Source organism: Hypanus sabinus (genome assembly GCF_030144855.1).
Source record: "Hypanus sabinus isolate sHypSab1 chromosome X2 unlocalized genomic scaffold, sHypSab1.hap1 SUPER_X2_unloc_8, whole genome shotgun sequence".
NCBI lineage: Eukaryota > Metazoa > Chordata > Chondrichthyes > Myliobatiformes > Dasyatidae > Hypanus > Hypanus sabinus.
In genome coordinates, this window is record NW_026779008.1 from 353,811 (window position 1) to 468,488 (window position 114,678).

General features: G+C 45.0%; 2 protein-coding genes and 1 long non-coding RNA gene across 5 annotated transcripts; 2 read left to right on the forward strand and 1 right to left on the reverse strand.

Annotated features, from left to right (window-relative positions):
* Positions 1–6,338: 6,338 nt before the first annotated feature.
* Positions 6,339–22,053, reverse strand: LOC132385973 (zinc-binding protein A33-like). The gene is made up of 7 exons (XM_059958203.1): positions 22,024–22,053; positions 20,526–20,942; positions 19,956–20,051; positions 19,313–19,546; positions 17,482–17,504; positions 17,276–17,394; positions 6,339–7,057 (listed from the first exon to the last, which is right to left on the reverse strand). The coding sequence occupies exons 1-7, from the start codon at positions 22,051–22,053 to the stop codon at positions 6,507–6,509; spliced, it is 1,470 nt and encodes a 489-aa protein (XP_059814186.1). The 3' UTR covers positions 6,339–6,506.
* Positions 22,054–23,631: 1,578 nt separating this feature from the next.
* LOC132385988 (zinc finger protein 420-like) lies at positions 23,632–63,450 on the forward strand. Of its 3 annotated transcripts, XR_009509376.1 has the most exons (4): positions 23,632–23,949; positions 38,944–39,158; positions 47,989–51,232; positions 61,457–63,450. XR_009509376.1 is itself a non-coding variant. In XM_059958220.1 (2 exons), exon 2 carries the CDS (start codon positions 48,829–48,831, stop codon positions 50,434–50,436), a length of 1,608 nt encoding a protein of 535 aa, XP_059814203.1. In that variant the 5' UTR covers positions 39,041–39,158; positions 47,989–48,828; the 3' UTR covers positions 50,437–53,416. The 3 variants fall into 3 exon arrangements, 1 of the variants encoding a protein (XP_059814203.1); XR_009509375.1 differs by lacking the exons at positions 23,632–23,949; positions 61,457–63,450 and adding an exon at positions 54,060–55,100 and having other exon boundaries at positions 39,041–39,158; XM_059958220.1 differs by lacking the exons at positions 23,632–23,949; positions 61,457–63,450 and having other exon boundaries at positions 39,041–39,158; positions 47,989–53,416.
* A 31,430-nt stretch (positions 63,451–94,880) lies between these two features.
* Positions 94,881–107,144, forward strand: LOC132385970 (uncharacterized). Its single transcript, XR_009509368.1, has 4 exons — positions 94,881–95,441; positions 96,267–96,374; positions 98,986–99,015; positions 106,961–107,144. It is a non-coding gene; the product is annotated as an uncharacterized LOC132385970 (long non-coding RNA).
* The last annotated feature ends 7,534 nt before the right edge of the window (positions 107,145–114,678 follow it).

Sequence of the window (114,678 nt, forward strand, 5' to 3'; positions counted from 1 at the left end):
TCGTGAATGCCTCATTTATGTAACCTTATGGAATGTATAGTAATCAAGCGCTTGAGTTATATTTTGGAAAGAGTGGTGATAAAGTGTTTTATTAGAGTGGATTTTGGAAGTGTGAAATGACATTAGATTCAGTTTTAGGTTTGGAAGATGATATTTGGAAAGCACAATTAAATAAAGATGTTGTAATAGCAGTATTTCTTGAGACTGAAAAGGGAAATGATATGGAAGAAAGGACTTTTGATTAAATTAGGAGTAAGGGGGACATTGTATAATTTTTCTGAGTTTTTTTTTGTATGGACTGTCCAAGTAACGGTCGGCATGTTTGTGTCTATGAGATAGAGAATGGAATCCCACAAGGCAGTATTTGTAGCCCTTCATTATTTAATATTATGATTAATGATATTTTCTCTGAGATGGGAAAATGGGATTCCCTGGGTAAATCACAATAGCTTTATGGATTTGAGGTATTAACTGCAATTTACAATTAATAGCTCAAACAGTGGGCAGATTGATGAGGATTGTAAGCTTTCAGTCGTTAAAACACATTACGTGGTTTACAAACAGCATTAATAGACTTGCAGTTGATTTTAAATTATATGATTAATATCTTGAGGAAGTGTCAGTGGTAACATTTCTCAGTATGTGGATGGATAATAAGCTGACGGGGAAGCACCTATCAGTAAAATAATTGATAAATGTAAAGAGCTTTAAATCCCCTCAGACATCTATGTGGGTATTCTTGGGTGCAACATGAAAATCTTTGCTGACCAATTTTATTTGTTTAATTAGATCTGTTCTTGATTATGTCTGTGTGGCTTGTGGATCACCTTCATCTTCAAATTAAAAGTGTTTGTATGTGATACAATTACAGACTTTTAGATTCTGTTCTGGTGCGGTAATGTTGTCTCCTGCTTTGGCTTTACTGATTGCAATGGGACAATTGCCCTCAAAGGTTCAAGTTGATGTCAACATACTGGATTAATTTGCGGGTCAAGGAAATGATCATTCTGTTAAAGGTGCGCTGGAGGACGGTTGGGGACATCACTAGAAGAGTGTATTTTGTTTTGGGTGGCTGGGTTGTTACCACGCTGCGAATATGGGTGTATTTGATGATACAGTATGTCCCACTGTAGCGTTCTCTGTAACCCCACATTGTTTTTTCCAATGACTTCAGTTGATTTTAGTTTTTACACGATCGGATTCGGTTCTGCCTGAGAGTCTGTTGGTCATCAGTATATTAATGAAAGTTATTATCATACAGTAACCATTTTTACAGATGAATCAAAAGATAATTTAATTGGGGATGTTGGTGTGGCTGTTTTTGTGTGCCTGAATTGCAGGTAATGATAAAGAAATGACTTATAGCCATTTATCAGCATAGAAGGCAGAATTCTTTGCCAACAGTTTAGGCTTACAGTGGATGGAAGAAATTGGTCCTTATAATTTGCTCAGAATACATTTCGGTTTTGATGAGTCTTAAACAGGTCATTCTGGCAGTAGGTCAGATTGACTGTTGGAAACTTGTCAAACGGTATTTCATATATAAAGTTTGATTTATATGTCTGCACATGATGGGCCCTTCATATCACACTGTTGAGGGAAATGATGATGTTGACTGTTTAGCTCCAAAAGCTGTTAAATGTTAAGCTGTGGATATAGACTTTCCACTTAGCAAATTAGAAGCTAAAAGGTTGGTAGTGTTAAGAATTAGGGGCTTATGGCAAGACGTAGGATAATGGACGTAAAGACAGACACCTTTCCAGAATACATAAACCTGTTGGGTTTATAGAAGAAGGGCTTAAATGATATTCACATGACAGAAATATCCACACTATGCTTAATTATGCCTTGTAACTAATTGGAAAACTTCATTCTGTGTCGTGTACATTTTGTCATTGTGAAACCGTCAAAACACATACTATTTCAATGTGAAGCGTACAAGGCTGAAGAAAAATCAAATGCAGTCTTCAGTACAATCTTTGCGAGGGAAGATAGTTTTCAAATAAAAGCTATTAAATTATGGGACTGACTTTAAATCAATTCACAGTTTGAGCTGGAAAAGGCACGTAATAATTGTGTTAAACATAAGGAAATAACATAAAGGGTAGCAAAGGTGAGTGGGCTGTTGGTGGGTTATTTTATTATTATTATTATTATTATTATTATTATTATTATTAATAATGGGTTATTTATTTTTTTAGAAAATTTCAAAGAATAAATGTAATGAAAAATTAGTAAGAAAAAGAAAAATAATATTAATCCTCCCCCTCCCCACCTTAACCCTTATCTAAAGAAAGAAATAAAGAAGAAAAAGATTGCCTCGATATTGGAGGATACCCACATGCTCCATGGAGTTCAAAATAATTTTAATATTTATTCTTACTTTCCCCAATTACATTATAATTTTATCTTCAAAGGACCTATATATTTAATCCCATCTTTTGTAGGTATGGGAGACAAATTTTGAAAAATATATCATATTCATTTCTTAGATTATATGTAATTTTTTCAAGTGGAATACAACTATATATTTCATTATTCCAATGATCCATAGTTAAATATAACTCAGATTTCCAAGTAATTGCGATAACTTTTTTAGCTACTGCCAATGCAATATTTATAATTTTTTTCTGATACTTATTCAATTTAATTTTCGGTATTGTCCCTTCAATATCTCCTAATAAAAATAATATTGGACTATTTGGGAGTTGAACTCCAGTACTTTGTTCCAATAAAAGTCAGATTTATCGAAAATGGTTGAATTTTAAAACAAGACCAAGTAGAATGTAAAAAAGTACCAATTTCTTGATTACATCGAAAGCATTGGTCAGACATATTTGAATTTAATCTATTTATTTTCTGTGGTGTTATATATAATTGATGTAAAAATTATATTGTATTAATCTAATTTGAACATTTATTGTATTTATCATACTATCAGAACATAATCTTGACCAACTTTTTCCAACAATTTTAAGATTCAAATCAGTTTCCCATTTTTGTCTTGATTTATGAATTCCAGATTCAGTCTGTTTTTGAATCAAATTGTACATACAAGATGTAATTTTTTAAATTTTTCCTTTTTGAATTAATATTTCTATTTCACTAAGTTTTGGCATCAACATTGTTTGACCCAGCTTTTCTCGTAAATTGTCCATTAATTGAAAATAAGAGAAAAGAGTGTTGTTTGATATTTTATATTTATTTTTTCATTGATCAAACAACATCAATATACCTCCTTCAAAACAATTACGTATGTATTTAATCCCCTTTTGGAACCAATTATGTAAAAGTTTATTATCCATTGTAAAAGCAATAAGCCTATTTTGAATTAAAGTTTGTTTTTGCTAATAAAGATTTCTTTATCTTATCGTCCATATTTACCTTATTCCATAAATCAATCAAGTGTCCTAATATTGGAGATTCTTTTTTTTCCCGTATCAATTTGGATTCCCATTTATATGTAAAATCTTCTGGTATGTTTTCTCCTATCTTATCTAATTTTATTCTAATCCATGCCGGGTTTTTTTTCATCAAAAAAAGATGCAATAAATCTAAGTTGATTTGCTTTATCATAATTCTTAAAATTTGGAAGTTGTAACCCTCCTAAATCAAATTTACATCTCAATTTTTCCAATGATATTCTTGACATCTTTCCTTTCCAAAGAAATTTCCTTACATATTTATTTAGTTCTTGAAAAAACTTCTGCGGTAATTGTATTGGTAAAGTTTGGAATAAATATTGCAATCTATGGAATATATTCATTTTTACAGCATTAACTCTACCTATTAATGTTATTGGTAACATCATCCAATTATCAAGATCCTCTTTCATTTATTTTTAATAATGGCAAATAATTTTGTTTATATAAATTTTTGACATCATTGTCAACTCTGATACCTAAATATTTTATCCCATTTATTGACCATCGAAATTGAGTTACTAATCGACATTGATTATAATTTCCTTTGGTAAGGGGTAAAATTTCACTTTTATCCCAATTTAATTTATACCCTGATACTTTCCCGTATTCTTCCAATATAAAAGATAACCTTTGCAAAGATTGTAATGGGTTTGTTAAATGAATCAAAACATCATCAGCAAATAAATTAATCTTATATTCTTCTTGATTAACTCTAAAACCGCCAATATCTGAATCTGTTCTAATTAATTCAGCTAATGGTTCTTTTGCCAATACAAATAAAGCAGGTGATAACGGGCAGCCTTGTCTAGTTGACCTTGTTAAGCAAAATGGTGTTGAAATCTGAGCATTTGTAACTACTTTAGCTTGAGGATTAGTATTTAAGGTTTTAATCCATTTTCCTAGCTCATATTTTTCCAATAGCTTAAACAAAAAATCCCATTCCAATCTATCAAATGCTTTTTCTGCATCCAAAGCAAATGCCACACTAATTTCCTCTCTTTATTGCGCCAGATGAATTATACTAAGTAACCAGGTTAGATTATCCATTGATTGTCTGTTTTTAATAAAATCTGTTTGATCCATATGTATTAATTTTGGTAAATATTTAGATATTCTATTAGATAAATTTTTTGCTATTATCTTATAATCTGTATTCAACGAAGAAATAGGCCTATATGATGTTGGTTTTAGAGGATCTCTTTTTTTGGCAATACCGTTATGATCGCTGTTAAAAAAGATTGTGGGAGTTTATGCATTCTTTCCACTTGGTATATTAATTCCATAAAGGGAGGAATTAATATATCTTTAAATTTTTTTATAAAATTCAGGAGGAAAACCATCTTCTTCTGGGGATTTGTTACTCTGAAGTGATCCTAAAGCTTCTTCAACCTCTTTTAATGTAAAGGGCATATCTAATCCTTTCTGTTCTTCCAAATTAAATTTTGGAAGGGTTATTTGTGATAAAAATTTATCTATCTCAGTAATCTTATTTTGTGATTCTGATTGATATAGTTCAGTATTAAAAAAAAATTAAAGTTTCATTAATTTCTAAAGGTTTATAAGCAACCTTATTTACACTTGTTCTAATTGCATTTATTGTTTTAAAAGCCTGTTCTGTTTTCAACTGCCAAGCAAGAATTTTATGTGATCTTTCACCTAATTCGTAATATTTCTGTTTAGTTCTCATAATTACTTTGTCTGTACGATATGTCTGGAGTGTATTATATTGTAGTTTTTTATTAACAAGTTGTCTTTGTTTTTCTTCGTTCATATATCTTGAGATTCTTTTTCTAACTTTATGATATCTTTTCTCAATTTTCCTTCTTAATTTTAGATGTATAACTTATAATCTGACCCCTTAAATGTGCTTTCATCGCTTCCTATAATGCAATTTTATCCTCAACTGAATGTAAATTTGTATCCAAAAAAAATGAAGTTGTTTTTTCATAAAATCACAAAAATCTTGACGTTTTAATAAAATTGTATTAAATCTCCATGTCTATTGTTTTATATGTTTTATGTCTATTTGAATAAAATGAATAATCTCTTTCTCTTGGATTAATTTTTCTCCATATATCAATCAGGTTTAAATCTTTCATTAATGATAAAGTTAGTTTTATTACTTTTAATTTTGTAACTACTGTAGTTGGCCTTTCCAAAACTGGATCTAAACAAAAATTAAAATCTCCGCCTATTAATATTTTATCATTTGCGTCAGCCAAGTTCAAAAAATCTTCTTGTATGAATTTTGCATCATTTTCATTTGGTGCATAAATGTTCATAAAAGTCCATAATTCTGAGAAAATTTGACAATGTATAATCACATATCTCCCCACAGAATCAATTATTACATTTTGTATTTTAATTGGTAAAGATTTATTAACTGAAATTGCAACTCTTCTTGATTTTGAATGAAATGAAGTTGCTATAACATTTCCAACCCAATCTCTATTTAATTTCTTATGCCTGTGAACTTACTGAACACATCCTGGCCAGAAAAAAAAAACTTATCCCAATCCACTCTTCCTAGATCCTTTTTCATTTCCACAAAATTGGCCGTTCTCCAATTTTACCAGAACATTAAGCTGCCAGTTCTGCCCCTCACTAATAGCAGTAATGACGTTATCCCACGTGTCAACCCAAGCCCTAAACTCATCTGTTTTACCGACAATACTCCGTGCATTGAAATAGATATACCTGAGAATATGTATACCATCTGCTTTTTTTTTTCATTTCCGTTTATACATGCAGTCCTCTCATGTTCCTTATCCTCCTGCACCTCACTATCTGCTCTGACACTCTGGTTCCCCTCCCTCTGCAAAACTAGATTAAATTCCCCGGAGCAGCACTGGCAAATCTACCCGCAAGAATGTTATTCCACCCCCCCCCCCCCCGCCCAGTTTAGGGGCAAACCGTCCTGTCGGAACAGGCCCCACCTTCCCTGGAGCAAAGCCCAATTGTCCAGAAACATAAAGCCCTCCCTCCTGCACCATCTCCTGAGCCACGTATTTAGCTGCACTCTCCGCACATTTATATTTACAGAGACTTTACTCCTGACGCCGGTCCAGGGACCCGACCCGTTTACAGACCCGGAGCGGAACCGGAGCAGATTCTCAGCCACTGGTTCACATCCCAGGTCCGGAAGAGAGGATAAAGTTTCCCCGTGAATTTATTCCCAGTGAAGGTGTGAAGATGGGACTTGGTCTCCGCGTTGTAAAATGAAACTGTCCCGGACTCGTAACTGAGATAAACTCCCACCCTCCCGGGGATGGGACCGGCAGCGAGACGGGACTCGGGGGAGGGGAGACCGGACACGTCACAATCCCGATGTAACACGTCATAATCCCGCCCGATGACCCAGAATCCGGTCTCCGGACTCAGTCTGACCCGTCTCTTCCTCTCCACAGACTCTGCGGCGACTCCCAGACACCAGAGCCGAATCCCCGTCACCTCCACCTCCCAGTAATGTCTCCCCGATGTGAATCCCTCCGATCCCAGCACACAAGCCCAGACTGTGAATCTCTTCCCGGTGTCAGGGAGATTCCTCCGGGTCCCGGTCCGTCTCACACTCTTCCGATCCTCAGACACCTCCAGATACGGATGCGCCGTTTCCAGATCCAGGGTGACAGAGACTGGGGGGAGAAGCAGAGAATTAGAGAGTCCCCGGGGATCGGGGGGAGACTCGGACAGCGGGACCCCGGGGATCGGGGGGAGACTCGGACAGCGCGGCCCCGGGGATCGGGGGGAGACTCGGACAGCGCGGCCCCGGGGATCGGGGGGAGACTCGGACAGCGCGGTCCCGGGGATCGGGGGGAGACTCGGACAGCGGGGCCCCGGGTATCGGGGGAGACTCGGACAGAGGGGCCCCGGGGTTCTGGGGGAGACTCGGACAGCGCGGCCCCGGGGATCGGGGGGAGACTCGGACAGCGCGGCCCCGGGGATCGGGGGGAGACTCGGACAGCGGGGCACCGGGGATCGGGGGGAGACTCGGACAGCGGGGACCGGGGATCGGGGGGAGACTCGGACAGCGCGGCCCCGGGGATCGGGGGGAGACTCGGACAGCGCGGCCCCGGGGATCGGGGGAGACTCGGACGGCGCGGCCCCGGGGATCGGGGGAGACTCGGTCAGCGCGGCCCCGTGGACCGGGGGTGGTGGAGATCTCAGGCGCCATTCGGCCCTTCGAATCTGCTCTGCCATTTTATCATAAGCTGATCCATTCTCCCATTTAGTGCCACTCCCCCACCTTCTCACCGTGACCTTTGATGCCGTTGCTACTCAGATACTGATCAATCTCTGCCTTAAATACACCCAATGACCTGGCCTCCACTGCTGCAACAAATTCACAGATTCACCACCCTCTAGCTAAAAAAATTTCTTTGCATCTCCGTTTTGAGTGGGCGCCCTTCAATCCTTAAGTCATGCTCTCTCGTACTAGACTCCCCCATCATGGGAAACAACTTTGCCACATCCACTCTGTCCATGCCTTTTAAAATTCAACATGTTTCCATGAGGTTCCTCCTCATTCTTCTAAACTGCACGGAGGTCAGTCCAAGAGTGATCAAATGTTCCTCACATGTTAACCCTCTCATTCCCGGAATCATTCTGGTGAATCTGCTCTGAACCCTCTCCAATGTCAGAACATCCTTTCTTAAATAAGGAGCCCAAAACTGCACACACTATTCCAAGTGAGGTCTTACCAGTGCCTTATAGAGCCTCAACATCACATCCCTGCTCTTATATTTTATTCCTCTAGAAATGAATGTCAACCTTCTTCACCACCGACTCAACCTGGAGACTAACCTTAAGGGTATCCTGCACGAGCACCCTCAAGTCCCGTTGCATCTCAGAACTTTGAATTCTCTCTCCACTTAAATAATAACCATACACTTTTCAACATTGTATTTCATTTGCCACTTCTTTGACCATTCTCCAAATCTATCCAAGTCTCTCTGCAGACTCTCTGATTCCTCAGGTGGGGGAGTTTCCACCTACCTTTGTATCATCAGCAAACTTAGCAACAAAGCCATCTTTTCCATAATCCAAATCGTTGATATACAACGTAAAAAGAAGTGGCCCCAACACGGACCCCTCTGGAACACCACTTTTAACCGGCAGACAACCAGAATGGGATCCTTTATTCCCACTCTCTGTTTCCTCCCAATCAGCCAACGCTCTATCGACAGATGTAACTTTCCCATAATTCCATGGGCTCTTATCTTGTTTAGCAGCCTCATGTGCGGCACGTTGTCAAAGGCCTTCTGAAAATCCAAATACACAAAATCCACTGCATCTCCCTTGTCCAGCCTACTTGTAATCTCCTCAAAAGATTTCAATGGGTTTGTCAGGCAGGATTTTCCTTTAAGGCAACCATGCTGAGTTTGGCCTATCTTGTCATATGCCTCCAGGTACTCCGTAACCTCATTCTTGACAATTGACTCCCACCGATGTCAAGCTAACAGGTCTATAATTTACTTTTTGCTTCCTTGCCCCTTTCTTAAATACCAGAGTGGCATTTACAATCTTCCACTCCTCCAGAACCATGTCAGAATCTATTGACTTTTGAAAGATCATTGCTAATGCCTCTGCGATCTCCACAGCTACTTCCTTCAAAACACAAGGGTGAATTCCATCTGGTCCTGGAGATTTATCTACCCTGAGACTATCCAGCTTCCTGAGTACTTTCTCTGTCGTAATTATGACAGCGCACACTTCTCTTCCCTGACACCCTTGAGTGTCCGGTATACTGCTGATATCTTCCTAGTGAGGACTGATGAAAATACTCGTTCAGTTCCTCAGCCATCTCCTTATCTCCCATTACAATTTCTCCAGCATCATTTTCTATCAGTCCTATATCCACTCTCACCGGTTTTTTACTCTTTATATACTTGAAAAAGCTTTTGGTATCTTCTTTGATATTATTTGCTAGCTTTCTTTCATAGTTCATCTTTTCCCTCTTAATGGCCTTCTTAGTTTCCTTTTGTAAGCTTTTAAAAACTTCCCAATCCCCTGTCTTCCCACTATTTTTTTGTTTCCTTGAATGCCCTCTCCTTTGCTTTTACTTTGGCTTTCACTTCTCTTGTCAGCCATGGTTGCATCTTTTTCCATTTGAAAATTACTTCTTTTTTGGAATGTATCTGTCTTGCACCTTCCTCACTTCTCGCATAAACTCCAGCCACTGCTGCTCTGCTGTCCTTCCGCTAGTGTCCCTTTCCAGTCAAATTTGGCCAGTTCCTCTCTCATGCCACTGTAATTTCCTTTACTCCACTGCAATACCGACACATCGGATTTCTGCTTCTCTTTCTCAAATTTTACAGTGAACTCAATCATGTTACGATCTCTGCCACCTAACAGTTCCTTCACCTCAATCTCTCTAATCACCTCTGGGTCATTACACAATATCCAATTCAGTACCACTGATCCCGTAGTGGGCTCAACAACAAGTTGTTCTGAAAAGCCATCTCGTAGACATTCTTCAAATTCTCTGTCTTGAGATCCAGTGTCGATCTGATTTTCCCAATCCACTCGCATGTTAAAATCCCCACAATTATCATAAAACTGCCCTTCTGGCAAGCCTTCTCTATTTCCTGTTGTAATCTGTAGTCCACATCGCTGCAGCTGTTAGGAGGCCGGTAGATAACTGCCATCAGGGTCCTTTTACCCCTGCGATTTCTTAGCTCAACCCATAAAGATTCTGCACCTTCCGATCCTATGTCACCTCTTTCCCATCCCCCTGCCAAATTAGTTTAAACCCTCCCTAACAGCTCTATTAAACATTTCTGCTATGATATTGATCCCCTTCGGGTTCAGGTGTAACCCGTCCTTTTTGAACAGTTAATACTTCCCCCTAAAGAGATCCCAATGATCCAAGAATCTGAAGCCCTGTCCCCTGCACCAGTCTCTCAGCCACACATTCATCAGCCTGATCCTACTGTTCTTGCCCTCGCTAGCACATGGCACAGGTAGCAATCCTGAGATAACTACCCTGGAGGTCCTGCTTCTCAGCTTCATTCCTAACTCCCGGAAATCTCTCTTCAGGACCTCCTCCCTTTCCCTCTCTATGTCATTGGTACCAACATGTACCAAGACAGCTGGCTGCTCGCCCTCTCCCTTCAGGATATTCTGGACCCATACCCTGGATCCCATACCCTGGCACCTGGGAGGCAGCCCACCATGCGGGTATCTCTATCAGGCTCACAGAATCTCCTGTCTGTTCCCCTGACTATGGAATCCCCTATGACTACCGCATTCCTCTTCTCCCTCCTTCCCTCCTGCACAACAGCGCCAGGCTCAGTGCCAGAGACCCGGTCACCATGGCCGTCCCCTGTCAGGTCATCCACCTCAACAGCATCCAAAACGATATACTTGTTGCTGAGGGGGGCAGACACAGTGGTGCTCTCCACTACCCTGGCATTTCCCTTCCCTCTCCTGACAGTCACCCAGTTTTCTGACCCCTGTAGCCTAGGGATGACTACCTCCCTGTAGCTCCTGTCTATCACCTCTTCGTTTTCTCTAATAAGCAGTAGGTCATCAAGCTGCTGCTCCAGATCCCTAACACGGTCTCCGAGGAGCTGAATCTCGGTTCACCTGGTGCAGATGTGGCTATCAGGGAGGCTGGAGGTCTCCCAGGATTCCCACATCTGACACCCTGAACAAAGCACTAACCCTGCAGACATGCTACCTAATTCTACAGGAATGAAACAAAGAAAGATAGGTCTACTCACCCACTTACTTCACCAAGCACACGAACTTTTTAAACCATTAGCTAATGTGCCCTGCTGTTCCCCCGTCCGTCCGGGCTGATTTTCAAAGGGGAGAAAAAGAGTCGGTTCCTCGCTCTCGCCTCTTCCCGTTACCGCCTGAGCCCGTTGAGCCAAAGCCCTACACTCTGCTGCCACCCACTCCGCTGCCCGCTGTATAGGGTGCTCATCTTTTTAAACTCTCCGCGCTGTCCTGCGCAGTCTCGCCGTTCTTGTACACAAAGTTTTTTTTTTACACTGTCTTCCTTCAGAATTTAGCTCCCACGCCGCCCTTCTTGTCCCAATCTAAAAAAACACCTTCAGTCGTGTATTCATCAGCTTATTCCACACTGTCCACATGAAATTTAGCAAGGCCTTTGATGTCGATGATAGACCATACTTGGAGTATTGTCTGCTTTTCCGGTTCCCGAATATGGGGAGGATGTCATTACACTGGACAGGAGGCTTCAGGAGGATGTTACCAGGACTGGGGGCTTGGGTTAAAAGCAAAGAGTGAGTAAGCTTGGGCTATTCAGCTGTAGTGTAGGATGTTCAGGTATGACCCCTTATCAAGGTAAATAATTCTAAGGAGCTTAAATAACGTTCTTTTTCCAAGAAATGGGAGTACAGAACCAGAGGCCTCAGATTGAAAGTGAGATGGGAAATCGGGTAACATTCTCAGAGAGAGGGAGGTTGGTGAACGGAATTTGCCCTCAGACGCTGTAGAAACAGGTAAAAAATAACATATTTTCAAATAAATACACAGATGGGAAATGGTTAGAGGGATGGGGGGGTGGCAAATACACACAAATGGGCCATGCTTAAGAAAACATCTTAGTCTTGCAAATTGATGAAGTGGGCCGTGAGTTCAACATCCATCAAACCCTCCGAGATCATCCTCCTGAGGAATCTCACCCCTGAGTCTGTGTGTCAAGTGTTGATGTGACGTCACGTCAGAGGGCAGCTCAGTGCCACAGAACAGACAAACTGGGTAAGGACAGGTTTCAATCCTAAATGGGAATTTGTGCCTTTTTCTGTGGCCCTGTGACACACTCTGATAGTGTGTGTGTGTGTGTGTGTGTGTGTGTGTGTGTGTGTGTGTGTGTGTGTGTGTGTGTGTGTGTGTGTGTGTGTGTGTGTGTGTGTGTGTGTGTGTGTGTGTGTGTGTGTGTGTGTGTGTGGATTGTGGTAAATATCCGTGTGGTGTGTATACACATTGAAGGAGAGTATGCACATTGAAGAATTTTTATGTTACAGTGTGTCATCACATGTCTGGTGTGTGTTGACAATGTGTCACATGTGATTGAGTTGTTTAAATGAATAAATGACTGTCTCTGAAGAGACTGGTTTCCAGGTTACTGAGGGAAATAACAACGTACATTGCTGAGGCTCTGACTACAATCTGCCAGTCCTTCCTGTGTATGTGTGTGAGGGAGCTTTGCCAGGCCGGTTATGCTGTGTGTGCTTCTCCCGAGATGAAATCTTGACCCATGTCAATGCTTGTTGGTGTGTCCGAGCTCATTCTCACAATGCTTCAATGTAGTGGTCTGATCACCATGAGACATAGGAGCAGAATTAGGCCATTTTCCTATCGAGTCTGCTCCGCCATTCAATAATTGCTGATCCTTTTTTCCCTCCTCAGCCCCACTACCTGGTCTTCTCCCCGTAACCTTTGATGCTGTGTCCAATCTAGAACCTATCAAGCTCTGCCTTAAATACACCCAACAGGTTCCACAAATTCAACTGCTGCTGGCACAAATTTCTCCACATGTTTTAAATAGATTCCCCCTCTGTCTTGAGGCTGTGCCCTCTTGTCCTAAACTCCACCACCATGGGAAACATCCTTTCCACATCTACTCTGTCTAGGACTTTCAACATTCGAAAGGTTTCTAGGACTTTCAACATTTGAAAGGTTTCAATGAGATTCCCCCTCATCTTTCTAAATTCCAGCGAGTACAGACACAGAGCTATCAAACGTTCCTCGTATGATAACCCTTTCATTCCTGGAATCATCCTTATGAAATGAACCTTCTGCAATGCCAGCACATCTTTTCTTAGACGAGGAGCCCAAAATTGTTCACAATACTCAAGGTGAGTCTTCACCAGTGCCTTATAAATCCTCAGCATCACATCCCTGCTCTTGAACTGAATGCTATCTAAACCCCTTGGACTGAATGCTAACATTGGATTTGCCTTCCTCACCAGTGACTCTACCTGCAAGTTAACATTTAGGGAGTTCTGCAGAATGACTGCTAAGTCCAATTTCGTCTCAGATTTTTGGATTTTCTCCCCATTTGAAAAAAAAAAATCTGCACATTATTTCTACGACCAAAGTGCAGGACCATGTATTTTCCAACATTGTATATAATTTGCCAATTTCTTTCCCATTCTCCTCATCCAAGTCCTTGTCCAGCCTAACTGTTTCCTCAACACTACCGGCCCCTCCGCCAATCTTCGTATCATCTGCAAAACCTGGAAACAAAGCCATTTACTCTAGGACAAGAGGGTGTGACTTCATGATTGAAGGACGTCCTTTTAGAACTGAGATGTGGAGAAATTACTTTAGTCAGTGTGTGTGGAGAATCTGTGGAATTTGTTGCGACATGTGGCTGTGGAGGCCAAGGCATATTTAAGGCAGAGATGTACCGGTTCTCATTGAGCCAGGGCATCAAATGGTATGGGGTGAAAACAGGGGAGTGGGGATGTCCGGAAGAATTGGGTCTTCCCATGACTGAATATTGGAGCAAACTCAATGGGCCGAATGGCCTATTTCTGCTCCTACATCTTATTGTCTATTCCATCAGTTAAATCTTGATATACAGCATAAAATGAAGGTGTCCTAACACCTGTGTCCCTGTGGAACACGACTCACTGGCAGCCAACCAGGAAAGGTTCCGTTTACTCTCCTTCGCTGTTTCCTTCCAATCAGCCAATGTTCTAACCATGCCTGTAACTTTTCTGTAATACCATGGCCTCTTAACCTGGTTACCACCTTCATGCGTGGCACTTTGTCAAAGGCCTTCCGAGATTCCAAATATACAACATCCACTGTTTATCGATCCTGCTTGTAATCTCCTCAAAGAATCCCAACAGGTTTGTCAGGCAGGATATTCCCTAACGAAGCCATGCTGACTTGTCCTATCTTGTCCAGTGTCACCAAGTATTCCATAGCCTCACACTTAACAACTGACTCCAATTTCTTCCCAACCACAGAGGTGAGGCAAACTGGTCAATAATTTCCTTTCTGCTGCCTTCCTCCTTACTTAAAGAGTCAAGTGACATTTGCCATTTTCCAGTCCTCTGGCACCATGCCAGGGTCCAGTGATTTTGAAAGATTATTTGGAATGCCTCCATAAGTTCTACTGCGACCTCTTTCAGAACACTAGGGTGCAGTTCATCTGGTCTGGGTGACTTATGTATCTTTGGGGCTTTCAGCTTTTTGAGCAGCTTCTCCCTTGTAACAGTAACTGCACTCACTTCTCTTCCCTCGCACTCTTCAACACCGGGCACAGTGCTGGTGTCTTCCACGGTGAATACTGGTGCAAAATATTTGGCTTATCTGCCATCTCTTTATCCTCTGTTATTATGCATCCAGCCTCATTTTCTAGCTGTCCTATATCCACTCTCACCTCTGTTTTATTTTTTTACAATACTTGAAAAACAATTTGATATTGTTTGCTATCTTGTTTTCCAAAGATAGGTGTGTAAAAAGGGCCAGAAGGATCATTGGATACCAGAGTCACCCCAACCACAACCTGTACCAGTTGCTACCATCCGGGATACGGTACCGCAGCATAAAAGCCGGGAGCAACAGGCTCCGGGACAGCTTCTTCAACCAGGCCAGTTCAATTCAAATCAATTTCTTGTTTATTTTTTCCCACCCAATCATCCTTTTAGTTCCTCTCTGTAGATATTTCAAAGCTTCCCAATCCTCTCTCTTCCGAATAATTTTTGTTTAGTTGTATGCCCTCTCCTTTGCCTTTACATTAACTTGTCTTCCCTTGTCAGCCATGGTTGAACTATTTCGCCATTTGAGTATTTATTTATTTTTGGAGTATATCTATCCTCATTTTCCCAGAAACAGACACCATTTCTGCTCTGCTCTCATCCCTGCCAGCATCTCCTTCCAATTTGCTTTGGCCAACTCCTCACTCAGACCGCTGTAATTTCTTTCACTCCTCTGAAATACTACAAGATCAGACTTTACTTTCTCCTTATCAGATTTCAAGTTGAACTCGGTCATCTTGTGAGCACTGCTTCCTAAGGTTTCTTTTAACTACTCACCTCTGGTTCAATACATAACACCCAATCCAGTAGAGCTGTTCCCCGAGTAGGCTCATCGACAAACTGCTCTAGAAAGCCATCACATTGCATTCAACAAACTCACTCTCTTGAGATCCTTTGCCAACCTGATTTTCCCAATTGACCTGCATGTTGAAATCTCCCGTGATTATCATAACATTGTCCTTTTCATCAGCCTTTTCTATTTCCAGTTGTAATCTGTGGGCCTCAACCCACTGACTGTTGGGAGGCCTGTATATGACTGGTGTCTGTGTCATTTTTACTTTTGCAATTCCTTACCTCAACCCACAAGATTCAACATCTTCCAATCCTATGTCACATCTAGCTGCTGATTTACCAGCAGAGCCACACCACCCCATCGGCCTTCCTTCCTTCCTCCGATACATTGTGTAACCTTGAACATTCAGATCCCAACTACAACCATCCTTCAGTCAAAATTCAGTGATGGCCAGAACATCATACCTAACAATCGGTAATAGTGCAACAAGATCATCCACCTTATTTCTCATACTCCATATATTGGAATATAACACTTGGTCTACTGTATCTGCTACCCTTTTTAATTCTGCATCCCTAATGCACTGATACTCACCCTACTGGCTGCAATTTTCTCCTCTCATCTGTCCGCCCTATCTGACAGCCTGACTGGACGCTATCTTTGCATTTTTACCATCAGTCTTATCCCTTCACTCCAGTTCCAACACCCCCCCCCCCCCCCCACCAAATTAGTTTCAATCCTCCCCAACAGCTCTATCAAACCTCTCTGTGAGAATATTCTTCTCCCTCGGGTCGAGGTGCGACCCATCCCTTTTGAGTCGGTCATTCCTCCACCAGAAGAGATCCCAATGATCCAAGAACCTGAATCCCTGTCCCCAGCACCATCTTCTCAGCCATGTTTATCTGTCAAATTATCCTGTTTCAACCCTCACCAGCACGTATCACATGCAGCAATCTGGAAATTACAACCCTGGAGGTGCTGCTTCAGTGCTTTCTACCAAGCTCTCCAAATTCTATTTTCAGGACCTCTTTGTTTTTACTTCCAATGTCATTGTCACAAATTTACAAAGATATCTGGCTCTTTTCCCTCCCTCTCTAAAATGCTGCGGACACGATTCGAGGCATCCCTGACCCTGGCACCCAGGAGGCAACATACCATTCAAGTGTCCCGTTCACATCAATAGATTCTCCTGTCTGTTCCCCTGACGATTCCCTAATGCACTGATACCCATCCCTGACCCTGGCACCCAGGAGGCAACATACCATTCAGGTGTCCCGTTCACATCAATAGAATCTCCTGTCTGTTCCCCTGGCGATTCAGTCCCCGATCACGACCACTCCCCTCTTCTGCCTCTAACAACAATGAGAGATGCTGATCCGGAAGGGGGAAGACCTGTGTCAGTCAGAGTCTGCACTCACAGGGCACATGAACGACTTGTGTATTTTCCTGACAATCCCTATCACCACACTGATACTCATTTTTATTCCTGACAATATTATTGTCAGTATTAAATTCTCAGCTCCTCTGGTAGATCCAATCTTATGTCCTGGTGTGTTAATGCATTTGCCTGGGATTGGAACACAGTGGTTCATCTGACAGTCCCGTGTATTGATTGTGTTGTGACCCTGTGGTGGTGTGTTCAGGGGTCTGACATCTCCAGCTGACCATGTGACAGTGATGCCTCCCAGTTGGTGGGGTTGATGTGGAATAAACTTCAGTTCCCCTTCAGCCCAGTATTACAGACAATCTTTGCCTCACATTGGAACTAAATTGAGCTTCATAAACAAGGGGAAATGAATCGTTGTACGTTTTACCTCGATTAATAGCATCAAGCGTTTCTCTCAGCACTGTGTTCAACAAATAGGGGTGATCGAAGTTTTCAACCGGTAGGGTCTCATCTGTCACTGACAATTCCTGGACATCGTCATTAATCCTGTAAATATTAAACTACTGGTTATAAATTGCTATTCTGAACTATCTTACAAATCCATTCAGTGTTTCAGTAAAGAGCATGTCCTACCTCCTGTTCCGACGAGCTTCCTCCTGAAATAAATAAAACACAAATCTGATTAGACTTGGACTTACTGTCCACATCCTGAATTTCATCCCAATCATTACAAGGTGTTGAAAATTCCCACTCCCACAATCACTCAGACACACGGACAATACAGAACCATGAATTTACAGGGAAAGTTTCTGAATGTCATACCATTACTGAGAGGAAGAAACTAACAGGGAAGACAGGACAGGCTGTGCATTATCATCTGGATATGACGTCAGTGTGATAGGATGGAGGAATTTAAGATCAGTGATGTATGTGATTGTGTGCGGGTGGAGGAAGTACCTCTATTTATGGGAAGACTCGTGGGGATATGTAATTCCAGATGGATTTTAACAAATTCCACAAGAAATTTAAGTGAGGAGGATGTGAAACTCGCTGCCACAGGAGTGGATGAAATGGAACAGCAGAGACTGACTGTAATGGGGAGGCTGGATAAACACGTGAGGGACCAGGGAGTTCAGGGCACTGTTGCTGGGTGCGGTGAGTAGGTGGCAGGAGGATTGTGAAGCAGGGATACTGATAGAAGATGGACCTAATGGCCTGTTTATGATAGAGAATGGGATATAATCCCATGCGAAATATATCCAAAAAATAAAGAGACATTGAAAGTTTCCATAATCTGATGGAAACCGGATATGGAGGATAAGTCTAATGTGTGGGTCAAATTCTTTGTTCTCACTGATTGACAGAGAGACCCTCGCACCAACTGCAACAGACCCACTCACAGCCTGTGACTGAAACCGGGTGTTAATGGGAGTTTCAGAGGATATTTAATGCGGTAATTAAGGAAACAGTCAGCAGCTCTGTGTTATGATCGGAGTAAATAATTTCAGAGAGATTTGCATTTTGTCCTGGGGTGTACAGAAGTTGTGGAAGCCCAGTTTTAGGACAATAGACAATAGGTGCAGCAGTAGGCCATTCGGCCCTTCTAGCCAGCACAGCCATTCACTGTGATCATGGCTGATCATACACAATCAGTACCCCGTTCCTGCCCTCTCCCCAAATCCCTTGACCCCGCTATCTATAAGAGCTCTATCTAACTCTCTCTTGAATGCATCCAGAAACTTGGCCTCCACTGCCTTCTGGGGCAGAGCATTCCACATATCCACCACTCTCTGGGTGAAAAAGTTTTTCCGCATCACTGTTCTAAATGGGCTACCCCTTATTCTTAAACTGTGGCCTCTAGTTCTGGACTCACCCATCAGCGGGAACATGCTTCCTGCCTCCAGCGTGTCCAATCCCTTAATAATCTTATTATTATGGGACAACAACAACCCTGAATAGATGCAACAATTATCTGGTGAGAAACAGTTTACTGCCATTTGTAAATGCTGTGTGTAGGAGTAACACGTCTGTTTTCGGTCTGCATTGTATTCTGTGTTACGTGTTTATTATGGTAACTCGTCACGTGATTGGGGACGTGATAAAGGCGAAGGGGAAAGGTTACGTATCTGTACGTTGTTCTGGGCAGTTTTGAGCTGGGGACGGGCGGATGTCATCCTGTTGTTGACCGCTGTGTGGCAGCTTACTTTACAATGAATTACCCTGAAGTTTCATCACTTCAAGGTTGTATTTGGCGAATGAAGGACTGAAAGCGTATCTTGGACATTTTGAAATGTCATTATTGGAGTGATGGGAGGGTGCATCATGCAGGTATAACAACTTGTGTGAGGTCGCCAGCAGCGGCAATTGATTTGTTAGAATTGGCCTCGGTGCTGTGTTTATTTCAAATATACCACTGTTCATTCAGTGCCCTTTGACAGAAACAAATTGAAATATAATCCCTCACCTTGAGAAATATCACACCAGCTTTCTGATCCATCTGTTCCTTTAACTTAGTGATTTCCTCCTGAATACTCCTTATATTCTCTTGAAGAGCTAGAAGATTTTTCTCCATTGGGTTGAGAATCCTCTTCTCTTCTTCCCTGAGATCCCTGAGTAAGCTCTGCTCTTTCTCAGTGATAATCTGGCGCAGTTCAGCAAACTGGGATGTGATGTGGGACTGAACACTGTGTGACTGTTCCTGTCGAAGGAAAGGTGAAGATTAATATACTGCATTGCTGTGCTCTGTTTCCTTTTGTCGTTGAGTTCGGTCTATTGGAGTCCATGCTACTTCTGAGAGCATTCCCGTCAACACCATTCCCTCACGTTTTCCTGAAACCTACTCTCACATATTGAACCATAAACTCCCATCTGATTCACACACACCTTCCCCACCTTTTCAGGTTAACGGTAATTAGCCATTCATCCAGCATGTCCCTGGGATGTGTCGGAGTCTCTCGTGGTCACAGGGAGAGCATGCAAACTCCACACAGACAGCAGCAGAGGTCAGGATCGAACCCAGGTCACTGGAGCTGCGATACTCGGCTATTCTGCATTAAATGGAGCAAAACTCGACAGTAATATCAGAAATTCCGCTCAGGAAGCCTCACCCGAACTCCGGAAATCTTCTCTTTCTGTTGCTGCTCCTTTTCCTGGAAGTCTGATTTCTTTTTTGTGAGAGAGTCTAAGGAAGATTTTAGCTGATCCTGGAAGTCAGAGAGTGAAGGAAATAGAAACAAAGATGCATCAAAAGAAACAGGTGATCAAACCCGATTATCACACAAAATGCCGGAGGAACTCAGTGAGTCAGGCAGCATCTATTCAGGGGAAATAAACAGTCGGTGTTCCGGGATGAGACCCTTCTTTGGGACTGGGAAGGAATGGGAGAGAAGCCAGAATAAAAAGGTTGGGGATGAGAACCAGCTGACAGGTGACGGGTGAGACAACGTGAGGGGGAACGTGGGGGAGGGTGATGAAGTGAGAAGCTGAGAGGGGACAGGTGGAAGAGGTAAAGGGCTGGAGAAGAAGGAATCTAATACGAGAGGACAATCGACCGTGAAAGAAACGGGAGGAACTGGGCTGTTTGCGGCCCTGAATGGTGACGAGGGAGGAGGTTAGGAGTCAGGTGTTGCAAAGGACAAAGGAAATGTGTTAAGTGTTAAATTAACGTTAGTTTTTACCTTATAGTTTTTAACAGCCTCTTTAATCAGCACAAATCGATGCTCTCTGTGTTCCTGCGCAGCTGCACAGATCACACAGATCAGTGTCTTGTCCGTTTCACAAAACAGCTTCAGTTCTTCCTCATGTTCCTCGCAGTGAAGTTTACTTTCCTTCCCTTTCGGATTCAGGTTTAGATTTCGAGCTTTTTCAGCCAGATTTGCTAAGGCCCGATTCACCCTGAGGGTGCGGTCAGCAAACTCCTCTCGACATTCCGGGCAGAAGTTTTTCTGCTCCCTTTCCCAACACCGTGTGATACAAGAGCGACAGAAGTTGTGTCCACACTCCAGTATAACCGGATCGGTGAAGAAATCCAGGCAGACGGGACAAATTACCTCCTCGGTCCAACTCTCGGCCGGTCCTTTTCGAAGCCATGTTAACTCCCGACACTTCCTGATTCAGAATGCTTTCACTTTCGGAGAGCTGCTGATCCCCTGCAGTACCGGGATTGTCCACTACGCGCGCTGCAGACTCGGGGAATCACACAACACACACACAATGCTGGTGGAACACAGCAGCACTGTCGACGTTTCGGGCCGAGACTCTTCGTCAGGATAGCTGGTGTGTTATACTGCGTCCGGTTCTCCCGGTGTGGCCTTTTGTATATTGGTGAGACCCGACGCAGACTGGGAGACCGTTTCGCTGAACACCTACGCTCTGTCCGCCAGAGAAAGCTGGATTTCCCAGTGGCCACACATTTTAATTCAACGTCCCATTCCCATTCTGATATGTCTATCCATGGACTCCTCTACTGTCAAGATGAAGCCACATTCAGGTTGGAGGAACAACACCTGGGTAGCCTCCAACCTGATGGCATGAACATTGACTTCTCTCACTTCCGTTAATGCCCCTCCTTCCCTTCTTACCCCATCCCTGACATATTTAGTTGTTCGTCTTTTTTTTTCTCTCTCCCTCTCCCCATCACTGCCTGTTCTCCATCTCTTTCCGGTGCTCCCTTCCCCTTTCTTTCTGCCTAGGCCTCCCGTCCCATGATCCTTTCGCTTCCCCAGCTCTGTATCCCTGTGGCCAATCACCTTTCCAGCTCTTAGCTTCATCCCACCCCCTCCGGTCTTCTCCTATCATTTCGCATTTCCGCCTCCACCTCCTACTTTCAAATCTCTTAATATCTTTCCTTTCGGTTAGTCCTGACGAAACGTCGACAGTTCTTCTTCCTATAGATGCTGCCTGGCCTGCTGCGTTCCACCAGCATTTTGTGTGTGTTGCTTGAATTTCAGCATCTGCAGACTTCCTTGTGTTTGCTCAGGGAATCAACTTGGTTTTGCTGGATGTGTTCAGTGGAAATTCTGGCCTTTTCTATGTTGAGTGTGGGATCAAAAACACATTAAACAGACAACAGATACGAAAACGCATCCATGGACTGTCTAAGCCCGGCTACGAGCGGAGGACGGTTGGCCGTATGGCTGGCAACCCTATCTTGTAAAATTCCAGTGCGACAAAAACGTCAGCTGAATCTCCATAGGCCTCATCCATGCGGTCGGAAGGACATTCCCCTGGAAGACAGTTGAAGTCCTGAGATGAAAGGAGAAGCCATGTGCCCCCTGGGGTGGTTCACTACTACCATAACTGTGAGGCTTCCTCAGCCAACCAGGCCTCTCCCTGTCCAGTGTAGAGGGCCCCTGTAGTTCCAATGGTGTCCCTGTCGTCTGGAATGTGTCAGTAGGCAGCATTCCTGTACGACTGGGCTTCACAAACTTTTTTTAATGCCAAGGACCAATACCAGTAACCGTGAATCTCAGGTTGGGAACCCCTGCTCTCCAGACATCTCGATGTGATGGCAGGCCAACAAGTTTCGGGCGTCTTTCCCCGAGTTGATGATCTTCCAGCAGCATTCGCTGTCTATTTTCCAGAGCATCCTGGGAACAGCCCGAGGATCAGTGGGCCTTCTGTCACACACAAACACACACAGCTGGGCTCAGACATACAACACTCCCACACTCCCTTTATGACACCCTGCTTGCTCCGTGGCCCCCGGTATGAAGCTCAAACTGTTGCAACACCTGCCCTTTAAATTCATGGCTGAGGCTGTGTTGTGTCTGTTCACTGTTTGAGTTTGATATTAAATGAAGAGCATTGAATGGGAAGGAAGGTTTGAATAGAAGAATAAAGATCTCCTCTGAAGGTATATGGGGTCCTGGTGAGAGCGTACATGGAACACTGTGCACAGGTCTGGTCTCCCTCCTGGAGTCAGCCTGTGGGATGAAGAGAAGGTTTCAAAGATTGATTTGGGGGGTGCGGTAGTGTCCTCAGAGAGATTACATTGACTGGGCCTGTCTCAAAATTGGAGAAATAAGAGGTGGTCTGAGTGAGACAGACACAGTCTCACAGGGTATTGACAGGGTGGGGCAGGAATGGCGTTTTTCCTCACTGGGTGTTGAATAAGGTCACAGACTCAGAATCCGATGTCGTCTGACAGGTCGCAGATGAGGAGTGCAGCGAATCTTTGGATTTTTTTCCCCACAAGGTTTCTAAATTCACAAGGAATATTGAAGGGCGGAGCGAAGATGGGAACATTGCAAGAAAGTGTCCCTGAGGTCAAAGATCAGCCATTATCGGAGTGAAAGGCCGAACTGGCGCAACGGGCCGAAAGGCAACCCCTGCTACTGTTTCTTATTTCCTAAATCACGAGTTTACCTTTGCGCCTTGTTCTCCCTTGGCCTTCCGCCTGTCGGATTGCACAGGGGAGCGGTGAGAGCTCTGGAGATCCATCAGCAGCCGCTGCGGTTATTTCATGCTCTTGTTATTTTATCGCTGTTTCTCTGTATTTGCACAGTTTGTTACCTTAAGCACTCTGGCTGATCTTTCACTGCCTGCTTCTGTTATGGTTACTATTCTATACTTTTTCTAAGTATGTCCGCAGGAAAATGCTTCTCCGGGTGGAACGTAGTGATTTATCTGGACTCTGATAAAATTTACTTTGAAATTTGAGTTTCGGGGATTTTCCTTTAATTCTGGGAACAAACTGTGACTGACATCTCCAGCTCCCAGTAGCTCCCTCTCCCAGCGGTGATCGCTGATTGGCTGTGTGGTGTCAGTGGGCGGGACGCTGTTTGGACCGGGACCGAGTGGGCCGGAGACCGGGAGTTGCGCCTCGGGTTTCGGCTGCACCACCGGCGGGTCGTGAATCCTTTCGAAGGCAGAGCTGAAGCGACCGGCGGAGATTCCGTGAGATGTTTCAGCTGCACGGAGGCGCCCGGCCTTTCCCCGTCGAGGATCGGGGCCTGTTGTCTGGAGTTGTCTCCCAGACCCGTCCCTTCCTGCTGGGTGACGGGAGCTGCCCCGCAGCGGCTGCCGGTGGATCTCCGGAGCTCTCACCGCTCCCCTGTGCAATCCGAACGGCTGAAAACCAAGGGAGAACAAGGCGCAAAGGTAAACACGTGCTTTAGAAAATTACGAACAGGAGCATGTCTGGCCATTCGGCCCGTTGCGCCTATTCCACCCTTTCCTCAGAGTAGTCCTTTTTAAATCTTTTTATTGAGTTTAAACAAACATAAATGAAACACGAATACAAAGAGCTTGAGAGTACATAATTAATAGGTTAAGGTATAAATACAAATAGATGATAATAACCTCCCAAACTCATAGGTGTTACAAAAAATGGAGAAAATAAATGAAACAAATCCTAACCGACATGGGCCATTGCATTATATCAATTATACACAGTAACGTCAATAACTCCGCACCTCCAACCAAATAATTAAGGATATTAAAAGTAAAGTTTTGGAAAAGTAAATTTAGCTCATATGAAAATGTTGAATAAATGGTCTCCAAATTTCTTGAAAATTAACTGAAGGGTCAAAGACAACACTTCGAATTTTTTTCTAAACTCAAACAAGAAATAGTTTGAGAAAACCACTGAAATATAGTTGGAGGATTAATTTCTTTCCAGTTAAATAGGATAGATCATCTAGCCATTAATGTAACAAATGCAATCATCCGCCGGGCTGAGGGGGGAATAAATGACTATTATCCACCATTGGTGAACTGAAAGTTGCAGAAATAGGATGCGGTTGCAATTTGATATTCAGAACTGTTGAAATAATACCAAAAACATCTTTCCAATAATTTTCCAAACGGGCAAGACTAGAACATGTGGGTCAATGAAGCAACTTCAGAATGACATCTGTCACTGGTTGGATTAACATAAGAATAAAATCAAGCGAGTTTATCCTTGGACATGTGAGCCCTATGAACATCCTTAAATGGTATTAGGCATGTTTAGCACAAATAGAAGAAAAATTGATTAATTGTAAAATGTTCTCCCACTGCCCTGTGGGTATAAGAAAATGAAGTTCTTTTTCCCATTCCTTCTTAATTTTTTTCTCATAGTCCTGGCTGTATTTTCATGATCGTATTATAAATGATGGCTACTAAACCCTTCTGGCAAGGATTCAGAGCCAGATTTTTTTCTGTAATGTCCATTGGACATAATTTCAGAAAAGACTAACATTCAAGAAATTTCTAACTTGCAAGTATCTAAAAAAAAAGTGTTTTAGGCTGGATAGCTGTTCAAAGGACATAAAACTGTTATCCAAAAATAGATCACGAAAACATGTTATACCTTTTGTTTTCCATAACACAAAGGCTGGGTCCATAAAAGAGGGCTGGAAAAAAAAGTTAGATATCAGAGGGCTTGATAAGATAAACTTATTCAAGCCGAAGAATTTACGAAATTGAAACCATATTCTTAATGTATGTAGATTAGTTATTTGTTTATTTTGTTTAGATAAAGCAAAAGGAGGCAAAAATCCTAAAATAGAAAACAATGAGAAGCCTTGTACAGATTTACACTCCAAATTTACCCATTGTGGGCAAGGTACTACGACCAATTCTCGTGTCCAAAATATTAACTATCGGATGTTAACTGCCCAGTAGTAAAATCTTAGGTTTGGCAAAGCCAAACCACCTTCCTACTTAGTCTTCTGTAAATATTTCTTACTTAATGTAGGATTTTTATTCTGCCACATGTATTAAGATATTTTGCAATCAATAATATCAAAAAAAAGTTTTAGGAACAAAAATTGGTAATGCATGGATTAAATATAAAAAATTGGGTAATACTATCATCTTGTTAGTATTAATTCGACCAACCAATGACAGAGATAATGGGGACCACCTGGTAACAAGTTGCTTGATTTGGTCAATTAAAGGTAAAAAAATAACTTTAAATAAACCCTTATGTTTCTTGGTAATTTTAATACCCAAATAAGTAAAATGATCCGTGACAACTTTAAATGGTAAGTGTTTATAAATTGGAACTAGCATATTTAATGAAAATAATTCACTCTTATTAAAATTCAGTTTGTAGCCAGAAAAGCTACTAAACTGAGCAAGCAAGGATGAAATAGCAGGAATAGATCTCTCAGGGTCAGATATGTATAGTAGCAAATCATCAGCATATAATAATAACTTATGTATCTTACCCACGGGTAATACCAAAAATATTAGGTGATTCATAAATGGCAACGGCTAAAGTTTCCAAAGCAATGCCAAATAATAGAGGACTTAAAGGGCAGCCTTGCCTCGTACCAGGGGACAACTGATAAAAAGATCTTTGATTATTGGTAAGAACCGAAGCCAAAGGTTTATAATACATTAATATAATCAATGATATAAATTTCAAGCTGAAATTAAAATTCTGCAACGTATTAAATAAATATAATCATTCAACTCTATCGAACGCTTTTTCAGCTTCTACGGAAATGACATTCTGGTATTTTAGATGAAGAAGTATAAATTATATTAATTTATTTTCTAATGTTAAAAGATGAATAACAGGTTTTAATAAATCCGGTCTGATCTTCAGAGATAATTTGAGGTAATACATTTTCTCATGTAGTGGCCACAATTTTGGAAAAAATCGTAGAATCCGCATTCAGCAAGGATATTGGCCGATAGGATGCACATTCTCCCACTTTACATAATTACTGGAAGGACATATTTACTACTATTTCCTCAATTTGGAATATAGATTTACAACCTCATTTTATTACTGCAATTTTTGGCATACCAAATGAAGAGGGTAATCAGTTTTCCCCTTCAATCAGACGAATGATTGCTTTTGTAACATTAATGGCCAGAAGGTCTATATTACAAAATTGGAAAGAAGTAAATCCTCCTACCACGTTTCAATGGCTTTCTCAAACTATTTCTTATCTGAGCCTGGAAAAAATTAGAAGCACTATTTTTGACTCATCAATTAAATTTGAAGAAACTTGGAGACCGTTTATTCGACATTTTCATATGAATTAATTTGGCCCTTTCCAGACCTTCTTTCTGCTTATTCACGTTCTGGTATGGAGTTCCGGAGTTTGTTGACACTATCATATACTTATAAACTGTTATTATTGCCCATGTTAGTTTAGTTTAGAGTTTTATTTTTCTTAATATATACTTTTTTTTCACATATTTTCAAATTTTTTTTTCTCTTTTTTAATCGTTATTTTTGATTTTTTTCCATATATAATCATATGGACTTGATTGATTAAGGTATTTTCTTCTGTTGATGTTTAATAGGATATTGTTATCTTATTATCAATGTGATTTCAAGTTTATTGTATTCATAATTTACTCATTATTATGTTATGTTTTTTTGTGTATATGTGAAAATCAATAAAAAGATTGAAAAAGAAAGAAAAAGGATGCACATTCAGTGGGGTCTTCAACTTTTTTTAAGAATTGGTGAAATGGAGGCATCATAAAAAGATTGTGGTTATTTACTTACAGTTAACGCATCTTTAAAAATTTTACAAAGCCAAGGAGTGAATGTAGAAGAAAAGGATTTTAAAAATTCAGCAGTATAACAGTCTGGACCAGTGGCTTTAACTGAATTCATTGAAAAAGGGAGTGGGTTCCCTTTTCCAGACCCTGCCCGGGGACGTGCCTCTCCTCAGGGTTATATTTTGAACCTCTCGGACAGGGACAGGGACTGGGTTCCCCTTTCTAGACCCTGCCCGGGGACTTGTGCCACTCCTCAGGGTTATATGTGGAACCTCTCAGGCAGGGACAGGGAGTGGGTTCCCCTTTCTAGACCCTACCCAGGGACTCGTGCCACTCCTCAGGGGTATATATGGAACCTTTTTGACACAGACAGGGAGTGGGTTCCCCTTTCCCAGGCAGATGCCTGAAGGTGACCGGGAGCCACCAGAGGGTCTGATGTAATACAAGCCCTGGCACGGTGGGTCACTGAGGTAAGGGAACCCATTTGAATGACAGCCCGACTGCATGCGGATTTTGAGAATTTATCCGATAGATGCAGAAAAAAGGAGAATCCCTTGCGTACTTTATAGCTCGTTTTAAGGATACGTGAGAGTCCAATGCCGGCAAACCCCTGGACAGATCAGTATGTCCAGCTGGCAGTGCAGACTTTTCTAAACTGTCTCAGGCCGAAGCTGTGTCAGACCTGGCCCCGGGTGACATAAATTCTGATGAATAGGGAGCGCAGTTGACTCTTTAAAGGGACTGTGGAAAAGCGAGAGTGTGCACAGGGAACTGGTAGTGAGGAGATGGAGTTCGGGTACTGGCGAAGAACCCAGAACGGGTGTCAGGATCGTGCGGACAGTGCAGATGAAGAGGACACTTGGCTAAGGACAGAAACGGGGTTTGTAGAAAGAGGGGACATTGGGCCAGAGATTGTCGCACTGCATTCACAGACAAGAATAATAAGCGGCAGGAAGAGAGCCTGGATGACAGTGATACTCGACAGAGTACCACATTTACTCTCCACAATCGCTTTGGTCCTGGATAGGACAGGCCAGAGGGGACAGATCACAGTGATACTCGACAGAGTACCACATTTACTCTCCACAATCCCTTAGGTCCCGGATAGGGCAGGCCAGAGGGGACGGTGATACAGGCAGCTGTGATCTGGCTCACCACACAGTCAGGCTCTTTTCTTACTGCTGCAATCAGGTAGAAGGTACAAGACCCTCAGGACTCGCCCCACCAGGGTCAGGAACGGTTACTACACCTCAACCATCGGGCTGTGGAACAACACAGGATAACTGCACTCACTGGTCATAGAGAGGCTCCCACAACAAATCATCGTACTGGGACTGTATCAAAATGAGTGAAATTGGAGGTGGTTTGACTGAGACAGATCACATTCCTGTCTCAGAATTAGAGAAATAGAATCTCACAGGATATTTACAGCGGAAGAGCTGGAATGAAGTTTCCCATAAGGTGTGGAACCAGCGCTCAGATTCTGTGACACCGGTTCCTCAGCACAGCCAAAGGAAACATCATTCCTGCCTCTACCCTGTCAATACACTGCGAGACTGTGTCTGTCTCAGTCAGACGGCCTTTTATTTCTCCAATATTGAGAGAGACCCGGTCAGTATAATCTCTCCGAGGACACTACCTCACCTCCTAAATCAATCTGGGAAATCTCTTCATTCCCTTCATCCCACAGGCTGACTCCGGGAGGGAGACCAGACCTGAGCACAGTGTTCCATGTACGCTCTCACCAGGACCCCATATACCTTCAGAGGAGATCTTTATTCTTCTATTCAACCTTCCTTCCCATTCAATGTTCTTCATTTAATATCAAACTCAAACAGTGAGCAGACAGAACACAGCCTCAGCCATGAATTTAAAGGGCAGGTGTTGCAACAGTTTGAGCTTCATACCGGGGGCCACGGAGCAAACAGGGTGTCACAAATGGAGGAATGTGGGAGCGTTGTATGTCTGAGCCCAGCCGTGTGTGTTTGTGTATCAGGATCAGGTTTAATATCAGCGGCGTATGTGGTGAAATTTGTCAGCAGCAGATTGCATTATTTAATAGTAAAACCTACGGATTACAATAAGTATGTATAAAATTATATTTAAAGTGTAGTGCAAAAAGCGAGGGAAAATCCTGAGGAAGTGTTTATCGGCTCATTGTCCATTCAGAAATCTGACAGTGGGGAAGAAGCTGTTCCTCAACCGGGGAGTGTGTCTTCAGGGTCCTGTACATACTCCTTGATAGTAGAAATGAAAAGAGGTCATGTCCTGGGTGATTGGGGTCCTTAATGATGGATGTCACCTTTTTGTGGCATCATCTTTTGAATGTGTCCTGGATGCTGTGGAGTCCAGTGCCCATGAAGGAGCTGGCTAAGTTTACAACTTTCTGCAGCATTTTCCGATCCTGTGCAGTGGCTTCTCCACACCAAGCAGTGATGCAACCAGTTAGAATGCTCTCCACAGTACATCTGTAGAAATGTGCAAGTGTCTTTAGTGACAGACCGATTCCCCTCAGTCTCCGAATGAAATATAGCCGATATTGTGCCTTCATTGTAACTGCATCAATATGTTGGGCCCAGGATAGTTCCTCAGAGATGTTGACAGGCAGGAAATGGAAACTGCTCACCCTTTTCACTTCTGATCCCTCGATGAGGACTGGTGTGTGTTCCCTCAACTTCCCCTTCCTGGATCCACAATCAATTCCTTTGTCTTCATGATGCTGAGTGCAAGGTTGTTGCTGTGACACCACTCAACTTGCTGATCTATCTCACTCCTGTACTCCTCCTCGTCACCGTCTGAAATTCCAGCAACAATAGTTGTGTCATCAGCAAGTTTATAGATGAGCCTAGACACACAGACGTGAGTGCAGAGAGAGTAGAGCAGTGGGCTGAGCACGCATCGTTGAGGTGTGCCCGTGTTGATTGTCAGCAAGGAGGAGATGTTATTTCTGATTCACACAGTCTGGGGTCTCAATAGACAATAGACAATAGGTGCAGAAGTAGACCATTCGGCCCCTCGAGTCTGCACCGCCATTCTGAGATCATGGCTGATCATTCACTATCAATACCCAGTCCCTGCCTTGTCCCCATATCCCTTGATTCCCCTATCCATCAGATATCTATCTAGCTCCTTCTTGAAAGCATCCAGAGAATTGGCCTCCACCGTCTTCCGAGGCAGTGCATTCCACACCTCCACAACTCTCTGGGAGAAGAAGCTCTTCCTCAACTCTGTTTTAAATAACTGACCTCTTATTCTCAATCCATGCCCTCTGGTACTGGATTCTCCCAACATCTGGAACATATTTCCTGCCTCAATCCTATCAAATCCTTTAATTATCTTAAATGTTTCAATCAGATCCCCTCTCAATCTCCTCAATTCCAGCGTGTACAAGCCCGATCTCTCCAATCTCTCTGCGTAAGACAGCCCTGCCATCCCAGGAATCAACCTAGTGAATCAACGCTGCACTTCCTCAATTGCCAGAATGTCCTTCCTTAAACTTGGAGACCAAAACTGTACACAATATTCCAGGTGTGGTCTCACCAGGGCCCTGTACAAATGCAAAAGGACATCCTTGCTCTTGTACTCAATTCCCCTTGTAATAAAGGCCAACATTCCATTTGCCCTCTTCACTGCCTGTTGCACTTGCTCATTCACCTTCATTGACTGATGAACTAGGACTCCTAGGTCTCTTTGCATTTCTCCCTTACCTAACTCGACACCGTTCAGACAATACTCTGCCCTCTTGTTCCTGCTTCCGAAGTGGATAACTTCACATTTATTCACATTGAATGACATCTGCCAAGTATCTGCCCACTCACCCAGCCTATCCAAGTCTCCCTGTATTCTCCTAACGTCCTCTTCTCCTGTCACACTGCCACGCAAACTTGCTGATATAGTTTTCAATGCTCTCATCTAAATCGTTGACATAAATCATAAAGAGCTGTGGTCCCAATACAGAGCCCTGTGGTACCCCACTAGTCACCTCCAGTCAGTCCGAGAAACACCCATTCACTGCTACCCTTTGCTTTCTATCTGCCAACCAGTTTTCTATCCATGTTGAAACCCTGCCCCCAATGCCATGAGCTCTGATTTTACTCACCAATCTCCTATGTGGCACCTTATCGAATGCCTTCTGAAAATCTAGGTACACAACATCCACTGGCTTACCCTCATCTAACATCCCTGTTACACCCTCAAAAAACTCCAACAGATTAGTCAAGCATGATTTGCCCTTGGTAAATCCATGCTGGCTCGGCCTAATCCTATTACTGCCATCAAGATGTGCCACTATTTTGTCCTTAATAATGGACTCAAGCATCTTCCCCACGACTGACGTTAGGCTAACAGGGCGATAGTTCTCCGTTTTCTCCTTACCTACCTTCTTGAAAAGTTGGATAACATTAACATTCTCCAATCTTCAGGAACTGATCCTGAATCTAAGGAACATTGGAAAATGATTACCAATGCATCTGCAATTTCCTGAGCCACCTCTTTTAGAGCCCTCGGATGCAGACCATCTGGACCAGGGGATTTATTAGCCTTCAGTCCTACCAGTCTACTCATCACAGTTTCTTTCCTAATGTCAATCTATCTCAATTCCTCTGATAACTTATGACCCTGGCCCATCCGTACATCTGGGAGATTGCTTGTGTCCTCCCTGATGAAGACAGATCTAAAGTACGCATTAAATTCTGTTGCCATTTCCCTGTTTCCCATAACAATTTCTCCCAATTCATTCTTCAATGGGCCAACATTGCTCTTAACTATCTTCTTTCTCTTTACATAGCTAAAAAAGCTTTTGCTATCCCCTTTTATATTCCTGGCTAGACTGAGCTCATACCTGATCTTTTCTCTCCGTATTGCTTTTTTATTTAAGATCTGCTGTTCCTTAAAACTTTCCCAATCATCTGTATTCCCACTCATTTAGCCCTGTCATACTTCTTTTTCTTTAATGCTATACAATCTCTGACTTCCTTTCTCAACCACTGTGGCCCCTTGCACCTCTTTGAATCCTTCCTTCTCTTTGGAATGAACTGCTTTTGCATCTTTTGTATTATCCCCAAGAATATCTGCCACTGCTGATCCACTGTCTTTCCTGCCAGGGCATCCGCCCATTTAACTTTGGCCAGCTCTTCCCTCATGGCTCCGTAGTCTCCTTTATTTACTTGCAACACTGACACCTCTGATCTGCCCTTATCCCTCTCAAATTGTAGATAAAAACTTATCATGTTATGATCACTACTTCCTAATGTCTCCTTTACTTCAAGATCACTTATCAATTCCTGTTCATTACACATCACCAAGTCCAAAATAGCCTCGTTCCTTCTTGGCTCAAGCACAAGCTGTTCCAAAAATACATCCCTTAGACACTCCACAAACTCCACAAAGTCCTCCTGGTGAGGATCCAGTGGCAGAAGGAGGTACAGAGGCCCAAGTTTTGGAGCTTATTGATTACAATTGAGGGTCTGACTGTGTTGAATGCTGAGCTGTAATCATCAGCCTATCTTGTGTATTGCTATTGTCCGGGTGATCTGATGCTGATTGTGAGAATTGTTGACCGATTGTAGCGATTGGCAAATTGCAGTGGATCCCTGCACACAGACAGGAGTTGATTGACCATGACCAACCCCTCAAAGCACTTCATCACAGTAGTGAGCGTCACTGGGCGATGGTTGTTGAGGCAGGTCACCCAGGTATTTTTGGGCACTGGTATAATTGTTGACGTTCTGAAACGCGCGTGTGTGTGTGTGTGTGTGTATGTCTACGTGTGTTTGCATGCTTGAGCAGAGAGACAGAGTACTTGAGGCTTTCCAGTTCGATGCAGGAATATTTCCAGTAATTGGTGTGCCTTGAAAGACGGGTCACAGTGTTGGGCCGACTATTCAGATCAGAACAAAATCATTTACCCAGCAGACTGAGCTCACAACCCGCTCTTGTGTTTCAGAGTTATTTACAAATTGAAATGTACAATTTAAATTGCGCAAAGTAAATTTATTATCAAAGTATAGGCACATCACCATGTATAATCCTGGGATTTGATTATGTTGTAAATTCAGTAAACTCGGGAACCATTATAAAATGAATGAAAGATCGCCCCCAACAGGACAAACAAAATAACCATGTGCAGAAGACAACAAAATTCAAATACAAAAGAAATAAAACCAAAAAATAACCCAGAAATAAACATCAAGAACATGAGATGAAGAGCTGTTGATTGTGTCCATTCATTGTGGGAATAGCAAAGTTTAGGGATCTGGTCTCAATTTAGAAATTTTTTTGGTTTAGCGAATTTTTCATTATCATCTCCCAATCTCCTTAATTATTTTTTTTAATCCCTTCCATGACTGACAAAGTCTTTAAGGATTGGGATGAACTAGGTATTAAGTGTTTTTGGGACTTGTTTATCTCAGGATCTCTTGCATCATTTGACCAATTGTCAAATCAATTTGCACTCCCAAAATCACATTTTTCCAGATACCTTCAAATTAGAGATTTTCTACGTTTCCAATTAGCTACTTATCCTATAGGTCCAGATAAAAATTTACTGGAAGGTCTTTTAAATTTAACACCTTTTGTTAATGGTTCTATTACCAGTATCTATAACTTGTTGATTGATTCTAGACAAGACTTTTTAGATAAAATAAAAAAAACGCTTGGGAGGATGACCTAAATTGTCAGATTTCTGATGATAGATGGAATAAAATTTTTAAACAGGTTAATAAATCATCTACACACATGCTCGTCATTCTCTTCTACAATTTAAAGTGGTTCATAGAGCTTACATTTCTAAACAGAAGCTGTCCAGTTTTTACCCGAATGTTTCTCCACTTTCTAATAAATGCAACTCTGCTGATGCCTCTTTAATTCATATGTTTTGGTTTTGCCTTACAATTGAAAAGATTTGGCGGGAAGTATTTCATACCTTCTCCCAACTTTTTAGGATCCAATTTGACCCAAATCCCCTTACTTCCTTGTTTGGTATTATTGCAAATGAAGACATAACTTTAAATACTCCTAACCTACAGGTTTTAGTTTTTACCTCTCTTTTAGCAAGAAGAGTAATCTTCCTTAAATGGAAGGAGTCAACCCGTCCTACACATCTTCAAAGGCTACGTAATATTATGTCGTATTTAAATTTAGAAAAGATCCGCTGCTCAGTCTTAAATTCGAAACAATCTTTTTATGATATTTTGGGACCTTTCCTAAATAACGTTTCCAATTTATAAAGTTTAACAGTGCACAGACTTTGATGTATATTTTTATCTTCTCTTCTTAAGTGAATATGTTTTTTTTTCTAATCCATTGTCATCCATCAGCTTTTTTCTTTGGTAGTTGGTAGGTGGTTGACTTTTTATATATATATATCTTTTTATATATATAATTTTTTTTCTTCTGAATAAAAATATTGTAAAAAGAAAGCAGGACCTGTTGGTTGAGTGTAATAACTGTTCCTGAACCTGGGGTTGATGCTCCTGAGACTCATGCACCTTCTTCCTGATGGCAGCATTGAGAAGAGAGCATGGCCTGGGTGGTGGGGGTCCTTGATGATGGATGCTGATTTCCTGCGACAGCACTCCACAGAGATGTGCTCAGTCGTGAGCAGAGTTTTACCTGTGATGTGCTGGGCCATATCCACTATGATGTGCTGGGCCGTACTACTGAGGACAGAGAGTTCCCGCTTTCTTGTAATTGCAGTTGTGTCCCGGGCTCGGGACAGATCCTCTGAAATGTTAACACTGTGGAATTTAAAGTTGCTGAACGTCTCCACCTTTGAGCCCCGATGAGGATTGCCTCATGGCTTCCTGTTTCCTCCTCCAATGTCCATAACCAGTTCTTTGCTCTTGCTCTCATTGAATGAGAGGCTACTCTTGGACCATAAGACCATGAGGGACAGAAGCAGAATTAGGCCATTTGGCCCATCAAAACTGCTCTGCCGCTTCGTCATGGTAAATCCATTTTTCCTCCCAGCCCCAATTTCCTGCCTTCGCCGCGTATCCTTTCATGCCCTGACCGATCGAAAGTCCATCAACGTCTGCCTTAGCAAAAGGAAAAGCAGCATCCGTCATCAAGGCAAGATGAGATGAGGCACCTCCCACTACATACCCATCCATTTCTGTCCCTCCGCCCTCCCCACTCTCTTGCCTACAAAGCTCACTTTCACTCCTTACCATTACCTACCCAGGACTGTTTACAGTGCAGGCATTACAATAAATAATAAACAGGACAGTAGGGCAAGGGGTCAGTCCAGGCTCTGGCTATTGAGGAGTCTGATAGCTTGAGGGAAGAAACTGTTACATCGTCTGGTCGTGAGAGCCCAAATGCTTCGGAGCCTTTTCCCAGACGGCAGGAAGGAGAAGAGTTTGTATGAGGGGTGCATGGGGTCCTTCATAATGCTGTTTGCTTTGCGGATGTAGCGTGTAGTATAAATGTCTGTAATGACAGGAAGAGAGACCCCGATGATCTTCTCAGCTGACCTCACTATCCGCTGCCGGGTCTTGCGATCCGAGATGGTGCAATTGCCGAACCAGGCAGTGATGCAGCTGCTCGGGATGCTCTCAATACAACCTCTGTAGAATATGATGAGGATTGGGGGGAGGGGGGTGTGAGATGGACTTTCCTCAGCATCCGGAGAAAGTAGAGACGCTGCTGGGCTTTCTTTGCTATGGAACTGCTGTTGAGGGTCCAGGTGAGATTCTCCGTCAGGTGAACACCAAGAAATTTGGTGCTCTTAACGATCTCCTCTGAGATCGATACTCAGCGGGGAGTGGTCGCTCCGTGCCCTCCTGAAGACAACAACCATCTCTTTCGCTTTGCTCACATTCAGAGGCAGGTTGTTGGCTCTGCACCAGTCCGTTAGCCGCTGCACCTCCTCTCTGTAAGCTGACTCGTTGTTCTTGCTGATGAGACCCACCACGGTGGTGTCATCGGCGAACTTGATGATGTGGTTCGAGCTGTGTGTTGCAGCACAGTTGTGGGTCAGCAGACTGAACAGCAGTGGACTGAGCACACAGTCCACTGTGCTCAGAACCCCGTGCTCAGAGTGATGGTGTTGGTGATGCTGCCTCCCGATTCGGACTGACTGAGGTCTCCCAGTCAGGAAATCTAGGATCCAGTTGCACAGGGAGGTGTTCAGGCCCAGCAGGCTCAGCTACTGTATGAGGTTGGTGGTGGGTGCTGGGAGATCCCCAGAGTCAAGATGGTTGGTGATGGTGTGGGAGACAATGTCCTGGTGTTCCTTACTGGGGTCCTGTTCGAGGGGTAAGTAAGTGGAGGTGTCTGAGAGTTGGCGATGGGCCTCTGCAAGGTAGGGGTCAGTCCGACAGACTACTACAGCATCTCCGCTATCTGCAGGTTTGATGGTGAGTTTAGGATCAGTGAAGTGGGGGTGGAGAGTCCAACGTTCAGACGGAGTGAGGCTGGAATTGGAGAGAGGACGTTGAAGTCCAGACGGTTAATGTCCCGTCAACAGACTTAGTGGGGCCCTGTTCAAATTCCTGTGGCTTCTTTATGCCCCTTCCGAGGTCAGCACATCTTTTCTTAGACATGGGGCCGGAAACTGCTCACAATGCTCCAAGTGAGGCCTCTTAGTAAAGCCTCACCAATGCATCCTTGCTTTTCCTCTCGAAGTGAATGTCAACATCACAGAGAACTTCCTCAACATCGACTCAACCTGCAAATTATCCTTCAGGGAATCCTACACGAGGATTCAGAAGTCCCTTTAATTTTTTATGTTTTTTAATATTTTTTCCAGTTACAAAACTGTCTGCCCTTTTATTTCTTCTACCAAAGTACACGACCATGCCGTCCCCGAAATTCAGTCCTTCATCCATTGATGTCCTCTGTAAATCTTTCTACAGGAAAGGAACAGCAATTTGTGTCCGGGAATTCTCAAATTCCGGACACATCTATGTCCGGATATTTAAGGAGTGACCAGATATTTCCATTGAAACACCGATATATCAGTTGTTGATCCTTGAAGTAGTGTCTCATCTCAGCCGGAGACGTGACTGAAATATTTTCGATGTAACTCAGTGAAATCCACTGGAACCGGGCGCTGAGAACACAAGTAACAGAAGTAAGGCTGTTTACAAGAAGGGGATGAGCGGTCTCCGTTTTCTAAAGAAGCCGAGATCCTTGAATGTGTCAGGCAGGATGCTGGAGATGTTTTACCAGTCTGTTGATGTAACTGCAGTTTTCTTTGCCGCTTTACCCTAATGCAGCATCGGTGCAAAATAAACTCATCAGAAAGGTTGGAACCATCCTTGGCCACAACCGGGGCTCTTACGAGTGAGTGGTGGAGAGGAGTGGTGTCACTAAACAAATGGCCATCCATTACGGACAATCGGGCACATCCTCTCCATGACCGACTGCACAGGCAGCGGAGCACCCTTTCGAACAGACTCACTCAGCACCGCTGTCACAAGGACCGTTACAGAAGCTCTTTCCTATCAGATGTAATAACCATATACAACAGTTCATCTGCTAACCGGCCACCCACAGCTCCAATCTGTTCATTAAATTTGCCGACAGCACCACATTGATTGGCCCAATCTCAAACAATAATGAGGTGGCCTGCAAGGAAGAAGTCATCTCTCTGACACACTGGTGTCGAGAAAACAACCTCTCCTTCAATGTCAAAAAATCGAGGGAGCTGGTTGTGGATTACAGGAGGAATGGAGACGAGCAAACCCCTAGAGACATCAGTGGATCTGGGGTTGAGAGGGCAAACAGCTTTAAGCTCCTCGGGACCCTCATCACTGAGGACCTCGCGTGGTCTGTACACACAAGCTGTGCGGTGAAAAAGGCACAACAGCGTCTCTTCCACCTCAGACGGTTGAGGAAGTTTGGTATGGCCCCCCAAATCCTAAGGACTTTCTACAGGGGCATAATTGAGAGCATCCTGATTGGCTGCATCACTGCCTGGTATGGGAACTTTACCTCCCTTAATGGAAGGGTTCAGCAGAGAGTGGTGCGGGCAGCCCTGCGCATCTGTAGTTGTGAACTTCCCATGATTCAGGAAATTTACAGAGACAGGTGTGTAAAAAGGGTCCGTAGGATCATTGGGAACCTGAGTCCCGTCAATCACAATATATTCCACATGCTACCGTCGGGGCAAAGCTACCGCAGCGGAAAAGCCAGGACCAAGGCTCCGGGACAGCTTCTTCCACCAGGAATCAGACTGCTTAACTCACTCTGATTTGAGTGCATTTCTATGTCACCTTGACTGTTCTGTTTATCATAAATTATTATGAATTACTATGATTGCACCTTACACATTTAGACGGAGTAACAGTTTTACTCCACATGTATGTGAAGGATGTAAAAAAGTAAAGTTAATTTAATACATCTTTCTGCGACAGATCATAGTTCAATAGTCTCTGCAATATTGTTTCATGCATTATTATTGCACATTGGTACAGTATTACTGTGTATGTTATTATTCTCTATTTTTTGTAAAGTCTTCACACTGTTAAGTCCGATTTTAAATATTGCTGCTGTAACGAAAGTATTTATTATTATTATTCTCCAGCCCTATATCTCTTTCACCGACTTCACCGCTCTTGACTTTACGCCTCCCCCTTTCCCGTTTTCACCTATCACCTCACGTCGCCCCACTATCTGACTCCCGTCCTTCCTTTCCAGTCCTGAAGGGTCTCGGTCTGAAACACCGACTGTTCACTCCTCTCCATCGTCGCCGCCTGCCCCCCTGAGTTCCTCCAGCATTTTGTGTCTGTTGCTTTGGGTTCAGGATCTGCAGATTCTCGCCTGAAAAAAAATTGCGCATGCGTGGTCGTCGCCACCAATCCCGACTATCGCGCATGCGCTGAGTAGCAGAGTCTGACAACGACCGGACAAAGGTAAGAGCGGGTTCCGGCCGGGTTCTGATTCACCGGCGTCTGAAACGCGACCGAAGGACAGTTACTGTGATTTCCAGCAACACCGGTGCTGCACCCCGCGATGCTCCTGGTCCTCTCCCTCTCTCTCAGCCCCATGATCCGTACCCGGCCCCGGAGAGATTTCGACTCCCCGGCGTTGATGCCGCCGCCGCTTATTTTGCGGCGCATGCGCATTCGATGCGGCCAGGGAGGTTTCTCTCTCCCTCCCCCTCTCTCTCCCTCCCCCTCTCTCTCCCTCCCTCCCCCTCTCTCCCTCCCTCCCTCTCTCACCCTCTCTCCCTCGCTCCCTCCCCCTCTCTCCTCCCTCCCACCCACCCACTCTCCCTCCCTCCCCTCCCCCTCTCTCCCTCCCTCCCTCTCTCACCCTCTCTCTCTCTCCCCTCCCTCCCCTCCTCCTCCCTCCCACCCCCTCTCTCTCCCTCCCTCCCTCCCCTCTCTCTCCCTCCCTCCCCCCTCTCTCCCTCCCTCCTCATCACCTCTCTCCCTCTCTCACCCTCTCTCCCTCCCTCCCTCCCCCTCTCTCTCCCTCCCTCCCTCCCCCTCTCTACCTCCCTCCCTCCCCCCTCTCTACCTCCCTCCCTCCCTCCCCCTCTCTCTCCCTCCATCCTCCCTCCCTCCCTCCCCTCTCTCTCCCTCCCTCCCCCTCTCTCCCTCCCTCCCTCTCTCACCCTCTCTCCCTCCCTCCCTCCCCCTCTCTCTCCCTCCCTCCCCCCTCCCTCCCTCCCTCTCTCACCCTCTCTCCCTCCCTCCCTCCCCCTCTCTCTCCCTCCCTCCCACCTCTCTCCCTCCCTCCCACCTCTCTCCCTCCCTCCCTCTCTCTCCCTCACTCCCCCTCTCTCTCCCTCCCTCTCTCCCTCCCCCTCTCTCTCCCCCCTCCCTCCCCCCTCTCTCCCCCCTCCCTCCCCCCTCTCTCCCCCCTCCCTCCCCCCCTCTCTCCCCCCTCCCTCCCCCCCTCTCCCTCCCTCCCTCCCTCTCTCTCCCTCCCTCCCTCCCCCCTCTTTCCCTCTCTCCCTCTCCCCCTCTCTCCCTCTCCCCCTCTCTCCCTCCCTCCCCCCCTCTCTCCCTCCCTCCCTCTCTCTCCCTCCCCCTCTCCCTCCCCCTCTCTCTCCCTCCCCCTCTCTCCCTCCCCCTCTCTCTCCCTCCCTCCCTCTCTCTCCCTCCCTCTCTCACCCTCCCTCCCTCTCTCACCCTCTCTCCCTCCCTCTCTCCCCCTCTCTCTCCCTCCCCCTCTCTCTCCCTCCCTCCCCCCTCTCCCTCCCTCCCTCTCTCACCCTCTCTCCCTCCCTCCCTCCCCCTCTCTCTCCCTCCCTCCCACCTCTCTCCCTCCCTCCCACCTCTCTCCCTCCCTCCCTCTCTCACCCTCTCTCTCCCTCCCTCCCCCTCTCTCTCCCTCCCTCTCTCCCCCTCTCTCTCCCCCCTCCCTCCCCCTCTCTCCCTCCCTCCCTCCCTCTCCCTCCCTCTCTCCCTCCCTCCCTCCCTCCCTCCCTCCCTCTCCCTCCCTCCCTCCTCCTCTCCCTCCCTCCCCCCTCTCTCCCTCCCTCCCTCTCCCCCTCTCTCCCTCTCCCCCTCTCTCCCTCCCTCCCCCCCTCTCTCCCTCCCCCCCTCTCTCCCTCCCCCCCTCTCTCCCTCCCCCCCTCTCTCCCTCCCCCTCTCTCTCCCTCCCCCCTCTCTCCCTCCCTCCCCCCTCTCTCCCTCCCTCCCCCCTCTCTCCCTCCCCCCCTCTCTCCCTCCCCCTCTCTCTCCCTCCCCCTCTCTCTCCCTCCCCCTCTCTCCCTCCCCCTCTCTCTCCCTCCCTCCCTCTCTCTCCCTCCCTCCCTCTCTCACCCTCCCTCACTCTCTCACCCTCCCTCCCGCTCTCACCCACTCTCTCCCACCCTCTCTCACCCTCTCTCTCCCTCTCCCCATTCCCCTCCCCCTCCCCAGCTTAATGGGGCATGACCGCCACCTTCTGCTGCGGAGTATGCGATGGACTCACATTCTAAATCCCTTCACCCAATCGCACACATACACATACCCTAACCTACACTTTATCCTCCCCATCCTGGTACCCTATTTCTGTTTATCCATCACATCCTATAAAAAACCCTGTACCCCTTAAGAAAGCTAAAAATACCCTGACCTGTGTTCTCCCACCCATGGCCAGCAACCCTTTTAATGTGAATTCCTGCACCCCCAATTCCCTTAGATTAATTCTCATCATCTCTCTCTGTATCCCATACTTCCTGCAACTCAGAACTACATGTTCTACTGACTCCTCTTCCTGACATTGCTCACACAGTCCTGTCTGGTGTTTTCCTACCAATTTCAGTGTTTGGTTTAGTGCACGGTGCCCCAACCTTAACCTTGTCCACACAATTTCCTCTCTTCTGTATCTACTTCCTACCCTAGAACCTGCAACACTTTTATGTATTTGATATAAATGCCTCCCTTTCCCCTCCCTGTCCCATCTTTCTTGCCACATTCGGTTAATTTTTTCCCCGATTACACACTTAACCTCTGCTTTACTAATACTAATGTGCATTTCCATATTTTCTTTCTTTATTGCCCTCTTTGCCAACTCATCCACCCTTTTGTTGCCCTTTAACCCCTACATGAGCTGGAACCCATAGAAATTTAACCTGACCTCCCTGATTTGCAACTCTTGTGACTGACTGAAGGACTTCATGAGGTACATCTTGCCGGCTGTTTGAGTGAGAAGACCTTAAACTCGCCAGTACTGAAGATGAATCTGAGCATATCAATGCTTTGACTAGTTTAGATTTCTCCACCCATCACAATGCAACCAACACTGCCATCATCTCCACTGGACACACCGCTAACTTATCAGATATTCTTCTGCTGATTGCAATTGCTTTTGCTGGTATAGCCACCCCAAACCCTGTCACTCTGGTCTCAGGTTCCTTCGCACCATCTGTATAGACCTGAGTATAATCACTGTACTTTTCCATCACATAACAGTTAAATGCACTTACCAAATCAGTTTTATACTTTCCTTTCCTTTTTCCCTCTAACAAATGCCAGTCTACGTCAGGCCATACCAGCTTCCATGGAGCTACAACTGGATAAACTCCTGAAGGACTTATCCTTAAATCGAACACCACATGATCTAGCAATATCATTCCCTACACGACTAAAGTTTTCCCTCTGTAACTACCCATTTAACACTCATTAAGAAGGGTGAGAATCATTGTGTCCCTGCAAATTAACCCAGTAGTTTCCCATCAATTGCGTCCTTCTCAATTCCAAAGGCATTGTTCCCATTTCTAACTGCAGGGCTGATACTGGTGATGTTTTAAAAGACCCACTGCACACTTTCAAAACCTGAGCCTGAATCACATCCAGTTTCATTATAAGAGACCTGGCTGCTGATCCATATGCTACACTTCCATAATCCAACACAGATCTTACTAAAGCCACATACATTCTCTTCAATGCTGAACAACTTGCTCCCCATTCCCTAGCAGTCAAACATCTCATCACGTTTATTACTTTTTTACAATTCTCGTCAACTTTTCTGATATGGTCTGCCCATGTTAATCGTGAATCAAATATAACTCCCAGAAATTTAAATGATCCAACCCTTTCTAATTCAATCCCATACATCCTTAACTTCTTCCTACTTCAATTCTTTTCCTAGTGAAAAATACAGTTTGAGTTTTTTCCACTGAAAATCTACATCCCCAATCATAACCACACTCTACCAATTAATCAATTGCTCCTTGTAGTTTCCTGATTATATGCTCCGTGTTCCTGCCTCTTTTCCACAAGCCCCATCATCTGCAAACAGTGACCTACCAATATCCACTGGTAATCTTTGTGAAGACATCATTGATCATGATGATGAAACGTAACGGGCTAATCACACTACCCTGAGGTGTGCCATTTCCCACTGTGGACTGTATTGACAATTCTGATGCAATCCGAACTTGAATTTTTCTACCAAACAAAAAATCTTTAATCCAATTAAAAACTCTCCCTCCAACCCCCATCTTGTGCAGTTTAATTAATAATCCTTCCTTTCACGTCATAATCATAGGCTTTTTCAATGTCAAAAAACACTGCAACTACTGATTCTTTACTTGCCTGGGCCTTTCTTATTTCAGTCTCTAACCTTATCACTGAGTCCATGGAATTCCTTCCCTTCCTAAAACCACTCTGATAACTTTCCAGCATTCCTCTCTTCTCAAGATCATATGATAACCTTTCAGTTATCATCCTTTCCATTACCTTACATATACTTGATGTTAGTGCTTTTGGCCTGTAGCTAGTGGGTTTTGACGGATCCTTGCCAGGTTTCCTTATTGGAATTACTACTGCTTCTTTCCATGCACTTGGCAATCTTCCCTCCTCCCACACTCTGTTGTAACAATGCAGTAACTTCAAGAGCGCTCCTTCTCCTAGATTTTTTAGCATAATGTAGCGTATTAGATCTTTCCCTGGGGAGGTTGGTCTCGATCTCTTTATTGCTCTCACCATTTCTGCCAAAGTAAATGGATCATCAGTTATATCATCTGTTTCTTCCCTCCTGTTTAACGCACCTGGGTATTGACTCATTGTTCTTTCCCTTCTCCTTCTCCCTTCTTCAGAGAAATCTTCTGAACTGTGTATCTTTACAAATGACTTGGCCATGATCTCAGCCTTATCCCTGCTGGAGACTGCTGTTTCCTCCTCAGATATCATTACTGGATGCTCCCAATCCCTTCTATTGCCCCCCATCCTCTTAATCATTCCCCATTCCTCTCCCACAGGCGTTGTTCTTTCTATTTTGTTGCAAAAACTCCTCCAACTTGCCCTTTTAGCCTGACGTATACTTCTCACCACTGCCTGTGCCTTCTTATATTGAAGCAAATGCTGCATAATGTGGGTTCTTTTAACTAGCCTGAATGCTCTGTTTCTGTTTTTTACAGCCTGACCACATTCCTCTGCCCACCATGGCACTATTTTTCTATTCATCCTATTTTCAGTCCTGGGTATAAATCCTTCTGCTGCCATAATAATTGCTGAAGTCACCTGACTGTTTAATTCATCTATATCTCCAGAAATGTCAATCCTTGTCAATGCTTCTTCAGTTAACTTCTGGAACTTACCCCAATCTGCTTTTCCAAACACCCACTTTGGGACTACCCCACCTGGTCTTATTTCACCTCTTTCACCCACTGAACATAAAACTGGGTAGTGATCACTACCTACTGTTGAAGCAGTCCAAACGCCCCAGTTACTGATGACAGCCAAGACATAAGACACTAACGTAATATCTAATACCGACTCAGTTCTTGTTGTTATGTTTATCCTTGTTCCTCTCCCATCATTCATACACACCAAATCCCTTTCTTCCATCAAATTTTCAATTACAGTTCCATTTGAATCTGTAATCGGATCCCCCCATATTGTGGTGTGAGCATTGAAATCTGAACACCGCACTACTTTATGTCTATTTTGTCCTTGTATCCTTAGTAGGCTGTCCAAATCCAGCCTTTTACATGGATTGTAGTAGTTAATTATAACCACTCCCTCCCCTCTCTCCCATATTTTCACCACTATGTATTCCTGATCGTTTCCTTTTTCCAGTACTCTATACGGTGTACCTTGCTTGATTAACATAGCACAACCTCCTCCTCCCCCTAGATTTTTATCTTTTCTTATCATTGTATACCCATGTACCACAAAGTCTAAAGCTGGTTTCAACCAAGTTTCCTGAATACACACTACATCTGATTTTACAACCATTTCCTTAATAAATTCCTTAAATTCCTGGCCATTGGCCAGTAAACTCCCTGCATTCCATTCAAAAGAATCACCATAATGAGTACTAACCAAACTATGACACGTCCTGGCTTGACTGATTAGTGAGGTTCTCCCTGACTTCTTCCCATGTCAGTCCTACTAACACTAAATGGTTTACTGCTGCCTTGACCACCAGCAGAATTTTGTCACTTTTTGACTTTACCTCTGCCGTACAATTAATGACTCCTGCAATGAATGTTACCAGAGCTTTTTTTCCCACACATAAATCCTGTCTGCATAAACTCTTTGCTGCATCTCTTGCATCCCAATTGCTCTCTGGTCATTAGGAGCATTATTCTGTTCTCTGGACATTCTTACAGCTCCTGCATAAGTGATCTTTCTTTTCACTCTTATTTCTTGAATTTTAATCTCCCGTCTCATAACCTCACACCCACTATATGCCACATTATGAGCTCCTCCACAATTACAGCATTTTGGTTGCACTCCTGTTCCGCACTTTCCATATTCATGAACATCCCCACATCTAGCACATCTCCTCTGCCTTTTACAGTTTTTAGCTATGTGTCCAAACCTTTGACAATTATAGCACCTCAATGGGTTTGGCACATATACCCTTACTGGGTAACTCATGAAACCCAGGAAAACTTTACTTGGCACTCTTGCTTCTTCAGATTCAATCAATACTGTTTCACTTTCCTTTTTCATTCCCTCCTTTGTTGTTTTCAGTCTTCGAACATTAATTACTTTCCCCCCTTTGATATTCCTCTTCAACTCTTCCATGTTTATACTCATTGGTACACCCGTGATCACTCCCTTACAACCACCATTTCATGCTCCCACCCTCCCTGTATATTCCACCTTGCATTTTCCTATCTCTTTTAGCTTGAGTGCTTTCTCAAGTTGTTCCTCATTCGCACATCTTACCAATAGATTGCCATCATTAAGGACTTTTGCAAATACTATTTCCTCTATCTTACTTGCCAGAGTTGTTGTTAGCACAAACGGGTTCATTTCCTTCATGTGTCCTTGCGCCTTCTCATTAAACCCATTTATGACAACACCTCCCCTCTCAACTTGTTCATCTTCCTTACTTTCAGAACTCTCTCCACTGTCATTTCTTATTCTTTTATTCCCTTTGTCTTGGTTTTCATTCATCCATCCCCTCACTATCTCCTTATTCCTTTTTGTTTCTCCCTTCACAATAATCCATTTCTCCCCAGCTGCCTACCTCTGCTCCCAAATCCCTATCCCACTCCTTCTCCACTCTCTTTCCCTCAGCCCCTCCTCTCACCTTGTCTGCCTTTACCAGACCCAGGCAACCCGCTCCCAGCAATTCCCACTCCTTCCCCACTCTCTTACCCTCAACAAGTTCCAAACCACATTCACACATGCACCACCACCTTCCAACCTCTCAGCCCCGCCCACAACCAACCCAACAACACCGGGAGGTTTCTCTTCGTGAGGGTTTCTGGGTAAAGAGGCAGCCATGGGCAATAGTACCGGTGTTGTTCCGTACATTCGAAGGAAGTGCGAGCGGATGTATCTCCTGAACGTTGCCGTGCTCCACTATGTAAATCCGAGGATTATGAACTCCGAACGAAAATATAGTTCCCAGTTAAGCTCGGTTGAAGAGTTTACCTTCCAGTCAGTGATAATGTCAATTAGTGCTTTACGGAAATAAAACCTTCCATCAGATTTAGTTCTCTCTGGGTCAATAACGATATGAAACACCTTTGCCTCGATGACAAGTGACTTCTGGCTTTCAGATCACAAAGGTGCCGCACTCCAATGAGAATAACCACTGCCCTCCACTATATATTCATTGGCATTGCCATCGATGGGTTCATCACTGTCAATCAGCAGATGGGGGGGGGGGGGGGGGGGGGGGCCATCCAAGTAATTAGTAAATCTCCAGGATCGTACATGCAGTAACACGTGATCTTTGTAGTATTGTGGAACATGACCAGAACTTGAAATAATCCCAAAGGAGAGAGACAAATTGGGCCAAGTCACAGGTTGATTGTAGTCAGAAACAGCCCATTCTCATAAAGACAGGGATATAGTCAGATAATTTGATGGTCAGTCAGAGTGTCTGATCCGAGCCTTGTTAGAAGATGAGTGCTTATGGAAACATGGAAATCTACAATATAATACACAGTGTGCCGTCCATGTAACCTATTCCAGAAACTGCCTCCTATTTCCCAACTGCATTGCACTCTGTGTATTCTGAGCTCCATGAAGTTATCTGAATCTCTCAAAAGACTGCATAGTATCTGTCTGTACTGTCATCGCTGGCTGTGTATTCCATACACCTGCTACTCTGTGTGAGAAACCTATCTATGACATTCCAATCGACCAAGCACCTTAAAACAATGCCCCTTGTGTTTGCCAATTCAGCCCCAGGAAAAAGCCTCTGGCTGTTCACACGATCAATGCCTCTCATCATCTTTTACACATCTATCAGGTCACCTCTCATCCTCCTTCGCTACAAAGTTCACTCAACCTATTGTCATAAGGCATGTTCTCCAATCCATGCAACATCCTTGTAAATCTCCTCTGCACTCTTTCTATAGTATCCACATCCTTCCTGTAATGAGGAAACTGAACAGAATACTCGAAGTGGGGTATAAATCAGGTCTTGTACAGCTGCAACATTACCTCACCACTCGTGAATTCAGTTCCATGGTTGATGAAGGCCTTATTAACAACAATGACAATCAGCGCTGCAGCTTTAATTGTAAAATTGACATGGACCCCAATATCTCGCTGATCCTCCACACTGCCAAGAGTCCTAACATAATATTGTATTCCAAATCAGGTTGGATAGATTTTGGCATAGTAGGGGAATTAAGGGTTATGGGGAAAAGGCAGGTAGGTGGAGATGCCCATCGCCAGATCAGGCATGTCCTTATTAAATGTTGGAGCAGGCTCGACGGGCCGGACGGCCGACTCCTGCTCCTATTTCTTATTTTCTCACCACAGACTATAATCTCTCCTGAAATACTCTCCTTCTCCCATTGATGTCTTTTGCAAATATTTTTTACAGGTTTGAAATGGCAGAACACTTGCGCATGGGAATCTCAAACACAACAACACATCAGTTTTGCTGAATGACTGGATATTTAAGGAGTGACCAAATATTTTCTTTGCAACACCAACACCTCTGTTGTCGATCCACGGAGATGAAGAATTATCTCATAACATCTGGTAATGTGTTCTGTCACTGAAATCAAGCATTCTGTTGTAACTCAGTGAAATCCACTTGAACCGGGGTGCTGAGAACACACCAGCATTTGTTCACTGGAGATCAGTTCTTCTACTGCATTGATTGTAGACGGGATTCAAACGTCTGACTGTCTGAATTGCAGAGAATTGATCGCAGTGAGATATCATTCTCCTTCTCTCAGTGTGGGAGGGGATTCTCTCACAGCCTACCTGCAGACACGCTGGTGAGTTCACATTAGGGAGAGGCCATTCACCTGCTCTGTGTGAGGGAGGGGAACTACTCAATCATCCAGCCTGAAGATACATCAGCAAGTTCACACCACAGTGAGATGCTCCACCTGTTCTGACAGCGGGAAGCAATACATTCTGTCATCGATGCTGAAGATATATCCTAAAGTTCACCAGTGAGAGGACATTGACCTGCTCGGATGGTGGGAAGACATTCACACGCTCAACCAGACCACAGTGACACCAATGAGTTCACACCGGGGAGAAGCCATTCACCTGCTCTGAATAGGGGAAGATATTCACTCATTCGTCCACACTACATAGACACCAGCGAGTTCACACTGGGGAGAGCCCATTCACCTGCTCAGACTGTGGGAAGAGATTCACTCAGTCGATTCACCTGCTGCAACATCAGTTAGTTCACACTAGGGAGATGCCATTCACATGCTCAGACTGTGGGAAAGGATTCACCCAGTCATCTCAACTGAAGGAGCATCAGCGAGTCCACACTGAGGAGAAGCCATTCACTTGCTCTGAATGTGGGAAAGGATTTGCTCGGTCATCTGAACTGAAGGTACATCAGCGAGTTCACACTGGGGAGAGGCCATTCACCTGCTCAGACTGTGGGAAGGGATTCACTCACTCGTCCAACCTGCACAGACACCAGCGAGTTCACACTGGGGAGAAGCCATTTATCTGCTCTGAATGTGGGAAGGTATTTGCTCAGTCATCTGAACTGAAGTCCCATCAGCGAGTCCACACTGGGGAGAAGCCATTCACTTGCTCAGAATGTGGGAAAGGATTCGCTCGGTCATCTGTACTGAAGTCACATCAGCGAGTTCACACTCGGGCGATGCCATTCACCTGCGCAGACTGTGGGAAGGGATTCACTCACTCGTCCAATCTACAGAGACATCAGCGAGTTCACACTGGGGAGAAGCCATTCACATGCTCTGAATGTGGGAAAGGATTCGCTCAGTCATCTGAACTGAAGTCACATCAGCGAGTTCATACGGGAGAGAAGCCATTCACCTGCTCTGACTGTGGGAAAGGATTTGCTCGGTCATTTGAACTGAAGTTACATCAACGAGTTCACACTAGTGAGAGGCCGTTCACCTGCTCTGACTGTGGGAAGGGATTCACTCACTCGTCCAATCTACACAGACACCAGCGAGTCCACACTGGAGAGAAGCCATTCATATGCTCTGAATGTGGGAAACGATTTGCCCAGACAGCTCAACTGAAGTTACATCAGCGAGTCCACACTGGGGAGAGGCCGTTCACTTGCTCTGAATGTGGGAAGGGATTTGCTCAGTCATCTGAACTGAAGGTACATCAGCGAGTTCACACTGGTGAGAGGCCGTTCAGCTGCTCAGAATGTGGGAAAGGATTCATTCGTTCATCTCAACTCCTGAGACACCAGCAAATTCATACTGGGGAGAAACCATTCATCTGCTCAGAATGTGGGAAGGGATTCACCGATTCAGTTCATCTGAAAGAACATCAGTTTGTTCACACTGTGGAGAGGCCGTTCACCTGCTCAGACTGTGGGAAAGGATTCACTCGGCGTTTTAGTCTATTAACGCACCAGTTAGATCACAGTGAGGAGAAACCATTCATATGCTCTGAATGTGGGAAAGGATTCACACAGTCATCTCAACTGAAGGAGCATCAGCGAGTCCACACTGGGGAGAAGCCGTTCATCTGCTCTGAATGTGGGAAGGGATTTGCTCAGTCATCTCAACTGAAGTTACATCAGCGAGTCCACACTGGGGAGAGGCCATTCAACTGCTCTGAATGTGGGAAAGGATTCAGTCGTTCTTCTCAACTCCTGAGACACCAGCGAATTCACACTGGGGAGAAACCATTCATCTGCCCAGAGTGTGGGAAGGGATTCACCGATTCAGCTCAGCTGAAAGAACATCAGTTTGTTCACACTGGGGAGAGGCCATTCACCTGCTCAGACTGTGGGAAAAGATTCAGTCGTTCATCTCAGCTCTCGAGGCATCAGCAAATTCACACTGGGGAGAAACCATTCTGAGGAAATGCGGATATATAAAAAATTATTTTGAACCTAAGTAACCTCTAGATAAAAGAATAATTGGGACTGAACAGGAATTTTTGAACTAAAGTAAACTCTGTCTTCAGCAGTTAAGAAACTCAATGGCTTATACTGGTTTCCTTTTAATTGTCAGAGGGACATTGAGAATTTGATAATATATATTGTACTCGTGTTTGAGTCAGGACTCATCGATAAGGTCAGCAATGAACATCGGTCTGGAATGAAGTCAGGACCTTGCAAAGGGAATAGCTGATAAGGACTGGACTGTATATCCATCTATATTCAAGCCTTGAGTTAGTGCACTCTGTTATCTAAGACATTAAGTTTTGCACCAACAGACTTGGTGGGCGTACCAGTTCTAATAGCAGCTTGCAACAGTGATGTATGGGACTTACTATGTATGAATATACTGCTGTAACCTGACTGAGAGAGTCCACTTGTCAGATGGTTGGCAGCACTGACATGCCTTCCCTCTGATAACTGGGTCTCAGACTCTTGCAAGAGAATGCAATAAACTGTGGTGCCGAGAGGAAACTGGTCTCCCGAGTTTAACATTGGGTGTCACGAACAGGATCCCAATACAGAGAGTGCGAAGCAGACAGACGGAGTAAGCGGCCGGACCACTCCGGGGACTGTGGAGACCGACCAGGTGCCCAACGGGTATTTCACCTTTTGTCGCTCACCGTCAGTTCCTGTGGAGGCACGGTTCCTCGCCGAAGGCTGCTTGCATATCTTGACGGGATCGGGAATGTCTCTGTCGGAAGACTTGTATAAGGTAGGCAAATTTTATTAATTGAGTAGGAGGCGGTACCGGGTTAATTTTACTAACTGGGCAGGAGACGGACATGCTGGATAAATTTATCAACTCAGCACCTGGTGCCTGCTGGGTAAATTTATCTTATTGTTAATTGAGCAGGAGGCTTTGTGCCGGGTAAATTACTTAGAGAGCACGGAGTCAAGTGATACGAGTGGGCCAAGAGCAGCCCTACACAACGTGTGTGAGAGTTTTCCAGACAAGGAAAAAGATTTGTGAATTTTGACTGCAGCGCTGAATGAAAAGATTGGGGAAAAGAATGTGGCCACTGGGCGGGAGCCGGCGATATCACCTCTTGAGAACACGCAGTAAATCTGATCTGGAAGATGAACTGTGGGAAGAAGTGGAAATTGTTGAAAAGGCAATGGAAGGATAAGGCAGATGCAAAGTTGAACAGTACATGATGAGCAAGTTGGAGGGATAATGCGTGTGACAAAGGGAGAGAGGTATGTACTGCAGAAGGTTGCGAGACGCTAAAGGTGGAGTGTGAGTGGGTGAATGGGCGCCGAAAACGAGAGCAGGAAAAACAACATCAGCAAACCAAGGCCGGCCTAGATAGGAGAGAAGGGCAGGAACGTCAGTCTAAAGTTCGAACTGACAGGGAAACAAGGGATCCCGATCCCATGTTTGGGATACCGATCCTGTTTGAGAATGGTGACCGTGATTAGGAATGAGCACCCACCGTACTCCCCCCACCCTACCAGGGGCCGAGTGTACCCGAGCCCCAATCCGCCCAGTACTCAGATACGGTGGCCACTCGGGTAAAGCAGCAGCAGCGGGGAAGGAGAGGCTCTCTATACCCTCAGATCCAGAAGGGGAATACCGAGGATTATTCCGAGACAGGGAGGGGAGAATCCAATAAAAGCCCAAAGTTAATGGCTCCACAGAGACAATTACCCACCCGAATGCTGCCTAATCCATGAGCAGCGGAGGAGGGACAGCTCTCAGTAATTCCTGTGTATGCACCCTGGAAGCCTCAAGAAATGACAATGATTATGAATCCGGCCCCCGATAGAAAAGAAAACCCAGCACAGATTGCTCAGTGTGTCCGCAGTTCTATACAAATGTATAATGTGACCCCACAAGGTTCATTCAGTCTCTGCTGCATGATTCTCTCAGCTGATGAGGGGCGGAAATGGAAGGCAGAACTAAGATACCAAACCTATCAGGAGTTACAGGTGGGAATCCATGATGAGAATGAACAGTCTGACCAGATTATTCAAGCCTTGGAGAGGGATCTCCAACAACCTGTAAGCATCACTAAAGTACTTGAGTCCAAACATAACCCTGGGGAATTAGGACCAGACTATCGGAGAGAATTGTGGCCCGCTACGCACTTTTGCAGGGGACAAAACCTCTAATAATGGTACGGAACGCATATGGAATTCCAGGGGGACCCAGCGTGAGGTTTCATTTACAGCCACCGCCAGTCTGGGGTGTAATCTAGCAGAGTGAGACTTGCTGTGTCCGTTGCAAGTGGAGATTCTATACACAGACTAGCGAACAACCGGCAGCTTCCCCAGTTACCGAATCCCCCTCCAGCGGTGGGCACTGAATCTGGACTCCACTTCGTCTGAACCCTCTCTGCCGGAGGCAGACCCTCATGTGACCCCTATGTGGTGCTAAACTGAGGAAACCGATATTATGCACCCCTCGAGGGACAGAATTTCAAAGTCACCGTGACTGGTGAGGCTGAAGGAAAAGTGGGCAGTGCATTACTGGCCGAAGTTCCAGGTTTCCTTTGGTGACAGACAGGATTCGTGCTTCCCCAGACCACCATTAGGATTTGCCCTTGGTTCAAGCTAAAGAGCGTGGGTTTCCTTCCTACTCCCTGACGAAACAAGCCTCTAGCACCAAGGGGGACTTGCAAGACTTGGCCACGGGCCACCTCCGATACTGGAAGGAGTCAAAGGTGAAGACGGGACATCTGGTAAGACACTCTTTTAATATTGACCAAACCCAAGACGTTGTACCACATCTCTGGACAATTTCAGTCCATGAAGTCAGCTGCACGAAGTTCACCCCCCCCCCACCACTGTTTGGATCACCGTGAAAGAAGGACAGACTCTCCCACCCCTTCCGCATTACCCCCTCAAGCCCGAGGCAACGTTTTATGAGGATGGAAGGTCTCTGGTAATCCAGCGAGGAATCGATGTGTGATAATGAGGGATAGTGACGTAAGCCTCTTTCGAAACAGCTGTTTCCGACCAGAAGGCTGAGCTGCTCACTCTGACTTGTGCCTGTAGCCTAGCACTTTTAGACGGAATCCCGTTATGCACAGACGACGGAGCTTTGAGGGTTTCCTGACTTGTTTTGGCTACCCCGTTTTAACCTACCTTTGCAAACAACTTTCTCAGCACTCTACAGCTCCCTCGAGTTTTGTCTATTATGGAATGTGCAGCCCATATTGAGGAATCTGTTGAGATATCTAAGGGTAATGCCAGGGCTGATTCAGCAGCCAGGCAGACAGCCTCGAATCCCACACGTTTAGACACCTCGGGAACCCAGCAAGCTCCTATCAGACAAAATCGAAGGACGGACATGCCAGACATGGGGGAGATACGTAAGTTTCAGGAGGACGCTCCTGAAGGAGAGCGAGGTCCCACATGGTTTGCCACCTTGAACCGCAGACCAATTTTTGGGTGGCCTCTGCAGGTCAGGTCTGTGTTCCCTCTGTGTTCTTACCTATTGTGATAGATTATGTACATAATTGTACACGCCTGGGCAAGGAGGGAATGGTTGAATAGTTAATACATTATTACAATCTTGCTGGCACTCTGATTTCCAGAAAGCAGCTGCAAAGCGTGCACACGCCCAGCTAATCCACAGCCACTTCCAGGACAGCGGCGACACGAGGCGCATGTGGGAGGGCATCCAGGACATCACCAATTGCGGGACAACATCTCCTGCAGACCAGCTAGCAGGTGTTCTCACTGACATCTTCAACATCACCCTGAGCAGCGTCACCGTTCCAACGTGCTTCAAGGCCGCCACCATCGTCCCCGTACCGAAGAAGTCTTCAGTGTCCTTCATGAATGACTACCGTCTCTTTGCACTTACATCCATCATCATGCAGTGTTTCAAGAGGCTCGTCATGAGGCATATCAAGACACTGCTGCCCCGCTCACTGGACCCCTGCAGTTTGCGTGCCGTCCCCAACGCTCAACAGATGCTGCCATTGCTATTTCCCTCCACCTGGCCCTAACCCACCTGGACAAAAAGGTCACATGCTGTTCATAGACATCAGTTCAGCATTCAACACAATCATCCCTCAGAAACTGATTGGAAAGCTGAGTCCACTGGGCCTGAACACCTCCCTCTGCAACTGGATCCTAGACTTCCTGACTGGGAAACCTCAGTCAGTCCGGATCAGGTACAGCATCTCCAACAGCATGACACCGAGCACGGGGGCGCCCCAGGGCTGTGTGCTCAGTCCACTGCAGTTCAGTCTGCTGACCCACGACTGTGCTGCAACACACAGCTCGAACCACATCATCAAGTTCGCCGATGACACCACCGTGGTGGGTCTCATCAGCAAGAACAACGAGTCAGCTTACAGAGAGGAGGTGCACCGGCTAATGGACTGGTGCAGAGCCAACAACCTGTCTCTTAATGTGAACAGAACCAAAGAGATGGTCGTTGACTTCAGGAGGGCACAGAGCAACCACTCCCCACTGAACAGTGACGGCTCCTCAGTAGAGATCGTAAAGAGCACCAAATTTCTTGGTGTTCACCTGACGGAGAATCTCACCGGATCCCTCAACACCAGCTCCATAGCAAGGAAGCCCGGCAACGTCTCTACGTTATGCGAAGGCTGAGTAAAGACCATCTCCCACCCCCATCCTCATCACATTCTACAGGGGTTGTATTGAGAGCATCCCGAGCAGCTGCATCACTGCCTGGTTCAGAAATTGCACCATTTCGGATCGCAAGACCCTGCAGCGGATAGCGAGATCAGCTGAGAGGATCATCGGGGTGTCTCTTCCCGCTGTCACGGACATTTACACTACACACTGCATCCGCAAAGGTAACAGCATTATGAAGGACCCCATGCACCCCTCATACAAACTCTTCTTCTTCCTGCCGTCTGGGAAAAGGCTCCGAAGCATTCGGGCTCTCACGACCAGATGATGTAACAGTTTCTTCCTCCAAGCCATCAGTCTCCTCAACACCCAAAGCCTGGACTGACACCTTGCCCTATTGTCCTGTTTATTATTTACTGTAATGCCTGCACTGTTTTTGTGCACTTTATGCAGTCCTGTGTAGGTATTTACATTGTATTAAACTGTTCAACCTAAAATCGACTAATGTGATTGGGAAAAGAAAACAAAGTAGAGTTACTGAGAGTGCGACACTGGGACATATTGCATAATCCAACAAGCCCATACTCCAAGCGTGATAAGAGCCCAGATATCCAAAACTGAAAACACTCTTCCTGTGTTACCATCCGTCCTCTAAAACACTTTCAACAACATGATAATGTCTCTGCCCCCTAAAATTAATCGGGTATGTTAATATCAAGTTCAGCTGCCGCAATTGTGAGGGTAATTATCCCAGTTCACCCAGTGACTTTACTGCATAACAACACAATCTTAAAATCTATGCTTACATCACATCCAAGCATTTAAAAGTTGAAGATGAAGCTGATGCATAAGCCACACAGTCAGAATCCAGAACAGCTCTAATTAAAGAATTCTAAATGATTAACAAAGATTTTTGTGTAACACCCAAGAATATCCACATAGACAGCTAAGAATATTTAATGTTCCTTTTTATTGATCAGTTATCACAACGATGTAGCGCTTCCATGTCAGCTTATTGTCCACCCAAATGCCTGAAAATCTTTGCACTGGCAGGTCTTCAAGAGTTTGATCGTATGGTCAAATCATCTGCAGATCAATCAATCTTATTTGTAAAACACATAACTTATGTTTAGCTACTGAAAGCTTAAATTGTCATCTATTTCCTTTTTTCAAAGATATTAATAGATAATTGGAACTCCATACACTAATATTCAAATTTCTGCCTCTAATCCAGAAAGCTCCTTCATCTGTACATAGTAATTTACCGACGCTATCTCGGGAAATATCATTAATCATATTATTAAATAATAAAGGATTACAAGTACAGTCTTGTGCGGTCCCAGTCGCTATCCCATACACACCAGGATATATTTTTCTCACACTACTTGCAGGAACCTTCCAAATGACAAAAGAAACAGAAAGAAATGCTGCAATTTCCCCTCTCCTAATTTCCGAAAGTCCTTCCTTCCATAAATATTAAATGCCTTTTCAATGTCAAAAGTACTGTCATTGCAACAGCTTAATTTAACTGTGCTTTCCTAATATCGTATTCAAAATATAAGACTGAATCCAACTTTATTCTCCCCTTCCAAAATATACTCTGATAAAATGATAAATTGTCTCTCTCTTCAAAAATATAATTCAACCGTTCCAGTACTATACGTCCATAAGTTTACACAAATGAGAGTTTAACCATATTGGTCCATAACTGGAAGGATCAGACAGGGAGCTCCGGGTTTAGAACAGGCAATACTACTGTCATTTTACACAAGTTGTAAAAATGAACCACATTAATACCCCACCTGTTGAATGATATATTTCTACTACATATGCCACATACGTTTAACTCACATTCACAACTCTGTTCGCTGCCCTTTTCCTAAGAAAAGCTGGTAACACCAGTTACACCAAGATATCTTTCTGCAGCTGTCACAATAATTTCAATTACCCCAGTAGGACGAGGTGTTTGATCAGTACAATTCACTGTTGCATGGGGCTACTGAGGAGAACCCAGGTGCGGGACACAGGCACGTCAACTGAGTTGGGGATGCTGGCGTAGACATGAACGTAGATCAGCAAACCGGAAGAATCTTGACAAGGAGACGGGGTTAACAGGGACTATCTTGAAACGAGAGCTGAATCAGACAAGGGACCGAAGTCTCACACGAGAGAGAACAGACCAACAAACTGGCAGCCTATGATAGTAACGCCATCGTACTTATTTCACAGTCGCTGATGAAAACCAGGTGTACTGTAATTAAGTAAACGAGCAGCGATTGGAAATCTAATGACTGAAATCAGGGTATATGTCAGGGATAAAGGAGGGTAAAAGGTGAATAACCAAACGGAACCATGATAGTACCCCTCCCTCAAAGGGAGACTCCAGGCGACCCCCCCCCCCCGGTTCGTTTGCATGGTCCCAATTGGGATCCGAGATGAGAGAAGGGTCCAGAATGAAGGAGAGGGGAATCCAGGATCTTTCTTCCGGGCCGTACCCCTCCCGGTCGACCAGGTTCTGGAGACGCTGCCTCTACGGCGAACATTCAATAACCACCGGAAGGTGGACGCCGGATGGTCGTCGACGATACGGGGGGAGGGGGAGGGGTAGAGGGAGTTCGGTCGGAGGGCACAAGGGGCTGTCAGAAACCGGTTTAAACTGGGAGACGTGAACTGTAGGGTGGATCTGCATTGACGTAGGCAGTTTGAGCTGGATTGCCGTGGGATTGATAATGCTCTCAAACTCGAAGGGTCCCAGGAAGCGGGGGGGGGGGGGGGGCGAGATTCTTGGGCTCGTTCTTGAGAGGAATGTCTCCAGCCGAGAGCCACACCATCTGCCCAGGTCGATACTCAGGAGCAGGGGTACGATGGCGGTGGGCAATTTCTCGGTGACGGTTGGCTGAGCGAAGCAGGGCCGTGCGTGTGTCATCCCAGATCTTTCGGCACCTTGTATATGGGCTTTGACCGAGGCTTTTCCCCGGGCGCAGACGGAACAGGCAGAGACACAGGAACGGGTGTCAGCGTCCATGGCGGGTCATCAGAAATATCTCTTCAGGAGGGTCAGAGTCCGATCGGTCCCGGGATGGCTGGCGAAACGAGAAGTGCGCCCCCACTGGAGAACCTGAGATCGAGCAGAATCGAGTACAAAGAGGCGATTGGGAGATCCGATGCATGGGTCAGGTTGAGTCCGTTGGGCCTCCGTGACTCTGGACCCGATCTCCCAGGCGAGGGCAGCCACTACACAGGATGATGAAAGAATGGTCTCGGGGTTGGGAAGGTCCTTCTCGGAAACGTATTGACCGGAGAGAGCATCGGGCTTCCCGTTCTTGGTTCCCGGACGAAAGGTAAACCTACACCGGCCAAAAAATAATCCCAACGGGCCTGTCGGGAATTCAGGAGTTTGACGGTCCGGAGCTATTCAAGGTTCTTGTGGTCTGCAGAATGAGGGTTGACTCGATTGAAACCTACCGAATGGTGAATGCCTCTGACAGAGCTGTTGTGGAGAGGATCATACCTCTGGTGGGAGAATGTAAGACTAGAGGACACTCAGATTGGAGGGGCATCCATTTAGAATGAAAGCACGAGGAATATCTTTAGCTAGAGAATAGCGAATCTGTAGAATTCGCTCGTCGTCACAGGCAGTAGTGGGTGCTGTCCGTACGTACATTTAAGGGAGAGGTTGACAGATTCTCGACTGCTCAGGGCATGAACGGATATGGAGAGAAGGATGGAAATGGGGGCCAGTAGCGTACAGTAAATGGATCAGCCATGATGAAATGGCGGAGCAGAAGCGAAGGGACAAATGGCCTAATTGTGCTCTTGTATTTTATAGTTTAATGGGCTCAATCAGGGCAGATCAATTTCCAATTAGTGACAAGACACCGCAACGACCCTTGTGGAAGTCGAGTACGGAAACTGCAAGGGCCTTAGCCTGTCTCCAGGAGTATTTAAAATGTCTTTGGACACCTGTGAGGTGCCGTAGATTAGCTTCCATTGTTGCAGAAAGGCTCTGACGATGAGCCGGGAAAGTAGAGGCGGATGAGCCTGACACCAACGGTTAACTTATTGTCAGACAATCTGAGGGACAGGATATACACATATTCCAAAGGAATCAAATGTTTCAAATGTGGAGTTAATGTAAGAGAAATGTATACAATAGACATCCTGAAATTCTACTCTTTGCAACCATCAACGAAAGCAGAGGAGAGCCCCAAAGAATGAATGACAGTTTAATGCTGGCACCCCAAATTCCCCCCAGCTCACCCCATCCACCCATAAGCAGTAGCAAAGCATCCATATCCCTCCTCCCCACCCACCTCTCTCTCTCTCCCTCTTTAATAAGGGAAAATGGTTGTCCCCGTTTCACAGCGAGAGGGGGGACCGGACAAACAGCTCGCTGATTTAAGATGTTAAATGACTGTTGTGTTGCTTGTTCCGAGCTCTGTGCCCGAGGAAATCGGGTCTCCGGGCACACGGCCAGCAGCTAGCTCGCTGCTTTCGATCTTCCGTCTCCCACGACGCACCGATTTCCTGCAACGGCACCGACCCCGACTCCACCCGCCTCCAGAGCCACGAAATCCCGGAATACTGAAGGCGCGCTGGTGTTTTAGACCTCGTCCTTGGTATATCGAATAACGTCCAGTCGTCAGACTCCGAGAACGGGTCCCATTCCCGCAAAGTACCAAAGTCAGTTTGTAATTCCAGGTCGGGGTCTTCAAAAGCATCATGAGTGGGAAAATAGAGATATTAAAATAGAACTAGAGCTCTTTCCGAAGTTGCAAACAATGAGTCGCCGTTAGGCGCCATCGTCCTCCTCAGCTCCACGTAACATTGGATTTCAACAGGAATATGGTAACCTGGATTTGCAGCTGACACCTGGATACAGAGCATGAGTGGCAGTGAGGCAGATTATCGAAACATGGAGATGGGTTTAGCAGCTGGATAAATGGGCTGACGGTTTTGCAGCTGGAATGTAATGAGGACCGATGTGAAGTGTTGCGCTTTGCCGGGAACAACAGGGTCGGACTCAGACAGTGACTGTTCGGGGATTGTGGTCTGCGGGGAGCAGAGGGATGCGGGAATACAGTTCCATAGTTCAAGGCAGGGTCATGAAGAGAGCCTTTGGCACATTGGCCTTCATGATTCAAAGTGCTGAGTACACGAATTGCAATGTTATGTTGAAGTTGTAAAGGACGTTACTGAGGACAATCCTGGAGTATTGTGCGTAGTTTGGATCATAGAAAAACGACAACATAATACAGGTCCTTCGGCCCACATTGCGGTGCTGAACCTGACCTTACCATAGACTACCAGGCTTACCCAAAGCCCTCTATTTACTTAAGCTCCGTGTATCTATCCAGGGTCACCCATCTACACGAAAAAAACATCAAGAACCTTGAACGATTAGAGCGGACATTTATAATGATGTTTCCGGGAGGTGAGGGCCCGAGTTGGAGAGGAAGATTCAAAGGGTTTTGTCGTACCTAAACTGAGGCTTTTCCCCCTCAGGTTGGGTGAGGCCTGAATAAGACTTCATAAGTTCGGGGTAAAAGGAAGAGAGTTTAAGGGTAAAATGTGAGGGAACTTCTTTACTCAGAGGACAGTGTGAGTGTGGAATGAGACGCCAGTGGAATTGGTGAAATGAGGTTCCATTGAGACACTTGGACAGGTAAATGGACGGGAGGGATGGTCCTGGTGCCGGCCGAAAGTGCCGTCGGGAAACAGACTATCACACTCTGCAGGAGATGATGGTTATGTTGATGTGTGAGGAATTTGATAACTCTACATCCAATCCCTAAGAATCTTCTCCAGAAACGTGTCTACCCCTAACGTGAGTCTATATTTTCCAGGATTATCCATCCCCCTTCTTAAATAACAAAATAAGATCGATCAGCGCTTTTCTGAGATCTTACTCGTGGCTACAGAGAACACAAATATATTGGTCAAGTCACTAGTGATGTAATTTCGTGCCTCTCTCAATAATCTGCAGTATATCCTACCAGGCTCTGAGTAAATAATCCACCTTACTGCCCGATAAGTGAATAAACACTACCTCCTTTGTGGTCCTGTGCTGATACAAATTTAAAAGGCATTGTGATTAGGTATAGGATAGGAAAGGTTTAGTCAAAAACTCCTGGAGCAGGGAAAATAACCTTTCAGCACCTGTGCCCATGTGACTATTCAAACTAACTCAAGCCCAGAGGAAATGGCTCACACGCAGGCAGATGGGACAATTCTGTTGGGCAGCAGTGTAGCCTGGAAGGGCCAATCTCAAAGCTGAATCTGAAAGGTTGCATCCGAAATTTCGACAGTATTCCTCTCAGGAGATTGTGCCTGACCTGGTATGTTTCTTAAACTGTTTCTAAACAAAGTATATTTTGTGCAGGAGGTCTCCAGAGGAGATTCACCAGGAGTGTGGAGGATCGTAGTTCATCACTCCCAGAGTGCCTGCTGCCGGCTGGTGGCGCAATTTTCTCTGCATCGGCGGAGACTGAGGGAGGTCTGGCAAACATCGCCGGGACAGACACTTGGAGCTGTGGACGGAGAGCCACGCCGGTCCCTGTAGATGCCGCGGCCGACGACCACCGACAATAGTATCACTGAACACCACCATAGCGATAGAGCAGACAAGGAGGGTCTGAGTTTGGGGCAGATTTCCATCAGACCTATCGTAGTTCAGACCCTTCACTGTCCCCTGCTGTCACTGGCAGAGGAACGCGTCGGTCAAATGAGATGATTAGTTAATGTGAATTTCAGACATGGACAGAGGTGGGAATATGAAAACAGCGACGGTGTTGCCTTTGGAAAATAGAGGCGGATCAGTTCAACAGGTTAAAGTACAGTTGGGTGTGTATTATGCAGAGACCTTGCAAAAATTTAAACCTGACTTTGACTTCTAAACTTAATAAAGTGTTCCCAGTCAGAGAGTAGCCTCTGTACTGTTGGATTCAATAGAGTTTGTGATGCTTATAATGGATGTGGTGAATTGTACTGATCAGACATCTCGTCCTACTGGCAAAAACATAAAATGATTGTGAAAGCTGCAGAAAGGTATCTCGGTGTAACCGGTGTTATGTTGGAAGCTGTAAATGAAGATCTGATGGGTGGAGTATCTGCATCCTAGTCTGTCCCAGACTGATTTTTCATCGTCAACACATTAAGAAGCCTGTTTCTCATTTGGCAGAATCCCCCAATGTTTTGAGAATTCAGGAAAAGAGATTATTTTCACAGTTAAGTTTTTACTGTGCAGGATTATATTGTCGTTTGGCGTGATTGGCCATCTGATAGAGAGGTAGTGCTGACAGTTTATAAGGAAAGAGGCAGGGTGTAGAGTTGTGAATATGAATGAACCGTATGCGGCATTTGCTGGAGAAATATTTGATTCAGCAGGTAGTTGTATAAAACAGATTATGGTTTACAACGCTTGTGGGAATCTTTCTACTCAGTTGTGAGAAAGTATATTTTGTTCTCGCTCACGAAGAGTTGTCTGATGCTGAGATTTTAACGCAGTTCACTGAGGGTTTGTTTGCTGAATGATGGTAATGGTTTGATTAAAGAACAGTTTTTCAACTTGTGTGTCTGAATGGGTAGGAGATTCAATATTCGCAGTAGTTCTAGAACCGCTGCAGAATGTTGACGAAGATGTGTATTTTTACAATGAAATGTTATGTCACGTTATTCAGCAAATGATGAAAGTGATTCCCATTACAAACGGAATTAATAGGAGAAAGGCTGTATCACTGTGGACTGAGGAGTGTACAGAGGCGATTAGGGAGTGAGACAAGGCGTTTAGGAAAGTGAAGAAGTATCAGTGTCCCAGCAACCTTATTAAGTATAAAAGGGCAGAAGCCGTGATGAGGAAAATGGTAAAGATTGCGAAAAAGATTTTCTAGCGACATACTCTGACAATATTGCAGGGATTGGTAGGTCAGACGTCACCAGGACAGGATGATACATGTTATTGTTTGGTCAGATAAATGGGGATGTCGGCATATTTCGGGGTTTGCCAGTGAATCCAGTGGTACAGACGGATTTGGCGGAGCATCCAGCTTTGCGGATGTGCTCCGCTTTAGGGGTATGTCAGCGAATGTGTGAGTGCACAAGGATTTCGTGGTGTCGGATGCTTTGGGGTGGACACTGATTTGAAGGTTCATTGAGGGTTTTCTGGAGAGCACAGATTTGTGGATGCAGACTGATTTGCACAAAGCTGGGTGTGTTGGCGGATTTGGGGTTGAACAATAACCTGGGTGAGCCGGGGCATCTGGAGGTGTGTCGGATTTCAAGGTTTTTCCGTTTGTCCATACTTTAATAAAAATGCAATGTCAACTTTGACCATTGTTCGTCCTATGTTTTAAACGGAGACAACCTTTTTTGTGAACTGTTTGAAATGATTCTTGCTCTGGCACAATCTAGGGTTGCCTCCTGATTTCGAGCTACGAAAAGTCTCGAAGTTATTTCATTTCTACATACACTACTAATAAATGCAATTTGCCGTCTGTTCTTGTCTTTGTTTATTGTTCAGGCAGCCATTTTGTGAAGTACTGGAACTGTGCAGTTTGGGGAGACAAATGAGAAGGGACTAAACCAAGGGGATTAAGTGAATGGGAGATGGACACGTACATAGTCCGGCAGGGTCAGGCAGAGACAGTCGGTCTACCCACACACAGACACACAAAGGTTTTTTTTGGAACCAGCTGGAATCGAACTCGGAAACCTTCGCTCCGAGGTCCGGCGCTGATCCCACGACAACACCTGCAGGCAGAGTGTTCGTGATTCAATACAATTTCACGAGCTACAATGGCATAATTTACTTCAATATTTTGTGTCTGATAAATGGTTACTTTGAAGTACATAGTTACACTGGAAGAGCATTTAATTGCTAAGATAACTCGGACGGTTCAGTCACCTGCATTGGGACAAATTAGCTCCCAATGCTCTTCATATTAATTGAATAGTTAAATCGCCATCCGTCACCGCGGGAATTTCACGTGTCTGATGTAATCGATTGGCAATATTTTAAAAACTTTATTTTTAAATCTGTTGAAATCTGTCCCTGTGGAGTCACTGAATTGTATTAAAAACCCGAGGCATGTGCTCCCTCAGCATTTCATTCCGAGAGATCGCGTGTAACACACGGGGGCCAAATCACTGGACAGAGAAAATGTCTGCATTGTTGGAAATGTACAGGTGTGTGCAGAAAATATCGTACGTGTTCATTGCCGTTGTTGGAGTTCCCGGTGAGTGAGCAGAGTGATTCATGTTTGGAATTTCTGATTGTTACCGGTGTGAACCTATTCATGATCATTTTACAATCTTCCAACTTGATGATCATTGTACAACTATCAGTCAGAGATATCGATCCTGTCAATTCCACTTTCCGATTTTTCATAATCAATGACAAAGGGAACTAAATCTCTGTCTCTCTGCTAACACGGTATCGACTCAAACGCTGTTCTTGCCTTTAATGATACCTTGTCCAGATTTGTCCCAGTGCAGAGGACAGGTAGCTCTCCGAGAAGGTGTGACTAGAAGGGGTTGGGGGGTGCTTATTGTCAGGTTCACTGTTTCTGAGTTATTGATCAAAGAGAGCCCCTGGTGCTGTGTTTCGCGTCTCCCTGTGGAGTCTGTCACAATCGTATCCCGCTGCCTTTTGGTCAATAATTTGGTCTGGTCGCCCGATCCGGTGTCCAGGGATCTGCTCGCTTGTGTTATCGAATTGATCTGCGGTGTAGAATTAATCCGTCAACTGAGCCACTCAGTCTCTGTTTGCTAATACTGTTTCAGTGTTTCCAGTGTTTTTCTCCCCTCTGTATCTCATCTTGGAAACACCAGATGCTGATTTTCCAGAGTCCTGGTCAGTCACGGTTAAGTCAGTGAAACCGGCCCCATCAGCGACTGGAATCGGGATCAGCAGCGATCGTTGTTGTTCATTCAGCTCGTGTATATCGCCGACGATTGCCCACACATTGCTTTATCTCCACACTGAAGAAAACAGTTCAGAGATAGTGTGACCAGTGTCTGGTGCTAGATTAGCAGCCGTTCACAGACATTTTTAGCTGCAACTCGATCCGGTGTTAATTCCCGGAGAATGTGTCAGGTAATGCCCAGTGTCTGTTTCTCTCCCTCTGTCTCTCCAGTGAATGTAGTGGCGATTGTGACCCTGTCCCGGGGAAAGTGCGGCCTCTCTACCTGCACCACCCGCTACCTGGTGGCCATGGCAGCGGCCGATCTACTGACTATTGTCACCGAGTTCATTTTGACTCGAATCAGAGTGTATTACTGCCCGAGGAGTTTCCTGAACATCACCCCTGTGTGCAGTGTTATCGATGTACTGAGCTTCACGGCCACACACTGTTCTGTCTGGTTCACCGTCACTTTCACCTTTGACCGGTTTGTCGCCATTTGCTGCCAGAAGCTGAAAAGAAAATATTGCACCGGGAAAACTGCGGCTGTGGTTCTGACAACAACCGGTGCACTGTTCTGTCTGAAAAACGTTCCCCGATACTTCACACGGAAACCCAGGGTGATCATCGACAATGTACCGTGGCGTTGTGATCTCAGGGACAATTATCTCACTGACCCCGGGTGGCTGGTATATGACTGGCTCGATACGGTTTTAACTCCGTTCCTCCCTTTCGCTGTGATCTTGCTGCTCAACACTCTGACAGTCAGGCACATTTTAGTGGCCAGTCGGGTCCGTAAGGGGCTGAAGGGTCAGAGCAAGGGGGAGAACCGCAGTGACCCGGAGATGGAGAGCAGGAAGAGGTCTGTGATTTTACTCTTCACCCTCTCCGGCAGCTTCATCCTCCTGTGGATGACACTGGTTGTAAATTTCATGTATTATCAGATTTCAGGAAAAGGATTCGAATTCAATGATTCTGAATGGATCTTCTACTTCGTCGGGGTTTTGCTGAGGAATTTCAGCTGCTGCACGAACACATTTATTTACGCGGTGACTCAGTCGAAATTCAGGGAGCAGGTGATCAGCGCGGTGAAATATCCGGTCACCTCGGTGCTTCAGTTCATTAATAAAGCCGCGTCCTGAGCACAAGCCAAAGGCGGTTGCAGTGAGGGTTCCAGCTCCTCACATTCACCCCCTGGTTATTCCCGGCAGGTTGTCGCATCGACCGGCAGCTCTGGAAGGTTAGGATAGTTTGTGTTTTGTGAGGGGCAAGGCACCGTCCTGGAGACTCAGTACCGCAATGGACCTGCCAGATGTCAGTCAAAGACATACACCGGAACGCTGTCCAGCCATTGGTCTTAGCATATGTCCATCTATTCCCTTTGCGGCCCATCGACCTTACAGCCCACAAAACGGCGGGGATCTAGTCGATTACTGGCTGCGTAATCCAATGTCAATCACACTACTCTCCGCCTTCCCCTTGAACGATTTGCTGATGTAACGAAATGGGGCGGGGTTTGGTTAAAAGGCCTTTGACAGATCAAATTAAAGACGGATTCCCGACACTAACTGGACTGGTGCACAGCATTAGAAAGTAAAACCTTCACTGCTCCTTTTTTGAATAAAATTCTTTCCCTTCTTGTTTTACTCCGTTTCCCCATAAAGCTAACAATTATGAATTCTGCAGCGGTGTTTCCTTTATGCTCAGTATCCAAACAGTATTGCTATAAGTAATGCACACTAAATGCTGGTGGAACGAAGCAGGCCAGGCAGGAACTATAGGGAGAAGCACAGCCGACGTTTCGGGCCGAGACCCTTCGTCAGGATAATTCCAATCTCAATAATTCTCAATCACACCAAACTCTGAGCTTCTGATTTGCGGGGTTTAAGGTCTTTATCCACCGCTGGAATTGTATCAGCTTTTGTAACTCAACCTCTCCGTGCAGGTTGTGACCCATAAGAAGACCCATAAAACTCATAAGAAGTGGGCCAATGAGTTTCTAACAGTAAATCTGACCGACCGCTAGAATAAATTGTTTTAAAAATAATCAAAACCGAAAAGGCATGTGAATAAATTAGAGCTTTACACGGACAAATTTCCTCCACCCAGTGTAAGCCTAAAATGATGGCAACAAATGCTACTCTATATACTGATTTAATGCTTAGTTAGTTGTTTCCTTGTCGTTACCTGTAATTAAGGCACAGAAACAGCCAGAGGAACATATTAGTCGTTATCTTTTGGTTCTTCTGCAACAGTTAAAATATCATTATAGTTTTCCAAAATACAGTGATGAACCAACAGTCTCTCGGATATTGCAGAATTATTAGACTTATTAAGCTCTGTGACCTAAAACCAGCTAGTCAGAGGCAGAACAAGATGGGGTTTCAGAGAAGGTGACATTGGGGAACATTGCGTAATCCCACAATCCCATCTTCCCAGCACGATAACATCCCGTGTGATGTTTCCAACCGTTCTCGAACAGAACTTCAACAGGATGGTAATTTATTTGTCCCGTCTAATGAATCCAGTTTGTTAATATCAACTGCAATCTCTGCAATTATACTTGGCTCATTTCAACCACTAAAGCTGAAACAGGGGACCACCTTATTGCGCCAGAACACTTCCGAACACTTTAAAATTGAAGACGACGCTGATCTACAAGTAAACAGCCATAATCAAGAACAGATCCAATTAAACAAATGAACATGGTCCACAATGATATTCATGCAGCTCCCCAGGAATATTTAATGTTATTATTTTCTGATATGGCGCTTCCATGCCAGCTGATTATCCATCAACATGCCTGGAAATCTTACCGCTGTCACGTCTTGAAGAGTTTGACCATATCATTTCAAATCAACTGTATGCCTATTAATCACATTTATAAAACACAGAACTTGTTCAGGAGCGACTGAAAGCTTAAATTCTCATATATTTGCCGACTGTTCAAAATTATTAGCTGCTAATTGGATCCAATATACAGTGTAACTGCAATTTCTGCCTCTAAGCCATAGAGCTCCATCATCTGCAGATAGAGATTTACACACCTAAGCGATTTTCTCAGAGAGAATATCATTAATCATAACATTAGATAATAAAGGGTTACAAATACGGCGTTGTGGGTTCCCACCCGTACCAGCACCGACCGTCCAAATATAAAACTCAGACAAAGTCTTGCAGTCTCCTGCTCAATCCTCATTTCCGTAAAGCCATAAGACATGGAAGCGGAGTCAGGCCATCCGGCCCATCGAGTCTGCTCCACCATTCACTCATGGTTGATCCTTTCTTTCCGTCCTCCTCAAACCCAGCTACCGGCCTTCTCCACTGAAGCTTTGATGCCATGCCCAATAGAGAAACTATCAATGTCTGCCTTAAATGCACCCAACGCCGTGGGCTCTGCAGCGGCATGTGGCAAGAAATTCCACAAATTCACCACCCTTTGTCTGAAAGAATTTCTCCACATCTCTGTTTTGAAACGGCGCCCCTCTCTCCTGAGGCTATGCCCTCTTCTATAAAACTCTCCCACCATGGGAAACATATTTTACATAAATCAATCTAAATTACTTCTGGACTCCGTCTCCCGCTACGGACATGCACGACTTAGTTGCTTATTGTCCGTCTTTAATCTCTCCCTTTTCCGACTTAAACTTTGAAATTTTAACTCTATTCAGTCAAATTTGTATAACAATAGTTATAATTATGGCGACTTCGAAGAGCACCAGTCGAAATCCCGACCCCTCTAACGGAAAATCTAAACAAAGCTGACGGATTCTCGGAAGAAGCCCCTTGGGGCAAGAGATTGGAATCTCGAATCACCGGTATCTGCACTGAAATAACTCAACTAAAAGAGACATTTGAAGAAGAAATTGACTTTCTAAACCTCGATCTTAAAGAAGTGAATCGAAATGCGGCTGACCTTTCTTCTCGTTTGGAAAAGGCTCAACAACGGATCGTGGACTTGGAAGCTCGATCGCGTCGGAATAATATTCGAATTGTTGGATTAAAAGAGAAGTCAGAATCTGCCGACTCACTGGATTATTTCGCTAAAATGTCTCAGTCTTTATTTCCGGAGGTTTGTTCGCAACCCCCGGAGCTTGGATCGGCTCTCAGAGCCGGTGCTTTAAAATCTTTGGGTTAAGGTAAAAACAGGCATGTTGTTGTGCGTTTTCTCCGTCTTAGGGATAAGGACCGCATTATTAAACTTGCATGAAAACAAAGATTATTTCAATTTCAAGGTTCAGAAGTTCGTTTTTTTTCCCAAGATTTTCCACGTGAAATTGCTAAGAAACGTGTTGCATTTGTCTCTTCTATGAAATTAGCTTTTCAAAAAAAGCTCTCTCCAGTATTACAATAGCCAGTCAAATTAAGGTTTTTTGTTAAAAATTCTGGAGTCCGTATTTTTGATGATCCAGCCCAAGCATTGCGTTTTATTAACTCTTTGTCTGACGAGTCTGATGGCGATTCTGAAGTCTTAAATTTGAATGATTTATAATAATTAGACTGTCTCGTGGTGTAAATCGATGAAATTGGAAGATTTAATGGTTATAGAATATTTTTACAATAAAATGTATTGTTAGCTTCGAAAAAGACTGATTCGGACGGTTTTAGCCTTCGAAGATATAGCGGGAGAACTGTTGAAAGAATGTAGATAATTCCGAAGCATCTAGTTTTTTTTTTCTCTCTGCAGCATTTAAATGATACAACTGTTTGTTTTTTTGTTCTGTATGCTTTTTTTAAAAAGTTTTTTTGTTAAGGAATTGCTTGGATTTCTGTACGTTTTAAAGAAAGACTGGATAATTCAAAGATGGCGATTGTTTTTCCTTTTGTGCAAATATTTCAATCACGACGAGTCTGAAGCTTGAAGGTTGAATGATTTATAATGGCTTGAGTGTCCCGTGGTGTAAAGACTGATAAGACTGGAAGATCTGGTGGTTACAGAAAGCTTTTTGCTGAAAATTCATTTTTATTTCTTAAAAAAGACTGGTTTGGACGGTTTTAATCTCTGAAGATATCGTGGGATAACTGTTGATAGGCTGCAGTTAAGTTTGTACGATCTGGAACTTTTTTTGTTTTTGCAGAATTTGAATAAATTAATTGTTTCTTTTAATTCTGTATGCTTTATTGAAGATTTCTATGTAATTATCTGGTTTTCCGTGTGTCTCAAAGATAGATTGGATAATTTAAAGATGGCGATTGTTTTTCTTTTGTGCAAATATTTTAAGAACTGTTTTGGATGTGTTTTTTTTCCCCTTATCTAATACTATGAAGGTTACTTTCAAATGGAAGGTCGTTTTGTTTTATAGGAAAAACACTATCCTTTCAGGTTAACTATACTGAGATATATGTCGACTGTAATGAGGTTTATGTCCGGGAGAGGGAGACCGAGATTACTTTTGTTTTTATTATTCACGTAGCGGGAGCTATGACAGCATCGATGCTTTTCCTGGGGCTTGCGACGATAGATATCGATTTTTTTTCTGGGCTTTGTAATGTGGGTGATTTTTTTTTCCCTTTATTTCCCCCATTATGGAATCCCGGATTATTTTTATTGTTGTTCATCTCCGCCAATTTCGATTACTTTATCCTGAAAATATTTTAACTAAAATAATCTCTCTGAATCAAACGGGCTTTATTAAAGTCCGTTCTCTCCTTCCCCCACCACCACTCTGCACTCCTCTCTTCCTCAGATCCCATCGTCAGCTCCCGGGTCCTCAAAGGCTCCATCTTCCTCTCACCCCAACCCTTCCCTGTCCAATGACACTACCCGCCTCCCTTTCCCCTCTGATCCCATCTCTCATCCGTTCCGGGTCGTTACCATTCCCTCCGACCTTCAACTCTCTGAGGCAGAGCGCTCTGTCCTCATTAAGGGCCTCACGTTTGTCCCCCTTCGCCCACAACTCAGCGAGTTCCGCGTACGCCATGACGCTGAACTCATCTTCCGCCGGCTCCGTCTCCGAACTTATTTCTTTGGCAAGGACTCTCCTACCCCCACCGATGACCCCTTCTCCCGTCTTCAACCCTCCTTCTCTTCATGGACACCTCGCTCCGGTCTTCTGCCTGCCCTGGATCTCTTTATTGCTAATTGCCGACGGGACATCGACCATCTCGACTTCACCACACCCTGTTCCAATTCCAACCTAACTCCTTCCGAACGCTCTGCTCTCCGCTCCCTCTGCACCAATCCCAAACTCACTATAAAACCCTCTGATAAGGGGGAGCTGCTGTTGTCTGGCGTCCTGACCTCTACCAGGCCGAGGTACAGGGACAACCTTGATCATGACCCCACCACGCCACTGTCTCCTGTACCATCACCGGACTTATCAGCTCTGGGGTTCTCCCATCCACTCCCACCAACCTCATACTTCCCACACACCGCTCTTCCCGTTTCTACCTCCTGCCCAAGATCCACAAACCTGCCTGTCGATGTAGACCTATTGTCTCAGCTTGCTCCTGCCCCACCGAAATCAATTCTGCATACCTTGACACAGCCATATCCCCCCTTGTTCAATCTCTTAACACCGATGTTCGTGACACTTCTCAGGCTGTGAATTTGTTGAATGATTTTTGTTGAATTTGTTGAATGATTTTATGTACAATGCGCGCATTCAAATGTAATACCTTCAGTCCTGTGTTCAGTCTTTTAGATTCTGTGCGTCTTTTCCATCGCAACTCATCCTGTCGACTGCAGGTTGCCCTATCAGCAGCCCCTCATTGCCGGCAGTCTCATAACATACTGCCTCTGTTTACAATCCAACTACCTGATCCTCGGCAGTAGCACATTGGTTCCCAAACCTCTTACCTAACTCACAAAATTTCTTTTCAGGGCCTGCTGACATTTTCTACCTGTCATTGGTGCCAATATTTACCAAAAAAGACTAGTTGCTCGCCCTCCCCCTTTAGAATGCCAGGGACCTGATCGGAGTCATCCCTGTCCCTGGCACCTGGACACATCTCACCATCCGGGTGACTCTATTGCCAGCACAGAACCGCTGGTCTTTGTTTGACAACAGGAGGAACTCTCACCCTGTTGCGGCGAAGGGAGGATCGGGTGAGAGTTAATGTTCTGAAAATGGAGGGGTTGCCTCATGGGTCAGAGGGAATGAAAGGTTGGAGAGGCTTCAGTTGCTTCCTCTGTAGCAATGGGGGCTGAGGGGAGACCAGAGACAGACTGACGCTGAGTAGAGATCTGAGAGAAGAGAACCAACATTGTTTGTTCACCAGGTGAATATCTCAATTACCAGAGGATGTGATTTCAAGTTGAGTGTGGGACAGTTCAAAGATGATGTTTACCAGTGCCCCGGTACTCTACTCTGCTCCACAGTTCACTCTCTCCCCCTTAACTCTCTTATCTCTCCGTCTCTCTAACTCACTCTCTCTCTCTATACATATACAATTCCTCAATTACACTACCTCCACTTTTCCTCATCCGTACTCTTGTACACCCTCCCACTGTTTCCTCCAAACATTCGTCCCTACACAGTCACTAACCTGTATCTTTCCCTTTTTGTCTCTTTCTCTGTTTATGCCTAACCCCTTCGCTTGCCTCTCGTTTTCTCCCCAATTCCCCCTTTCATGTAGCTTGCTGTTTCCGCCACCCACCCGTTCAGACCAGCACCCGTCCCCCACCCCGCACTGTGATGACGGTTTTACACACTTAGTGTATTAAAGATGTGGTATAATTTCTCGTCGGTTGGACAGATTCAATGTTCTCTCAGAAGATAAAGGCTTGTGGTTTCCGGGAGAGGCCTGTTTGTTTCTGTTTAGTGTGCTGAAGAATAGGCTGTGGAGGAGAAGGGGTGAGAGAGAGTATAAGTGAGGACGTAAGAGAGGGGGGAAAGGAGAGGGGTAGAGAGAAGGGAAAGAGATAGAGGGAGAGAGACACCACACGGATATTTACCACAATCAACACACACACACACACACACACACACACACACACACACACACACACACACACACACACACACACACACACACACACACGCAACAATCATACCCAAAAAGAACAGGGTAAACTGCCTCCTTGACTATCACCCAGTGGTGCTCACATCTACTGTGATGAAGTGCTTTGAGGGGTTGGTCATGACTAGAATCTACTCCTGTCTGTGCATGGACCTGGACCAACCGCAATCTGCCGATCGCCACAATATGTCTACAGCAGATGCAATCTCACTGGCTCTCCACTCAGCCTTAGATCACCTGGACAATAGCAATACACAAGTCAGGCTGCTGATTACAACTCAGCGTTCAACACAATCAGACCCTCAATTGTAATCAACAAGCTCCAAAACCTGGGCCTCTGTACCTCCTTCTGCAACTGGATCCTCACCAGGAGACCCCAGTCTGTGTGGATCAGAAATAACATCTCCTCCTTGCTGACAATCAACACCGGCACACCTCAGCCCACTGCTCTACTCTCTCTACACCACGTCTGGGTGTCTAGGCTCATCTATAAACTTGCCGATGACACAACTATTGTTGGTGGAATTTCAGACGGTGACGAGGAGGAGTACAGGAGTGAGATAGATCAGCAAGTTGAGTGGTGTCACAGCAACAACCTTGCACTCAGCATCATGAAGACAAAGGAATTGATTGTGGATTCAGGAAGGGGAAGTCGAGGGAACACACACCAGTCCTCATCGTGGGATCAGAAGTGAAAAGGGTGAGCAGTTTCCATTTCCTGCCTGTCAACATCTCTGAGGAACTATCCTGGGCCCAACATATTGATGCAGTTACAATGAAGGCACAACATCGGCTATATTTCATTCGGAGACTGAGGGGAATCGGTCTGTCACTAAAGACACTTGCAAATTTCTACAGATGTACTGTGGAGAGCATTCTAACTGGTTGCATCACTGCCTGGTGTGGAGAGGCCACTGCACAGGATCGGAAAATGCTGCAGAAAGTTGTAAACTCAGCCAGTTCCATCACGGGCACTGGACTGCACAGCATCCAGGACACATTCAAAAGATGACAAAAAGGTGACATCCATCATAAAGGACCCCCATCACCCAGGACATGATCTCTTCTCATTTCTACCATCAAGGAGGATGTACAGGACCGTGAACACACACTCATCGGTTCCGGAACAGCTTCTTCCCAACTGTCAGATTTCTGAATGGACAATGAACTCAAGAACATTTCCTCAGTACTTTCCCTCCGGTTTTGCACTACGTTTTGAATTTACTTTTATAAATACTTATTGTGATTTATAGTTTTTATTACTATGTACTGCAATTTACTGCTGTCTCAAAACAACAAATGTCACCACATATGCGGGTGATATTATACCTGATTCTGATACACAAACACACACAGCTGGGCTCAGACATACAACACTCCCACATTCCTCCCTTTGTGACACCCTGCTTGCTCCGTGGCCCCCGGTATGAAGCTCAAACTGTTGCAACACCTGCAATTCATGGCTGAGGCTGCGTTGTGTCTGTTCACTGTTTGAGTTGGATATTAAATGAAGAGCATTGAATGGGAAGGAAGGTTTGAATAGAAGAATAAAGATCTTCTCTGAAGGTATGTGGGGTCCTGGTGAGAGCGTACATGGAACACTGTGCAAAGGTCTGGTCTCCCTCCCGGAGTCAGGCTGTGGGATGAAGGGATGAAGAGAAGGTTTCAGAGATTGATCTGGGGGGTGAGGTAGTGTCCTCAGAGGGATTACCCTGACTGGGCCTGTCTCAAAATTAGAGAAATAAGAGGTGGTCTGACTGAGACAGACACAGTCTCACAGGGTATTGACAGGGTGGGGCAGGAATGCCGTTTTTCTTCACTGGGTGTTGAATAATGGGTCACAGACTCAGAATCCAATGTCATCTGACAGGACTCAGATGAAGAGTGCGGCAAATCTTTGGATTGTTTCCCCACAAGGTTTCTAAATTCACAAGAAATATTGAAGGGCTGAGCGAAGATGGGAACGTTGCAAGGAAGTTTCGCTGAGGTCAAAGATCAGCCATGATCGGAGCGAAAGGCAAAACAGGGGTAAAGGGCCGAATGGCCATGACTGCTGTTGTTTCTTATGTTCGAAAGCAGGAAGTTACCTTTTCACCTTACAACAGGCCCCGATCCTCGACGGGGAAAGACCGGGCACCCTCCGTGCAGCTGAAACATCTCACGGAATCTCTGCCATGGGAAGGATTCACCCGGCCGGTGTTGCAGCCTTTACCCGAAGTGTAGCTCCCGATCTCCGGCCTCACCCCGGGTCCACTCGCTCTCAGCTCCAAACCTCGGACCGCTCCGAACATTCTTTATCCCGCCTACTGGCACTCAGCCAATGGGAGCAAGACACTCCCAGCGGTACCGCTGATTGGCTGTAAGTGCGTCTGACAGGCTGCTACCGGGAAATGGAGATGTCAGTCACAGTTTGTTCTCGGAATCGAAGTAATTTCCCCGAAACTCAAACTTCAGAGTCAATTTTATTCAGAGTACGGATAAATCACCACATACAATCCGAGAAGCATTTTGCTGCGGACATACAGAGAAAATCTACAGAATCGTAACTATAACTGGATCAGTGAAAGACCAGCCGGAGTGCAGATAACAACAAACCGTGCAAATGCAAATATGAAGAGATAGCGATAAATAACGAGACATGAAATGACCGCAGCGGCTGCCGGTGGATCTCCGGAGCTCGCACATCTCCCCTGTACAATCCACCGGCTGAAGACCAAGGGAGAACAAGGCGCAAAGGGAAACTCGTGTTTTATAAAGAAAGAAACAGGAGGAGCTGTGGCTACTCGGCCCCTTGCGCCTGTTCTGCCTCAGAACATAAAACCATAAGACACAGGAGCAGAATTAAGCCACCTGGCCCATCAAGTCTTCTCCACCATTCGATCAGGGATGATCCTTTTTCGCTCCTCACCCCCAGTTCCCGGCTTCTTCCCGTAGCCTTTGCTGTCATGTCCAATCAAGAACCTATCAATCTCCGCATTAATGACGCCCAACGACCTGGCCTCCACAGCTGCATGTGGCTACAAGTTCCACAATTCATCTCGCTTTGTCTGAAGACATTTCTCCGATTCTCAGATTTGAAAGGGCGGCTCCCCTATCCTTAGGCTGTGCCTCTTGTCCGAGACTCTCACACCATGGGTAATATCCCTTCCACATCTACTCTAACTTTTAATATTCAAAAAGGTTTCAATCAGATTCCCCTCACCCTTCTCAATGCAACCGAGTACAGACCCAGAGCCATCAAACGCTCTTCGTATAATAACCCTATCATACCTGGAATCATCCTTGTGAGATTCATCTGAACCCGCTCCATGTCTGACCTTTGACATCAGCACCACTTTACCGCAATGTCCCCATCAGCGCAGAGCCCCAGAATATGTCTATTAAATTTGGAAACCCTGTGGAGGAAATTCCAAAGATTCGCTGCGCTGGTGAGGAAATCTCTGCTCATCTCAGTCCATAAGACAAGACATAAGACAAAGGAGCTGAATTCGGCCATTCGGCCTATCATGTCTGCTCCGCCATTTTATCATGAACTGTTCCAATCTCCCCTTTAGTCCCAGTCCCCAGCCCTCTCACCATAACCTTTGATGGCCTGGCTACCGAGAGACATATCAAACTCTGCCTTAAATACACCCAGTGATTTGGCCTCCACTGCCGCCCATTGCAACAAATTCCACAGATTCACCACCCATTGGCTAAAAATTCTTTGCATCTCACTTCTGAATGGGCGCCCTTCAATCCTCAAGTTATGTTCTCTCGTACTAAACTCTACCACCATGGGAAACAACTTTGCCACATCCACTCTGCCAATGCCTTTCAACATTCGAAATTATTCCGTGAGGTCCCCTCTCATTCTTCTGAGCTCCAAGGAGTACAGTCCAAGAGCGGTCAAACGTTCCTCACATGTTAACCCTCTCATTCCCGGAATCATTCTAAGTGAATCTGCTCTGAACCCTCTCCAATGTCAGAACATCCTTTCTTAAATATTGCACACATTATTCCAAGTGAGGTCTTACCAGTTCCTTATACAGCCTCAACATCACATCCCTGCTCTTATACTCTATCTATTCCTCTAGAAATGAATGCCAACATTGCATTCGCCTTCTTCACAACCGACTCAACATCCAAGTCTCTCTGCAGACTCTCTGCTTCCTCAGCACTACTGTCCCCTCCACCTATCTTTGTATCATCAGCAAACTTAGCCACAAAGCCATCTATTCCATAATCCAAATCGTTGATATACAACGTAAAAAGAAGCGGCCCCAACACGGACCCCTGTGGAACACCACTGGTAACTGGCAGACAACCAGAATAGGATCCTTTATCCCCACTCTCTGTTTCCTGCCAATCAGCCAACGCTCTATCCATGTATGTAACTTTCCTGTAATTCCATGGGCATTTATCATGTTTAGCAGCCTCATATGCAACACCTTGTCAAAGGCCTTCTGAAAATCCAAATACACAACATCCACTGAATCTCCCTTGTCTAGCCTACTTGTCTACCTGAAGAAATTGCACTAGTTTGTCAGGCAGGATTTTCCTTTAAGGAAACCAAGCTATGTTCTGCCTATCTTGTCATATGCCTCCAGGTTCTCTGTAACCTCATCCTTGACAATTGACTCCAATAACTTCCCAACCACCGATGTCAAGCTAACAGGTCTGTATTTTCCTTTTTGCTTCGTTACCCACTTCTTAAATAGTGGAGTGACATTTGCAATCTTCCAGTCCTCTGGAACCACATCAGCATTTGTGCCTTGTCCAGATTTGTGGAAACTGGCCTTTCACTGGAGCTGGGACAGACATGGGTAAAGTCAGAAAGTTTCTTCAGGACTTCACCGACCAAAATAATCTTTTCCACCCTGTGACGTGGCATGTCAAGTGCTATACTTTCCCCTGCAGACACAGCATCTGTCTTGTCAAAGCACAATATGCTCTCGACATCCCCACTTTTATGGCATGAACTAATTTAATAGTTATTTTAAATAGTTACTTAACCCCGGTTTTACACCCCAGTCTGACTCTCTTTACACCGCGAGAGAAGAAAATTTAAAAACCGAGCTGCTGGAGGAACTCAACGGGTCAGGCAACATCTGAGGGAAATGGTGATCAAGATTTCGGTTTGCGACAGTCCAGCTGAAGGATCTCGACCTGAAAGTCAATTTTACATTTCTCTGCACAGATGCTGCCTGACCCACTCAGTCCCTGGAGTTTCTTACTCGAGATTCCAGCCTCTGCAGTCCCTTGTGCCTCTATTTACAGAACTTGTCCCTTTCAGTCCGGCCTCAGACTGAACCAGACTCTTCTCTCCGGCTTCATTTCTGTTCTGCTTCTTCAGCCCATCACGCCTACCGAGACACAGGCCGTCAACAGCAGCTCGTCAGAGTCCCCTGTCCAGGGTGAAGGTTACCGGCCCTGTGGCTTCTCCTTTCTCCGCAGGACTTCAATCGTCTTCCAGCGGAAGGTCCTTCCGATCCCAGGGATGAGGCCTTTGGAGGTTAATTTGACATTTCTGCGCACTGCCACTTTTTGGGACGATGTTGCAAACCCCAGACCCAACGCCGCTCCTTTCGCAGCCGGGCTTAGGCAGCCCAAGGCCGAGTTTTCATTTCTGTTCTGATCTGTTTAATGTGTTGCTGATCCCACCCTGCGATGGAAATTACCACTATTACTTCCCATTGAACACATCCAGCAGCAGAATGTTCATTCCCCGAGTCTGCAGCGCGCGTAGTGGACAATCGCGGTACTGCAGGGGATCAGCCGCTCCCCGAAAGTGAAAGCATTCTGAATCAGGAAGTGGCGAGAGTTATGGCTTCGAAAGGACCGGCCGAGAGTTGGACCGAGGAGGTAATTTGTCCCGTTTACCTGGATTTCTTCACCGATACGGTTATACTGGAGTGTGGACACAACTTCTGTCGCTGTTGTATCACACGTTGTTGGGAAAGGGAGGAGAGAAACTCCTGCCCGGAATGCAGAGAGGTGTTTGCTGACCGCACCCTCAGGGTGAATCGGGCCTTAGCAAATCTGGCTGAAAAAGCTCGAAATATATACCTGAATCCGAAAGGGAAGGAAAGTAAACTTCACTGCGAGGAACATGAGGAAGAACTGAAGCTGTTTTGTGAAAGGGAAAAGACGCTGATCTGTGTGATAAGTGGAGACACGCAGGAACACAGAGAACACCGTTTCATGCCGATTAAAGAAGCTGTTAAAATCTACAAGGTAAAACTAACGTTAGTTTGATACTCAACGCATTTTCTCATACATACATACCATCACACGAGCCTCCAAAATGAACTGATCATTCTCTGCAACTTCCGCCATCTGCAACGAGCTTCTACCATCTATCCCTCCAGCGGCCCATCCCACACCACACAACTCTCCACTCTCTGTAGGAATCGCTCCCCGTACTGTGTCGCCCTTATCCACTCTCACCTCCCGACTGATCTCCCTCCTGGCACTGACACCTGCAAGCGGGACAAGTGCTACACCTCACTCCTAACCTCCTCCCTCGTCACCATTCAGGGCTCCAAACAGTCCCAATTCCACGTGTTTCTTCCATGGTCGATTGCCCTCTCGTATCAGAATCCTCGTTCTGCTCTTTACCTCTTCCCACCTGTCCCCTCTCAGCTTCTCACTTCATCACTCTCCCCCACGTTCCCCCTCACGTTGTCTCACCTGTCACCTGTCAGCTGGTTCTCATCCCCAACCTTTTTATTCTGGCTTCTGTCCCATTCCTTCCCAGTCCTAATGAAGGGTCTCATCCCGGAACACCGACTGTTTATTTCCCCTGAATAGATGCTGCCTGACTCATTGAGTTCCTCCGGCATTTTGTGCGATAATCGGGTTAGATCACCTGTTTCTTTTGATGCATCTTTGTTTCTATTTCCTTCATTCTCTGACTTCCAGGATCAGCTAAAATCTTCCTTAGACTCTCTCACAAAAAAGAAATCAGACTTCCAGGAAAAGGAGCAGCAACAGAAAGAGAAGATTTCCGGAGTTCGGGTGAGGCTTCCTGAGCGGAATTTCTGATATTACTGTCGAGTTTTGCTCCATTTAATGCAGAATAGCAGAGTATCGCAGCTCCAGTGACCTGGGTTCGATCCTGACCTCTGCTGCTGTCTGTGTGGAGTCTGCATGCTCTCCCTGTGGCCATGACAGTTTCAGACACATTCCAAGGACCTGTTGGGTGAATGGTTAATTATAATTAACCCTGTGAAGGTGGGAGAGGGTGTATGTGAATCAGATGGGAGTTAATCGGTCAATGTGGGAGAATAGGTTTCAGGAAGGCGTGAGGGAATGGGGTTGACGGGAATGTCTCTGAAGTAGTATGGACCCCAATGGACCGAATGGTCACCTTAATGTCATAAGGAAATAGAACACAGCAATGCAGTAAACTAATCTTCACCTTTCATTCGACAGAAACAGTCACACATCGTTCAGTCCCACATCACATCCCAGTTTGCTGAACTGCGCCAGATTATCACTGAGAAAGAGCAGAGCTTACTCAGGGATCTCAGGGAAGAAGAGAAGAGGATTCTCAACCTAATGGAGAAAAATCTTCGGGAGATTCAAGAGAATATAAGGATTATTCAGGAGGAAATATCAAAGTTTAAGCAACAGATGGATCAGAAAGATGGTGCATTATTTCTCAAGGTGAGGGATAACATTTCAATTGATTTCTGTCAAATTGAACTAAATGAACAGTGGTATATTTGAACTAAACACAGCACAGAGGCCAATTCTAACAAATCAATTGCCGCTGCTGGTGTCCTGACACAGAGTGTTCTCCTTGCATGAGGAACCTCCAATCACTCCGCTAATGACATTCTAAAATGTCGGAGATAGATATTCGATTCTTTATCAGCAACAGACAATATTTAAGCAATGAATTTTCCGCATAATTAATCATAAATTAAGCTGCAATGAATCGTTCAACAAAAGATATGGCATCTGCCTGTCCCAGGCTCAAAACAGCCCAGAACAAAGTAGGAATACGTAACTTATTCCCTTCGCTTTTACCACGTCCCCACTCACGTGACTGGTTATCATAATAAACACGTAACACAGAATACAATGCGATAGAAAACAGATGTGTTGCTCCTGCACAGCATTTACAAATGGCAGTAAACTTTTTTTCACAGACTATTGATACAACTATTCAGGGTTGCTGTTGCCCAAAACTGGACTTCCACAGCTTCTGTACATCCCAGGACAAAATGTAATCTTTTCTGAAATGATTTACTCTGATATTAACACAGAGCTACTGATTGTGTCCTTAATTACCACATTAAATATCCTCTAAAACTCCCATTAACACCCAGTTGCAGTCACAGGCTGTGAGTGTGTCTGGTGCGGTGGGTGTGAGGGTCTCTCTGTCAATCCGTGAGAACAAAGAATGTGACCCACACATCAAACTTATCCTCCATATCCGGTTTCCATCAGATTACGGAAACTCTCACTGTCTCTATTTTGTCGGATAAGTTTTACATGGGATTGTGACCCATTCTCCGTCAGGAGCAGGCCATTCGGTCCATCTTCTGTCAATTTCCCCTCTGCCACCATCCTCCTAACACCTACTCACCACAACCAGCAACAGTACCCCGAACTCCCTGGTCCCTCACGTGCTTATCCAGCCTCCCCATTACATTTAATCTCTGCTGTTCCACTTTTACCACTTCTGTGGCCCTGAGTTTCACATTCTCTTCACTAAATTTCTTGTGGGATATATTAAAAACCTCCTGGCATTTTATCTTTGACTGAATGTCTCCCCATAAATAGGAACATAGAAACAAAGAAAACCTACAGTACAATACAGTCTCTTTGGCACACAATGCTGTGCCAAACATGTACTCACTTTAGAAATTACCTCCAGTTACTCATAGCTCTCTATTTTTCTAAGCTCCATGTACCTGTGTGGGAGAATCCTGAAAGACCCTATCTCATCCGCTTCCACCTTCGTTGCCGGCAGCTCATTCCACCCATTCCAAAACACTTACCCCCTGACATCTCCTCGACACTACTTCCAAGCACCTTAATATTGTGTTCTCGCCTGTTAGCCATAAATGAAGTACTTTCTCCACCTGCCCAAGATCAAATCCATCGCTCACCTTAAATTGTTGCATTTTATCGTTCTGATGTCGTATCCAGATGAAAATGCACAGCCTGTCTTGTCTTTCCTGTAAGTTTCATCCTCTCAGTAATGGTCTAACTTTCAGAAACATTCCCTGTAATTTACCCCATGGTTCTGTATTGCTGGTTTCTGACTGTGGGAGTGGCAATTTTCAACACCTTGTAATGATTTGGATGAAATTCAGGATGTGGACAGTAAGTCCAAGTAGAATCAGATTTGTGTTTTATTTATTTCAGGAGGAGGTTCGACAGAACAGGAGGTAGGACATACTCTTTACTGAAACCCTGTATGGATTTGTAAAATAGTTCAAAATTCCAGTTTATCACCAGCAGTTTGATATTTACAGAATCAGTGATGATGTCCAGGAATTGTCATTGAGAGATGAGACCCTACCGTTTGAAAAATTCTATCATCCCTATTTGTTGAACACAGTGCTGAGAGAAACACTTGATGCTATTAACCGAGGTAAAACTTACAAAGATTCATTTTTTCCTTGTTTATGAGACACAATTAAGTTATAATTTGAGGCAAAGATTGTCTGCAATACTGGGCGGAAGGGAACTTGAAGTTTATTCCACATCAACCCCACCAACCGGGAGCCATCACTGTCACACAACATGCCAGTCAATATAACATAGAAATACAGTTGTCTCAGCACGAGTTAATCAGTCTGATGGCCTGGTTGAAGAAGTTGTCCCAGAGCCAGTTGCTCCTGGCTTTTATGCTGCGGTACCGTATCCCGGATGGTAGCAACTGGTACAGTTTGTGGCTGGAGTGACTCTGGTCTCCGAAGATCTTTCAGGCCCTTTATACACACCTGTCTTTTTAAAACAAGCTGGCAAACAATATCAAATAGTTTTTCAAGTTTTGTAAACAAATAAAACAGAGATGAGAGTGGATATAGGGCCGCTAGAAAATGAGGCCGGATATATAGTAACGCGGGATAAAGAGATGGCAGATAAACTAAATATTTTGCACCAGTCTTCACCGTGGAGGACACCAGCACTGTGCCCGGTGTTGAAGGGTTCGAGGGAAGAGAAGTGAGTGCAGTTACTGTTACAAGGGAGCAGGTGCTCAAAAAGATGAAAGACCTAAAGGTACATAAGTCACCCGGACCAGATGAACTGCACCCTAGTGCTCTGAAAGAGGTTGTGGTAGACATTGTAGAGACATTTCAAATGATCTTTCAAAAATCATTGGACCCTGGCGTGGTGCCAGAGGATTGGAAAACGGCAAATGTCACTTAAATCTAAGTAAGGAGGAAGGCAGCAGAAAGGAAATTATTGACCAGTTAGCCTCACCTCTGTGGTTGGAAGAAATTGGAGTCAATTTGTTAAGTGTGAGGTTATGGAATACTTGGTGACACTGGACAAGATAGGACAAGTCAGCATGGCTTCGTTTAGGGAATATCCCACCTGACAAACCTGTTGGAATTTTTTGAAGAGATTAAATGTAGGATAGACAAAGGGCATGCAGTGGATGTATATATTTGGAATCTCACAACCAAGTTAAGTGACCATGGTAATACAGGAAAGTTACAGGCATGGTTAGAACATTGGCTGATGAATGATGAAACTGAGGAAACAGCGAATGAGAGTAAAGCGATCCTTTTCTGGTTGGCTGCCAGTAACTCGTGTTCCACAGGGGTCATTTTTAGGACACCTTCATTTTATGCTGTATATCAAGATCTAGCTGATGGAATAAACCATAGGAGCAGAAATAGGCCATTCGGCCTATCGAGTCTGCTCCACCATTCAGGCATGGGCTGATCCAATTCTTTCGGTCATCCCCACTCCCCTGCTTTCACCCTATACCCTTTGATGCCCTGGCTAATCAAGAACCTATCTATCTCTGCCTTAAATATGACTTGGCCTCCACATCCTCTTGTGACAACAAATTCCACAGATTTTCCACACACAATTTCTCTGCATCTCAGTTCTAAAAGGACGTCCTTCAATCCTCAATTCATACCCTCTTGTCCTAGAGTAGATGGTTTTGTTTCCAAGTTTGCAGATGATACGAAGTTTGGTGGAGGGGCCGGTAGTGTTGAGCAAACAGTTAGGCTGGACAAGGACTTGAATGAGGAGAAAGGGAAGCAAAGTGGCAAATGATATATAATGTTGGAAAATGCATGAGGTTTCTGAGGTTTTATAAGACATTGTTCAGACCACACTTGGAGTATTGTGAGCAGTTTTGGGTCCCTTCTATTGGAAAAGATGTGCTGGCATTGGAGAGCGTCCAGGAGGTTCACAAGACTGATTCTGGGAATGAAAGAGTTAACATATGAGGAGTGTTTGATGGTTCTGGGCCTGTACTCACTGGAGTTTTGAAGAATGGCTAATTTACTATCCCCCTCACCCCTATTCTCCAGTCTCCTCCCCATAACTTTTGAGACTCTGACTGATCAAGATGTTTACTTATCAACTTCTGCTTTAAGAATCAAACAGGAGAAAATCTGCAGATGCTGGTAATCCAAGCTACACAGGTCCTGATGAAGGGTCTCGCCAGATCTCTCTGACACCTGTCTGGAGAGAGTTGATGTTGGGAGGATGTGGGTGGGTCGGGAACGGTAAGCACAGCCTCCGACTATAGGGATCTCCATTTAGGACAGAGATGAGGAGGAATTCCTTTATCCACAGGATAGTGAATCTGCCACAGGCAGCTGTGGAGGCCAAATAATTGAGTATATTTGAAGCAGAGTAAAACACACAAATTGTTGGGGGAAAAGCAGGCCGGGAAGTTTCTATGGAAAAGAGTAAACAGTCCCGACGGTTCAGACTGAAAACCTTCATCAGGACCTGAGTGGCTTAAGGGTCCCTGCAAATACATCCCCTGTCCTAATGAGGGGCTGCAGGTGATGGGGTTGTTGGAAAAGGGGACAAAGGGATCCTCATCTCCCATCTTTGCCCCCTCCACCTTCTCATTAGGTCTACACACACAGCTCACCCGTAGGCTTTCCACCACTACCCCCCCCCCCCCAGTTCTAGTTTAATCTGTCATTCATCTCTCTTACTGGTTCCCATTATCACCTCCTTTAGTCTCGAACCCTCCACTTCACACTCACAAATGAATGTGAACATTGAATGATGGGCCTGTTCCTGTGCTGTACTGTTCTATGTTCTCTGTTCCCTGCTTAGAAGGAGAGGAGATCTCAGGGAAACGTGAAATTCTTTCAAGGGTCAACAGGCTGGAGAGAGTGAGGATGTCCGCTGTCCAGCGCAAAACTCTTGAGGAAACATTAGTTGTCCATCCGCTTTGGGCAGGTCAAACCGCGGGAAAGGTTCTTATCGGCCACCCGACCCCCAGGGCCCCGCTGCCCGAGTCTCCCCCCCCCCCCCCCCCCCCGATCCCCGGGGCCGCTCTACCCGAGTCTCCGCCCGATCCCCGGGGCCGCGCTGTCCGAGTCTCCCCCACCCTCCCCCCGATCCCCGGGGCCGCGCTACCCGAGTCTCCCCCCCACCCCGATCCCCGGGGCCGCGCTGTCCGCGTCTCCCCCCGATCCCCGGGGCCGAGCTGCCCGAGTCTCCCCATGATCCCCGGGGCCGCTCTGCCGGAGTCTCCCCCCGATCCCCGGGTACTCTCTAATTCTCTGTTTCTACCCTCAGTCTCTGTCACCCTGGAAGTGGAAACGGCGCATCCGTGGCTCGAGGTGTCTGAGGATCGGAAGAGTGTGAGATTGACCCGGACCTGGAGGGATCTCCCTGACACAGGGAAGAGATTCACAGACCGGGCTTGTGTGCTGGGATCGGAGGGATTCACATCGGGGAGACATTACTGGGAGGTGGAGGTGACGGGGATTCGTGTCTGGTGTCTGGGGGTCGCCGCAGAATCTGTGGAGAGGAAGAGATGGTGCAGACTGAGTCCGGAGACCGGATTCTGGGTCATCGGGCGGTTTGGTGACGTGTTACATCGGGATTATGACGTGTTCGGTGGTTCCCCCTCCCCCGAGTCCCGTCTCGCTGCCGGTCCCATCCCCGGGAGGGTGGGAGTTTATCTCAGTTACGAGTCCAGGACAGTTTCATTTTACAACGCGGAGACCAAGTCCCATCTCCACACCTTCACTGGGAATAAATTCACGGGGAAACTTTATCCTTTCTTCCGGACTGGGAATGTAAACCAGTGGCTGAGAATCTGCTCCGGTTCCGCTCCGGGTCTGTAAACAGGTCGGGTCCTGGGACCGGCGTCAGGAGTAAAGACCCTGTAAATATAAATGTGCGGGGAATGCAGCTAAATACGTGGCTAAGGAGATGGTGCAGGGGAGAGGGCTTCATGTTTCAGGACAATTGGGCTTTGTTCCCGGGAAGGCGTGGCCTGTTCCGACGGGACGGTTTGCCCCTGAACTGGAGTGGGACTAACATCCTTGCGGGTAGATTTGCTGGTGCTGCTCGGGGGGGGGGGGGGGGATAAAAAAGATTTGCAGAGGGAAGGGAACCACACTGTTAGAGTAGATAGTGAGGTGGAGGAGGATAAAAGTCATGCATGGATAAACAGAAATCAAAGGTTTGTACATTAGGTTGTAAATTAATTTTCAGAAATTTAGAAATTGTAGAAAACAAAGATTTCTAAAAAAGATTTTAATGAAGAACATGAAAAGAACATATGTGAAAAAGTGGCTTCTTCAGTTTTACACCTATCGCAATAATTGTCTATGTTAGGAAATATTTTGGATAGTCTGTCCTTTGTTAAATAGTAACAGTGAACAATTTTAAATTGAATTAAACACTGATTGGCACATATCAAAGAATAATTGACCATCTTCATTAACAAAGATCATATTAAGTTCTCTCTCCCAATCTTGTTTAATTTTCAGTGATTAAGGGGATCTGTTTTTCGTTTTGCAGATTTATTTATTTTTATTTTCATTTATTTTGTGATGGTTGATTGACGAATTTTGAAGAGTTAATTAGCAAATATTCTCTCTCTCATACACAGTTACTGCAATATCTTCAGGTTAGACATTTTTACAAAACTAATTATCTAAGTTTCCATATATGCAAGAATCTGATTTGTTGGATACTATTTTGAATATGAATCCTTTAGTAAGAGGTTCCGTTGGTAGATTTTATAATTTATTTTTAATACATTAATACAAAAAGATAACCTCCCACCTAAGGTTTATACATGATAGAAATATTCGTTGTTTCAGACGTGATAGAGGGGGAGGGATGAAAGGGGGACGAGTGGCATTACTAGTCAGGGAAAACATCACAGCTGTGCCTAGACAGGACAGACCAGAGGGCTTGTCTGCAGAAGCCATATGGATGGAGCTGAGGACCGGGAAAGGTGTGACCACACTAATAGGAGTGTATTATAGACCACCCAATAGTCAGAGAGAATTGGAGGAGCAAATCTGTATAAAGATAGTAGACCAATGTAAGAAACAAGAAGTTGTAATAGGGGATTTAAACTTTTCACATATTGACTGGGACTCCCAAACTGTAATAGGGCTAGATGGCTTGGAGCTTGTGAAATGTTTTCAGGAAAGTTTTCTAAATCAATATATAGAGGTACCTATGAGAGAGGATGCAATACTTGATCTCCTATTAGGAAACCAGACAGGTCAGGTGACAGAAGTATGTGTAGACGAACACTTTGGGTTCATAATGAGCATAATATCATCAGATTCAAGTTAATTATGGATAAGGATGGGCCTGGTCCTCGAGTTGAGGTTCTAAATAGCAGAAGGGCTAATTTTGTGGAAATGAAAAAAAGATCTAGGAAGAGTGGATTGGGATAAGTTTTTTGTTTCCCTGACGTGGATGTGTTCAGTAAGTGGAAGGCCTCCAAATGTGGAATTTTGAGGGTGCAGAGTTTGTATTTTCCTGTCAGGATTAAAGACAAAGTTAACAGGCATAGGGAACCTTGGTTTTCAAGGGATATTGGCGATCTGGTTAAGAAAAAGAGAGAAGTGTACAGCAGGTAGAGGCAGCAAAGAGCAAATGAGTTACTTAAAGAGTATAGAAAACATAAGAAAATACTAAAGAAGGAAATCAGGAAGGAAAGAAAGAAGACATAAGGTGGCTTTGGCAGATAATGTGAAGGAAAACCTGAAGGGTTTCTCCAAGTATATTAAGAATAAAAGGATAGTAAGGGACAAAATTGGTCCCCTAGAAGATCAGAGTGGTCGGCTATGTGTGGAGTCTTACTAGATGGGGGAGATCTTAAACAGTTTTTTTGCATCAGTATTTACTCAGGAAACTGGCACAGTGTATATGGAAGGAAGGGAAACAAGCAGTAGGAACATTTGTAGATTAAAGAGGAGGAGGTGCTTGCTGCCTTACAGCGCATAAAGGTAGATAAATCCCCCGGGCCTGACTTGATATTTCCTTGGACCTTGAGAGAGACTAGAGTAGTAATTGCAGGGCCCCTGACAGAAATATTTAAAATGTCCTCAGCCACGGGTGCAGTGCCAGTGGATTGGAGGGTAGCTCTTGTTATTCCGTTGTTTAAAAAAGGCTCCAATAGTAAATAGTAAACAATAGTAAACCAGGTAATTAGAGGCCAGTGAGCCTGACATCAGTACATAACATAAGAACATAAGAGATAGGAGCAGGAGTAGGCCAATCGGCCCCTCAAGCCTGCTCCGCCATTCAACAGGATCATAGCTGATCCAATCTTAACTCTAGTTATCACCGAATTCCACAAGGCAACAGGGCACCATGCCGCCCATTTTATTTTATTATTCATCCCGCCCAAACCCATGTGATCACCCGGGGAAAAAAAAAACGATTTGCCAATTGAGGAGAAAAAATTTGGAAAATTCCTCTCCGACACATCCAGGCTATCGAAAACTAGCCCAGGAGATCACATGGCTGATCTAAACCTAGCCTCATGTCCACTTACCTGCTCGCTCACCGTATCCCCTAATGCCATTTTTATCCAGGAAAATGTCTATCTCCGTTTTGAATTTATTGAGTGTAGTAGCTTCCACAGCTCTCTGGGGCAGTAAATTCCACAGCCCCACTACCCTCTGAGTGAAGAAATTTCTCCGCATCTCAGTCCTGGAACGGCATCCCCTTATTTTAAGATTATGCCCCCTAGTCCTAGTTTCACCCATCATTGGGAACATTCTCCCCGCATCCACCCGATCAAGCCCCTTCACAATCTTATATGTTTCAATAAGATCGTTTCTCATTCTTCGGAACTCCAATGTAGTATGTAAATTATTGTAAGATGTTCAGAGAGATCGGATTTACAAGTATTTGGACAGCCAAGGGCTGATTAAGGATAGTCAGTATGGCTTTGTGCATGGTAGATCATGCTTAATGAATATTGAAGAGGTTTTCCAGGAGCTTACCAACAAAGTAGGTGAAGGAAAGGCAGTAGATGTTGCCTACATGAACTTTAGTAAGGCCTTTGACAAGCTCCCACATGGGAGGTTAGTTAAGAAAGTTCAGACATGAGGTATCCATGGAGAGGTTGGAGAGATTGAAAGAGTGCAGAGATTTACTAGGATGTTGCCAGGTCTTCAGGAGTTGAGTTACAGGGAAAGATTGAACAGGCTAGGACTTTATTCCTTGAAGCGTAGAAGAATGAGGGGAGATTTGATAGAGGTGTACAAAATTATGGGGGATATAGACAGTAAATGCGAGTAGGTTCTTTCCATTTAGATTAGGAATGGTAAATACGAGAGGACATGGCTTTAGGGTGAAAGGGGAAAACTTTAGGGGGAACATTAAGAGGAACTTCTTCACAGAGAGTGGTGGGAGTGTGTAATGAGCTGCCATCTGACGTGGTAAATGCGGGCTCACTCTTAAGTTCTAAGAATAAATTGGATAGATACATGGATGGGAGAGGTCTGGAGGGTTACGGACTGGGTTCAGGTCAACGGGACGAGCGGAATAAAGTTTCCGCACAGACTCGAAGCGCCAAATGGCCTGTGTTCTGTGCTGCAGTGTTCTATGGTTCTATGGAGTGAAATAAACAGGAGATGAGAATTGTCCATCAATTAATTTTAACTCGTTCACCGCATTCATCAACCGAACAGAAACACCGGGGTTTCAGCAGCAGCTGCGGGCGGCGGGTCCTGAGCTCCCCCGGGTCCTAAAGTCCACCCGTAATGAGACAGGTTAAATGGGACAAGTGGGGGCGGTGCTGACCGGAAAAGGCAGTGAAGATTGTTCATTAAGTTCATCTGCCATTTCTTTGTCCCCCATTACTACTTCACCAGCATCATTTTCCAGTGGTCTAGTATCAACTCTCACCTCCCTTTCACTCTTCATGTAACTGAAAACTTAACTTTTAGTATCCTGATTTATATTATTGGCCAGTTTGCCCTCATATTTCGTCTTGACCATTCTTATGGCTTTTTTCAGCCAAATGACAACAGAACAGAAAGGCAATGTTTGTGTGTAATGAGTGTGTTTATCGAGCGCTGTCCATCACAAGCCGAATGGCCGAATCCTGCTGCTGCACCTTATGGTCTCCTATCGTCATGGAGCCTCAAATCCGGCTGCACAAGTTCATAGAACGAAGGGCCATGAGATAAAGCAGCAAAAGTAGAACAGTTGGCCCTTCCAGTCTGCCTGCCATCATGACTGATTTCTTCTCCTGTGGAAACTGTTTAACTTCTGATGCTTAGAGTTCTCCCGGGAGTTAAAAATAATGAATGACCTAAATTTCAAAATTATTTTAGAGTACAAACAAACATACAAATTCTCAGCAAACTAAACAAAGAGCTGAGAACGATGGCAAGAAGTGTAAGGCAAAAAAGTCAGCGCTTCTGAAAAATCTATCACTTCTATAATAAGATAAAGGAACATGATAAAGGAATATGATGATGAATTTTTTAACAGGATAATAAATTCTCCTGCTTCCAGCCGGGTAAAGGTGTCAATTTTAACCGATGTGTCCATTACAAACTCTGCCATCTTCATGGGGGATGATGCCTGTGCATGTCTAGTCCAGTGGTATATATATTTCCTTCAGCCGCCCCGATTAGACATGCCCTGACGAAGATGCAGAGTTTGGTATTGGCATGCTGATTGAAATAGATACCTGTACCCGGTTGGAAGCCCGAGAAGAGTTTAAACGTCATCTACGCCAGGAAATCACTGGATCCTTTTGTGCTGTCTTTACGACAGTTATTTAGTTTATAATATTTTCGCTTAGTAATTCATTCAATAGCATTTTCTAGTTAGAATTAGAACTGTTTAAAGTATATTCATTGCATGTAAAATATATCGGCATGCGATGACGTCACATCCGGTTTCGCCGCGTCTTGTGGGAAAACACCGGTTTGAAATTAGCGCGAGGGTGGGGGCTTTCCACGAGGCTCACCTGAGCAGAAGTTGTTTTGCAGGCATGAGAAATCACAGTGAGAGCAACGCTGTAAGTTAATAGATAATCGATATATTGAACTAAGATGTTAATGCCGATCCTGTTAGAAGTAACAACGGTAGATACTGTTTATGCTTTCGTTAGTTAAAGAATCGCGGATAGTTTGCATGGAAGTGTATTTAAAGTAGTCAATGGAGCAGGTAAACTCTCCCTGTATACTGCACCTTAGTGTAATGTAGTTATAGTCACCTTTGCAAGTATTTACACTTGAAATGTGATATTAAGGAAGGAACAAATACTGTATCAATCTTGTATTGTTTTATCAACAGTTTTCACCATATGTTAATGTGAAGAGTGAACAGTAAATGGTTAATCTTACTGCGATCTGGTTTTCATTGGCTGTGGTTTATCTCGACGTTAAATTCGGCGTTCGTTACACGCGAAGGAGAACGTTACACCTTTATTGGGGTCGTTTATTTTCATATTGCATCTCAATGATTTGAATGATGCATTAGTGGCCACGTTTGCAGACAATACGAGGGCAGGAAGGGGGCGTGGGGAGCAGGTCGAATTCAGGAAACAAGAAATTAGATAGTTTAGTAAAATGAAGAATCAGTGCACAATTGTAAGTAGTTTGAGGTCCATAATATAGGAAACGATGGAGAAGATTCAATGGAGGTTCACAATACTGATTCAGAAATGAAGGACTTATATGAAGAGTGTCTGAGCACACTTGGCCTGAATTCACTGGAATTCAGAAGAATGAGGGATGCTAATTGAAACCTACTGAATATTAAAAAGTTCTAAAGTCGATGTAGAGTGGACGTTTATCGTGTTGCAGCCTACGACCAGAGGACAGGGGTTCAGAATAGAGGGACATTCCCTTTGAATGAAAATGCGGAGGAATTTATTTATGAAGAGTGTGATGAATCTATGAAATTTCTCTTCACAGACGGCGGCGGAGGACTCATCACTCGATGAATTTAAGGCAAAGGTTGATAACTTCTTGACTGGTCAATGTTTGAAAATTATGGGGAGAAGGCAGGTGGGTGTGGTTGAAAGGGCTAATAAATCAGCCAATGTGGAACGGCCGAGCAGAAGTGATGGAGCAAATGACCTAATTCTGCTCCTAAGTCTTATGGTCTAGTGCTGTAATTGATTTTGGAAAACAATTATCTAACCAGCTTTACTTGAGACACACGCGTGCGGAACTGGAATTACAGACACTGTATGAATGGTGTTGGTGGAAAACAGGAAGCTTGTGAAGTACTATTGGAATGGGAAAGGTCCCTTATGCAGACCATGGAAAAAATTAACAGTAAAGCATTTTGAAAACAGAAAGAATTCATGAATGAATAGTCCAGGCCTTGCTGACTTTATCAAAATGGAGCTTTACTGGTAATTTTATCAAATGGGAATGTAAAAGCTGTACTAACTTCATATTCGGGTAGATCAGTTTCACTGTTGTCCTGTTGTGCTTTGGTCTGCATGAGGGACCTGTCCCATTCCCACAGTACTTCACAAGCTTCCTGTTTTCCACCAACACCATTGCTCACAGAGTCTGCAATTCCAGTTCCCTGGGCCTGTGTCTCAAGTAAAGTCGGTTAGATAATTGTTTTTCAAAATCAATTAGAGCACGAGACCATAAGACATAGGAGCAGAATAAGGCTGTGCCATCTGGTCCTCGACCCTCCTACATCCTCCAGACATCAACTCTCTCCAGACAGGAGACCAGGCAAGACCTTCATCAGGACCTGTGTAGCTTGGATTACCAGCATCCGCAGATTGTCATCCTCCAGTCTCCGACTGGAGCTCCATTAGCTCTGCTCGGCCATTCCATCATGGCTGATTTATTAGCCCTCTCAACCACAACCTCCTGCCTTCTCTCCATAATTTTCACACATTGACCAATTCCTGGAAGTTGGGAAATCAATGTTCATGCTCTAAGGTAGGTAGGCAGCCGGGGTATGATGTCTCTCCGTCCACTCACACTCACCTCCCAGTGGGACTATGTACGGCTCGGTATAAACGGCAACTATTCTTCTAAACGACATAAAGAATATGGAGCTAATTGTTTTAGCTGTTTTTTCCTTGTGAAGAATGAATCTCAGTCGGACCGTATTCAATGTAAATGTACTGTATACTTTACTAAACGGGGGTCCTGAACTATAATCCATATTGAGATTCATCCTGACTAACACCCTGTCCAATTGTATTTGAAAACCCTAAACCCTTGCATACCTCCAGCGGGCTAAGTAAGTACAGCTAAGTATCCTAGCAACAGTCAGGACTTGCAGCCGAAGTAGACAAACAGGTTTAGTAAAACAATACCGAGGACTGTTAGGGGTTGGACAGAACACTTCGGGGGGGAGGGGGGGAGGCACCATCAATAACTCTCGGAGACGGGAGGCAAACGATAGGCTTTTATTAGCTGCAAGAGACCATCACACAACATCCTGGAGACTGAGGGGGGAGCAGTGCCTCCAATCGCCTTTATACAGGGGTCTGTGGGAGGAGCCACAGGAGCAGTCAGCAGGGGGGCGTGTCCAGACTGGTATATGTAGTTCACCACGAGGCGGGGGAGCGGGAAGCACTAAATCCCAACTTTAAACGGGAGCCCGCCTGAGGACCTAAAAGCAGATTCCCTGAAGAAAGCTTTAACGAGCAGAAAGATCCTAATAAAGACAAGTGGGAGTCCTGGATAATGAGGATGTGAGCCAATTGAGAGTGACAGGTTGAAGGGATATGTTATATCCACCGGTAGGTCCGCAGACCTAGAGGGATATTTTCCCTGCTGTTCTCATCATAACACTTTATAATGTAGCGAGTAGGGTGATTAAGAATAACTACGGTCTGTAGGCCTTCATTAATTGTGGTATTTATCTCAGGAGCCATGTCGCAGCTCTCGGAAATTCCAGTTGGACGACACTGGGAATGTTGTTCAGTTCTGGTTCTCCTCCTGATAGGAAAGTCATGGAAGTTTTAGAAAGGATGCATAGGAAATTTAGTAGGATATTGTTTTTCTTTAGCTGTTTGCTGGTGTACGGCTGAATACCAGTAAACTGGAACTTGAACTTGAAGCGGGGCAAGGACGCTGGAATGTAAACATCCCTGACTGTAGACGATCCAGTTCAACATTAACCCTTCCTCCCCCTCGGCAGATTCCTGAGTGTGGCCAGTCTCACAGGTAACGACAATCGAGCTCATTATCCCAGAAGCTTTTGTCCACAGCGTCACTATCCGGACACGGCACCACGGTACAGAATCCTCCCATGTCTTCACATTCATAAAGGTTAGAATCTGCCGAGGGATGAGCAGGGTTAATGTAGAGCTGGCCTGACTAGGGTGAGGGATGTTTACACTCCAACTCCCTTTCCCTGAACGCTTCAAGTTCAAGTTCCAGCTTATCGTGATTCAGCCGTACACCAGCACACAGCTAAAATAAAACAACGTCCTGGGTAAATTTCCCACGTACCCTCCCGGAAAACATTCACGTCTTCCCTATCAGGAGGAGACCTGAAGTGAACAACATTCTCAGTGCCATCGAATTAGACTTTCAGAGACCTGCAGTATGGTTCTTGGAATAAAACCCCGGCTAACGGAGGCAACTCAACATAAGTGTTCTTAAACACCATCAGCTTCATTATAAGGATGTTATGATGCGGGAGGCGAGGAAAATAACCCTCCAGGTTTATCGACCTCCTAGTGGATATACCGTATCTCTTCAGCCTGCCACTTTGAATTGGCATACGTCCTCATTATCCAGGCCGCCCACTTGCCTTTATTGGGATCTGCCTCCTCGTTAAACCCATTTTAAAGTTAAAAGTTATCTGTCTGTTCAGCTGGGGAGTGGGTATCACTTATGGACTGGAAGAGACTGCAGCTTTGCCCTGTCCTGAGGCTTTCTCAAGGGAATCTGCTGTTCACCCCTCAGACGGGCTCCGTTTAAAGTTGAGATTCTGAGCCTCCCCCTCCCGGAATGTTCTGCCCAACCCCCAACAGGTCTCGGCATTGTTTTACCAAACCTGTCTGTCTGCTTCGGCTGCAAGTCCTGACTGTTGCTAGGATACCGGGCTGTGTGTTGGTTTATTCCGCTCCAGGTATGTAAGGGGTTCGGGTTTAGAAATACAATTCGATCGGGTGCTGGTGAGGCAGAATCTTATTATTGATTTTGTTTCAGGACCCCTTGTGTCTGAAGTGTTTAAAGTTCCGTGTATGCTCGTGGACTGGGAGAGCCCCCACAGTTACACACTGTCAGGGAAATCTGCTTGTCGCCCCTCAGGTGGGCTCTGTGTAAAGATGAGCTTCTGTTCCTCCCCCTCCCTGAATGTTCTGCCCAAACCCCCTCAGATGGGCTCCGTGCAAACAGGACCTTCCGTACCTCCCCCCCCCCCCCCGGAGTGTTCTGCCCAACCCCCCCTCAGGTGGGCTCCGTGTAAAGATGAGCTTCTGTTCCTCCCCCTCCCTGAATGTTCTGCCCAAACCCCCTCAGGTGGGCTCCATGCAAACAGGACCTTCCGTACCTCCCGCCCCCCGGAGTGTTCTGCCCAACTCCCCCTCAGATGGGCCCCGTGTAAACATGAGGTTCTGTCTCCCCACCCCACCTCCCCCCCTCAAAGTGTTCTGCCCAATCCCCCCTCAGATGGGCTCCGTGTAAACATGAGATTCTGTGCCTCCCCACCCCCCCCCCCGCAGTGTTCTGCCCAACCCCCCTCAGATGGGCTCAGTGTAAACATGACCTTCCGTACCTCCCCCCCACCCCGGAGTGTTCTGCCCAATCCCCCCTCAGATGGGCCCCCTGTAAACATGACCTTCCGTACCTCCCCCCACCTCCCGGAGTGTTCTGTCCAACCCCCCCTCAGGTGGGCTCCGTGTAAACATGAGGTTCTCTGTCTCCCCACCCCATCTCCCCCCCCCCACTGCAGAGTGTTCTGCCCAACCCACAAGAGGTCTCGGCACTGTTTGTCTGCTTCGGCTGCAAGTCCTGACTGTTGCTAGGATACGGGCCTGTGTGTTGGTTTATTCCGCTCCAGGTATGTAAGGGGTTCGGGTTTAGAAATACAATTGGATCGGGTGTTGGTGAGGCGGAATCTTAATATTGATTTTGTTTCAGGACCCCCTGTCTCAGCAAGTGAACAGTGCATTAAACACGCTCCAACAGAGATTCATTCTTTACATAGAAAAACAACTGGAACAATTAGCTCCAGATTCTTCGTGTTGTTTAGAAGAATGTTTTCCTATTTTACAGACCGGTACAAAACCCCACTGGGACGTGAGTGTGACTAGACGGAGTGATTCAGGGGCAGAAAGAGACACAGTGGAAGTACCCCGCTTTCCGAGTGATGGCGGCTACAGTCGATGATCCTTAAGTTCATCTTGAAGTATAATTGTCATTCGACCGTACTCCGGTTTACGAGATAGCATGGTAGCGTAGTGGTTACAATGCTTTACAGTACCGGGTCCATACAGTACAGGGTTTCAGATAGGACGCTGCCTTTAATGGGTTTGTACATTCTCCCTGTGTCCGTGTGGGTTCCTCCGGATGCTCCCATCTCCTCCCACAGTCCAAAGGTGTACTGGTTGTGTTGCGTACCCCGTAACTGGGTGTCTGACCAGCAAAGATAGAAGAATCCGTTGGAGTCTGGTGGTACTATATTCAAACAGTGTTTATTAGTAAAATATACAAATCAATATCAACAATGCAAATATATAGATAATACACGTTAGCAATACTAAACATAAAAGTGTGGGTATAATAATAATAATCAATAATAAACAAGCTCTATCGATGTCGAGGGGATAATGAATTGTCATATGTGAATATAAACTTCAGTTCAGTTCATACGTGCTGAGGTAGTTGTTGGTTCTTGTGTTTTAATCCTTGGAGAGAGAGAGAGAGAGAGCGAGCAAACAGTGACAGCTACAGTAAACCTTTACGTTCTTGATCCGTTGGGTTGTTGTGGCCATTCAGGTATGACCCCACTATCCTTCAGCTAGACGGTTCTTCTGTGGTGAACTCGTCACCCAGGTAAGGGTGGACACACACACAAATCCACAGCGGCCCTGCTATAACACTGTGAGTTAAACTGACCGTTCCTTTGTTCGGTCCCCGATGCCCCACACCTTCTCGTGGGTTACAACACTCAAGCAGTGCTCACTAGTGTGTTTTCTGGTGTGTCTGAGGAATGTTTCCCCAGACCTCACTTTTATCCCCACTCACGGGGTCTCAGGTGTCAATCAGCTTTGAATGGCTTAGTCCATCAAACCAGCCCACTGAGGAATTTTAATGAACAGAATGGTACCAAGTTAACAGCCCTCTCCGGAGCCATAAGTCTTTCAGGAGTCATAATATGGTAGGTGAACAAGTCTCTCTCTCCCGGTGTTATCTCTCCCTTATCTGAAGCAGATGTTCCAGTCCCAGTATGTTTTCCCTTTGTCTCTCTTTCTCTCTCATTATCAGCGTGGTAACAGTAACAGTTTGTGATTCTCCCGGGGGGGGGGGGGGGGGGCGACATGGGCAACTCTGTACCCTTCTGCCTATCAGAGTTGTTCATCCTTCATAACAGTTGGTGAAGGGAGTTCCGTGACGGTCTCGAAGATACCTCCTCATCCCACAGTCTCTGGGGAACCTGGCCTTGGAACCAAGGAACTGGCCATTCCAGCCATTTATAGACTTTGTTTCCACAGGTTTTTTTTTAGATCTGCGGGTGATCCAACCAGTGGGAGTACCAACCTTTAAGTTCGACTGTCCATTGAGAGCCTCTGCTCTTGACAAGAGACCACTTGAGCCAGGAAACGTGTGTCCTGTTTGATGGACCCTGAGGTTTCCGATAGATTTCACCTGATCTCTTCCACTGAGGACAATCTCACCTGACGGTATCCATGGTTTTCATAGCATGGCCCCGTTATGGTCCAATGGCAGTACCCTGGGCTGACTCCCAGAAGATTACTGAGTTCCCGAGACTGTAATCCCTGTTTCCGAGTCTGCCTCTGACATTCCCAGGTTTTTGACCTATGATGATCCCGGGAAATTTACCAGGACTATTCCAACGATCGTCACAAAACTGAGCCTGAGGAACCCTTCTGACTTATTTCACATTCATAAAGGGGATGAGTGGAAGGCAGCTTTTAATACCCCGGCAGGTCAGTATGAATATTTATGACTAACTACCGCAGATGTGAGGTAACGTATTCCTGGACGACCTCCTGTCATGTTTAAGCAATCTAGTGTAGAGAAAGTGTAGAGAAAAGGGTGGATACAACCCAGTCCATCACAGACAAATCCGTCCACACCATTGTATACATTCCCATGGAACACAGACAAAAGACGCCCACTTTTCAGGACACGCCCTCTTCTCGTCACTACATCTGAGAGAGGGATACTGGACCCTTATGGTCCACCGCCACCAGGATCAGGACCATTTGTTCCCCTACAACCATCAGGCTCCTGAACCACTGTGGCTAACTTAAATCACCAACAAATCTCAACTCATTCCACAATCTACAGACTCACATTCAAAGAATTTAATCGTCATATTTTTTTTATTTACAAATTTATTTTCCCTGTACATTGGTTGTTTCTCCATCTTTGACTCTCCCTGCGTAGTGTTTATTAAATTTTGTTGTGTTTATTTTTCTTCTAAGCAGGTACAAGAAATGGAATCTGCCCATGAGGTATGTGGTAATGTATGCGGGTTTTAATAATAAATTTGTGTGGAACTGTCAAGAAAGTATGTAGGTTTGATTTATTGCTATGAGGGTGTGGATGGTGATGAAGATTTCACAAGAACTGAATAATCAGCCAGATTTGCTGTAACCTGCCCCAGGGTGGAACAACATTCCGATCAATATCGAACACTGAATAATGCAGTCCAGAAACATATCATTAAAGTATCATTTAATACCCCACGAAACTAACGCCATCGGCTGATATAATATCCTCACTTGTCCATTCCCGGCTCATTCAAACACCTAATAAAAAGGGATTTTTTTGCTTCTGTCATACTTGCCTCGAGTGTTAACCCTGGAAGGGCATTTCATGTACCCACCAAAATATGTGAACAAAAACTTGCCGGGCATATTTCCATTCAAATTAACTCCCCTCAGTGTAAATACATGCCTGCTGGTCTGTGATATTTCAGTCCTGGGACAACTACGCCAGTTGTCTATTCTATAACCCTGTGATCGTACAAAGATTTGTTAAATCTCCCTTCAGCCTCCACAACTCCAGAGAAAATAACATATTTGGCCAAACTCTGTTTATAATCAACGTCAGATCTCAACGTGCTACAAATGCCTATTCACCTACTCACATACCAATATTCAAAGTCAGAAACAGCATCCCCCAGGAGAGGTGACCCTTCACCTGTGAGATTGATGGCGACAGGGTCTCTTTCCAGTCTCCTCTGCAGTGATCAGACCTGATACCTACTGGGAATATTTTTGTTCAGTAATTTTGCTATATTCATCATGGCACATGATTCCAGGTTCATGGGGATGATTAAGGGATATACGTATGAGGAGCGTTTGGCAGCTTTGGGCTTGTGCCCACCGGAATTTAGAATTCAGGGTATCTCACTGAAACGTACTGAATGTTGAAACGTGGTGGATGCGGAGAGATGTTTCCTGTGGTGGGGGTATCCTGAACTAAAGGGCTGAGCTTCAAAATTGAGGGGAGACTGTTTAGAACAGAGGGAAGGAAGATTTGTTTATTTTTAGTCAAAGTAACGAATCTGTGGAATGTGGTGGAGATCAAGTCCATAGGTACATTTCAAGCAGAAATTGATATTTCCAGACTAGTCAGAATCTCAAAGGATATGACAAGCAAGCAGGTGTATTTTAGTTGATTGGGATTTGGGATCAGCCATGAAGGACTGGCGGAGCAGCCTCGATGGACTGAATGGCCTAACGCTGCTCCTATGTCATGCGGTCTGATGGACAGCATCTCCTGTTGGCTACCCATTGTAATTCCACACACCATTCCCATTCCAACATGCCTGACCATGGACTACCCTTCTGCCACGATGACCCTACTCCCCGGTTGGAGGAGCAACATCATACTCCAGCTACGTACATTACAGCATAAATATTGATTTCCCCAACTTACAGAAAATTCTCCCTTCCTCCAGTTTGGCTTTCCGTTCGCCTCCTGTCTTCTCCTCACATCTCCAGCACCTTCCTCAGATACCTCTCCTCCTTATGGTTCAGCAATTGTCCACACTCCTCTCCTCTCAGATTCCTTCTTCAGATGTTTATCTCTTCTCCCTATCACCTCCCACCTTCTTACTTCATTTCTCTTCCTTCACCCACTTATCTATTACCTGTCTGCTTGCATTCCTTCCCCTCCCAAACCATCCTCATTCTCCCTTCCGCCACCTTCCTTTCCAGTCCGCAAGAAGGGTCTCGACCTGAACCGGAGATTTATCATTCATCTCCATAGATGCTGCCTGATCTGCTACGATTCCCCATTCCCATTAAAACATGCCTGCCCATGGTCTCCCCAGTTGGAAGAGAAACATCATACTCCGGCTGACAAGTCTCCAACCTTCCAGCATGAACATTAACTCATTATTCATCTCTATAGATGGTGCCTGATCTGATGAGTTCCTTCAGCATTTTGTGTGCATTTGACCTTTATAAAATCAGAAAGAACAATTGTTCTGCTCAGATCCCTGCAGAACACAACATGTCCCTGACCTCTAGGCAAAATACCCTTTATATGCACCCTCCCTCTGCCTTCTATAAATTAATTCTGGGAAACAAGCCAATTCTTTATCCACACAGCATTGTCTCCCTGCATCCCATGCCTCCTGACTCTCTAAATACACCCATCCACTGCTCTAACTTCAATACACTTTGTCACATCCTCAAAAATTCAACATTAGAGATGGTAGATTAAGGGTAAAATGTGAAAAATTTAAAGGAACTTTTTCACTGGGGGTGTGTTGTGTGTGGAATGTGCTGCCAGTGAAAGATCAATTTCAACATTGATGAGAGGTTTGGATGACTACATGTGTAGCAGGGGTATTGGCCAGTACAGGTCGGTGGGACCAGGCAAAATAATAGTTCAGTAAGGACTAGATGGGATGAATGGCCTTTTTGTGCTGTAGTGCTCAAATAGGTAGTATTAGAGTAATTTCAAATTGTAAGTAACAGTAATTGTAATTGTAAGTTGGAACAGTGACGACACCCAAGTTTCAGGAACTTCACTAATGATGTTATGGTGTACACCATTTGTTGTCATAGAGAATTTGTTGCACTTTTAGACCTGTGCATAAACATTTTATTCAATCATCAGGACCTAGACTATTATTTCATGAATTATTTCTGTTATCAAAATTGAGCTCTACTTGTAATTTTGTCAAATGGGAATGTAAAAGCTGTACCAACTTCATGCTCAGGTACATCAGCTTTCCCTGTTGTCCGGCTGTGCTAAGGTCTGCATGAGGGACCTTTAAGCTTCCTGTTTTCTGCCAACACCATTCCTTACAGTGTCAGCAATTCCAGTTCCCCTCGCCTGTACCTCAAGTAAAGTCGGTTAGATAATTCATTTCCAGAATCAATTAGATCACTAGACCATAAGACATAGGAGCAGAATTAGGTCATTTGCTCCATCACCTCTGCTCAGCCATTCCATTATGGCTGATTTATTAGCCCTCTCAACCACATCCTCCTGCCTTCTCCCCATAATGTTCACACATTGACCAATCCAGAAACGATCAACCTTTGCCTTAAATACACCGAGTGATGAGGCCTCCGGCGCCGTCTGTAAAATGAAATTTTATAGGTTCACCACACTCTTCATAAATTCCTCCCCATTTTCATTCAAAGGGAATGTCCCTCTATTCTGAACACGTGTCCTCTGGTCGTAGGCTGCAACACTGTAAACGTCCACTCTACATCGACTTTAGGCCATTTTAATATTCAGTAGGTTTCAATTAGCACCCCTCATTCTTCTGGATTCCAGTGAATACAGGCCCAGTGTGCTCAGACACTCTTCATATAAGTCCTTCATTTCTGAATCAGTATTGTTAACCTTTATTGAACCCTCTCCAATGTTTCGTGTATTAGCGGTTTAAAACTACCTACAATTGTGCACTGATTCCTACCTTACTAATTATCTAATTTCTTCTGCTATAACCCTATTTCCTCAACACGACTTGCACCCCACGCCCCCTTCCTGCCCTCGTATTGTCTGCAAACTTGGCCACCAATCCATCGCTCAAATCGTTGAGATGCAATATGAAAATAAATGACCCCAACACAGACCCATGTGGCAGCGAACCAGGAAGGGCTCCCATTATTCCCACTCTTTGTCTGCTGCCAGTCAGCCGATACGTTATCCATGCTGGTATCGTTCCTGTAATACCCTGCACTCTTACCTTGTTTAGCAGCCTCACCTTGTCAAATCCCTTCTGAGAACCCAAATTCACAACATCCACAGATACTACTTTGTCCATCTTGCTTGTTATTGGCTCAACGAATTCCAATAGATAAGCCAGGCAGGAATTTACCTTACTCAAACTGTGCGGCTATTGGCCTATTTTATAATGGGCCTCCAAGTACCCCGAAACCTTTTCCATAATAATCGACTCCAACACTTTCCCAACCACTGAGCTCAGGCTATCGGCTAAATCGCTTCTTGAAGAGTGGAGTGATATTTGCAATTATAGACTTTCAGACTGTTGATCAACTCCCAACTCCCTTTGCACATCTGATTCATCAATTTGTTCCATGTTCTGATATTCAGGGACAGCCTACAGTCATGTTTACTTCAGGAACTTGGTGAAGGGAATGTGATGGACAGAGGCCAGTCCATCACAGGCAAACCTCTCCACACCATTGAATACATTCAGAATGACCACTGCCTCAAGAAAGCACCATCCATCATTAAGGACGCCCAGCATTCAGGATATGCCCTCTTATCACCACTACATATGGAGACCTTTCGGTCTGACACCACCAGGTTCAGGACCAGTCACTATCTTACAGCCGTCAGGCTCCTGATGGAGTGTGGATAATTTAAATCACCAACAAATCTCAACTGATTCCACAACCTACAGTCTCACTTTCACAGTCGACAACTCGATGTAGTCTTAATTTTATTTGCATCTTTTATTTTCCCTGCACATTGATTGTTTTGTCCGTCTCTGTCTCTTCCTGCATCGTTTTTCATACATTCCATGAGCTTTGATTTGTTTTGTGCAGAATCCTCCAATATCTTCACATTAAGAAGTGTAGGAATCTGCCGCGGGAGAAGGAGGGTTAATGTTGAGCTGGCTCGTCTACAGTGAGGGATGTTTACATTCCAGCAGCCTTTCCCCGACCGCTTCAAGTGATTCAGTACGCAGCTAAAACTAAAGAATAATTTTATATGCACCCACTCGAAAAACTGCCACGTCTGTCCATTCAGGATGAGGACCGGCTGACACAAAATTCTCAGTGTTCCCTACCTAGACTTTTAGAGACCTGCAACGTAGTTCAGCCCAGACTAATGAAGGCCGGAATACTATCCGCTTTCTTCAACCCCCTGCCAGCTTCGTTATAAGAATGTGATGATGCGTGCAGGGGAGAATACCACTCTAGGTTTGCCGATCTCCTAGTGGACCCTGCCACTTTGATTCGAACACCTCTTTATTGTCCAGATCCGCCCGCCACTTGTCTTTATTGGATTCTTCCTCCTCGTTAAATACATTTTGAAGTTTAAAATTATCAGTGGTGGGGTTATTAGTTATGGACTGGGGAGACTGCACTGTTTCGCGCCGTCCTGTCGCTTTCTCAGGGGAATCTGCTGTTCGCCCCTCAGACGGGCTCCGTTTAAAGTTGGGATTCTGTGCCTCCCCCTCCCAACAGTCCTCGGCATTGTTTTACCAAACCTGTCTGTCTGCCTCGGCTGCAAGTCCTTACTGTTGCTGGGATACCGGCCTGTGTGTTTGTTTAGTGGTTCAGGTTTAGAAATACAATTGGACATGGTGTTGTTGAGGCGGCATTTTAATATTGAATATGGCTCAGTACCCACTGTACTTGAAGTGAACAGTACATTAACATTAAACACGCTCCAACAGAGATTCATTCTTTATAAACAAAAACATCTAAAACAATTAGTTCCAGATTCGTTAGTCGTCCAGAAGAACCTTTGCCGATTTCAGCGAGCGGTGGAAAATCCCACTGGGACGTGTGAATAGACGGAGTGATTCAGGTGCAAAAGAGACAAGGTTCCGATTGATAGCGGGTACTGTCAATAATCCTCAAGTTCATTTTGAAGTATAATTGTAATCCGGCCGTACTCCTGTGTACAGGACGGGACGGTAGCGTGGTGGTTCGCACAGTGCTTTACAGTACAGGTGATGATAGAGTACACGCTGACTGTAAAGAGTTTGTACTTTCTTCCCGAGGCGGTGTGGGTTTCCTCCCACAGTCCAGAGACCTACTGGTTGTTGGATGGAGTTCCGTGACGGTCCCTAAGATCCCACATCCCTGGCCATTTATAGACTCCAGACCGACAGGTATTTTTTTACGATCTGCGGTTGACCCGACCAGTAGGAGTCCCAGTCTCTGAGTTAGACCATCACCTGAGTACCAGCGCTCTTGACGGGAGACCAGTTGTGTCAGGACACGTTTGTCACGTCTCTGAGGTCCTGACAGTTTTCACTTTATCTATTCCCCTGGGGTCCGCTTCTGCTGAGGGTTTCTGTGGTTTTCAGAGCATGGCCCCGTTATGGTCCTGGGAAACTTCCTGGGATCATCATAGGTCAGAAACATGGGAATGGCTCTATCCTGGGCCGATTCCCAGAAGCTCACGGAGTTCTCGAGACTGTAACCCGTTTCCGTTCCTGCCTCTGACATTCCCGAGTTTCCGACCTATGACGATCCCAAGAGTATTCCGACCTCATCGGGGTTTCCAGTAAACAGATTGCAAACGCACACACCGCCCCATCGGCGCTATGTTTGTGTCATGAAGTTATTTTAGGGACCTGCCCAGCGCATGGAAGTCTCCTTCTCTCCCTCAGGACCCGAAATACTGGTCAAGGACAAGTATATTCAAGAGGCTCTTTCCACGGGGGTTTTCAGATCCTGCACTTCCCTAGCGGGAGCAGGGTTCTTTGTGTGATCAGAAAGATGGGCGTCTGACACCCTGCATCGATTATAGTGGCTTTAACAAAAATAACAGTGTGAATCACTCCCACTTGTCAATAATTACCACAGTGTTTGAATCACTGCAAGGGGCAACTATTCTCGTAAAACTGAACCTGAGGAATGCCTCTAACTGATGGCGGTGGACAAGATGATGAGAACCATTGATCGTGGGGTTAGTCAGAGGCTTTTTCCCCAGGTCTGAAATGGCTAGCACGAGAGGGTACAGTTTTAAGCTGCTTGGAAGTAGGTGCAGAGGAGATGTCAGAGGAGATTTGTTTGTTTTCGCAGATTGAGGTGAGTGCTTAGAATGGGCTGCCGGCGGCAGTGCTTGAGGGTATTTTAAGAGACTCCTGGATGGGTATACGTAGCTTAGAAAAATAGAGCGCTATGGGTAAGCCTAGTTTCTTCTAAGGCAGGGACTTACTCGGCACAGCTTTCTGGGCCGAAGTGCTTGTATCGAGCTGTAGGCTTTCTGTGTTTCTATATTACATACCTCGAGCAGCCTAAACCAACACACAGGCCAGTATCCTAGCAACAGTCGGGACTTGCAGCCGAAGCAGACAAACAGGTTTGGTAAAGCAAAGCCGAGGACTGCTGGGGGTTGGGCAGAACACCCCGGGAGGGGGAGGCTCAGAATCTCAACTTTAAACGGAGCCCGGCTGAGGGGCGAACAGCAGATTCCCCTGAAAAAGCCTCAAGACGGGGCAAGTCAGTGTTGTCTCTCCCAGCCCATCAGTAATAACCCCACCAGCTGAACATACAGGTAACTTAAAACTTTAAAATGGGGTTAACGAGGAGAAAGATCCCAATAAAGACACTTGGGGGAACTGGATAATGAAGACGTGGACCATCTCAATGTTGGGATAGTGAAGGGATGCGGTGTATCCACGAGCAGGTTGACAAACCTAAAGGAATATTTTCCCAACTGCCCACATCATCTCATCCTTACAATGAAGCTGGTCGGGTGTTTAAGAATGCGTATGGAGTGTTGAACTTCATTAGTCGGGACATTAATCTCAAGGGCCATGTTGAGCTCTCTGAAAGTCTAGTTAGACGACACTGAGAGTTTTGTTTCATTTCTGGTCTCCTCCTGATAGGAAAGTCGTGGAGGTTTTAGAGAGGGAGAGTAGGAAATTGACCCAGGGCATTGTTTTGTTTCAGCCAGTATGCGGGTGTACGGCTGAATCACGGCAAACTGGAACTGGAACTTGAAACGGTCGGGGAAAGGCTGCTGGAATGTAAACATCCCTCACCGTAGACGAGCCAGTTCTACATTAACCCTCCATCTCCCTCGGCAGATTCCAACACTCCTGAATGTGAGGACGTTGGAGGATTCCCTCAAAGCAGCTGCACAAGTTGATAGACCGAAAGGCCATGATAGAAAGGATCACAATGGGAACATTAGGCACATCGAGTCTGCCTGCTATCCCACCATGACTGATTTCTTCTTCTGTGCAAATTCAGTTTGATTTCTGATCCTCAGGGTTCTTCCGGGGCCGTGTCCAGATAGTGACGCAGTGGACAGAAGCTTCTGGAATGATGAGCAGGATTGTTGTTACCTGTGAGTCTGGCCACACTCAGGGTGGAGGACTGATCATCAGCAGACACCCCCCATCGTGATGTAGAAACCACCAGCCATATTTAAGTGACAAAAAAGCAAATTTTAAACAAACAAATAAAAATAGCTGAATCACATCCAAGTGTTGTCACTGATTCCTAGCTGCTTTACCATGGGTAAAGCAGCGTGAGGAGAGAGAAATATGGGACACACCGTTAATGAGTCACTTCTGACTGTGGGCATAGAATTATAGAACCAAAAAACAGGCCATTCAGAAGCCAAACTACCGTGCAGCCTCGACCCATCGACCGGATGCGTCACTCCCCAAATCCCAGCCCTCATTATCTGTGCAGATCACTCTTAAATGCGGAAACCGAAGCCACATCCACCACTTGTGCTGGCAGCCCGTTCCACAATCTCACCCCCTGAGTGAATGTTCCGCACCTCACCTTCCCCTTCGGCACTTCAATGAGAAAACTTCTGAAATAGCCTCTCACATGTTTGCAAGAGCGACCTGCCCCATTTATTGGGAACCAGGAGACATCATCTTTATTTACCCACAAAGATTATTGAAGACTGCATCCAAATTAGACAATGATGTACTCCACAATGTGGTTACAATCCCGTTACAAAATAAACATAATTATCTATCTGTCTCCAGTATACAAACAACATCTACACATTTACACATCCCAATCACGAGAGGCGTTGAATATTCCACCGTGTATGTTCGGAAAGGCACCACAAAGCCAACCCGAGCGTATCAACCCGGTTTAGAACACTTTATTAAATATAACGTTAAAGACATTGAAGTGCATACAGTCAGCTGAATGACAACAGAACGACAAGACAATATTTGTGTGTGTAAGGAGTGTATTGATCGAGCGCTGCCCGTCACAAGCCGAATGGCCAAATCCTGCTCCTGTATCTTATGGTCTCCCATTGTCATGGAGCCTCAAATGCGGCTGCACGAGTTCATAGACCGAAGGGCGATGAGATAAAGGAGCAAAATTAGAACATTCGGCCCTTCCAGTCTGCCTGCCATCCCATCATGACTGATTTTTTTCTCCTGTGGAAACTCTGTTTAATTTCTGATGTTTAGAGTTCTTCCAGGAGTTAAAAATAACTAGTGACCTTAATTTCAAAATTTCAGTTTATCTTGGAGTGCAAACAAACATACAAATTCTCAGCAAACTAAACAAAGAGCTGAGAACGAGGGCAAGAAGTGTAAGACAAAATAAAGAGCAATTCTGAAAAATCTATCACATCTGTAAAATGATAAAGGAACTTACTTCGATGATGATGAATTTTTTAACAGGATAATAAATTCTCCTGCTTCCAGCCGGGTAAAGGTATCAATTTGAACCAATGTTTCCATTACAAACTCTGCCAAGTGGGATCCAACTAAGTCCACAGCCCTGCTGTGTTGGGCTACAGGTTATGTACAGGTTAGGAGAAATATAGCTTCAACATCACCTCACAGCCGTTGAACTCAATCCCACGGTTGATGAAGACCATCACACCAGACCCCTTCCTAACAAAACTGCCAACTTTCACAGCAGCTTTGAGTGTCATATGGACATTGACTCCAAGATCTCTCTGACCCTCCGCACTGCCAAGAGTCTTACCATTACTATTATATTCTGTGTTCAAATTTGACCTGCAGAAATGAGCCTCTTCATCTGTGTTGAACGCCATCTGCCACTTCCCAGTTCTGCATCCGAGGCGAGGAAATAGATTGCTGAGCCTCTGGCTAGGATCATTATGTCCTCATTGTCCATGGGAATAGTACCGGAGGATTGGAGGGAGGCGAATGTTGTCCCCTTGTTCAAAAAGCGTAGTAGAGATAGTCCGGATAATTATAGACCATTGAACCTTACATCGGTGGTGGGAAAGCTGTTGGAAAAGATTCACAAAAATAGGATCTATTGGCATTTATAGAATCATGGTCTGATAAGTGACAGTCAGCATGGCTTTCTGAAAGGCAGATCATGTCTAACACGTCTGCTGGAGTTCTTTGAGGAGGTGACCAGGCATATTGATGAGGGTAGTGCGGTGGATGTAATCTTCATGGATTTTGGTAATGCATTTGATAAGGTTCCACAAGGTAGGCTTATACAGAAAGTCAGAAGGAATGGGATCCAGGCATATTTGACCAGGTGGATTCAGAATTGGCTTGCCTGCAGAAAGCAGAGAGTTGTGGTAGACGGAGTACATTCGGATTGGAGGGTTCTGACTAGTGGTGTCCCAGGAGGATCAGTTCTGGGACCCCTACTTTTTGTGATTTTTATTAACAACCTGGATGTGAGGGTATAAGGGTGGGTTGGCATGTTTGCAGAAGACACAAAGTTTGGTGGTATTGTGGATAGTGCAGAGGACTGACAAAGATTGCAGAGAGACATCGATAGGATGCAGGAGTGTGCTGAGAAGTGGCAGATAGAGTTCAACCTGGAAAACTGTGAGGTGGTGCACTTTGGAAGGACAAACTCCAAGGCAGAGTACTAGGTAAATGGCAGGATACTTGGAAGTGTGGAGGAGCAGAGGGATCTGGGGCTACATGTCCACAGATCCCTGGAAGTTGCCTCACAGGTAGACAGCGTAGTTAAGAAAGCTTATGGGGTGTTAGCTTTCTTAAGTCGAGGGATAGAGTTTAAGAGTCGTGATGTAATGATGCAGCTTTATAAATCTCTGGTTGGGCCACACAAGGAGTACTCTGTCCAGTTCAGGTCACCTCACTATAAGAAGGATGTGGAAGCATTCGAAAGGGTAGAGAGGAGATTTACATGAATGCTGCCTGGTTTAGAGAGTATGGATCATGATCAGAGATTAAGGGAGCTAGGGCTTTAATCTCTAGAGAGAAGGAGAATGAGAGGAGAAATGATAGAGGTATAGTTGGTATTAAGGGGAATAGACAGAGTGGACAGCCGTCACCTCTTCCCCAGGGCACCACTGCTCAATACAAGAGGACATGGCTTTAAGATAAGGGGAGGGAAGTTCAAAGGGGATATTAGAGGAAGATTTTACACTCAGAGAGTGGTTGGTGCGTGTAATGAACTGCCCGAGTCAGTGGCGGAGGCAGATACAATAATTGAAGAGACTACTAGACAGGTATATGGTGGAATTTAAGCTTAGGGAGCCACAACATTGTGGGCCGAAGGGCCTGTACTGTGCTGTATTGTTCTATGTTTATCTATTTCTCGCTGGAATCTCTCTTTTAATTTGATTTTTTATTGAAGGCACGACACAGTACAGAAAACGTAATGCATTACATGTTCCTCCATTTTGCTTTTACACCTTACCCCTCAACGCCACCACAACGTCATCAGTCGGGCCTTCTGGGAGTTGTAGTCATTGTGTTCGCTCTCTCCCTGTCAAGCATGTTTCGTCAGCCACCACAGACGTCACCGAAACAGATCCCCCGTCCCGCGAAGGTGAATCACAGCCGTCCTTTTAGGCGCCGAGGCCGACGACACCAACAGAAGCAACTCGCTAATCTCCGCCATGGCGATGCAGCGGAAGAGGAGGTACTGATCATGTTCCGATTTCCTCTAGCCTATCGTAACTCAGGCTTAAAACTGACCCGCTCTGTGATTGTCGCTCAAATGGGAACTCAGAGGGTGATTAGTTTATGTGGACGTCAGCCAGCCTTCCAGTCTTTATGAGTTTGGAGTTGGATTTATAACGAAATTTATAATTTATAGGAAGCAAATTGGGAGAAATGTGAGTTTTTATGTGATGGTGCATCAGTCTCCGGGTTACATTATTAACAATAAAAGGGCAACGGCCGTGGTGAGGAAGTAGGTGATTTACTGGAGGTTATATGGAGATAATATTGGAAGGGATATCAAACTTGGAATTGTATGGGATATGATTAGAAAATGGGGGATTTGTGGGGATCATAATATTCCAGTGGTGATTAATGAGGGCAAAATGATTGTTACTGAAACCAGTAAGTTTGTGTTCCTGGCTGGGTGATTTGCTGAGATTCATAATCAGGATAATTTAAATGAAGAAGTTAAACAATGCAGGGATATGTTTTTCAGTGAATACCCTGATGTGCTGGAAGTCAGCTGTAGCAATGATAGTATCACTGATGGAGAGATTTTTTTGTATGAATTTAAGAAGTCTATTAATAATGCAGGTCAGGTGTTCCCAGGAAAGAGTGATATTTGAAATTGTTATTGTATATAATTCTCTTTTGTGAAAATATTAAATGTTTGAATTGTGCATCTACTTTCCTCATGGAAAATGGCAGCATTAGTGCCTACTCTAACAACTGGCAGATCCCCATTTGATCCTTCTAGTTAATAGCCTATATCGTGAATGTCTCATTAATGTTATCTGATAGAATGTTTGTTAATCAAGCGTTTGAGTTATATTTTGGAAAGAGTGGTGATAAAATGTTTTATTAGAGTGGATTTTGGAAGGGTGAAATAACATTAGATTCAGTTTGAGGTTTGGAAGATGATATTCGGAAAGCACAATTAAATAAAGATGTTGTAATCGAAGTATTTTTGATACTGAAAAAGGAAATGATATGGAAGGACTTTTGATTAAATTTTCAAGATTAGGAGTGAGGGGAGATTGTATAATTTTTCAAAGTTTTTTTATTTGGATGGACTGTCCAAATACCGGTCAGCATGTTATGTTTGTGTTTCTATGAGATGGAGAATGGGATCCCACAAGGCAGTATTTGTAGCCCTTCATTATTTAATATTATGATCAATGATATTTTCTCTGAGGTGGGAAACTGTGATACTCCGGGTAAATCACAATATACAGATGATGTAGCTTTATAGATTAGAGGTATTAATTACAATTTACAATTAATAGGTCAAACAGTGGGAAAATTGTTGAGGACTTTAAGCTTTCAGTCGCTAAAACACATAGTGTGTATTACAAACAAGATTAGTAGACTTCCACTTGATTTTAAATTACATCATTAATGTCTTGAGAAAGTGTCAGTGGGAAGATTTCTCAGTATGTGGATGGATAATAAGCTGACGGGGAAGCACCCATCAGTAAAATAATTGATAAATGTAAAGGAGCTTTAAATCTCCTCAGACAACTATGTGGGTATTCTTGGGTGCAACATTTAAAACTTTGTTGACTATATTTGTTTAATTTGATCTGTTCTAGATTATGTCTGTCTGGCCAATGGATCAGCTTCAGCTTCAAATTAACAATGTTTGTATGTGATACAATTACAGGCTTTAAGATTGTGTTCTGGTGCAGTAATGTTGTCTCCTGTTTTGGCTTTACTGATTGCAATGGAACAATTGCCCTCAAAGTAACAAGAGGTTCAAGTTCAAACTCGTGGAAATCTGCAGATGCTGGAAATTTAAGCAACACACACAAAATGCTGTTGGAACGCAGCAGGCCAGGCAGCATCTATACCTGTCCTGACGGAGGGACTCGGCCTGAAACGTCGACAGTGCTTCTCCCTACAGATGCTGCCTGGCCTGCTGTGTTCCAACAGCATTTTGTGTGTGTTGCTAGAGATTCAAGCTGACGTTAACATACTGGATTAATTTTGTTGGGGCAAGGAGATGATCATCCTGTTAAAGGTGTGCTGGAGGACGGTTGGGGACATCACAAGAAGAGTGTTTTTTTGTTTTGGGTGGCTGGGTTCTTAATACGCTGGGAATATGGGTGTATTTGATGATACAATATGTCCCACTGTAGCTTTCTCTGTAACCCCACCTGGTTTTTTCCAATGACTTCAGTTTATTTTAGGCTACACGATTGGATTCACTTCTGCCTGAGAGTCTGTTGGCTCATCAGTATATTAATAAAAGTTATTATCATACAGTAACCATTTGTACAGATGAATCAAAAGATAATTTAACTGGAGATGTTGGTGTGGCTGTTTTTGTATGCCTGAATTGCAGGTAATGGTAAATAAATAACTTACCATACATATATCACTATAGGAAACAGAATTCTTTGCCAACAGTTTAGCTTACAGAGGGTGGAGGAAGTTGGTCCTTATAATTTGTTCAGAATACATTTCAGTTTTGATGAGTCTTAAACAGGTCATTCTGTCAGTAGGTCAGTGATGCACCATCAATAACTCTCCGAGAAGTGAGGCGGGATATAGGCTTTTATTGGCTGGAAGAAAGAACAAGCAGAAATTTACCACCACACTACATCCTGGAGACTAACGCCAGGGCTCAGGCTCCAATCGCCTTTATACCGGGGTCCGCGGGAGGAGCCACAGGAGCAGTGAGCGGGCGGGGGGGGGGGGGCGTTTCCAGACAGGTGTATGTAGTTCACCACATTCAACCCCCCCCTTTGTTTTAACAGAGAGTCCCCATGGGGCGAAGTTTCTTACAAGTATATTTACAGGTTAAGTCTATCAGGTGGTCGAATCTGTCGCTGCGATCTACGTAGCACCGACTGTGATTGCACCGGAGACGGTGGTTGTGCTGGTTCCGGCCTGACTGGAGGTGTCAGCCCACTAGGCGTCATTGATCCCTCATGTGTGTGCGAGGCACCTGGTATATGCGCGTGCGAGACGCCGGATGTAGGTGTGTCCTGAGGAGTCTGTGTCGGAATTGGTGTGCGCGGTGTCACCTCGGGTACAGGGTTCATATTTACCGTGGAGTGTTCGGGGTAGTGGTCTGCTGCTCCTGCGGGCGCCAGGTCGTGGACGGAGACCGTGTCCTCCCGCCCATCAGGTAAGACCACGTAGGCATACTGGGGGTTCGCATGTAGAAGGTGAACCCTCTCGACCAGCGGGGAGTATTTATTGCTCCTCACATGTTTCCGGAGCAGCACTGGCCCTGGGGATGTCAGCCACGCCGATAGGGTGGTCGGAGTGGCACTTCCTGGGAAAAGAAAATAGGCGCATGTGACGGCTGGCATTGGTGGACGTACATAACAGGGAGTGGATAGAGTGGAGTGCCTCTGGGAGGACCTCCTGCCATCGAGAGACCGGCAACCCTTTTGACTTCAGGGCTAAAAGTGTGGCCTTCCACACTGTGGCATTCTCCCTCTCCACTTGTCCATTTCCCCGGGGTTTACAGCTCGTGGTCCTACTAGTAGCAATGCCCCTAGCCAGCAGGTACTGGTGCAGCTCATCATTCATAAAGGAGGACCCTCTATCACTGTGGATATAGCAGGGATATCCAAACAGAGTGAAGAGCTGGCGCAGGGCTTTTATGACGGACGTGGCAGTGGTATCGGGGCGGGGGATGGCAAAGGGGAACCGTCAGTACTCATTGACAATGTTGAGAAAGTAGACATTGCGGACGGTGGAGGGAAGGGGGCCCTTAAAGTCAACACTCAGTCGCTCAGGGGTGGTTTGTACTCAGCGCAGACTTGGCAGTCCCTGGTCATCGTCCTGATGTCTCAAGGGCGTAAGGCAGGTTCCGGGCTTTCACGAAATGGTAAAATGGGGTGACCCCCAGGTGGCAAAGATCTGCTTGGAGGGCGTATAGTTGGTCGAGCTGCGCACTGGCACACACTCCCCGGGATAGGGCATCAGGGGGCTCATTGAGCCTTGCAGGCCGATACAGGATGTCATAGTTGTAGGTGGAGAGTTTGCCCCGCTGTTGGTTGCTGAACATGAACGCAACTGAGCACTGGTCAGTCAGCAAGGTGAACCTTTCCCCGGCGAGATAGTTCCCCCAGTGCCTAAT

What these genes read in the sequence shown, in the direction of transcription:
- LOC132385973 (XM_059958203.1), bottom strand. Translation starts at nt 22,053, where the DNA reads ATGGATGAGGCCTATGGAGATTCAGCTGAC. An exon ending in AGAAGATTTCCGGAGTTCGG is followed by an intron (nt 19,547 to 19,955) that starts GTGAGGCTTCCT and finishes TTCCTTCGACAG; the next exon opens with GAACAGTCACACAGTGTTCA. An exon ending in GCTTGATGCTATTAATCGAG is followed by an intron (nt 7,058 to 17,275) that starts GTAAAACGTACA and finishes TTCTCCCCCCAG; the next exon opens with TCTCTGTCACCCTGGATCTG.
- LOC132385988 (XM_059958220.1), top strand. Translation starts at nt 48,829, where the DNA reads ATGCCATTCACATGCTCAGACTGTGGGAAAGGATTCACCCAGTCATCT.